The 144,179-nt window shown below is 39.7% G+C and overlaps 5 protein-coding genes across 6 annotated transcripts in view; all 5 read left to right on the top strand.

Moving 5' to 3' along the window:
* Positions 1-1,045, top strand: part of LOC311269735 (complement C3-like) — a 40,395-nt gene extending 39,350 nt beyond the window's left edge. For both annotated transcript variants that reach the window (XM_084374087.1, XM_084374088.1), the window contains one exon: positions 869-1,045. In XM_084374087.1, coding sequence (XP_084230213.1) covers positions 869-1,013 — 145 coding nt within the window. In that variant the 3' untranslated portion in view covers positions 1,014-1,045. The remainder of the gene's footprint in view (positions 1-868) is intronic.
* Positions 1,046-4,962: 3,917 nt separating this feature from the next.
* LOC311269744 (complement C3-like) lies at positions 4,963-30,451 on the top strand. The gene is made up of 43 exons (XM_084374112.1): positions 4,963-5,057; positions 5,891-6,086; positions 6,213-6,375; positions 6,592-6,686; positions 7,044-7,132; positions 8,182-8,264; positions 8,373-8,460; positions 8,636-8,738; positions 9,011-9,131; positions 9,261-9,376; positions 9,624-9,770; positions 12,142-12,241; positions 12,380-12,468; positions 12,606-12,797; positions 12,890-13,045; positions 13,266-13,395; positions 14,849-14,923; positions 16,224-16,421; positions 16,534-16,654; positions 17,463-17,551; positions 17,651-17,790; positions 19,035-19,247; positions 20,128-20,191; positions 20,296-20,385; positions 20,531-20,737; positions 20,911-20,986; positions 21,128-21,287; positions 21,746-21,841; positions 22,492-22,642; positions 23,250-23,335; positions 23,793-23,870; positions 23,983-24,138; positions 24,333-24,395; positions 24,795-24,876; positions 25,280-25,328; positions 25,603-25,693; positions 25,814-25,903; positions 25,995-26,097; positions 27,696-27,785; positions 28,736-28,828; positions 28,940-29,023; positions 29,839-29,983; positions 30,166-30,451. Exons 1-43 carry the CDS (start codon positions 4,981-4,983, stop codon positions 30,305-30,307), a joined length of 4,977 nt encoding a protein of 1,658 aa, XP_084230238.1. The 5' UTR covers positions 4,963-4,980; the 3' UTR covers positions 30,308-30,451.
* Positions 30,452-39,517: 9,066 nt separating this feature from the next.
* Positions 39,518-69,502, top strand: LOC311250386 (complement C3-like; the record flags this gene model as incomplete). Its single annotated transcript, XM_084342022.1, has 42 exons — positions 39,518-39,585; positions 41,009-41,204; positions 41,353-41,515; positions 41,732-41,826; positions 42,189-42,277; positions 43,287-43,369; positions 43,476-43,563; positions 43,739-43,841; positions 44,079-44,199; positions 44,488-44,603; positions 45,749-45,895; positions 46,523-46,622; positions 46,755-46,849; positions 47,930-48,121; positions 48,273-48,428; positions 48,731-48,857; positions 50,602-50,637; positions 51,083-51,203; positions 51,290-51,378; positions 53,894-54,033; positions 54,919-55,131; positions 55,451-55,514; positions 55,605-55,694; positions 56,607-56,813; positions 56,941-57,016; positions 57,155-57,314; positions 57,397-57,492; positions 57,820-57,970; positions 58,213-58,298; positions 59,064-59,141; positions 59,260-59,415; positions 59,611-59,673; positions 61,785-61,866; positions 62,037-62,085; positions 62,473-62,563; positions 63,065-63,154; positions 63,324-63,426; positions 64,788-64,877; positions 65,388-65,480; positions 65,591-65,674; positions 69,002-69,146; positions 69,361-69,502. 42 exons carry the CDS (start codon positions 39,518-39,520, stop codon positions 69,500-69,502), a joined length of 4,734 nt encoding a protein of 1,577 aa, XP_084198148.1.
* Positions 69,503-75,652: 6,150 nt separating this feature from the next.
* On the top strand, positions 75,653-107,962 carry LOC311250363 (complement C3-like; the record flags this gene model as incomplete). Its single annotated transcript, XM_084342003.1, has 35 exons — positions 75,653-75,720; positions 77,131-77,326; positions 77,450-77,612; positions 77,827-77,915; positions 78,277-78,365; positions 83,908-83,990; positions 84,095-84,182; positions 84,358-84,460; positions 84,704-84,824; positions 85,035-85,150; positions 87,018-87,164; positions 87,414-87,513; positions 87,605-87,693; positions 87,825-88,016; positions 88,953-89,108; positions 90,965-91,091; positions 92,840-92,875; positions 93,316-93,436; positions 93,523-93,611; positions 93,852-93,991; positions 95,180-95,392; positions 95,895-95,958; positions 96,049-96,138; positions 97,966-98,102; positions 98,272-98,334; positions 101,729-101,810; positions 101,989-102,037; positions 102,446-102,536; positions 103,109-103,198; positions 103,646-103,748; positions 105,661-105,750; positions 106,328-106,417; positions 106,532-106,615; positions 107,429-107,573; positions 107,818-107,962. 35 exons carry the CDS (start codon positions 75,653-75,655, stop codon positions 107,960-107,962), a joined length of 3,849 nt encoding a protein of 1,282 aa, XP_084198129.1.
* A 5,426-nt stretch (positions 107,963-113,388) lies between these two features.
* Positions 113,389-143,931, top strand: LOC311250352 (complement C3-like; the record flags this gene model as incomplete). The annotated part of the gene is made up of 31 exons (XM_084341993.1): positions 113,389-113,456; positions 115,473-115,668; positions 115,821-115,983; positions 116,212-116,300; positions 116,661-116,749; positions 118,226-118,308; positions 118,417-118,504; positions 118,680-118,782; positions 118,953-119,073; positions 120,544-120,659; positions 121,744-121,890; positions 122,030-122,129; positions 122,225-122,313; positions 122,433-122,624; positions 122,768-122,923; positions 125,300-125,426; positions 127,326-127,361; positions 127,814-127,934; positions 128,021-128,109; positions 128,350-128,489; positions 129,718-129,930; positions 130,277-130,340; positions 130,431-130,520; positions 134,832-134,968; positions 135,142-135,204; positions 139,674-139,755; positions 139,934-139,982; positions 140,385-140,475; positions 141,056-141,145; positions 141,589-141,691; positions 143,870-143,931. The coding sequence occupies 31 exons, from the start codon at positions 113,389-113,391 to the stop codon at positions 143,929-143,931; spliced, it is 3,357 nt and encodes a 1,118-aa protein (XP_084198119.1).
* Between the last annotated feature and the right edge of the window lie 248 nt (positions 143,932-144,179).

Raw genomic sequence — 144,179 nt, 5'->3', positions numbered from 1 at the left:
CGTTGTTACAGTTTGACATAGATGGATTCCTTTACTCCTCTTTCAAACCATCTGTCTTCTCTGGCCAAGATGTTTACATTGTTGTCCTCAAAGGAATGATTCATCAGATGTAAGTGGACAGCAGAGTCTTGACCTGAGGAGTTGGCCCTCCTGTGTTTTGCCATTCGTTTATGGAGAGTTTTTTTCATGATGTACACATTTGTGCATTCCTAGCTGCACTGAACAGCATAAGTAACATTACTCTGTTTATGTCTGGGTGTTTTGTCCTTAGGATGGACAAGTTTCTGACTCAGGGTGTTGGTAGGTTTAAAGTGAACCAGGATATGATGTTAATTAAAGATCCTCCTGAGTTTCTCAGACGTTCCCATCACATAGGGAATGACCTGTGTTACGTTTTCTTGTCTCCTCCTCTCTGTCTGCTCTGGATCTTTTAGGGGTTTTGACAAAGGTCAAGTTTGGGTAGCCACAGGTTTTAAGTGTTCCCCTGATGTGCTTCTGTTCCTTCTCCTTCCCCTCTGTCTTTGTGGGCACTGTCTCAGCCCAATGGTTTGGGGTTCTGATAACCCCCTGCTTGTGTTCCAGTGGGTGGTAGGGTTTCCCCCACCATCAAAACGCTCAACATTTTCCCGTCATTGCTTAGCCATCACTGGCTAAGATCTGGAGTTGGTCCCTGGGTGCACACTGCCCACTGCTCCCTCGGGATGGGTTCAATGCAATCACTATGTTGTACACTGTATGGTATGGGATATAAATCTTCTTCTTCTTGATAGTGTAAGTAAAGGCAGAGTTTTTTGCAGGGTATTTCATGTTATTTTCCAGTTCCACACCAAATTAAGACCTAATGCATTTTGCACTTTGCTCTCCTCAGGTTTCAGTATATACTCGGTGAGAAAACCTGGATCGAGTACTGGCCCACAAATGCAGAGTGTCAGACTGCCAAGCACAGAAGTACCTGTTTGGGCCTCGAGGAGCTGGTCGATGTGTTGACAATCTTTGGATGCCCAGCCAAGTGAAACTCAAATAAATAAACTTCTTTTAAAATTGTTTTAATTCTGCATTATTCTGATTATATAAAACTTTCAGTGCTTTGAACAAAAGGACAGCACAAGTTACAGTGTGACACTGCATTGATTAAATGTTATGGCTTTAGTCTTATTGTCTTTGTCTTATACAAATTAACTTGCAGTTAATGTAGAATATTAATTGATAAATACTGATAATTGTTATGTTGATTACTGTGTAATCATCTTTCAACTAGCAGTAAAGTTTGATGTTTCATGTTACGGTCAGTGAGTCTTGCATAGGAAGTTTAACCATGTAGAATGAAATAAATGTCAAATCTGCTGAGGACATGATATGATATACATTATTAATTGTATGAATGTATGACAGCTATAGATCAATTAATGCAACTGTAGTATAATTAAGGAGGCATTTTAAACTGTTGTAAAACCTCTGGCAAATAGAAAATGAAACTATGTGTAAGTGAGATGATGCCATTTTATTGGCTAAATTGGTCTAGCAAGAAAATCACATACACAAAAAAGAAGTCTCTAATGAACAAATTCATCAATTTGACTGAATATCACTCAGTTTTCAAAAAGAAATCAGCATTGAAATCCTAGTTGGTGCTCACTGGGTTGAAGCAGACAGTTTCATTATAAAATGTGACCAGCAAAAATTGTAATAGACAGATTATTCCCAAGATCCTTGCCAGTATTATCTTGACCATTCAAACAAGGTGCATCAAATAGACAATTTGTAGGCAGTCGTTTAATTTTGTCTTGGGAGAGTGTTTGATCAAATAAGTGGGAGTGCTGGTTCAGGACAGTTGCAGCATTGTTAATGGGTCAGACCTGGGCACGCCAACTTGTAAAAAATAATTAAACTAATCAGATTGTCATCTCCCACCCCCTTTAAGAGCCAGGCATGCCCACTGTAAGACTCAATTCCACAGGTAGAGTATAACCTCAGTATCCAGTTGGATACTGAACAAAGTGCAAGCAACTTTTAGAGAAGGATGAATGATTAATGAAACGAGTGGATTTGGTTTGATGAAATGTATGAAAGAAACTCCAAATGCATAACAACCTGTCACCTTTACCTTTTTGAACACACACATACACTCAAAGTAAAAGAACCAAAAAGTACAACATCAAAAGAAAATGGGCCCAAATTGCTGAAAATAATAAAAGAAAATACACCCTGGGGCAACTGACTCAGTCTCTATAGTATTAACCAACACCATTAAATTGTGAGAGTCCAGTGTTAAGCTCTCTTATTGCAGCATATCCAGAGAAGTGGTGAAGTGCAAGTCCGTCCTGCCGCTCAAGCCAAATCAAGAAAGTTCATCACAGTGGATCCTGGTATGATGGCTCACCATTTTTGGATTCGACACACTGGTCAAGTTGCTGTTCCCGAGCTGTGACTTTGACTAATGGCCAGAACATTTTTGCAGAATATTATGATGTCCCAAGCAACAAGCTAACTAAGTCTCTGTTTGGGGCCCCCATGCCAGCAGGGCAGAGTTCTTGAAATGTCACACATATCAGTGCTAATCATACAAAAGACAATCAACATATATTGTTGTTATTTTAATGGACTGACACGTCTATACTGCTGGTTTAATCATTTCTAAACCCAGAAATAATTCATTTGCAGATGACTGTTCTGCACTTTTGCACATTTCATATTAAAATTGTTAACTTGTTTACAGTAAAGTCTGCTGGTTTATTTCGTTACTATCCAGCTCATCAGTAAGCCATGATAATGGTTGTGTTAGATGTACAATGGACAAACGATGGAGCATGGACAATATATAGTTTATATTGGCGGTACTGAGTTGGGTGGTGCATTTAGCTGGGGCGGGGGGCCCAAATCAAATTGTGCCCCATAAAGCCATGGGCCGGCTCTAGTGACCATGACCAATGACCTCTTGCCACCAGATTTTAATCAGACCACCCAAGAGTCAAAGTGAAATCTGAAGAAGTTTTCATGAATTGAACAAGGAAAGAAAGATTGGGAGTGGTTGTTTCTTACCATAGAGAACAGGAAACAGGGCTCTACTGAAGCCTCAAAATAGCAGCTGCGTGGCACTGCGGAGCAACTACAAAAACAGTGCATTTAGTGCCTTCATTTTAAAGTGTATACAGCTACGTTTGCCGCATACGCACGCGCGCGTGGGTGCACACACACACACACAGTGAGTTTAGCTTACCAATTTCTCAATCAAAGCCATTCAACTCTCCAAGAAGAGAGAGAATAAAGGTACTCTTTCTGATTTGAGGAACAGAAGTTTTCTCTCTATCAGACTCACACTGCAGTGCACGCTCTCTTTTCGCTTCACAGACTTTCAAAATAGTATTCAGCTGCCAATTACTTCAATAAACATTCATTTCTTTCTGCTCAATTTAAGGATTTTATCAAATTATGGAAGCCAAGGAAGCCTGTTTTCTGCCAAGGAAATGGATATGCTCAAGCAGACCATGTACCCTCTGCCACCGCTGTCTCATCATCTGTCTGATTAACAACGCCATTTAAATGCACATGAGAAAATGCACCAGATGGGTTAGATGTTTGACTACATCTGTCAGGTTAGAAATGAAGAAAGCTACTGGTTCCATGGCAGCTAGTGCCCACAGAGCTACACATAATACAGCCACTCTATGCTCAACTCAAGGCGTTAACTCACAGTACTTCACAATTGATGTTTCCCATGACTCAGCACTAATAAACAGTAAATTCTGAGATGATAATCTCATTAATTCAGAATAGCACCCATTTTGCCGCTCCATCCGTCAGTCTAACAATAAGTACACCTGAGATCTAAACAAACATGATTTTCCAAATAGAATATTTTGTTTGTTGTATTTTGAATGTCAACATTAACATGGATTAGAAAATAAGAAAATATAGTGCGCTTTGGCTCTGTTGCCTGGTAGTTAGTCAAGTCCTCACAATATTGGCTTCGGCTCAAAAAAGTAAAATAAAATTACTATGACCTTAAACTGACACTGATTACAAGGACCTATAAGGTGTTACCAAAATACAAAAATTGTTCAAATATAATTTTCACAGATTTCGAACCAGAAGGATTCAATGTAATGTAAATGGATCATTCTTAAACATATTTCAGAATTGACTGGGGTGCTTGGTGTTAGGGTGGCGGGCATGAGCTGAAACGTGTTTGGTTACCATCTGGCCCAAGAAATAAAAACATATACTATGAAAAATATTTCAGTAATTATTAAACACTGCGATCCATCCTTCAGTAAATGTAGGCAGTCAGTGAAAAGATGAAAGAGCACATGACAAAATCCCTTCAAATCATTGAAGTCACTGAGCCATAGAAAGATCTCATTACTTTCAATAAATATATATGGTTCAAGACATAAATTAAACACATTATAATAGAAGACTATCAATAATTGAATCAGGTCATCATTGGAGAAAAATCCCTGTTGCTGAAATTCAAAAGAGCCCTGCCAGATATTTCACCCAGAAATGACTCAACATGACTGACTACCCACTAGTTGTCTGTGTGTTTGTTTGTGCATGTTCAGTACGTTTGATAATGTGGAAGCATGCTGATTCAGCAGGCTCAGATTAAGAATGATGACATTTCAAATTTCCCAAACACGAAAAAGACAATGAAAACAAAGGCGTCATATTGGAAAACATCTTAAGTGCAGGATAGCTCTGTCTGTATTTTGCAATAAACAGTGTGCTCGGAAATTAGTCAGACATGTAAACCCTCATTGATTTTCTACTGTTTATCTTTTCCCTCAGTGCAGAGATAAAAGTTTCTCAACTGCTGCTGGGAAATCATGTGTTTTTGTGTACAGAAACACAGGGAGGAGGACCAGGGAGAGATAGCACCGAGTTGAACTGGAGGTACGGGAGGAGGGAGGAGAGTAGATAAAAGGAGGGCGCTGCAGAGCGAGAGCTTACATTGACAGCAGATCAGGATCAGACAGGAGGATGGGTAGGACTCTGCTGTGGCTCGGGGCCTCTCTGGCCTTTGCTTCTCTCGCTTTTCTGGCTGATGGAGCTCCATTGTAAGTAGACCAGCGCTACACCACCACTGAGCTTGAATTCACTCACAGAAAACTGTGCTGAAACATACAGTTTGTTTGTTCATCTCCCTGATATTCAGGTTGTTCCAGCATCATAACTGGAGCAACAGCAATATCAGAGGATCTCTGCATTTATAATCAATTTACAATCCCTTTCATTATTGTCTTGCATAATGAGAAGCTGCAGTCCAGTTTGTGTTACATGAGTCAAGGAGTTTGCACAGTCAAGGCAACAGAACATAGACCTGTGATGAAATGTTGCATTGATCCAGTGTTGGAAATTAATCAAGGTAATCAATGGATCACTTATTGAGTGTGAAGTCCATGCTGGAGCTCAGGGTCCGCACCTGTCAAACAGATGTGCTTTTTGTTGTTTGTTTGTTTGTCTTTGGCAATTTGGGTGAATTGAAACTTTAATACACAAGGCAGTGGTTCTCAACTTGAGGGCTCAGGAACCCCAAAGGGTCCCAAGATAAACCTGAAGGGTCAGAAGATGAGTCAATGTTTATTTTTCTTGTTTTTTGTTTTTTTCATTTGTGCTTTTTTTATGAAATACTGGAAATATTTCCCCCCTACAGGCACATGAATATAATTCAAGAACACTTCATTATTTTGTGTTTGATTAAAATGCCTTAAATGCATCCAACAAGAAAGAACGTGTTCTTTCATTAAATCCTATCCTATTCAGCACTTTGGCCAACTGTCGTTGTGACATGCTTTATGAATAAATTTGGATTGGATTGGAAATCCTAAACAGCATGTGGCGTCCTCTGCACAGTGACTACATCTATTCTCCATCTTTCTCTGCTCTGCAGGCAGGTGATGTCTGCCCCCAACTTGTTGCGGGTAGGAACAGCAGAAAACATCTTTGTGGAGTGTCAAGATTGCACAGTAGCAGACATTAGGGTCGAAGTCATTGTGATGAACCATCCAACCAAAACCAAAAGGCTGGCATCCACAACTGTGACCCTCACCAGTGGAAACAGCTTCCAGGAGCTCGCACAAATAACGGTAAATGAAATGTTACTGTATTTTTTTTATGTTTCTGTAAGCTGGCCTAATTTCTACTGTATCATGACCACAAACGAACAATCTCTGCTCCTCATGCTCTGCTTTCGTCTCTGCATGGTGTTTCAGATCCCTGCTGGTGACTTCAGTAAAGATCCCAACATGAAGCAGTATGTGTACCTGCAAGCTCAGTTCCCTGACCGACTGCTGGAGAAAGTCGTCTTAGCGTCCTTCCAGTCCGGGTACATCTTCATCCAGACTGATAAGACCCTCTACACCCCCGAAAGCACAGGTGAGTTCACTGTCTGTACATTAGTAAGCAAAGATATTACAATAGAAAATATATATCACACTATTTATTTATTTTTTCAAATGAAACAATAAAACACATTATAAAATAAAGTAAGATGAACCGTTATTTTGACACAAGTATAATGAAGTGAAGTCAGAAAGTTGTTAAACAGTCACATGACTCACCAGCAAAATGAACTTTTTCTCTCTCTGTCAGTTCTTTACAGGATGTTTGCAGTGACACCCCTCATGGAGCCTGTAGAGAGGGACGAGGAAACCAACACGGATGCTTCTATTGCCATTGAGATTGTGGTATTGTGTTTTATCTTTAATAAACACAGAACTGATAAGCAAAACACCTCTGAATGAGATGACATCACAGTGCATAATGGGTCACTTGCCCACAAATCACCAGAAAAACAGAAACACATCTGGCACACCTTGTGTCATTGTTAGCTTTGGTGTGTATATTCAGTAACACCTGTCCTCCCGCTCACTATAATAATAAATGCATGCCTCCCTCTAGTGGTTGAGTTGCACATTTAACACAGCCGATGTCTAGACACTGACTAGGCTCATGGACTGCAGACATAATAAAAGCATTGCTTTGCTAAATGAACTTGTAAGCTGGTACAGGTCACTGTTTTATACAATATCGTTTGTTTCTAGACCCCTGAAGGCATCATTTTACCACTTGATCCAGTCTCTCTGAAATCAGGGATCCACTCAGGAGATTACAAACTTGGTGAAATTGTCAGGTGAGTAGCCTGCTGTATCTTACTTAAATTGAATTGGCCTTTTAGCACAAATAACCAGTGAATTCAATTCAAACTAGAGATCATCTTGTGATGGGATCTCAACAGCTGCGACCCCTGTCAACATGTTCCGACCCATGAGTACAAATTAGTGATTACTACATTATAACATGAGTACTCAGTACTCATGAGTCAGTCCTTACCCAACTTCAAACTCAGTGCCCCCAACTTCAAAAAGATCAACGACCTGCTCAGCCCACGCCCATTTTTAACCCTGCATTCATTTTGACTGGATTTTTCATCACACCTTTGAGGTGTCATTTCACTATTTCACTGACAAAAATCTGTCCATAGAAAGACAGACATATGAACACCTGGCAAAGCACAATAGCTTCTGGGTCCTGGGTTCGCCAGGACTGCATTATACCATGATGACACACACACACACACACACACAGGCTCACAAACTGAAAACATTACTGGCTGGTAATAATACCTCGAATCAATTAGAATTATGCAAAGTAAACTCTTTAAAGTAAATAACATGTTTATGTTGCAGTTTGTACAATTAATTTCCATGTTATGTGTCGATCTGCCAAGGTGCAAGGTAGCTGTGTAGGGAATTTCATTAATTTGGCAATTTAAGAAATAAAATAAAGTGTATAAGCTAGATAGCTACTTAATTAATCTAGAGTGTCTCTGATTAGATATAAACTTTAATTCCAAGTTGACAGACAGACATGTTAAAATAAATGCATCTATGAACTGAAATGATCAGACTTAAAAGACTTACAATAAAAGTACAACCAGTCTATCTATTGTACAGTTTTCTGGCCAACCTGACAACATTAACCCCTTCTTCTAGACCTTACTGTTTCTGTGTTGCTGCTTTCTGTGGGACAGTATAAACAACAAGTGCTTTCAAGCTCATTTGAGTAAGATTTAAATAACTTGTCTGATTCACGTGTCACCTTCAGTCTCAACATGTTATGAATACTTGAATGACTCACTTGATTACTGGAATATGTGTTGTTGTGTGTTGTTGCGTTTAGTCCCGGACTGTGGAAGGTGGTGGCCAAGTTCCACAGCAACCCACAGCAGAGCTATTCTGCAGAGTTCGAAGTCAAAGAATATGGTAAGTCCCTCATTACCTGCACTGTTTTTGTAAAACCTATATATACCTTCTATATTCACATACTTTTGACTTTATTGGATATTCAATAAAACATTTTCAAATGTTCAGTGCTGCCCAGTTTTGAGGTGAAGCTGATCCCTTTGAGCCCCTTCTTCTACGTGGACAGTCCAGAGCTCACCGTTAACATCAAAGCTAGGTATGTGAAGGCTTTTGTTTTGTGGCTCAAGAGATCAGGTTTGACTGGTAGATTGACTGGAGGAGAAAATAGAGGATGTTGTTCAGAGGTTGTGTTGTGGCTCTTTTAGTCTGTTGTGTTTTTGATTGTCCTGTTTTACTTCATTGCCGGCTTAAAAATGTCCTTGTGGTTTTAGGTATCTATTTGGTGAAGAGGTGGATGGGATGGCGTATGTGGTATTTGGGGTTATTCAAGAGGGTACCAAAAAGAGCTTTCCAGGTTCTCTTCAGAGAGTGCAGGTGAGTGGTTACATACAGTTCTGCCAGCTGATTATTAACACTGTGCCACAAAATCTGCAAGACTCTAAAACATGATTAATGTCTAGGATTCTCTTTGATTCAGATGTCTGGAGTTATTTTTGTTAAATTGTTAGATTCCTATCTACAATTGATAATTATATTGTACTTTTTAGGCCGTTCAGAATGACGCCCGACTGAGTGAGCAATTTACACATTGAGTAAAAGTACCTCCAACTGTTCACAAGGCACATTTTTGTATCATATCACATTAGATTGCGAAAGGTGCTGGGGTGGTCACACTGAAGAGAGAGCACATCACACAGACCTTCAAAAAAATCAGCGACCTAGTTGGGAGCTCCATATTTATAGCTGTCAGTGTGCTGACGGAGAGCGGTAAGAGCCTGTTTGCTATGTTTAGTCACATGTGATCCATACGAATTCAGACGGTGTAAAATTTTAGGATGTAATTTTGCGTCATCAGTTTGTGTGTGAATGTGTTTGTGTTTCTGCATCAACTCACAGGCAGTGAAATGGTGGAGGCAGAGTTAAGAGGTATCCAGATTGTCACATCACCGTACACCATCCACTTCAAGAAAACACCCAAATACTTCAAACCAGGAATGTCGTTCGATGTTGCGGTAAAGTACATAAAGTACTTATTTACATTAACATACATTAACAGCAGAAGTATATCTACAGTTGTACTTTGGAAAAAGAAAAGATCCTTTCCTTGACAGAAAAAGATTACGCTATAATGAAGTACAGTCACTCTTGCTGTTTAATGCTCCTTTAATAATTATAATTGATTAGTGCAATGTTTTCATGTATTTCCATTATGATGCAAAGGCACTCAGATAGTTCAGCTGTTTGTGTCTCTGATGGCAGGTTGAAGTTTTGAATCCTGATGGCACTCCTGCACATGGTGTTGCAGTGGTGGTTGATCCAGGCCGGGTGGAGGGTCTCACTGCTGCCAATGGCATGGCAAGGCTTACCATCAATACAGAGGCAAGGATTGACAGCCTGACAATCACAGTAAGTCACTGACATTTTTTGCCTTTTTACATTATCATCCTTTGGCAGGCAGTGCTATCATTGCAGACTGTTGGTTTCCTTAGCTGATTGTTGGGGTTCTGATGCTCACACATTTACTGTACGATATGGGAGCATCTTTAAAGGTGCACTATGTAATTTTGCGAACAAAATTTTAAATCTTAATCTTTAAAAAGTTCTTGATTGACTGACTTTTTATACCAATGCAAACTAAACAAACTGTCTTTGTTTTCATGACTTAATAAAAGTTTCAGATTTTTTTACTTTTGGCAGACCCTGCCTCCTTCAAACAGTGCTCTGGGAACCTTATTATCCTCTGAGTACAGCTTGTTTACTCAGTTATGGAAAAAAATAAATATTTAGTTTGTATTATTACCTGTAAATATTTATATATATTTAGCTACCATATATTTAAATATTTAGATATTCAAAGTTAAAATTTCTTCCCCAATACTGCATAGTGCTCCTTTGAGTCAAAATACAAGATATCTTACTTATTAGTCAGTGGATACCAAAACAAAACTACAATGAGAGTGATTTTGGAAATCACAGCCAGTCTGTCAGGTGGCCATTAACATGAATCCAAATGAATGCAAATGTTGTTCTCTGTCTGCTTGAGAGGAAAGAAGATGTTTTCAGAAGATGTGACACAGTGTATGGAGGCTCTGTATATTGTTGTTTTTTTCTGCCACCTGGTGGCCAAAAATCAAATAATGCAACCCCTTAACGCCTATTGTCGCAAATTCGCCTCAAAATGCTTCTATTCAGAATGCAGCTGAGATAGTGCATGTGTTCCCCCAATGTCGGTTCATTCCTCTTCGATACGGACCTAGGAATGTTTTGCAATCACTGGTTTCTCGTAGGACCAGTCAAAGTGGGAGTCACATCTGGGTGACAATGGCGATCACTTATGGTTTTGGCGCTAGCGAGTCAAAGCTGCAAACGCAGATGGATTGTCTTATTTGAGGTTAGGTATAGTAAAATAAAAATACATGTCTGCTTATTGTTTGTCTATGTAGCTAGCAAAAGCAAAATAGAGTACTTTTGACCGATAGTTTTCCGTTTGTCGCAAATTTGCGACGTTAGGCCATATTGGCTAAATTAGCCATAGGGGCTGCATGTAAACAATACTATATTTAGATGGCTTTCAGCAGTCACACACAATTTTACATACACATACACATACTGTATGCTGCATCTGGGCGGTCATTGAGGACATACACAGACAGTCAGAAACAAGTGGTTAACGTCGGCTCAACCAGGCCTGCAAGTCATGTCAGGTCCTGCACTGAGAGAGACACAGAGACATTCTTCACTCTACTTGTGTTTTAGTTTGAGATGATGCTTACGGCTACATTCACATACAATCTGGTGATCCACTGAAAACGATGGTGACTGCAGAGAGTTCCCAAAAAAAAAAAAAAAAACATAGCTGGCTGTGGTGAAAAAATTGAAACATTTGCAGAAATGCAGCCTGACGTCACGTTGCGGTGGCCAATCACATAAACTGGCAATCAAATGTCATGTGTATTCACTCAGTTTGGCATTGTGCACTGGTTTAAAACACTTTTTTTTCACATGTGGATGCTGACGATCACCATAACAATGGCACGCTTAACCTGCTCTGGCAGAGGCATGACTGTGATCATAAGCAGAGGAGCAAGGCATGCTATTTAGCATGGCTAAATGCTAAAGATGGAACACAATGGATATTTTTCTGGTAGCGTGATGTTTCACTTGTGATCACTCGGTTTGGTCCTGTGCCCTAGTTTAAAACACACCGTAATGATCTGCCTCACATCCTGGTTGTTTATTATTATTTTTGTTCCATCGTGGAAAAATGATCACTCAAAGGACCAGCATACTGCTAGCATAAAAACATAGCAAATTCGTCTTTGGCAAACTGATTGCGGGCGTGGTTAACGTTCACAACATGTCACACACACGGACCATGGAGACACTCCCACACTCTCACAATGCTGCACAACCCTTTGGCGTTTTGCCGCACTGCCGGATTTGATCTGAATGCAGCCTAATAGATGTTCATTTCAATTGCCTTACCTCAATTAAAACAAACGACAACAAAAAACACATCTAATACAGCACTGAAATGAAGACTCAAAATTTTGCATTTGGCAATGATGACCAGCTTTTTGTTGTACTATGTCGAGCTACTGTGAAAATGAGTATAATTTCTCATCAGGTTATATGTCTTTTTGTTATTTTGTTATTCCGGTCTTTTATTTGTGAGCTAAGTTACACCAGGCAAGGCTTGGTTACAATAGGGCAGACTTGAGACTGTTTTGCATTTAACTCTTTGTGCATGTTTGCCTGTGTGTGTCCTTGATTGCAGGCAAAGACCAATGATCCTCTTATTACACATGAGAGGCAAGCATCAGCATCCATGAAAGCTCTCCAATATAACACAAAAAGCAAAAACTACATCCACATAGGTGAGGAACATCCTGAAATGACAGCAGATAGTAAAATGGAAAAAGTTGTGATGGTGGTGGCAGTGGCAAAGTACTGTATGTGCCATGCACTCGATCTTTTCAGTGTCTAGCACTCATTGCAACATGTCATTTTTGCAGGTGTGGATACGGCTGAGCTGGCATTAGGAGACAACCTGAAAATCAACCTTAACCTCAACTCAAATCAAGACAAAGACATCACATACCTGGTGAGAGATATTTTACATCTGTACATGTGTTTGTTTGTGCACATGCATGAGTGTTTATGTTGATTTCAGCAGGTGGTGTAGTGTATACATATATACTAATGTTGGTTAGAGACTGATGTGTAATTCGTTGTCCCCAGATCCTGAGCAGAGGTCAACTGGTGAAAAAAGGCCGATACCACACAAGAGGCCAAGTACTGATTTCCCTGATAGTTCCCATTACCAAAGAAATGCTGCCATCGTTCCGCATCATTGCCTACTACCATACAAATGACAATGAAGTGGTATCAGACTCTGTTTGGGTGGATGTCAAGGACTCCTGCATGGGCTCGGTGAGAAAAACTGATGTAGCCAAGTTTGAGCATGCTGCTTTAACAAATAAAAAACTGCATGTCTCATTCATTGATCTCCCCTTCAAATCTAGTTGAAGCTGGAATCATCCAGACCTGCTCCATCATATGAACCTCGCAGGATGTTTCGTCTGAAGGTCACAGGAGACCCAGAGGCCACAGTGGGACTGGTGGCAGTTGACAAAGGCATCTACGTCCTCAACAACAAGCACCGCCTCACTCAGAAAAAGGCATTTTCTCATTTCTTATATAACTTTGAAAATAACTGAAAGGCGATCAAATAATATCCGGCATGAATTTGTAATGTAGCAAACGCATTGCATGAATTACTGTTTCTAAAGTCATATCAAAACTGTAACATGAGTTTACAGATATGTCTGTTTAGCTTACGTAGGGTAACTCAATGTGTTGTCCTTTTCTATTTCTGTGTGTGACGTCCTCTTTGCTCAGGTCTGGGACATTGTAGAGAAGTACGACACGGGCTGCACACCAGGTGGAGGAAAGGACGGTATGAGTGTGTTCTTCGATGCTGGGCTGTTGTTTGAGTCCAACACGGCCTCTGGGACTCCCTACAGACAAGGTGACACTACTTTACCCTTCCCTGACATGAACCCTGAAATGACTTATTACTGTTTTTCAGTGTAATGTTTCAGTATTGTGAGTACCACAAACAAAGTCTCATTCACGCTTTTGTTTTGGGGTCTCAGAAACAATATACTTTGGGCACATTGCAATAAAAGAAATCTGCCAAATACCACTAAGAGTTAAATGAGATAATATCCTTTTGGTTGAACTGACCATTTTGTAAGGGGTGTTATGATGATAGCTTTAACATTTTTACTGAATAAACATATGTAAATGTGGCAAATAAACACAATGTACTGCAATTTCAACAAATGAGATGTACAATTGTTCATCCATTTTTCTCATACCCACACTAGGTCCAGGTGAACAACCAGATAAATTACCTAGCTTTGATTATAAAGGTCCAGTGTGTAGGAGTGGCATATAGTGATAAGGATGCAGATCGCAACCAAATGAATACCCCTCGCCTCACAACTCCCCTTCCAAACGTGTGGGAAAGTGATTGTCTGCCGGTCTGCCAAATTTACCATCTGGCCGGCAGAATTTCAAAAAGGAAGAAGAATGCATGGAACAAAAAAACGCCACATCTCTCGATTTTGATAATTTGTTTTTAAACTGTCCACAGCGCTTCCAACAGTGTCATAGGAGTGCAATCTTAGACCAGTGGACTGCTTTCCAAAACTTGCTGCCTACGTTACCCACAATGCAACTAGCCATTGAGTAAATCACTGGAGGAAATGTATCAGACTACATGCAGCTTTCTCTGAGCCTCTATTGGATTTATACTACTTTTACACATATGCAGCCGTACTCCCCAAGACCTGTAGCACACTTTAAAGCAACATTATGTAGAAATTGTGTGGTTTGGTGCCCCCACAGTTTGTGAGTGCAACACCACTGTCTTAAAAACTAATTCCAGGTCTGTAACAATTTGCCAGATGTAATATGTAATCAAAACTCATGACATCATAACAATGTTACGTGTTGAAAACTTGTATGTTGAGGTAAACACGTATGTAATGCTGTGATCCTACCCTCTCACTGAAGTTACATAGTGCAGAAACAAGTGACAGGAGGGCTAAGATAGAGACACCATTCACCGTATTACAAGACACATGATTTTGAAGCTGTTATTTTAAGGTAAAAAAGCTACATAATGTTGCTTTAATGTGTAAAATTGGTGGAGTTACCCTTTAAGTATCAAGTTGTCATTATGGATGCCTTTTAGGAGTCTGTTCATCCTGAAGCACAAAGAGTTGTAGTTTCACAAGATACAAGTGAAAACATAATTCTAAATATTGTAGTCCATTTCTTCCTATAGATCCTGACACAATTCTACACACTGGACATTTAAGAGCATCACATCAACTTTACTATGCAAAACCAAAGTCTAGGTATTTGGAACTTGTTGGGTTTTGTTGAAGATCTAGTGGCTGTTGTGTTTCCAGAATTGAAATGTCCGGCCCCCACCGGGAGCAGGAGGAAGCGATCCAACACAATAATGAACGTTACAACCACCTTAGGTAAGAACAACAGCTCTAAACAAGCCAATAACTACATATTCAGTCATTTTCTACCTCACATTTCATGCTCTCTGGACATTATTTGTTTTCGACTTCTCCAAGAATTTCTTTCCAGTGCCATATATTAATGAAAAGATAGTGACACTTTGAGTTGACACTTTATTCTTTATTCAATTTCAAATGAGGGGTCTTTCTTCTCTTGCCCTTGAGCAGGTCTAACTTTCTGTCCTTTCTATGTTAAGAGTCTTTCGTTTTTACAAATCAAGGGTCTAAGGATGGAGGGGATGCTACTAAAAATGACTTGACTTAAAGCTCCTATTTTTAAGATGCAGTTGATTTTTTAGTCTAAAAGCAACGAGTTGGGAATTAGACTTCTTAGATCAAGATCTTACAACTATTGACTCCAACTAGCTTACAAGTAGGAGCTTTAACTAGAGGGGAAATATATTTCATTTTCATTCTAAAGCTGGACTGTGGAACCTTTCATATGAATGAATACAGTTACATTTGAGCCCTTGCCCAACAACAAGAAAAAGAAAAAGCAAAAAAAAAAAAAAAGACAGTAACAGACAACCAGCTAAAATAACACACACACACACACACACACACACACACACACACACAAATTAACCAAAAGCAAGGCCAAAGCTTATTCTTGTGTCCACAGAGTGCAGGTCCAGTAGGAGCCTTCCAGGGTGTAGGAGCTGCTACCTCAAAAATCTCCTTTTGTGTGCAGCCTGGAGCGAACAGTTAACAGACCCATCAGAGGACCTCAGAGCACTACTTTTGTTGTATGGCAGCTGTAGCTATGTAATATAGGCAGGTGGCTGAGTGTGCAAGGCTCTAAATGTGATTACAAGGATCTTAAAATCTTAAAATGAATGTGATGGGCAGCCAGTGTACAGACATAAGGACTGCTGTGACACGGGATCCTTTGGCGGACCTGGTCAGGAGCTTGGCAGAAACATTTTGGACCACTTGTAAGCAGTTTATGGAAGTCTTGCTAAGACAGGTAACAAGAGAGTTAGAGTGATCAAGCAGAGAGAGCATGAATATACCAACTCCAACTGAGCTCTTTGCACAACAGACCTGAATTAAGCAATATTTCTCAGCTGGTAGAAACAGGCAGGGACCAAACAATTTCCACGCTGATCAAGACTCAAGACTCATTACAGAGGGTCGGTTTAAAACAGAGGAAGATGAAGAGCCAAGACATTCCATCACTTTCAGATTACACCCCTCTTTTTGTACTCTGTACCTTCACACCTCTGTCTCTCCCCACAACCCTCTTTGTCTCCAGTGTCTAAATATGAAAACCAAATGCAGCGCGAATGTTGTTCGGATGGCATGAAGAAAACCCCTCTTTCGTACACATGTGAGACACGCAGTGAGTACATTGTGGATGGTGCAGCCTGTGTCGAGGCCTTCCTGTTCTGCTGCAAGGAGATGGAAAACCAGCTAGCTGACAGGAACGAGGAAAGCCTCCAACTGGCTCGAAGTAAGAGACGGGGACAAGGGACGGAGGGAGGGTAGTTTCTATCTATGGTCATACTGGTAAAAAAATCACTGCCTTCCAATGTTATATAATAACCTTTTCAATGACACTATAGGTGAAGAAGATGACAACAGTTACATGGACAGTAGTGAAATCACTTCTCGCACCCAGTTCCCTGAAAGTTGGCTGTGGTCAGATATCAAGCTGCCTGCTTGCGCTCGACAATCACCAAACTGGTGAGGTTACTGACACCTGTACGCACAGAAAATACAAGGATTACTTCATTAATGATGCCACTAACATTTAAAGACTTTCTGCATTAAAATGTCAAAATGACTAGAGCTTTGTTATATATTTTGTTGTGTACATATCCCAAATGTTTCCAACCCACCCCCAAGTCCACAAGTTCACCCACGCTAACAGTGCGTTTTATTTGGTTGTCCCTTCCATGTTATGGAAATTGGCAAACATGACTAAATAACATCGTCTGTGATCATTCAGATAGATTTTCATCAGCAATGGTGGTTGTTTATTGGTTTGTTCACCAGCAGCGAGCCGTTACTCATGCAAGTTTAACCATGGGATCAGTTGTGTTTATTCGTGTTACTCAGGCCAGTGCTTATTCGCCCCAAAATGCTGTATCCCTTTACTGTACATTAGCCGTAAGCTAGTGAGTAACAGAACAAACTGAGGATTTGTGTATCTGTGTGTGAATTCAGGTCAACCTCTCACTTAATTCAGCACTCACCAGAGACCCTTGTTTCCCCCTGACCTCTCTGTAATGTTACATTCATGATGTGAAGTAAAAAAGAAAGTAGTCTCTGAGCTCTCCTCCAGTTGGTAGTAGCTCCAGATCAGAACAGAATCCAATGCGACTCTGGGTGTTTATTCCTCCAGAAGGCCTGGCTCTGCATCCAACCCTGTCCTGCCCTCCCCACACAACACTCTGCAAATGTCTTTTGTATTGTTTTGATAGAGAGACCCCTAGTGACAGAAAATACATATCATGCATTTAATTTTGCCAACGCTTTTCTTTCATTTCAGTGACGCCACAACGTTTGAGAAAAATGTTCCTTTGCAAGACTCAATCACAACCTGGCAGTTCACTGGAATTAGTCTGTCAAGAACTCATGGTGAGGATTCAGTGAATAAAATCTGTCTCTCACTCCACACCTTTATACTTTTTCTTTCTCTTTTTCATTACTCTCTTTTGTATCCCTCTTATCTTTAAGGTATCTGTGTTGGCGAACCATTAGAGGTAATTGTCCGGAAGGAATTCTTCATTGATCTCAGGCTGCCGTACTCAGCTGTCCGAGGAGAGCAGATAGAAGTCAAGGCAATCCTCCACAACTACAGCCCTGATCCTGCCACTGTAAGTCTCGGCTATTCTTTGACTATATTTTAGGCCAGAACCAATAAGACTGGACTGACATACAAATTGTGGCAGAAAAGAGAATAAAGAAAACCCTTTCTTCAGGCTTTGATAAGCTTAATAGCAGCTCAAATAGAGGGCGGCCCCAGAACTGAGGTAACCTTACTACAATATTTACATGTGCCTTTCCATTCAAATTACCTAAAGTACGTTTAAGTCATGCTTGTGTAAAAGTAAAGATATTCTCAGAAAATATTACTACTGGTAATAGAGAAAGTCACCCATACAAATAAGACGTTACTAAGTCTTAAAGTATCTAATATAAAATGTACTTCTTTTTTTTCTTATTTCATATTTTTTAAGATTATTTTTGTGCTGTTTAGCATTTATTTGACAGAACAGCTTAGAGAGTGCCAGGAGATGGGGGAGGGAGAGTGGGGGAAGACTCGCAGTAAAGGGCCACAGGCCGGATTCGAATCTGGGCCGCTCCTGAGGACTCAGCCAGTACATGGGTCACCCTCTCTACCAGCTATACAAGCGCCTGTACATTAGTTAAAAAATACACATTTTCTGGCAATAAATGTACTTTAGTATCCAAAGGACACAAAGTGAATTGTAAAATGCAGTATTTCACTAATTATTTTATTATCAGTGTTTTTTTCAATCCACTTGCCAATAAAATAAATTAATTTACAAATGTAAATTGGCTGGGATGTCCAGCCCAATATTTGCCTCCAAATGCAGATTGGGATTATAATTCTGGCCAGGAATAAAACATTAGTCCAGGTAAATCTGCTAACAGACCACGTGTCTATGGTCACATTATAATAAAAAACACAACAACAAAGTGTCTTCAGTTGCAAGAGTTTGCACTTCCATTATTCAGATAATAGATATTCTTTATTTTTTGCACCAGGTGTTTCCTTCAGAGCTCCGACCGAGGGGTAGTGTAAAGTAGCAGAAAATGAACATAAAATGGAAATAGATTGAAGCACAAGTATCTCTAAAATATACCTAATTACAGTACTTGAGTAAATGTACTCAGTTACATTCCATCACTCTCTAGGAAACAATGTAAAGCATTACATTTCTTCAAATTAAAGATGCATCATAATTAGGTGACCTCAAGCAAAACTGATGATTGTGATCCATATTATTCACTCTATGGGGGATCTTCATCTTTGATCTACTACACGTACATCCTCAGTGTCTTTCTCCATCTTTTTTCTCATGTCGTTTTAAAGGTACGTGTGGATCTGATTGAGGAGGTAGATGTGTGCAGTTCAGCCTCTAAACGTGGAAAGTATCGTCAGGAAGTCAAAGTTGGGCCCCAAACTACACGAGCTGTACCCTTCATCATTATTCCCATGAAGCAAGGACAATACCGCATAGAGGTCAAAGCAGCTGTTAAAGACTCTTCACTCAATGATGGGATCATGAGGATGCTGCGGGTGGTGGTAAGAGAAACACACTCTTACGCTTACTCTAGTGAGTGAAGAGCTTTTTTTTTTCCCACATTGAACAGTGGATGACTGGTGTAGCGTTCTCACCTAATATATGCAATATTATTAAGCTCTCGTTAGAACTGGCACCAACACCATTGATTGATAAATTAGGATGCAAATTAATCACATCAAATGAATCAGTCTTATCACTGAAAACTCTAAATTCTGACTACATTAACCTCCATCTCTGTTATAAAGAAAAACACAAATACAACAACTTAATTTAGGTTATTTATTAAACTAAAAGGGACATGGACGATGAATAAGGACCACTAATATACATACAGTATATATTTACAGTAAATACATATATATATGTGTGTACATATATACAACTGGAGTTGATGAATAATGAGGCATGAATGATTATAATCAACATATTATTGCTGATAGAATGAATGAATTAATAAATGAATGTTTCATAAACACAAAAAGGGGACTGCTTAACTAAGATCAATACAAGCAAAAAATATTTAAGAGCTAGTTGCATCTGATCTAACCCCTCTCTTGTCCAAAATCCTCCACTGATGAAAAAAATTATCTAGTTTAGGAAGTGAAAGTGTTTTGGTTGGGTTTGTGGAAATATAAAGATTCTATGATAATTTAAGGTAACATGGGCGCCATCGTCGCAGCAGTTCTAAACATGTGGTTAACGTTCAGTAATAACTGTTGTGCTTTAAGATAAACAACATTGATTGTTGTTTGGTGCAAAATAGGTAAAGAGGAATCTATTGGGGCTTCACTTTGATGAAAATGTATACTGTATATTTTGTAAATAGGACAAAGGAATAGATTTGTTTTCTAATGTTTGTCCTAACTTTTCATTTTCCAGCCTCAAGGTGTGCTGGTTAAGTCTCCTCAGATTGTAGCTCTCGACCCAGCGCATAAAGGTGTAGGTGAGTTCACCCATTACATTGCTAAGTTATTGTGTAATTTAAAAATATTATGTATTTATCACTTGTTAAGTGATCTTTCAACTTTTCCACTGTTTTCCCTTTAGGTGGTACGCAAAAGGTAGTTATTAACAGTGACATTCCTAAAAAAGATATGGCTCCAAACACACCTGCTAGCACACAGATCTCTGTGACAGGTGAGATATAATGTTAAACTTAGGCTTGTTGCGTGATAAATGGCCCTAGTCCTTAAAAAATTACCTTTGCTTTTAGTTTGTTTACTTTTTTCTTTCCTTTTGTTTTATAACATTTTAATTTCTCTGTTTCTGTGTGTATATGCAGGGAGAGAACAAGTATCACAACTGGTGGAGAATGCTATTAGTGGACAATCAATGGGTACTCTAATCCAACAGCCCTCAGGCTGTGGAGAGCAGAATATGATCCGCATGACTCTACCTGTCATTGCAGCCACATATTTGGACAAAACCAATAAGTGGGAAGAGGTGGGCTTTGCGAAACGTGGTGAAGCCCTCCAACACATCAAGACCGGTAAGCACACACAGATTTATTCATTAGCACAAATAACATAAATCTTAATGATGGCCCTCTTTGTGGGATTGTAAAGTTTCTGAATTGCTGGTGACCAGAGGTCCAAGCAAGGAACACTAAGATTCAGCTGAATGGCAGTCCATAAAATGATTGTGTGTTTTGTTCATGCCCAGGCTACCAGAATCAGCTTGCCTACCGTAAAGATGACGGGTCTTTTGCTGTGTGGGCCAAGAGGAAAAGCAGCACCTGGTGAGGCATCCAGACCTTCATGAACTCATAGCTTAATGTTTGCACATCTTCCTCTGACTTACATCCTGACTATAGGTGTATTTCATGTGCAAATAAATGAAATTATACTATGACAGCCTCTCCTCTCCTCTCCTCTCAAAGGCTGACAGCTTACGTTGCCAAGGTGTTTGCCATGGCCAACAATATCGTGGCAGTGGAAAGGAAACTCATCTGTGAGGCTGTCAAGTTTCTGATTCTCAATGCACAGCAACCTGACGGCATGTTTAAAGAAGTTGGAGCAGTCTCCCACGGAGAGATGATTGTACGTGCACTGATTTCGCTAAAATCACTTCATTAAAGGTGCAATATGTAGTTTTGCGGAAGAAAGTTTAATCAGAAGAGAAAGAGCTTCATTGACTGATTTTTTAACAAACTGAATAAACAAACTGACCTTAAAGGACAGCACAATTTTTATACTGTTATACTTTGTTTATATTTGGTGGACCCTGCCACCTTTCTAGCTTCAGACAGTGTTCTGGGACCTTATTTTCCTCTGAGAACAGCTTGTTTATTCAGTTATGTATAATATAAACATCTCTGAGTTTGTATTATTACCTCATTAATATTGTGAATATTAAGTCAGAGTTTGAATTTCTTCTGCAAAACTACACAGTGCCCCTTTAACTAAATGCTGATAAAGTCGCAAGTCGAGATTGGATGCAATTACATGTCATTAACGGTCATGTGTTCAAAAACATGTTTTTGTGTGCGCTTGTGTAGGGCGATGTGCAAGGCGCAGATTCAGATGCCTCCATGACGGCCTTCTGCCTCATTGCCATGCAGGAGTCACGCACACTATGTGCTGCTACTGTCAATGTGAGTACCTCAACTCATTAAAATCTTTTCCCCTCACCGTTTATTTCTTTATGTACTGACTTCAACTAGTGATGGGCGAAACAAAGCTTTGTGTAGCACCGAACCAATGAAGCAACTGACCATTTGTTGAGTCTGCCCCCCGGGTGGCTGCTCCCGTCAAGCTGTCCATTGCAAATAATGCAATTTACAATGGTAACAGTGGCAGGTTTAACACTTGAAATTATTAATAATTTTTGAAGCAGTGAGTCCTTCATTTCAGACGGAGACAGCTGCATTTTAGCCATCAGTTGCTGCCAGATTTTGTCAGCTGTTGCTAGATATCTAATTAAGCTAACATTTGCTCCATGAGCTGGTTGAAAAGCATTTTGTATTGCAATATAATACTTAGGCAGTTTCATTCTAATATAACTTGGCTGCTTCAGCTACATTTGTTTAGATTTATGGACAGCATATTTTAATTTTTCAACATTTCTGGAGAAACACCCTTTAGGAACGTTGAAACCACGGAAAAAGCATACACACAAATAGATTCAGAAGTGTATATTTAAAATAGATAGATTACAGTCACCTCACCAAGATGACAGTCTTTTATGGTAACACTGTTCTCTCCTTCCTCTCATTTTCCCACATGTTTTTCCCCTTCTGTCCAGAGTCTGCCAGGCAGTGTAGACAAAGCAGCGGCCTACCTGGAGAAGCGCCTGCCCACCCTCACCAACCCATATGCTGTTGCCATGACGTCATACGCTCTGGCCAATGAAAACAAACTGAACCGGGAGATCCTCAATAACTTTATTTCCCCAGGTGTCGTCACACAAAAATATTCTTCAACTTATTCAGAAACGGTTCACAGGTGTAAAGACTCTGAATCCGTGTTTAATTACTATAATGGGTTCATTAGAGCCGACTGCCACATTGGTACAATCTATATTATGAGACGATTTTCACTTAGTACAAAAATGCCAAAGATATGTTTGATTTATTTTCGAAACAAAGTCTGATTAAATTGTCCACCAGAACAGTGTAATTTCTCAACTTGTTCAGCCAACTTGTTGTACAACTAAATTTAAGGGATGTTTATCAGAAATGCTTCATTATGTGAAGCGCGCATGTTGAAACATGTTTTTTTTTTTAAACTCTCCCAATAATTTATATCTTTTTTGGCCATAAAAATCATTTATTAGTCAGGCTTTCATGTGAATCTTCACTCTGAAACACCAAATGACTTTACAAGGATAGAAAGATTAGTTAAAATTCTCGAAAGTGAGCGCATTTTATGTTCTCTTTTCCATTTTTGTTTTTCTTAAGGATTCATATTTTAAGATTAGGGATTGGGGAATTAATAGTGAATTAAGATTGTTTTACCCAAAGCATACTAATCTAAAGTTATTTGTGTGTGTGTCCTTCTCAGAGTTGTCTCACTGGCCAGTACCAAAGGGACGTGTTTACACATTGGAGGCCACAGCTTATGCTCTTCTTGCACTGGTCAAGGTCGAGGTGAGCATGTCCCACTTGAGTTTCACCAGGACGTCATGCAATAGAACATATCATTCATGCTGCCTCGCTAAAAGAGCAGAGGGTTTAGAAGCAAAACGTGAAATTTGTCTTATAAATGGCCTAAATGTCGGTGAAGTTATGCACTTTTTTAAATGAGCTAATTCCTTCTAGCATTTACAGAACATCATGGACCATACATTCACACAAGTTGCAAAGACTTAGACTTGAGGTATAAAAACCAGAGACAGATTTGATCATCTAGCCTGTTTGTATCAGACAAGTGTCAAGTATTTGCAGTTTAACTGTGCCATAATAGAAAACTAATTTACAGTAGATGTTTGAAGGATAGCTTTGGAAACTGACAGGCCGTGACCTAAAGTAAAACTAACAATTCATGACTTCTCTCTATTTTTAATGTTTTACATTTTACACATTTACTTGCCTCCTGTTATTAAAGGCATTTGAAGATGCCAAGCCTGTTGTCAGATGGTTCAACCAGCAGAAGAAGGTGGGAGGAGGCTATGGATCAACTCAGGTAACAGATTCCTCCACACTGCACCTATAGCTGTTTTAAGCGCACATCCTTTTTAGTTCATCTGGGCTGATAACCTATTAATCTAAGTCCCTGTCGCTGTTTTTCTCTCCAGGCTACTATAATGGTATACCAGGCTGTAGCTGAGTACTGGGCCAGTGCTAAAGAACCACAGTATGATCTGAATGTGGACATTTTACTGCCAGGCAGGTCAAAACCTGACAAGTTCAACTTCAACATGCAAAACCAATACACCACGAGAACATCCAAAGTGAGAACACACACACTCTCACACAAAAACTGGTCATTAATGTCATCAATCCTGTTGTTTTTTGCATCTTTCTCCTACTGACCCCTGTGTGTGTGTGTGTGTGTGTGTGTGTGTGTGTGTGTGTGTGTGTGTGTGTGTGTGTGTGTGTGTGTGTGTGTGTGTGTGTGTTTATGCGCATATTAAAATCCCCACAGACCAATGATATCAATGAGAATGTGACAGTGACTGCCACAGGCACAGGAGAAGCAACAGTGACAGTAAGTAACATATATTTTTGTTCTGAGATTTATTATTTATTGATGTGCCCTTATAAAATCACACGTTAAGTTGAAATAATTGTTTTTACCTTGTGTGTGGACTATATGATTAAGACTGAGGGCTGGGCAACATTCATCAAAAACCATATTGTGTTAATACTTTGTGAAAGTACCGATACTCACCCTTACAACACTGTTGCTGTTGATATCAAATTATTTGGTCAAAAATATTGTGATATTAGTTTTTGGCATTCAGTCCTAGCTTTTTTAAAGTGTTTTTGAGGAGATTTCAACATATCGAGAAATAAATGTGTATCGCATTTAAATTATTGTATTATTATTTTACAGGCCCAAATGTTAGCTTTTCACATCTTAAAATGCACTTTATCTATGTCACAGATGGTGTCGCTTTATTACGCCCTTCCTAGTGAAAAGGATAGTGACTGTCAGAAGTTTAACGTGTCAGTGGAGCTCATCCCAGGTAACTCGTCTTTGATGGATGTCACTTAAAGTGCTTGTCGGATTGCCTTGGTCTTTTTCCGGGATGCCAAAAGTGTTGCCTGCGGGCCAAAATTGGCAGACTGGGCCTACCAGATGGTTCTAGTGAAATAAATGAAAACAATGATTTCAAAACATTAAACTAAGAACCGCTGTTTATGCTGTTTAAGGTCAAAAGGTAAAAGTGAAATTTGTGGGATCTCTAATTAATTATCGCCAACCATCAAGTGTCAGACTTGGACCTTCAAGGAAAAAAGCCTGGTCATTTTGTTTGCCTGTCTGCACGTCTGTTTGTCCTGCTGCCTATCCATCTACCTGCCACGTATGTTTTTTTGCTTTATAAGAAAAACAAACTAAATGCTGAATTAAATCTTTTTGTCCTGCAGATAAACATGAAGCGTATGAGATGAGCTATAAGCTGAGAATACAAGTTTTGTGAGTACAATCAATAAGTCAACTATCTGGTTAGAAAACGTTGGGCATGAGGCCCAATGTTGAGAGGCCCCTACATTGCTTTACTTCCTTGCCTTTCTGTTTTTTATTGTTGAATTCACGTAATTTTTAATTGTCTTGCCCTGTTTTCCACCCCCATGTCAAACTTTATTTGAATCAGAAAAATATGCTGGTATACACTTCTTCTGAATGAGCCTTCACACCCGTTTGTGCTGGCCAATTTTTACCTTGCTTATGCTGTCCATATTCTGCACAGGTTTAAGGACAAGGAGCACGATGCAACCATGTCTATCTTGGATATTGGTTTGTTAACTGGCTTCACCGTTGACACAAACGACCTGAACTTAGTAAGAGCTCTTACTAATACAGGCATACCCATATATGGTTCGCAAGTGAAGAAACGAGATGTGTTTTCTGATATGTGTCTATTTGTGTGTGTGTGTGTGTGTGTGTGTGTGTGTGTGCAGTTGTCCAAAGGACGTGCCCCCATAATTGCAAAATATGAGATGAACACAATTCTGTCAGAAAGAGGCTCTCTCATCATCTACCTGGACAAGGTAAGACATCAGTGTCTCCTTCCTGTATACTTGTTCTCACTACCGTGTTCCTTCTCTCTTTATCTCACCTTTCCGTTACACCTCTCTGCAGGTCTCTCACACACGACCAGAAGAGATCACATTTAGGATCCATCAGACGTTTAAAGTGGGCGTCTTACAACCAGCTGCTGTGTCTGTCTATGAATACTATGAACGTGAGTGACGTCAGAGTAGAATGGATAATGGATTAAGGCCGTGGATAAGTAGTAGTGCTGTCAATCTTCCTCTGTAATCTCATTTCATGCCTTATTTATTTTATATTAAAATCATATCCACATTTTTAATGTTCAAATTAAGGCCATTAGGAATATTTATTATGTACCCCCACACTGTATACACAGGCTTATGCACAGCCAATACTAGTATCTACTACTACTACTACTACAGTGGTTGTTATACGTTCTGTCCACTAGAGGGTTTTCACACATTACCAGTAACTTTACACTGAAAGCTTTCTGCTATGTATTAAGTTTAGACACCGGTCGGCCCTGTGATGAGGAGCAGGGAGGAATCACTTCTGATAGAGGTTAACATTAGCACATTGAACATGAGGTTGTGATCCAGATAACTTTATTGTTCATCTGAATGATTGTTCATGGACACAGGGACCAGGGCAGAGCCTGATTTACTAATGCTATCCGACACAGTTATATAAAAAATCTAAAAAATTGTTGTCATTTCATCACTCACAGTGAGGTTGTGTAGTAACTTTTCAGTTGCTACTCAACTGGTTGAGGTAAAACTATGTATTTGGAAACCCATTAGCTAATGTTAGCATCCAACCACTTCCTTGCTAACTTACTGTTTGATTACAGTACAGATAGTTTCATATCGTGTCGTGTAACACTATCAAACAGTAATGTTAGAAGGTCGTTGAATGCTAAAATAAGCTGTTGTCTAACAGAAGCTATTGTCTCTCTGGATTTTCACTATCCATTCTTTTTAGTTGCTGATCAATCTGGAAGGAATGAAATTAGCACAATTTTTCAGACACCCTGTTTAAATGGCTTGCAATCTCAAACACAGCTGTGTCAGAGGAAAATGGCTGCTGTGTGAATATGGTCAATATACAGAACAGCCTCAGAATTGAACTTTTGATGAAAGCTACTTACAGAGCAAGTTTTTTCTAAACTTCCATGAATGAACTTCAGTCAGCTCCCCCTGTGGAAATATTCCTTTATCACAAGAACGGAAATTGACACAATTTACTCAGATGATACGTAAACAGTACATCGATATCAGCTAAGCACCCACTCAACAGTACATTTCTATTTCTTAAGAAAAGTCAAACACAAAGATTGTGGTTTGTGTTAAAATGACTTGGTTTAGTACTTACCTACGTAATTAATGTAATTATTGTAATTAATAATTATTGTCATAATTAACATACTTATTAATCATGATCCTTACCTAAAACTATCCTGTACTGTTGGTCCCTTAAACAAATCAAATTGCTGTATTCCTATGTAACATACTCGCAGCACGAACGTTAGCTGCATTCTCACCATGTTGTCAGGTGCCGTGTTGTAGGCAACTGAATGTATTTCTAATTTCAGCTTTTTCGAGAACTGCTCATCCAAACAACTTTACACTCAACACTGCACTTCCCTGGGCCCTAAGAATTACACCCATCAAATGTGAAGTCAATAGGATGAGCAGTTGTCTAAAAAATTGAAGGAAAGGCATAGATACAGACAGAGATTCCTTCCATTTTAGTTAGATATTTTTCCAATATCTCTCTTTACCATTGCAGAGACACCTTGTGTGAAATTCTACCATCCAGAGAGGAGAGCTGGACAGCTCCTGCGGCTCTGTAGAGGTGATGAATGCACATGTGCTGAAGGTAAACAGGATGATGTCTTACTGATGACCAAATCTATATTCTGCTCACATAAATTTGTTACTTCTGAAATTCTTGAACAAACACATAATCAGAATACCAACATTGTGCTTCACAGACGTAAATAATTGGCTGTTATTGTCCTGCACTGTCTATAAACTGCAGCAGTTTATTAATGTAACCTACCTTTGGTGACCTAAAGCTGAAATAACTAAGAATCTATTTGCATGGCATTGGCTCTGAGAGGCTGTACATATGCACAGCAGCACTTTAACATAAATGTGACAGTGGCAAAACTAACAACCTGACAGTATCATGTCACCATCTTATTTAAAAACAATGCCCAAATTAAGTTTTTTAAACAATGATGGCATGGCAGAAGTCAGAGGTGATTACAAAGTACCCTGAACATGAATGTCTGAACTGAATTTCATTGCAATACATCAAATAGAGACATGTCATTAAAATAAAAAATGTCAACCTGTTGGTAGCGCAATAGTAGAAGTCAGGGCCTAAATAATTAGAATTGACCCCGTCTCTACCAAATTTCATGAAAATATATCCATTCCTTGTTGAGATGTTTGTGTCTGGACCAAAGTGGTAGACCCACTGACAGACCAACAGAAAGACAATGTTATCATTGTCAGACATGATGACATCATTGGGATTATATTCTCTCAGTCTTTTGAAAGCTGCCTTCAGAGGGTAATAAAAGTCTGCATCTCAGGAGGAATAGAGCTCCTTGTGATGTCTTATCCTATGATATACCACCAGTAAAGTGCCAATTTAAGATCTGGTAATGGAGATTGTCATGGAATTGGGTTAAGCTGAAGTATAACTCATAACATACCAAAATGCAATTTATATAAAGCCGCCCTCAACCATCAACATCACATCCACGTGTTAATTCAATCGCATTGTATATTTACGACGTGCCTATTGTATACTTCCAGAGAACTGCAGTATGCAGAAGAAGGGCAAAGTCAGCAATGAACAGCGCACAGCTATGGCCTGTGAGAGTACACAGACCAGCAAAATTGATTTTGGTAAGAGTGTAAATGATCTGCATTTATTTATTGAGTACTCTTTTAAAAAATAAAAAATAAAAAAGCTTCAGAGAGTTAAGCAAGTGAGCTAACAATCTTGTCTGTCTTCAGTGTACAAAGTGAGGCTGGAAGAATTTAAGGACGGTCAGTCCACTGACATTTACACCATGCGGGTACTGGAAGTCATCAAGGAAGGTGGGTATTCATGTTTGAACTGCCTAAAATGTACTATCCACTTATGTTTTTCCTTAAGTGTTTCTAAGGTGCCTTGAAGAGGAAGATGACGTCGCAATTTTTTGTCTCTTTCTGAAATTTTATGGGCAACACTGTTTGCATTTAGAAATAAAACTTCTTGGTCATTCAAAGGAAATGTTTGACATTTTAGGAGACATGTTTTCCCTTTCTTGCTGAAAGATACTGTAGATGAGACAATGACACCAGTCACATATTTTACCTTAAATACACTATAAAGCTGTCCCTTACAGCCAGCCAGCCTCCATTACAAATAACCAGTGGATACTCAAGTAATTAACTGGTCCTGGCCACGAAATAGTCCAGTACATAACCACCCATGAATGGTGACCTATGATTTTCAATGGCTTTATTATGGGATTTATAGAGATGATAGGAAAGGGGGAAAAGGGCAAAGGCAAAGGGCCACAGGTCAGATTCCAACCCTGGGCCACTGCAGTGAGGACACAGCCTCTGTACATGGGGTGCATGCTAAATCAACTGAGCGACCAGGATGCCCCCAAAGTTATTTTTTGTATGCATTACACAAACAAGTTTAGATTGGACAGAGCCAAGCTAACTTATTCCAGTCTTTATTCTAAGCTAAGTTAGCCCGCTGCTGGCTGTAGCTTCACTTTTACTAAACGTTGAACCATTTTTTAAAGTGTGATTCCACTTGGAATATGTGAGAACACAACATTAATGTTTTGTACTGCACCTTTAGCTATGCATTTAATCCTTAAGCATCTTATCTCTCTTCTTCTGCATTTTGATCACAGGAAGTAATGATGTGGGTCCCCAGAATCACCTGCGTGCTTTCCTCAGTTATCAGCACTGCAGGGAGTCTTTAGATCTGACAAAAGACAAAACCTACCTTATCATGGGGACATCCAAAGATATTCACAGAGATGACCAAAATGAATCGTAAGTTTGTTCTTTGAGTGAATGTGCATGTGTGTTGTGAGTGCATCCCATCATAATATTGTCTCCATCAAACTTTATATCTGTTTTACTGCTTTCTGAATCAAAGTCAGTCAGAGTGATTAAAGGCACAGTTTTTGTTGAGGGTTTTTGACCCAAGGTGTTTTTCCTTTTGCTCTCCTTAGGTTTCAGTACGTACTCGGTGAGAGAACCTGGATCGAGTACTGGCCCACAGAAGCAGAGTGTCAGACTGACATACACAGACCTACCTGTTTGGGCATGGAGGAGCTGGTCCAGCAGTATGCACTGTTTGGATGTGAGCACTAGTTAAACTCTCGGAAATAAAATTTTCCTTTCAAATCGATTTCATTTTGCTTTTTACGTTTGTAAAGCCTTCACTGCTGTGAAATTTAAGGGCTACAAAAGTGACAATATTACTGCATTGATTAAAATGTAATGGTTTTAATCTCACTGTCTTTGTCTTTCATGCAAATCAAATTGTGATTCTTATAGAAAGACGGGTTTGGTAGTATGGCCTTAAAATAATATTGCAATATTTTTAGGTTTTATCAAGAAACACAATATATATTCACAATATTTTGAAATAATATATTATATATAATGACCAAGTGGGTAAAGACAAGTATTAGAACAAGCCTGGTAAGGTCAGAAAATTACATCATATTGAAATGCCACCTTTAAACCCATGAAAAGGCAATTATTATGCCATATCACAATATAAGATACGATTATATGATGTAAAAAGTCTTGGCACATAGGGCACATAGTCTCATCTGGAAGAGATAACATATATCATATATATTGCCGAGCCCTAAAAGAAAGATGGACCAATAGTGCCTACTGGTATGTCGATCATTGTTTAAAGATCTTTGATAAGTTCAACAATAAGTTGAGGTTTAATAACGTTTAATAATGTTAAGGTCACTGAGTGATGCACAGGAAGTTAGGGTTAGGAGGAAGGAGGCATTTTGAGGTTTTGTGAACCACTTTACAAATAAAAAATTTAACTCTGTGTAAGTGAAATTGTGTGGTTTTATTGGATAAACTGGTTTAAAATTATATTTTTTTCTGAATCAAACAACACAACATAGAAATGCTTTTTTTACGTTAACCTTACCACAGGAAATTTGTCGAAATCTCTCCAGTACTTCATAGAACTTTGGTAGACATGGCATAGGTTTTAATATATAAAGAAGCATATCATCTGCATATAGTGAAACCTTATGTTCTTTAAAACATGTATTATTCCTTCTTGGTGCCTTCATTGCGACATATTGGTGTGGCTATTGTCTCCATCCCTCTGGAGAATAATAATGACAAGAGAGGGGAATCCCTGTCTGGTTACATGCTGAAAAATACTGTCACAATGTGTTATAAACATGTACAGTCACCAAGTCCATTGGTTGCTGCTACGTACTACGTACTACATACTACGGTAAGCGTGTTGCGTCATTGCGTCATTTCCTGTTGTTGTGTTACTGACTGATAGCGTAACTGTGCTGCTCCGGCTCGTCCAAGCTGATTATTGTTGTATTCCTTTCTGCAGCGACCGAGATCCCGCTTGTGATCGGGCACGTGCTGGTCCACTAAGGCATTCAACAATACTCTGTGTTTATAGCTTGGTCGCCGGGCTTGCTGCTGTTTGTAGCACTCCTAGCTCTGCTGGCTAATCTATCGTGTCCTAGCTTAGCCACTATCAGCTAGCGATGGCTTCTCTCTCTCCCTCTCGCTCTCCTCTTTTCTCTTGCTCAGTGTGCCAGATGTTCAGTTACACACTTGCCTCCCTTAGTGATACTGGTACATGTATTAAGTGTAGTTTATTTGTAGCGTTGGAGGCGAGGCTCAGTGAGTTGGAGGCTCGGCTCCGCAGCATGGAAACTCCGACTGTAACTGCTGCAGTTAGCCACTTAGCTAGTGCGGACCGAGCAACCGTAGCTTCAGCTAGCCGTCCCTCGGCAACTCCCGAGCAGCCGGGACAGCAGGGCGGCTGGGTGACTGAACGAAGGAAGCATAATACCAAGCCAAAGCACACATTACATGACCTGCCGCTTCACGTTTCAAACAAATTTTCCCCACTCAGCGACACACCCGCTGAGAAACCAACTCTGGTCATTGGCAGCGCCATAGTACGAAACGTGAAGTTAGAGGCACCAGCGACCATAGTGAAATGCATCCCAGGGGCCAGAGCGGGCGACATCGAATCAAACTTGAAACTGCTGGCTAAAGCTAAACGTAAATATAGTAAGATCATAATACATGTCGGCGGTAATGACTCCTGGCTACGCCAGTCGGAAGTCACTAAGATTAATGTTGAGTCGGTGTGTAACTATGCCAAAACAATGTCGGACTCCGTAGTTTTCTCTGGGCCCCTACCAAACCTAACCAGTGATGACATGTTCAGCCGCATGTCATCATTCAACCGCTGGCTGTCGAGGTGGTGTCCAGCAAACGATGTGGGCTTTGTTGATAATTGCCGGACTTTCTGGGGAAAACCTGGTCTCATTAGGAGAGACGGCATCCATCCCACTTTGGACGGAGCGGCTCTCATCTCTAGAAATTTAACCCATTTCATTAGCCAACAACCAGCCTGACAACCCAGAGTTGAGACCAGGAGACAGAGCTGCAGTCTTACACGCTTCTCTGAGCTTCCATTAGATCAGTTGCACACCCAAAACTTCATTGAGACTGTGTCTGCCCCCCGACCACCTAAATTAATTAAATTAATCAAATCAAAAGTCCACAGAAGAGGAGTTGTGCATGAAAATCTAATAAAAATTAACAGCAACTCTGCAATCTCAAAACAAGACAAGAGAATTAAATCTAAACTCCTAAATATCAGATCCCTGTCATCGAAAGCTGTACTAGTAAATGACTTAATTTCAGACTGTAATATTGATTTATTCTGTCTTACTGAAACTTGGCTGCATCCTGAAGAATATGTCAGCCTGAATGAATCCACTCCACCCAGTCATATTAATACTCACATTCCTCGAGGCTCTGGCCGAGGAGGTGGTGTTGCAGCTATTTATGACTTAAGTCTGTCAATCATTCCTAAACCTAAATTAAATTATAACTCATTTGAAAGCCTTGTTCTGAGTCTTTCACATCCAACGTGGAAAACTTTACAGCCAGTTCTATTTGTTGTAGTGTATCGAGCACCTGGTCCTTACTCAGAATTTTTATCTGAATTCTCTGAGTTTTTATCAAGTCTAGTCCTCAAATCAGATAAAGTAATTATTGTAGGTGATTTTAATATTCATGTGGATGTCGTTAATGATAGCCTTAGTACTGCATTTATCTCATCATTAGACTCTATTGGCTTCTCTCAGTGTGTACATAAACCAACTCACTGTTTTGACCACACCCTTGACCTTGTTCTAGCTTATGGTATCGAGATTGAAAATCTAACAGTTTCTCCACAGAATCCTCTTTTATCAGACCATCACTTAATAACTTTTGAAGTTCTATTACTGGACTACACACCATTAGGCAAAAACTCCTTCACTAGATGTCTATTTTCTAATTTGAAAGGAAATGGCGTTCCACCAACTTGGAAGAATCCCGCTAAGCCTGGAAAGATAGCCTTAAAATATATAGGAAGGCCCTCCGCAATGCCAGAGCAAGCTATTACTCGTCATTAATAGAGGAAAACAAAAACAACACCAGGTTTCTTTTCAGCACTGTAGCCAGGCTGACAGAAAGTCACAGCTCTACTGAACCATGTATTCCTACAACGCTCAGTAGTAATGACTTCATGAGCTTCTTTAATGATAAAATTTTAACTATTAGAGACAAAATCCATCATCGCTTGCCCTCAACTGGCACTATTGTATCTTTAAACACAGGAACCTCAGAAACAGTTGTAAATTCTTATATTTAGACTGCTTCTCTCCCATCGACCTCCACCAACTAACTTCGATGGTTTCTTCATCTAGACGAACAACTTGTCTCCTAGACCCCATCCCAACTAGGTTGCTGAAAGATACTTTACCTTTAATTAGCACATCTCTACTAGAAATGATCAACCTGTCTCTATTAACAGGATACGTACCACAATCCTTTAAACTAGCTGTAATTAGACCGCTCCTTAAAAAGCCTAATCTTGATCCAGAAGCTTTAGCCAACTATAGACCTATATCCAACCTCCCTTTCCTCTCAAGATCCTTGAGAAAGCAGTCGCCAACCAGCTATGTGACTTTCTTCATAAAAATAGTTTATATGAGGATTTTCAATCAGGTTTTAGAGCACATCATAGCACAGAGACGGCACTGGTGAAAGTTACAAATGACCTCCTAATCGCTTCTGACAAAGGACTTGTCTCTGTCCTGGTCTTACTAGATCTTAGTGCTGCATTTGATACCATTGATCATCACATTCTACTACAGAGACTGGAACACTCAATTGGCATTAAAGGACCCGGATTAAACTGGTTTAAGTCCTATTTATCGGATCGATTTCAGTTTGTACATGTTAATGATGAGTCATCCCTGTATACCAAGGTTAGTCATGGTGTTCCTCAAGGCTCTGTGCTTGGACCCATACTATTCACCTTATATATGCTCCCTCTAGGAAATATAATTCGGAAACACTCCATAAACTTTCATTGTTATGCAGATGTTACACAGTTATACCTATCAATAAAGCCAAATGAAACTAATCAGCTTACTAAACTCCATGCATGTCTCAAGGACATTAAGACCTGGATGACCTGCAATTTTCTGCTGTTAAACTCAGATAAAACCGAAGTTATAGTACTTGGTCCTAAACACCTTAGAGATGCATTATCTAATGATATAGCGAGTTTGGATGGCATTAACTTGGCCTCCAGCCCCACCATCAGGAATCTGGGAGTTATCTTTGATCAAGATATGTCCTTCAACTCCCACATAAAACAAATTTCAAGGTCTGCATTTTTTCATCTACGTAACATTGCAAAAATCAGGCCCATCCTGTCTCAAAAAGACGCAGAAAAGCTAGTCCATGCATTTGTTACTTCCAGGCTGGACTATTGTAATTCTCTATTATCAGGCTGCCCTAACAAGTCTCTAAAGAGTCTCCAGCTGGTCCAGAATGCTGCAGCACGTGTACTGACAGGAACTAAGAAAAGAGATCATATTACTCCTGTATTGGCCTCTCTGCACTGGCTCCCTGTAAAATCAAGAATAGAGTTTAAAATCCTTCTCCTCACTTACAAAGCTGTTAATGGTCAGGCACCATCATATCTCCAGGAGCTCATACTACCCTATCACCCAACTAGAGCATTACGCTCCCAGAACGCAGGATTATTTGTAGTTCCTAAAGTCTCCAAAAGTAGAATGGGAGCCAGAGCCTTCAGCTATCAAGCTCCTCTTCTGTGGAACCATCTTCCTGTTTTGGTCCGGGAGGCGGACACCCTCTCTACCTTTAAGAGTAGACTTAAGACCTTCCTCTTCGATAGAGCTTATAGTTAGAGCTGGTCCAGGACAGGCCCAGGCCTGTCCTGGACCAGCTCTTAGTTATGCTGCTATAGGCCTAGTCCGGGGGACAATGACACACTGAGCTTCTCTCTCCTCCCCTCTCCTCTCCTCTCCATCTGTATACATTATGCCTGTATACATGCCCCATCTCTGCATGTCACTGACTTCACTTCTTCCCCGGAGTCCTTGTGCTTTCTAGTCCTACAGGCTCCCATGGATCCTGGCCGCGCCCGGGTCGTGGATGCGCCCACTGCTATGGCCCTGCCTGATCGTGGATGCGCCCACTGCTATGGCCCTGCCTGATCGTGAATGCGCCTACTGCCATGACCCTGCCTGACACCCACCACTACTGTCGCTAATATTAGTCACATCTCTGTTACATACGTTCCACTACTATTATTGTAATGCATTACTACATACCATCCTTACCATTAATCACTACTACTGTTATCACTAGTAATCACATTTCCATGTGCATTTCATTATTATTGCTGTAATACATCTTTATGTACTTTCACTCCTGTCAACCATCGCTTATAATTGTATACATTGTGATCTTGTTGATCTGCTCTGTACATGCAACATCTATTGCACGTCTGTCCGTCCTGGGAGAGGGATCCCTCCTCTGTGGCTCTCCCTGAGGTTTCTTCCGCATTTTTTTTTCCCTGTTAAAAGGGCCTTTTTTTGGGGCAAGTTTTTCCTCACTCGAATCGAGGGTCGAAGGACAGAGGGTGTCGTCTCTGTACAGATTGTAAAGCCCTCTGAGGCAAACTGTGATTTGTGAATTTGGGCTATACAAATAAAATTTGATTTGATTTGATTTGATTTGATTTGATTTGAAAAGATAGATGCATGTGGCACCATAATCCTGTTTCCATTTGGTCAAATTGCCTTCTCTTGACGAAAATAAAATGACTGAAAAAATCTCATAATATTTGTTCATGTGTTCATGCATTGCAACGCACGCACACACACACACACACATAATGTCACGATCCCTTTGTGTGGCTGGGCAATATTGCCAAAAATGTTACAATGATAAAAGTTGATTACTATCACAATAATTGTAAGAGAGGTAGGGATCTACAGCTGATTCGTTTAGGTTAATTACAGCATCCAAGATGGTGTGTCGGTCAGGACACAAGAAGGAGGGGAGGCTGGCGTCTCTGCCCGTGGCAGCAGGAAGGAGGGGCTATGCTCTCCCTTCAAAATAAAAGCCTTTTATACAATAATAGTCAAATCAATATTTCTTGTTTAAAAAATAGTTTTTGCTGCTGAGGTGCAGAGACAGTTGATTGTCGTTTTTGAAGTATTATTGTCTCAACATGAGAAACAGTGTCTGAACAGCAGAACATTTACTTAGTCTGAGGTAAGACATTAAAAAAAATGTTAATGATGAAATCTTTTTAACGTGAAAATAGTCATAGATCCCGTTTCAGTCCTGTTGCCTCATCAAAATAAAAGAACATATTAAGTGCTGCAGTGTGCCGCACGCATGTAATTTAGGATGGCTTAGGAGCCAAACTTTTTAAAGGATTATGCCAACAAATAATACAATTAATAAAAATTAAATATCTTAATTGTGGTTGGTAGCATGTACAGATGGTTTGAAACATGTTGTAAATATAGTGGCTGACAATCTAATCAAGATAAATAGACAATAGAAAAATCATTACTGAGTGTCCACTTTCGACACTAGTTTGTAATTGTAATATCTTACTTTCTGCATGCTCTTACTGATTGTTTTGTTCAAACAATGAAACAGGCTTGTGGTGTTGCCAGTCTGGCATGTGTCATCACCCTGTCTTGAACTCGTCAGGCACAATACACTTTATTCAGTAGCTGTGTTTACATGGACCATAATATTCTTATAATAACTAGAATAATAGCCTAATCAGAAAAAAAAAATGCTCCAACCAACTTAATCAAAAGAGACTTTGAGTTTGAAAAGTGTCCAGTGGAGACGTTTGTATGGACATGCTGTTTTACATTTCTATAAAGTTCAAAAGTCAAATCTTGCAATGGGTGGTTTATGGGTAAATTAAATCAAATACATTGTCCTCATGGGCTTCACTGGCCCAGACTAACAGTGATTTCTTAACTCCTGAGTTATTGTAAATGAAATACATAAACAGTTTCAGTGGAGGTAACTGTACTGACATAATTGCTTACACCTTTGACTCTTTTAGCTTAGCTAATGAGAATGATTTCAGTGACACTTATTTGGTGAGTTTATTTAATGTTCAGAGATTACTTAAGTTTTTGACTAACATAGTTGCTCAAATTGAACTACATAGTATAAATCAGTTTGGTGATTCATGCTTTGAGAATTGTAACAGTCAGAAAATATATTTAAGCAACAAAGAAAAATAAAAATAAAGGAGCAACAATAAGACATGGGGTTTTCTGAATTAGTAATCATTAACTGTAATGGATACAGGGTGATGATGAAAAATTGGGAGAAATAGTTTAACACTGTTCCATTTTATCGTACACTGGTTTTTCAAATGATGCCACTGGCCTAAATTTTCACACAATGTTTAATCCAAGCTTACATAGTGATGCAAAGCAAACGGTGTCAATAACAATGATGCAATGTTTTATTGATCTACTGCGGGAACTTAGTCAAGATAATCAATAGATCACTCATTATGTGTAAAGTCCTTGCTGGAGCTCATGATCGTCATTATATTCTTTGACAGTCTACGTGTTCACAAAAAACCTTTGTTTTTATTAGCTGTGCTAATTGCATGGATATTGGTCTGTCAGCCAGTCGCTCCACCAGTTTAATTCTGATTGCAACATCTCAACAAACGTGTGAATGAGTACCATCAAATTTGCAATGTAATTCACGTCCCCTTCAGTCTTAACCTTTGGGTGTGTAACATCCAATTAATTTGTGCATATTGCATTTCCTGTTTTATTCTGAAAGGCTAACATCTCCTGCTGTTTCATTTCCTGCTCTCATGTGTTTCCTGCCTCCATGACTTTCCAAACCTGCTTCCAACTTACCTGCCTCTGATCTGGCATTCTTGCTAGTGTTTGTTACTGTGGTTTTTGACTTCACTTTTGTTTTTTGCCAACTCCTTTCCTGGATTTGTTTGCCTTGTTGAATTGACCTCCTATGACTGCCTGTTTCTTCAGTAAAGACTTTGCCCTTTTGAACTTAACTCTGTGTCATTGGAATTTCTGGATGTCTCTTTTAGCACCATTATCAGATCAAAATTGTATTTTGTCCAATACTTTAAAACATTCGTATCTGTGAATTATATAAGGGCTGCAAAGGTGACAATGTTAAACTGAAATTATTCAAATGTAATGGCTTTAATCTCACTGTCTTATATAAATTAAGACGAATGGTATTGTGTAAAGATCTTTGCTGAGTTCGACAAGAAGTTGAAGTTTATTCAAGCAACCTCATGTAGAAATTGGCACTTTGTGTATTTTGGCGCTCCCTGCAGTTTCTGAGTGTTGGTGCTAACTGCAAACTCATTACATCAAAATATTATGTGTTGAAAACTTGTCTTTTGAAATAAAAGTGTTTGTAACACTGTGATCCAGGATACAAAAATCTAATTTACAACAATAAAATATCAACTTTTATAATGGGTTTGCCTGTTGTTGCCACAATCATTTTCACCTTATAAACATTCCTCTGTAAACCGCCTATAAAAGCCAAAAGTTTGCTCAAATAATTGTTGCCTTGTCAATAAGATGTATGCCAAATTTACAAGAACTTCATTGCCAAACGATCGTTGTCATGTTCAGACTTTGGAACATATTTCTGCCTGAAATAAAAACTGGATTCTACATTTAAAGCACATTAGGAAGGAGATCTATGGGTGCTCAGATCAGTAATGAGTGGTTACAGCAAGCAAACACAGTTCCAATGCAAACATGGGCACCTGATTATTGTTTACCTACCTTATCTATAAAATTGTGCACCTCTCGTTTAACGGGAAGAGAACTAAAGGGTCAGGAGGAGGGAGTTTGGTGTGTAAAGGACGGTGTTGTACAGCGAGAGTCTACATTGACAGCAGATATGAGATCAAGCCGTAGGATGTGTGTGACCCAGCTGTGGCTGCTGGCCTTTCTGGCCTTTTTCTCTCTGACCGATGGATCTCAATTGTGAGTAGACCTGCCTCACCTTCAGAGACCCTGAATGTCTGTTCAAAAGTTCTTTAGGTTAAATGAACTAAAATGTTATTAGCCCTGTTGCATACCATTGCTATTTCTTCTTGGTTGCTTTGGCACAATTGTGCTATTTCAGTACACACTTATTTTCCCACAATTGGTGCTTTTCTTTTTGTTTTCATACATAAATCATATGTTTCATCTTCCAATGACCCAATTATTAATTACTGTATGTTAGTCTCAGTGACAAAAATAGGTTAGACTGCTTTTCTAATTAATTGTATTATATAATAATGTAAAAAGAGTCTAGTTGTTTGCAAATATAAATGTAAATTGTTGTAAGTTGCTTTGATCTGATATTGTAATAATGTCCAATAATTGTTAACAGATTCATATGTTCTCCTAAAAGATACAGCTCAGGAGCTAATTTTTCACAAAAATATTTTCACCACAGGAGGAAAATCTTAGTTTTATATACTCTGATTACCACAATTCTGTAAAATTGAGGATACAGACATGACAGAGGGCAGCAGATTTACATGTTGTTTTTAACTTCTTGAAAGTTCCTAAATTTACATGAATTTGTATACATACTTGCCAACCATGAGACCTCAGAAAAAGGGAGGATTTTGAAACCAAAGTGGGGTTGAAGTGGTCCCAAAAAATGTGAGACTCATGGATTATGGTGTTTCCTGCATGCTGGTGGCATGCAGGAAACACCATAATCCATGAGTCATGCTGATTTGAATTCTACTTTGAATTCTCAGAAAAAGAAATTGAAAACTTGCAAAATCAACATGGCAGATTTTTCAGCCTCTTTCCTTCAAGACTTTACGTCAAAACCCTTATGGATTTGATGTTGCTGTTGCTGCAAGTGACACAAAAGCCACTTTGAAATCCAATACGAGCAGCCAGAGTGTCAGGAGAGTCACATCTGTAGAAATCAGATTTGAATTGCATTTCAAACCACCTGCAAATGTGGTTTGAATTTGCGAAAAATTGCATGGATATGCCAAAAAAACAGATATGGGCTTTGGGTAGTCTGAATATTGCAGATGTTTCATTCCTAACCAAGGAAAAGTTCACCCAAAAATGAAAATTCACTTAACCTCAATTTACCTGCATGCCAATGAAAAGTCAGGGGAAGTTTAAGTTTAAGGGAGCAAACCTGAAAAAGGTTGGGAACCACTTCTTTATCATGACACTTCATTATTTTGTGTTTGATTAAAATGCCTTAAATGCATCCAACAAGAAAGAACGTGCTCTTTCATTAAATCCTATCCTATTCAGCACTCTGGCCAACTGTCATTGTGATGTGCTTTATGAATACATTTTCATTGGATTGGAAATCCTAAACAGCATGTGGCGTCCTCTGCACAGTGACTACATCTATTCTCCATCTTTCCCTGCTCTACAGGCAGGTGATGTCTGCCCCCAACTTGTTGCGGGTAGGAGCAGCAGAAAACATCTTTGTGGAGTGTCAAGATTGCACAGGAGCAGACATTAGGGTTGAAGTCATTGTGATGAACCATCCAACCAAAACCAAAAGGCTGGCATCCACAACTGTGACCCTCACCAGTGGAAACAGCTTCCAGGAGCTCGCACAAATAACGGTAAATGAAATGTTACTGTATTTTTTTTAATGTTACTGTGAGCTGGCCTAATTTTCTACTGTATAATGACCACAAATGAACGATCTAGAATATTGAATGCCGCACTCTTCTCCTCATGCTCTGCTTTCTTCTCTGCGTGGTGTTTCAGATCCCTGCTGGTGACTTTAGTAAAGATCCCAACATGAAGCAGTATGTGTACCTGCAAGCTCAGTTCCCTGACCGACTGCTGGAGAAAGTCGTCTTAGCGTCCTTCCAGTCCGGGTACATCTTCATCCAGACTGATAAGACCCTTTACACCCCCGAAAGCAAAGGTAAGTTCAATGTCTCTACATTACTAAGCAAAGATATTACAATAGAAAATATATATCACACTATTTATTTATTTTTTCAAATGAAACAATAAAACACATTATAAAATAAAGTAAGATGAACCGTTATTTTGACACAAGTATAATGAAGGGAAGTCAGAAAGTTGTTAAACAGTCACATGACTCACCAGCAAAATGAACTTTTTCTCTCTCTGTCAGTTCTTTACAGGATGTTTGCAGTGACACCCCTCATGGAGCCTGTAGAGAGGGATGAGGAAACCAACACGGATGCTTATATTGCCATTGAGATTGTGGTATTGTGTTTTATCTTTAATAAGCACAGAATTGATAAGCAAAACATCTCTGAATGAGATGACATCACAGTGCTTAATAGTGGGTCACTTACCTACAAATTACCCGAAAAAACAGAAACACATCTGGCACACCTTGTGTCACTGTTAGCTTTGGTGTGTATATTCAGTAACACCTGTCCTCCCACTCACTATAATAATAAATGCATGCCTCCCTCTAGTGGTTGAGTTGCACATTTAACACAGCCGATGTCTAGACACTGACTAGGCTCACGGACTGCAGACAAAATAAAAGCATTGCTTTGCTAAAAATTATTTATAAGCTGGCTAAGACCACTGTTATATACAATATCGTTTGTTTCTAGACCCCTGAAGGCATCATTTTACCACTTGATCCAGTCTCTCTGAAATCGGGGATCCACTCAGGAGATTACAAACTTGGTGAAATTGTCAGGTGAGTAGCCTGCTGTATCTTACTTAAATTGAATTGGCACGAATAACAGGTGAATTCAATTCAAACTAGAGATCATCTTGTGATGGGATCTCAACAGCTGCAACCCCTGTCAACATGTTCTGACCCATGAGTACTCTTTGTGATTACTACATTATAACATGAGTACTCAGTGCTCATGAGTCGGCCCACACCAATCTTCAAACTCAGCATCAGCGCCCCCTTCTTCAAAAAGATCACTGACCTGCTCAGCACACACCCATTTTTAGCTCTGCCTTCATGTTGACTTGAGTTTCATCACACCTTTGAGGTGTCATGACATAAAGGGAACCCTGTGCAGTGCCACGCACATTTCAGTAAACTGGAGTTTACAATCCTTACACTGTCTTGCTTGTTTAGCTGAGATAATATGAGACAATTCATAGTTGGAATGAAATGCCAAATCATAAGCACAGCTAGCTCGCTATTTAGCCAACACTGGAAATAAAAGGGAGCGCTATTAGCTAGCTAGCATTGGTGAAGGCAAATGTTTGTTAAAGTGTAACTTAATAGGGCCAAACTTACAAACTAGATAACGTGAGCGTTCTACCATAAACACACAATCTAATTCAGAAATTTTGAAGAAATAAAATAAAGTGTATAAGATAGATAGCTACTTAATTAATCTAGAGTGTCTCTGTTTAGATATAATCTTTAATTCTAAGTTGACAGACAGACATGTTAAAATAAATACATCTATGAACTGAAATGATCAGACTTAAAAGACTTACAATAAAAGTACAACCATTCTATCTATTCCACAGTTTAACCTGACAACATTAAACCCTTCTTCTAGACCTTACTGTTTCTGTGTTGCTGCTTTCTGTGGGACAGTATAAACAACAAGTGCTTTCAAGCTCATTCATCATCTGAAGTCTGATTCACGTGTCACCTTCAGTCTCAAAATGTTATGAATATTTGAATGACTCACTTGATTACTGGAATATGTGTTGTTGTGTGTTGTTGCGTTTAGTCCCGGACTGTGGAAGATGGTGGCCAAGTTCCACAGCAACCCACAGCAGAGCTACTCTGCAGAGTTCGAAGTCAAAGAATATGGTAAGTCCCTCATTACCTGCACTGTTTTTTTTAAAAACCTATACCTTCTATATTCACATACTTTTTACTTTTTTGGACATTCAATAAAACATTTTCAAATGTTAAGTGCTGCCCAGTTTTGAGGTGAAGGTGACGCCTGTGAGCCCCTTCTTCTACCTGGACAGTCCAGAGCTCACCGTCGACATCAGAGCTAGGTATGTGAAGGTTTTTGTTTTGTGGCTCAAGAGATCAGGTTCGACTGGTAGATTGACTGGAGGAGAAAATAGAGGATGTTGTTCAGAGGTTGTGTTGTGGCTCTTTTAGACAGTTGTGTTTTTGATTGTCCTATTTTACTTCTTTGTAGGCTTAAAAATGTCCTTGTGGCTTTAGGTATCTATCTGGTGAAGAGGTGGATGGGACGGCGTATGTGGTAATAGGGGTTATTCAAGAGGGTACCAAAAAGAGCTTTCCAGGTTCTCTTCAGAGAGTGCAGGTGTGTCTGTCAGTCTGCTCCTCGATTGGACAACATGTTTGACTTTTCTGTTTCATATTGTTTCTCTAAATTAAACTCTGTCACTGGTGTGGCCTCATCAACGCTAAATATTCTATCAGACTTTGAAAAATGTCTGTGATTTGACTGTTTTCTAAGTGTCTGCAGTTACAATATTTAAGCTTATTGTTAGATTCACATCTAGGAATACATTAATGACTGTTACATTCATTCTATTAGATTGCGAGAGGTATTGGAGTAGTCTCGCTGAGGAGAGAGCACATCACACAGACCTTCCGAAACATCAACGACCTGGTGGGGAGCTCCATATTTGTAGCTGTCAGTGTGCTGACAGAGAGCAGTAAGAAAGAGACACTTTTTGTGTTTGTATTTAGCTACGACTAATGACAAAGTCCATTTATTGTTTTACTGCTTCTTATTTGATGATTCAAGGCCTTTACTAACTGTTCCCCATCTCTGCTGACTTCTGGATGGATGGACATAAAAGTTACAGTTTTATTTTTAGGGCTTGGAGCAGAGGGGAATGTATAAAATAGTTTGTTTTGTTTGTGCTTTTTATCTGTAATGTTGCACAAAAGAACTTTTACAGGTTTTTAAAAACATGATTGTGATTTTTTTATCACAACAGGTGGTGAAATGGTGGAGGCAGAGTTAAGAGGTATTCAGATTGTCACGTCACCGTACACCATCCACTTCAAGAAAACGCCCAAATACTTCAAACCAGTAATGGCCTTCGATGTAGTGGTAAAGTACTTGACTGAATTTATATTTATGAACAATGACAACAAGGTTAGAAAACAAAGTTGTCTGTATCCTCAATTGCTATTTGAAAAACCCATTACTGACTATTGTCTCAGTCATTACTTTATTGCTGCCCAGCTACTGCAGTTTGCAGATGATTACAACATTTCCATGGTAGTATTAGATTGCTCTTAAAGTTTGCAAGAAGTCAAAATCGTTAGATGTTTTTATCACAGATGTCTTGCTCAGTATCTCACCTATAGTATAGAGCAGTAACAGGCCCAACAGTGGGAAGAAAAGCCGTTTGTAGGTATTTAAATGATGAATAAATGCTTTGCTTATTTTATAAGGAAAGCCATGTATGTATAAAAAGAAGAATGTTGCCAGAGGAGTGTGTCACCCAGGACCGTTCCTGATTCCTATACAAAAACACAACTTTATAACTTTATTCAGTGATTTGGGTGAAATGGGGTCATTTTATGGAGAAAATACTTGTTAGTCGGAGTACCGAGGTGATTTATGGAGTTTCCTGGGAGACAGACATCATGTTTTTGTTGCTAAAGTAAGTACTTATTACTGCCAAATGCAATTACCTGCTGTTGGCTCGGTAAGTGGTCCTTGCTGACTCAGCCAAGTTGCCAGGATCCAAAACTGGCAAGAAAACCACCTCGGTGCTATATTCTCTTTGTCAAACTGCTCTCCATCTGGGAGGCTGTGTCGTTCTGTCCCAGTTCGGTCATGTTTACTGGGAGCTGTCAGCTGGGGCAGGGCCAGCGTCAGAGGCTCCGTGTTTAGTGGATAGTGGTGTGACGTACATTCTGCACTTTTGGCCGCTGCCTGTTTTTACTGGAAACTCAAAACTATGTTGAAGCAAATAGCATTCTATTAGCCATTTCATGGTGACTTTAAAGGACTGAATTGTAAGAAAGTTGATCTCTGAGTCTCATTCGAAACTTATCAATAGTGGCGCTTTGGGAATATACACTAGGTCGGGTTGGCCGCCATCTCAAAGCGTCAGTTTTTGACGGGTAGGACATGAGACTCAAAAATCAACTTTTCTTCCAAATGGGACCTTTCAGTTTGTTTTTATGAGACAGATTTAATTAGATGTGTTCTGATTGATCAGCTGTTTGTGTCTCTGATGGCAGGTTGAAGTTGTGAATCCTGATGAAACTCCTGCACAAGGTGTTGCAGTGGTGGTTGATCCGGGCCAGGTGAGGGGCGTCACTGCAGCCAATGGCATGACTAGGGTCACCATCAATACAGAGTCAAGGACTGACAGACTGACGATCACTGTAAGTCTGATTTTTTTTTACCCTCAATGCATTACAGCGCATTTGACAAATGAATATTAAACCTACATGAATCCACACGTCAGCTAGATGTAGATTTGTCATTGTTGTGGTTCTGCTGCTCACACATTTACTGAATGATATGCCAAATTGTAAACGATGAGCTTACTGCAGTCTAGCAGCATCATGCTAAATATATACTAAGAGTCGGTGGATACCCAAACCGAAAGACTGTTGAACATTAGTTTGTCTTTGATGCTCAGATCTTCAAACCAGTACCTGCAGTTACAGCTTGTCTTTAAATTAGTTTGATTTTCATTTAGCGTTTTGCATTACAGTAGTGGATGACGGATAATCGCTTATACAAAAGCAAAACATAAAAAGAATGGGCTACGTCTGATGGAAACTAATTGTGGGTTGTATTGTATTGTATGTTTTGTTTTGTAAGTTTTCTGTTTTCATCAACTAAGGTTGGTATATTTAAGTTTATATTTAAATTTTGTGTTTGCAAATTTACCTAAATTAGTAAAAGTAATTGAATTGTAAAGCTAGGCTAAGCTTGGCCTGAATAGGGCCTTTATAAGTTTATATACCTTGTGTGTATGATTTATTGCGTGCATTTATTTGCAGGCAAAGACCGATGATCCTGTCATTACACGTGAGAGGCAAGCATCAGCATCCATGACAGCTCTCCCATATACCACAAAAAGCAACAACTACATCCACATAGGTGAGGAACATCCTCAAATGACAGCAGCTGGTAAAACGGAAAAAGTTGGTGTTGGCAATGGCAAGTACAGTATGTGCCATGCACTCGATCTTTTCAGTGTCTAGCACTCATTGCAACATGTCATTTTTGCAGGTGTGGATACGGCTGAGCTGGCATTAGGAGACAACCTGAAAATCAACCTTATACTCAACAGGCGGTCAAATCAAGACAAAGGCATCACATACCTGGTGAGAGATGTTTTACATCTCATCACATTATGGGGCGCAGATTGTAAAGTTGCGCATGCTTAAATAAACAGCAACTTTTTGACACATTTAGCACCAAACCCCATTAAAAAAACATATGTGATTTTTTTTTTTATTACTTTTGACCAGATTTACAGCAATATTTGTGAACTTTGTGATATTTACTTCTCTTGTAAAAATATAATGTCAATGTTAAATCTAAATAAAAAATCTAAATCTAAATGTTAAATGTTGAATGTTGAATGTTAAATCTAAATCTAAATGTTTAAATTTAACATTTAAATTTAGATTTAACATTTAGGTTAAATCTAAATTTAAATGTTAAATTTAAATCTAAATGTTAAATCTAAATCTAAATGTTGAATTTAAATCTAAATGTTAAATGTTAAATCTTAATCTAAATCGGTACACGGTAGCTTTTATTTTGGTACTTCCGGTGACAGGCAGTGTGAATTTGCATATTAGCTAAATATTTAGTTTCACCCGTGACATTTAGATTTAACATTTAGCATTTCGATTTATATTTAACATTTATATTTATATTTAACATTTATATTTATATTCAACATTTAGATTTAAATTTAACATTTAGATTTATGTTTAACATTTATATTTAAATGTAACATTTATATTTATATTTAACATTTATATTTAACATTTAGATTTAGATTTAGATTTAACATTTAACATTTAGATTTAATATTTAACGTTTGGATTTAGATTTAACATTTAGATTTAATATTTAACATTTACATTTAGAGTTTGTATTTAGATTAAACATTGACATTATATTTTTACAAAAGAAGTTCACAAATATTGCTGTAAATCTAGTCAAAAGTAACATTTTAAAATTCACATATGTTTTTTAAACGTGTTTTTTTGCTAAATGTGTCGAAAAGTTGCCGTTTATTTTAGCATGCGCAACTTTACAATCTGCGCCCCATAGTACATATGTTTGTTTGTGCACATGCATGAGTGTTTGTGTTCATTTTAGCAGGTGGTGCAGTGTATACATATATACTAATGTTGGTTAGAGGCTGATGTGTAATTTTTTGTCCCCAGATCCTGAGCAGAGGTCAACTGGTGAAAAAAGGCCGATACCACACAAGAGGCCAAGTACTGATTTCCCTGATAGTTCCCATTACCAAAGAAATGCTGCCATCATTCCGCATCATAGCCTACTACCATACAGATGACAATGAAGTGGTATCAGATTCTGTTTGGGTGGATGTCAAGGACTCCTGCATGGGCTCGGTGAGACACACAACACTGATGTTGCAGGGTTTAATTAATTAAGTGGGACACCCAAGCATAAACTGATAAAACTGAAGGTGTATATAAAAATAGAATTAATTTAATGTAACTGCTTGATTGAATAAAAATTGGCTCTTCCTCCCTTATTTAGTTGAAGCTGGAATCATCCAGACCTGCTCCATCATATGGACCTGGCAAGTTATTTCATCTGAAGATCACAGGAGACCCAGAGGCCACAGTAGGACTGGTGGCGGTTGATAAAGGCACCTATGTCCTCAACAACGAGCACCGCCTCACTCAGAAAAAGGCAATTTCCTTTCTTTTAAACTCTTTGAAATAATGTTATTTTAAGCCTTCAGTGTTATTGAGACTGATGTGACAGTGTGGTTTGAGTCTGACAGCTCCATGGAGCCTTTCTGTGTAGAGCTAGCATGTTATCCCTTTGTGTTAGTTTTTCTGCAGGTTGTTACCCAATATGACAAACTGCAACAAAAGGCAACAGAAATTAAAAAAAATAATGAAAATAAGTACAAACCAAAGATTTCCTTGTGTAGCTAAGCCCCGTCTGATTGTATTTCTGTGTGAATGACTTCCTCTTGTTCCTTTCAGGTGTGGGACATTGTAGAGAAGTCCGACACAGGCTGCACATCAGGTGGAGGGAAGGACAGCATGAGTGTGTTCTACGATGCTGGGCTGTTGTTTGAGTCCACTGCCTCTGGGACTCCCTACAGACAAGGTGACACTACACTACACACTACTGAATGTGCTTTAGTCATCAGCCATATTTACGTATTTTCATTATTTTACAGTTACAACATTTTGAGACTAAATAATAATAATAAAAAAAGTTTAAAGACATCACACTGACACTGATCATGTGTACATTTGTCCTAAGGAACTGTAGTTTAAAAATATACTACTTTGTCAAAAATATGTCACAATTCAGAATAAAGTTGTTCGACAAATAGAGTTGAAGAAGAGCATGTCGGATATACGCAAATCACGTAGGTGCAAGGCAACCAGGAAAACTGTTTAATGGAATCTAATAAAAAGTCTAATGAAGGCAACATTTCTTTACCATTTTGAGTGTGAATGTCAGAAAATAAATGTTTCCCGTTTAAGAAATGTTTTATTTTTTTTAATTGTGGAAAGCCGTCGTTGTAAAAATGGTGATGTGATGCTGGAAGTTAATCATTATGTGAACTTCTTTCCTCAGTTTACCTTACACCTTACTTCACTGTGGTATAAGTGCTGCAAATTAACGGCATCAAGTCTTTCAGACTGAGCAGCGAATACCTGGAGTTGAGTGCATTTTTTTCGATATAGTAAGCTGTTTTCACAGTTAGACCCCGTTTACACGGACAGAAAAGGCATATATTTTCATGCGGCTTGGCCTTTCATTTACACGAAAACAGGGGTTTTATCACGGAAAACGATCATATCTAAAAACCAACCAAAGTGGAGATTTCTGAAAACGCTGTTTTTGTGTTTGCGTGTGTACTGGGTCCAACAGAGTTTTAGGTACTCAAACGTCACAGTATGCGACTAAAAATGCATCACGTCACGTGAGCGTCCTATGTTTACAGTTTGTTTTCTTACTGATCATGGATGCTCATAAGATAGTGCTCATTTTTAGGTTTGTGCAAACGCTTTTGGCCTGTTTTCATTTGCAAACACAACTGCTCTACTATATCGAGGAGCAGAGGCGAAGAAGTGCCAGAGGTCAGCAGTTTTTCTACAGCTTTCACCCCCAAGACATGATGTATTCCTGTTATTGTGTTAACACCTGTACAGTGTTTCCAATCCAGACCACACAAGGCAGCACATTACATTATTTACATTTGTGGATAGCTCTTTGCGAAATGGTAGATTGTGAGGATTACTGTTGCTGCAGTATCTTACAAAAACTAACAATGAAGCGACATTCAACTCATCCAGCTGTATGGCAAAGTAGTCCATGAGTTGGCATTTGATGTCATCACTCATGTCAAAAGTGCTTCTGCTCTTGTGTCTTTGGGGAGTGGTATTGACTGTATGTTCCTTACATCTGCCATTCTTGGCACATAGCCACAGTGCCCAGTTTTTAGAAGAAAAACAGCCTCAAAGAAAGCAGAATGAAACATTTTCATCAGTGTAATGACCACATGAAAATGTTGCAACTTCCCTAAAAAGAGCAACCATTGGTTTGCCTGTACAATTACAATAAATATATATTGTATGGACACAGAGGCCTTACTGTGTCTACCACTGGTGGACTAAGGGGGCAGAAAAACTGCCACAAAGGTGCCCTCTTGGATGCCCCGATGGTAGATAAAACATGATAAAGTGCCCTTCCAGTACCCTTTCTGTGTGCTGGTGCCCCACTGCATACAGCTGCTGCCCTTTTAATTTTTTTTGCCCCTGCCCTTCTAGTCCACTGGTGTCTACTGTGTCAAATTACCCCTCCTCTGTTTAAGACTTTGTGTGTTTTACATTTCCAGAGTTGAAGTGTCAAGGCCCCGGCAGGAAGAAACGAGGTAAAAATCATAGCTTAAATGACCAAATATATTCTGTAACATATTCCCTAAACTTCTGTGTGACATTTCATGCTCTCCAAAATGTTTCTTGGATATCTGACTTTTAAAATATATGTCTGTGTTATGGTATGTGGAAGCAGGTGAAGCTATCTTGTAGTGTGATTTTAATTTTGTACAAACAGAAAACGTTAATATTTTTAAATGAAAACAGCTACATCAGCTCTCAGCTGTTGTGACTGTGTTCTGGTCAGACTGTTTAAACTTGATTCCTTTGCTCAAACCATTTATTGTTGGCAAATAGTCGTTGATTGTGTTGGCAGTCTTGCCATCATCTACAAATGTCAGGAACATTTGTTGAACTAAATGTCTTTACCAAAAGCTTCTTTTTTTTGTTTACTGTCATTTTTCTAAAATCAAAATTGTAAACTTTTTAATGACACTGTAGCTGAGGAGGATGACAACAGTTACATGGACAGCTATGAAATTGTCTCTCGCACCCAGTTCCATGAAAGTTGGCTGTGGTCAGATATCAAGCTGCCTGCTTGCCCTCGACAAACACCAAACTGGTGAGTCAATAGAAATATACACACAAAAAATACACAGATAACCTACCTTTTGCCTCTCAAAGTGTTTACATGTTTCCTTATTTCAGTGAAACCACATCATTTGAGAAAATTTTTCCTTCACAAGACTCAATCACAACCTGGCAGTTCACTGGCATTAGCCTGTCAAGAACTCACGGTGAGGATCCTGTTTCTCTGCACGGCTTGTCTTTTTCTTTCTTTGTCTTTACATTGGTGAGGTTATGAAGGTGTATAAGGCACACAGTTTACAATTTGTCAGGTTCTGGTGGAGGATTCTGCTCTTTGTGTTACACTGCGTGGTGTGGGGCTGGACCCAAAAGCAGACAACGAGGCAGGAGTTGAGTGCAGATTTATTGAGACTTCACAATGAAATATGCAGGGGCAAGGTGTAGCGTAACTCTGGCTGTAGAGTCCGTCAGAGAGCAGAGAGGTGTTGGAGGAGAAGTTGCTCACTGTGGCGCTGGTGGACCTGGTGGCGTGTGGAGGCTGAGGTGAGCTCGGGGTGAGGGTGCTGGCTGCAGAGGTGCTGAGAGCTGGGTTGCAGGGTGCGGAGCCACTCGTAGTTGGGACTGCAAGTGAACACTGGAGGTAGAACAAAAGACAATTAGTTTTCCACAAGAAGACACAGAAATCTCTGACAAGAGGCTTTGTGAAGCTACTAGCAGGAGCCATGTACCACATCGATTTGACGAAATCATCTGGCAGCATGTAGCATGAAGACCAGGACTTCTAAGCAGGCGCTGATTGCCAACCTGCTGCAGGTGTACCTAAGCGTCACTCTGGTGAGGTCAAACTCCACCCAGCCTCTCAGTGCACTTCTGCAAGCACAACAAAACACAAAAAACACCAAAAACACAAAAATCCACCACAGAACTTGACAGGCCGTAACACTTCGGTCATTTTAAACTAGGGCTGCCCTCGACCAAGGATTTTCTTGGTCAACCAGTGGTTATCATTTAGAGCGATTAGTCAACTAAGCGACGCATAAATATATATATATATATGTTTATATATATGTATTTTAAAAATAATAGTAATATTCTCCCCAGTAAAGTGGATGCGCCTGTAGAGAGATTTACACAATAAGTAAAACACAGTGAGCTGGATAGTTTAGCTTCCCCAGTACACACGAATAGTCTAATACTAGTGCATATAACAATAATAAAATGTATTTATCTTTGCTTTTAAACGCTTGGGCCGCCATGGGCAGGTAGCTAGGCTACTTACATGTTTAAGGTGGTACATCATGTTAGTCGTGGAGGAGTGATAGGCAAAGTTTTCCTTGTAAAGTTTGCATGTCACCTTCTTGGGGTCATCCTTCTTTTCAAAATGATCCCATATTTTAGACGTCTTTCCCGACATGGTTGGCTATTAATTGTTAACTGTCTAACCGTGATGTCGAAGGGACCTGTCGTGTTAAAAAAACCCACTGACAGTAAGTGAGTGTCACGACTTCCTGTATCTGGCCCTTCAAATTAAAAGCCCTCCAGCCTTTTATACAAAGGCCAGCCGCCAGTCACAAAGATTTTGACTTAATTTTGACAAGACACGGCTCCAAATGCTTTTTGTTTTTTTTTCCTGCATCCAATCGATCCATTAAATTTTGGTCAACTAATGATTTTTTGGTCGACCAGTGCTTAGTCGACTATTTCGGGGCAGCCCTATTTTAGGGCGCTTTCACACCAACAGCAGTTGGTGCGCACTAAACAGTCCATTCGAACCAAAAGCTATTAGTTCAGCTCGTTTTCGTCGGTGTGAAAGCATCAATCACACTCAGGTGTGCACTAAATCAAGCGGACCGAGACCTCCAAAAAGGGGTGGTCTCGGTCCGCTTGATTCCGCACCAAATGCCAATCTTTGGTGCGGTGCCTCTGGTGAGAACGCTAACCTGGACCAACTCAAGTATAAACCTCATTGGATGTGACCCACACATCTGACCCAGATGTTGAAGATGGTGAGTCATTTTTCCCACTTTTGCTTATTATTATTAAGGCAAAATAGCACAATTTATGTCCATCAATTAATAGGTTATAGGCTACAGCTTAATAGGCGTGCTGCTTGGATATCGTTATGATGCAGCTGCTACTAACATAATTAGGCTATGTAATTTTTTTCTGACTGTGATCCTCATAAAAGGGATATTTTATGAATTTTCATGAAATAAAATAACAAAATTTGTTAAAGTAAGTCATTTTGTGATTCCTAAGCCACTCAGTTAAACCACGTTTGCGCTGCACTGCTCCGCTTGTGAGGCTGCGAGTGTGACTGCGCAGCCCTTAATCACATCGCGATTAAAAATCGATCTGTAGTAGTTTACTTTTGCCACCTCACCTTACCACATAGGCAATCCACTGGGTTGTAAGGTCAGAACCAGAAGAACATTCTTGCGCTTTTTTTATCACAATGTGCTGTGTTGATCAGCTGTATTGTGTTATACCAGCGCACAGCTGATCAACACAAACGTGTACATGTTTGAACCTATAAAATTGCACAAATGCTCACCGTGAGCATTTTTATGCTACAATGTAACAATTTTACTGCCTGGTGCGGACCAAATAATAGAATTAGCGGTGTGAAAGCGCCCTTAAACACTTCTCACTTCTCCACTCTACCTTTTATTTCCCATCTTTCTTTTCATTTTGTTTAATTTCACGTTTCTTTTTGACTTGAAGGTATCTGTGTGGCTGATCCATTAGAGGTCATTGTGCGGAAGGAGTTCTTCATTGATCTCAAACTGCCGTACTCTGCTGTCCGGGGAGAGCAGCTGGAAATTAAGGCTATCCTCCATAACTACAGCCCAGATCCTATCACTGTGAGTCTGAGCTATTCAGCTCTTGTGTTGAAGGACAGATGGCAGGGTTTACTATTAAAATACTGTACTCTCTCGAAGAGTAAGAGAAGAACATCAATATCACTGTCATATTTTACATTGAGTATGGAGCTTAAAGCAACATTATGTAGTTATCTGTATTTTGTGCAATTTGACGCCCTCTAACTGTTTGAGTGCAACACAGCTGTCATAAATACAAATACCTGGTTTCTGCAACAATTTGCCAGATATAATGTACTGCTAACTACAAACAAGACTTGGCACGTCACAACGATGTTGTCTTGAAAACTTGTGTCTTGAAGTTAACATGCATGCTGAGGCATTTTTGGAGTGCAGCAGTCAAGTCAGTCAAGTTTGCACACAACTCAGAACAGTAACAGCACGTCAAGCTAACATAAGCTGAACCAGAGACATTATTATAACTATACAACAGCAACAAGTCCAGCTCTGTCTGTCTGCAGCCACTAATGACTGAAAGCAGTATTAGATTACTCATGTCAAACCTCTTGTGCGTGGTGGAACTTCTTGCTTTTTATTTTAGCGCTCGTGTAAGCAGCGAAATCAGCTAAAGATTCCCGCCTGTTTGTTTTTTTTAACAATACAGTTTCAAAGTCTGTATCCGTAGAATAGATCACAGGCATGAAAAGAAAACACGACAGGTGGAGGGCAGTATTTTTCCAGCAGCCTCTTTTTCTTTCCCTCCCTCCCACTCTCTCTGATAATATATTTATCAGTATTAACAATCTGAACCATTCAGTGACCCATGCATTTTGGAAACATCAACTTTTTAATTTTCTCCTCTTTAATTATGATTTGTCAACATCTAAATGTCAGTCTCTTTCGTTTTCCAACTTGACCTGTTTCAAGGTGCGTGTGGATCTGTTAGAGGAGGTAGATGTGTGCAGTTCAGCTTCTAACCATGGGAAGTATCGTCAGGAAGTCAAAGTTGGGCCCCAAACTACACGATCTGTACCTTTCATCATTATTCCCATGAAGCAAGGACAATACCTCATACAGGTTAAAGCAGCTGTTAAAGACTCTTCACTCAGTGATGGGATCATGAAGACACTGAGGGTGGTGGTAAGAGAAACACTCTCTGAAATGTTATCTTATTGCGTTCAAGATTAACAATAAAATAGTATATGATTTAAACTTTACATTTCTATCTCAGACCTTTAACTTTCTGATTTGGATGCATGTGTGGCCATTTTAAACCAGCTGCAACATCAGACTGATGAGAATTCAAGGTTGAAAATTATACGTTTTTTGACGCTCAATTTCAGAAAGATGAAAAAACTGAGAGTGAGAAGTATTTTAACATGCATGCCTCATTGTTTTTTGTCACACACGTTTACTTATGAGTTATTTCTGATGTGTTTATTAACTGCTGTTTTTTTAGCCTGAAGGTGTCCTGATAAAATCCCCAATGAGTATAACACTAGACCCTGCTAATAGAGGTGTGGGTAAGTGTGCTATTGAAGTCGCTGTAACAAGCAAAAATTGTAATGTTTTTATTTGTTCATCCCTAATTTGCCACCTGTCTCTCCCTTTAGGCGGTAAACAAGAGGTAATTATCAACAGTCAAATTCCTCTGAGAGATTTGATTCCAAACTCACCTGCTAGCACAATGATCTCTGTGACAGGTGAGCAGATCTCAGTAAAATTACAGTACTTCCTGTGTGTCCGTGTGGTCGCCATGGTCACACAGCCAGCTGTGGCATCACGCTGGAAGAGTTTAGCCATAGTCTCAACAGCTTTCCTTGGTTTTACAGAGTTTGCATGCAGTATATACTAAGCAGCAAAATTATAACAATCTTCTAATTGGTTTTGAAGAGTGTGTGTGTGAACACCATAAGTGATCTGCGTAAGCAGGATGCAGTCCCTGTCTCTTAAAGCCTCCCACACCGAAGAAGTGACAAATAAATTACACAATGGCGTCACTTTCTCACTGTGTGATATTAACTTTCTGTGTGCAAGTACTTATCTTAAAAACATTGACGTTAGAATTATTTGCATAGTTTGTAAAAGCCTTTACTGTGGGACTTTCCACTACAGCTGCACCCCATGTCAGCTGTAGATACCGACAAGGACAATACTGGGTACAGATTGAATAAAATGTATTATTACACAGAGACAGCAGAAAGACTGATTAATGAAGTGAAAAAATAGCTGATAGTTTCTAAAAAATTCTAATTAAACTGCAGTACATCAAATTCTACTACTTTTGTTGATCATGTTGTCAAAAGTTTTCTAAAGGCCCTACACCACAGAGAATCTCAACAAAAATCCAACATTGGCCACCACAATATTAAGCATTTTAAACGTCAAAAACTAGAACTGTCAATATAATATATAGATTTTTCTATATGTTATAAAGAAAAATAACGCATTTTTTAAAAATAAAATAAGGCAGATTAATCGCGCTCTATGACGCCCGTCAGTGTGATAGAGTGCCTGTGAATTCTGTTTTGCATTAAAGTTGTTGTCAAAGTTGCCTGTGTCAAAAGTTGCAAATGATCATCTTGAAGAGGGGCTCTTTATCTGCATCCACTCAGGAGGAGAGCCGATCAGTGCACTGGTGGAGAGCACCATCAGCGGGACATCAATGGGTAGTCTGATCTACAGGCCCTCAGGTGATGGAGAGGCAAACATGATCCACATGACTCTACCTGTCATTGCAACCATGTATTTGGACAAAACCAACCAGTGGGAAACTGTGGGATTTGAGAAACGTAACGAAGCCCTTCAGCACATCAAAGTTGGTAGGCTACCCTTTCTTTTTTTTTAACTGAGTAACCCAATTTAACTGTAAATTTAGGACTTCTCAAAAATGCATCCAGTAGATTAAATTCAGTCAGTAAAAAGGTTGTGTGTGTTCTTCGTGTCCAGGCTACCAGAACGAGCTTGCCTACCGAAAAAATGATGGGTCTTTTGCTGTGTTCCCCAACCACCAAAGTAGCACCTGGTGAGCCATCCATATATCAATGACACTGTACATGAATGTCTTTAACTCCTTTAATGGTTAGAGGGTTGGATGTATATCACGTACAAATAAATAACATGAAGCAAATGTGAGACTGTTACACCCTCTCTCCTCTCTAAGGCTGACAGCTTATGTCACCAAGGTGTTTGCCATGGCCAACAATCTGGTGACACTGCAAAGGAACATCATCTGTGATGCTATCAAGTTTCTGACTCTCAACACACAGCAACTTGATGGCATGTTTAGAGAAGTTGGAACGGTGATCCACCGAGATATGATTGTATGTGCACTGATTTTAATGACAGCAGTTCATCAACCTGGTGCAACAAATAAGACTCCATCTAACACGTGTACTTGTGTAGGGTGATATGCACGGAACAAATTCAGACGCCTCCATGACGGCCTTCTGTCTCATTGCCATGCAGGAGTCACGCTCACTATGTGCTGCCGCTGTCAGTGTGAGTACCTCACCTGCATGCATTGTTTCTACCTCCTTCTCTTTATTTTATCCTTTACTGATTCCCGCCCTCTGCTTTTTGAAAAAGGCCTACTAGTCAGTTTTCCTGTTACATTAAATTACAGAACAGTATACAAGTAAATACTTCGATATTTATTCTGACTGCCAGAATGAGCCCACCTAGGTATTCATTTTAGATAGTCACAAGAATCAATAACAGCCAGGACTGCAAATACGAGAGCTGGATCTGTACTCTGCTTCTCTGTCTCTCTCTAAGCCTCTGGACATGGTTATCTCTCGTCATTAGCTGCCTTTTCCTTCTGTCCAGAGTCTGCCAGGCAGTATAGACAAAGCGGTGGCCTACCTGGAGGCGCGTCTGTCCAGCCTCACAAACCCCTATGCTGTTGCAATGACATCGTACGCCTTGGCCAATGAAAACAAACTTAACCGGGAGATCCTCTACAACTTTGTCTCCCCAGGTTTCCTCACACTATACTCCCTCACACTATACTCCTTAACATGATCACCAGAAACAAAATGCACTGTGTGCTTGTTTTGTGTGTTTTTGTGTGTTTTTTTTATGTATTGTATGTGACTTCATAGTCAATGAAGCTTGTCACTTGAATAGATATAAAATGGTGTGTGTGTGTGTGTGTGTGTGTGTGTGTGTGTGTGTGCGTGTGTGTGTGTGTGTGCCTGTCTGCGTGTCCTCTCTCCTCAGAGTTGTCTCACTGGCCTGTACCTAAGGGACGTGTTTACACACTGGAGGCCACAGCTTACGCTCTTCTTGCTCAGATCAAGGCCAAGGTGAGCATGTCCCTCTTATGTGCTTATGTGTGCGTGACAATGCTAATAAAAACACTCAATAGAGCCACAATCCATGTTACTTTCTACTTTAACAGAGTAGAAGGTTGGTCAAGGCATGTTCCTGACTAGAGGCTAGTGAGTTAGACACCGATGTTGCTCCGTGTAGCTGGTGTTAATGCTGACCCTTGGAAGCATTGCTACTCCACAGGGCTGAGGTTTTATTGAGTTTTGGGACCTACCTACTTACCTTTCTTGGTTGGCATTGAGTATTGCTACTCCGACCGCTAGCTCGGGGTAGACAGCTAGAATTGCTCCTAGCTGACTGCTGTGCTCGAGTGCAAGTGGCTGTTCCGGTGTGGGTTTGGCCACTGTGAAACTAGAAGAGGTTTTTGAATGGAGAATAATGGCATGTCAGCGCTTTGTATAGAAGGACGGCAGGGTGGCCAATGACATATGCGTCATCCGGACCAGTCCATGGGCTGGCGTGAAGTAATAAAGACTTTCTGATTAGGGCACACAAGGAGCGCACCCATAGTGAGACACAAAATGAAGATGAAGGGGATTCCTTTGAGTCCTTAGAATTGAGAATTGTAAAGATAATTCACTTACGTCAATAAAAATGTCAACCTAATTTTGGTGCAAGAGATCAAATCCAGGGAAGACCAAAGTCAGTAGACCTCATGTTTCTAACTTTAAAAGAATAAATAATTTCTTTCAATTGGTAATAAATCTGGACTTTTATATTCCTGCCTTTTGTCAATAAAGGCCTTTGAAGACACCCGACCTGTTGTCAGATGGTTCAACCAACAGCAGAAGGTCGGCGGAGGTTATGGATCAACTCAGGTAACACGGGCCTCTCTCCTCTCTCTGTCTGGAAGCATTTATGTGTCTATATTAATGCTTTCTATTGCTGTTGTGCTTTAATACGGGCTCAAGCTATTGATGATGTCCCTCATTCCAGGCTACTATAATGGTGTACCAAGCTGTAGCTGAGTACTGGGCCAGTGCTGAAGAACAAGAGTATGATCTGGATGTGGACATCCTATTGACAGAGAGGTCAAGGTCTAACAAGTATAACTTCAACCGTGAAAACCACCACACCACGAGAACATTTCAAGTGAGAACGCACACACACACACACACACACACACACACACACACACACACACACACACACTTTGAGCTACAAAGTCAGTCTGTGCATGCGTAATGATCTAGTAATCACAGACATGATTCCTACTGATTGTTTACTCTTGCATGTGTATGAAGGTGTTTGTTTTAAACATGTGACACATATTTTAAATCTCAACAGTTCAATGGTATAAATAAGGATGTAAAGGTGACGGCCATGGGAAGTGGAGAAGCAACGGTGACAGTAAGTAACACTTTTTTTTGTTTGACATTTTATTATCTGGTTTGCATTGTTTCATAAATACCATTTTCATTAAGCTCTGTAAATTGTGAATTGGAATTTTTTCCACAATATGACTGATTTTTTCAAAATCATTTTGATGGAAATGACTTTCCAATGTCTTAATGTTGCAAAAGATACCAGTTAGATAACCAGTTGCATTTTTTTGTTAAAGGTTAGTTGTTTAAGCTAGGATTGGTAGGTTCTGCTAGAAGCCTTTCTTGTTGTATTTGTAGAAAATCTCTTAACATGTCGACAGCGATCAATAAAGCAAAAGCTCTGACAAACAAAAGAAAAAAATACAGTATCTGTGGCTGTAGCAGGCCTCTAATAAGCTGATCCAAATATGTTGTTTGACCCATATGAAATCATTAGACAGGATACCTTTCTTTCTACTAACCTGCTTGCCTGCACTAACTCTGCCTGTGCACTCGTGCGTGACTGAAGACTGAAGACGGATATATTTCTAAAGCTATTAGTGAGCTAGTCGCACAAGGCCATAGATTTATATAAAAGAACTGGATACCACACGCAAAGATGGCCCTCTTTCAAACAAATGAGAATTACTCGCCTAGCACATATGCCAAAAAAGTTTCCTGATTTTCCACATTTACTTCCTGGTTTTGCAGCCCATTGAATATGCGCTGTATAGTTTCCCCCCGCTGGCCCAATCTGCGAGTTCCTGCTCAGCCCATAGACTTTACATTGTTATGACATTGTGATGAGTTTAACAAATAAATAATATAAATTATAGAAAGATTCATAATAGACCTTTTTTGCAGTTCTTGATCCTTGTCCTGTCAGAGGTAAGATCCTGAGGTCCGCACATTGATTCATGTCCAGCTTTTAAAACATCAGACAGACGTTCCACACTACTGTGTCTTCATCAGATTCAAAATGGACAAAGCCATAAGGCAAACACCTGTAGTCTCCCTAGGATAGTCTACAATAACATGGCTGTGTCTCAATTCAGGGGCTGCAGCCCACGAAGGGCGCATTTGAAGGGAAATTACGTCACAACGCCGCGCGAAGGCTGTCCCAATTGGAAGGCTCCTTCAAATGCAGCCCACAAATGCAGCCTGCCCTTCCTTCTTTTCGGAGGATGCACCGCAACTATCCTTCGCGGCCTCCCATATCCCAAGATCCTTTGCGCACCGCTGCTCAGTCCCGGAACAGAAGAGGAAGCAAGAGAAAATGGCGACATCAAGTGGCGCAGACATGACATTCAAATTTAAGTAATGGGTTTATACTCAGTTTTTAGTCATTTGAACATCCAACGCCAGATATGTTAAACTTCAAGGGACTATAAAACCTCCACATTTTTACTTTCAGTTAAAATACGTGACGCTGGTAAGGCTATGGCAAATATAGTTGTTATTCACCAATGGGTTAATGTTTATTTTGTAATGTTGATAATTCAATTTAGATTTTGTCGTTAATTTGCGTACACACACAAATAAATGCACACGTTTGATAGATTTGAACCAAAATAGACTTTAATGCATCTCTTCATTCATAATCATGACGTAAGGGTAAGGGCAGGAACATCTGGTGGCCAACCAGGAAATGCTCCAACAGCTAGACGGTCCCATTTAACAACAGTGGACGAGGCCTTCAAGGTCTCTCCGAAGGACCCGGCCTTCGTGGGCCGCAAAGGCCGCGTCCTTGAAGGCTGCAGCCCCTGAATTGAGACACAGCCTATATATGAGTGTTCAAGAGGGATTGGGAGTTACTAATTGTGGTGGAGTTTGGAGGGTCCATTTCTACTTTTATTTTGACTTGAAACATTTAGATTTTAAATAAGGCCATATTGCGATGGGATCACATCAGCTCCGATGCCTGTCAACATGTAGACGTTCTGAACAATGACTATTTGTCATTACTACATTATTAGATGAGCAATCAGTGGTCAGGTGAGGTCATGACGCTGTTGGGGCTCGTAATGATTTTGAGAATATAAATACAAATATAATTTTTTTCTTTTTACAAAATTTGATTTTGAATTTTCCTCCAACCCTCTCTGAGGCCCTGATGGTAACTCACTGCTTTAAGATGAACTTTTATCTCTATGACAGATGGTGTCCCTGTACTACGCTCTGCCTACACAAATGGAGAGTGAATGTCAGAAGTTTAACTTGTCAGTGCAGCTCCTCCCAGGTAATTTGGTGTCCTCTGGCTCTTCCTGTCTTTCTGTTTGCAGTTGGTTTTCATTTAAGCAGTAGTAGTAGCGCTTGTTCTGTTTTTGTCTGTTTGTTTTTTCCTCAGCCAAATATTTTTTCTTAGGAGAAACACAAGGTAAATGCTGATCAAATGTTTTGCTTCTGCAGATGAAATCACTGAAGATGAGACAATATACAGGCTGAGAATAGAGGTCTTGTAAGTACAGTGAAGACTTAACACTGACAAGTGTTACAGTGACATTTTTTAGAGAGCCACTCAGTGATGGACTCGGAATGTTTGAGGGGCAGGGGCAACAACACTATAAATGTCGTAATACATTTATAGTGAACTGGAAAGGTACCTGAGAGGGCACTTACCATGTTTCTAGCTACCACAGGGGGAACAAAGGGGGGACTTTCACAACATTTTATTGTATATGGGGGCACCCTGTGAAATGTTGCATATTACTGCTGTCTCCACTTTTTGCAGCTCGATCTCACCCTGCATAGTTCAAAATGATATTTGAAAACATTAAGGGCTTTGCTTTTTTCTCACTTGATTTATATAAAATAATTTAAATTATCCTGTTCTTTTTCTGCACAGGTATAAGGACAACCAGCGCAATGCAACCATGTCAGTCTTGGATATTGGCTTGTTAACTGGCTTCACCGTTAACACAAATGACCTGAACTTAGTAAGAGCTTACACAAACATGAAAAATACCCAGGATCAGACAACAGTCTAAATCTTAAAACATATTTTATTTGTACTGAGGAACCTTTATGTTATTTTTTAAATTTATTAATGCACAATTTTAGCTTTTCTGTTGCAGGGCAATACAATGTTAAGATTGTATTGTATGATTTTTCATCAAAAGGCCCATACGATGCTGGATGCTATACAATAATATACATTCCTTAAGTTTACATTCCAGATATTAAAGTCAATTTGATGAAAAGCAAGCTCGGATTGTCTGAACATCTGGGGAATCTGATATTCTCCAGTATTTTTTTGCAAGATAACAAGACCATTTAAATTTCAGTATTAATCATTATTGATATTATTATTCAGTATATTAATTAGTTACTTTTAAAATATAGTGGATATACAATAACACGTGACTTTGTCAGCTCACCAGTAAAACTGACTGTTAAACTGCTAGTTCATTTATTTGTGTGTATGTGTGTGTTTGTAGCTGTCCAAAGGACGTGGCCGCGTCGTTGCAAAATATGAGATGAACACTCTCCTGTCAGAACGAGGCTCACTCATCATCTACTTGGACAAAGTAACACTTTTTTTCCCCTAGTTTTCCTAAGTTTTATTGACAAGAACATTTGAGATTGTGTTTTTTTTTTTTTGACACTGGCCAAGTGGTGCTTCTCAGACCTGTAGAGGGCTTTTTTGGTTGTTTCTCTCACACACACATACTGTACCCTTGTTGGACATCTCTGCAGGTTTCTCACACACGACCAGAAGAGATCACATTTAGGATCCATCAGAGGTTTAAAGTGGGCGTCTTACAACCAGCTGCTGTGTCTGTCTATGAATACTACGATCGTGAGTCTCCTACAGATATACTGTACTTTAACAAACACTCATGCCAGAACCTCAAAATATTTCATTTGTCTGTGCCTTTTAAAAAACAATCTCCTAGGATGGGGGTTTATGGTTAGGTTTAAGCACAAAACAAAGCAGTGTTTTGGTCGTCACAAACACAGATGTAGATGTCTCATGTCTCGTCAAAATCACCTGTTTTTTGTTATTTTTTTCACCACAGACCCAGCTGCAAATGACCCAAACAACACAACCAAAAATATCCCTTTCTTTGTTTTCACAAACACGGTGTCACAAGTTCTCCTTAAAACTATCCAGTGGTGTCACGTTAACAAGTGTTGAAAAACTGCAGTTCCTCATCTAAAATCTTCCATGTCCCCTCCACCTTGACACGAAAACCAGTTAATTAACATGTTATGTGAACGTGATGTGACACGTTTTGTGGAAAATGCCAATACAACACGTAGCCTAAAATAGGTGCAGGAAATATGACTACTAAAATGTTATCCTGGTGACTGGGCTGAAAGATGTTTCACATTTACAGTTATGACTGCATTTTTTCTGCCTACGGAGCTCCGAAGTCACGCCCCTTCCAGTGGACCTCATGGGACCTTATTTCATATATATATAAAAAATGACAGTAGTCAATGGGAAGAGACAAATACATTTTTAATCCGTTTTAATTGTGCCATTAATTACACATATGATGCTTGTCAATTTAAAGACAATTAAGTTGCTGTTTGTTGTAAAGGTAGTAAATATCATCAACTACAGTTGTCAATATGGACAGATTTATTGTGAAAATCACAATTAATAGTCTTATATTTCATTAGTTTTATGACAAACTGCAACTTTATTAAGTTGGAAAATGTTCTTTTAAATTGACAAACATTGTGTAATTCATGGCACAACTCATTCACAACTGTACATATTTTTTTTTCCTGAAAAAAGGTCCTATGGGGGTTCACCGGAAGGGGCATGACTACCTCAGGGTTGAATCTTGTGTGTGGACAAAAAATATTGGTACTGAGCAGCTGTGTCTTTTAACATGCTGGTTCAGCCCTGAAGTTATTTATCTTTCACTATGCAGTTTAGTTTAACAGTGAAGTGAAACAACCCCTTTCTAGCTTGAACACAGTCCCTCACATATTCAAGTGTGCAATGAGCAATTGTTCGCCAAAGCCATAAAAGTCAGTGTTTGTTCTCAGCTTCCTCTGGTAATACAGCTCAACAATTTATTCCTTGCTGAAAATGAAATAAGGATACATGTAGGACACATTTAAAGATATTAATGTACATGTACGGATGATGCTGTGAATAATTAATGCAAAAATATTTTTCAAAAGTCTTTTTCCCTGTTGCAGCGACACCGTGTGTGAAATTCTACCACCCAGAGAGGAGAAATGGACAGCTACTGCGGCTCTGTAGAAATGATGAATGCACATGTGCTGAAGGTAAACATGATGACCTAAACAGTCTAAACATACATTTGTTTTGAAGGAAAACAACAGACGGCATCTGAGTCTTATTCTCATTTTTATGACTGATTGATTCTTGACTGACTCATGAGATCGAGTCATTCAAGATTAATGAACAAGGCCACAGGATCAGTTTCCACTTCCACTTCCTCTTTCCATTCTCCAAACCAATCCTGTGGCATGATAGACAGAACCTGACGGCCCAAATCATCACGGGTGGTTTAACAGACCTTTTTCAGTGTTTTCATGTTTCAGTGATCATAGCAACCCCAGGAAAAGATGGCACAGCACACACAGAACATATACAGAAGCTTAACACTTAAGTCGCACCCTCAGTGACTTGAGACTTGACTTGAGACTCGCCCTCAAAAGACTTGCGACTCGACTCGGACTCAATATTTGGGACTTGTGAAGAATCTACTGGATGAATTGAGACACAGATTCCCTCATATGTAAACTTACGACGTGCCTATTGTATACTCCCAGAGAACTGCAGTATGCAGAAGAAGGGCAAAATCAGCAATGAACAGCGCACAGCTATGGCCTGTGAGAGTACTCCGACCAGCGTAATAGATTTTGGTAAGAGTGTAAATGATCTGCATTTATTTATTGAGTACTTTTATCAACAATAAAAAAGCTTCAGAGAGTTAAGCAAGTGAGCTAACAATCTGCAACTTGCCTGTCTTCAGTGTACAAAGTGAGGCTGGAAGAATTTACGGACGGTCAGTCCACTGACATTTACACCATGCGGGTACTGGAAGTCATCAAGGAAGGTGGGTATTCATGTTTGAACTGCCTAAAATGTACTATCCACTTATGTTTTCCCTTAAGTGTTTCTAAGGTGACTTGAAGAGGAAGACATTGCAATTTTTTGTCTCTTTCTGAAATTTTAAGGGCAACACTGTTTGCATTTAGAAATAAAAATTCCTGGTTATTCAAAGGAAATATTTGACATTTTAGGAAACACTTTTTTCCCTTTCTTGCAGAAAGATACTGTAGATGAGACGATGACACCAGTCACATATTTTACACTAAATACACTATAAAGCTGTCGCTTACAGCGAGCCAGCCACCATCACAGATAACCAGTGGATTCTCAAGTAATTAAAGCAACACTAGGTAGTTTGGACTCATTACTACCCCCGGCTGGTTGAGAAGCGCAATTATCTGTTACCAGTGTTGTAAATACTGTCGCTGTATGAGCATCCCTGGGGAAAATGAATACACGTGAATTTGTTGACGGAGCTGGCAAATCACGAAGCCTCGTTTGGAAACATCAAAAACATGAAACCTTAATCGAGTGCCAACAACAAGCTAGATTCAGAGATAGCAGTTGGTAGTTTGTTAGCATAAAGGCTGCACAGCACATTAGCATGCTAGAGTTATTCTCATACCGAGTTAGTTAAAGTGATTGCACCGACTAAGTTACTTCCAAAACACGACGTGAATGTGTTTAGTAACGTCTGAAAATATAACTACGTTTCCGGGAGTTAGTAAATACAATCGCAAGTTGACGTTGTGTTTGGTGTAATAACTACAACCAACTCGGTATGACAACAGTAAGTAGCATGCTAACGGTCCCTCCCGACCACACTGTTCAACAATTACGTTGATTATCTGCATGAACGAAGGAATCTGCAACTTTTCAAGACAAGACGTTCATAGTGTTTTAGTAAGTGAGTCATCGTTTACAGTCAGTACATGAAAATGTGCAAGCTATCGAAACAGACAGCATTAGATTATCTCCCGGCTTTCCTACGGTTATAAACTGTGGACAAATAGAGCCCCAATTAAAAACACCACATGACAACAAATCAACTCAAAGTAAAAGTTGGTAAGATAATAAAAATGTATATATGTAATATATGACTTACAAATCCAGTAGCATCTAGGCTAGGTCGCCATCATTCTTGAAACCCATTTCTTCTCTCAGCTCAAGCTTCCGAGTGTAAGCTAAGCTGGTCTAATATTTATCTGTGTCCGGCTCATGTTCTATCACTTTCTCTTTTTCTTTTCTTCGCCTCCTCAGATAATACCTTCTTGGCTTTTTTTAGCTGGCTTGGCCATGGGGTTGGTTTACAAAAAATCCAAGTAGCTGCTGGCTAAATCCACCGACGAATAAACGTGCCGTAAAGCAGGTCGCACTAGACGTCTTTACATCAGATAGGTTCCTACCCGCTCTGAGAAGTTACACAGTGTGGTTTCTGCCGGTGCGACCCCCCTCAGGCTGCAGAGACGTCACCATTCATCCTATTGACCGTTTTTCTACCACTTAACTGAGTTTAGAAACATTATTTTAAGATCGAAAAACTACCCAGTGTTGCTTTAACTGGTCCTGGCCACGAAATAGTCCAGTACATAACCAACCATCAGGGGCATCGCAACCGTGGGGGATGTGGGTGTTTTAACACCCACTTTTTCTGCAGTTTTGCACAAACGCCTCACTACAGTCGCTCAGTTTCTCTGGCCGCTCTCTGTCTGCGCTGCGGATGCCTCCTCTCCCCCTCCCTTTCCTGTCGTTGCTTCAAATATGACACCGACTTTCAGTGTGACCGGCTGATGATTGGCTGTTCTGCCTTAAGTCCCGCCTCTCTTGCTGTGTTAGATTTATCCTTCAGCTCGTGCTGAGGAGGCGGGAACTAGCCATAGATATACATATACATAGACGCTTCACTGAGCAGTGAATCGTACATCGAAGTCATGGAGTGAACTTTATAAAGCTCCTTCTACAAAGTGCTATAAGTTAATGCCTCTCATTTACACATTCACACGAATATATCTGGGAAACAGACAGGAACCAGAAACAATTTGTAACGTTCTCTGATGATTATAAACGTTAACTACTCCTTATATGTTTAGTAAACAGGTAGGCACCAAACCCACGTATGTGTGTTTACAGCTGCCAATGTATGTAACTCTGTTGCTGTGATGATAAATATTGAATCTGTGTCTATAATAACCAGATCCTGACATGTAAATGTGATGTCTGTGGGAATAAAAAGCACTGACGTTTACATTGCATTTTACATTTAACTGATTCTGATGAATCGTTTTTATATCCAGTGATTTTAACTACTAAAAATGACAATCATGGAGACAAAAAAATAACAAAGCCTGCAAATCAAAAATCAAAAAATAAGACACTGCAATTGGCCGTCTGGCTTTTACATAGAGCAGGTCACTGAAGAACATATATACATACTTATATCTATACAGCTGTATGTACAAGGAAGCACATTGAAGAACATATGTATATATATGTCATGTCTATGGCTGTAAACACTCATAAAAACATTAGAAAAATACATATGTGGGTTTGGTGCCTACCTGTATACTGAACATATAAGGAGTATTTAACGTTTATAATCATCAGAGAATGTTACAGACGTTGTTTTTGGTACCCGTCTGTTTCCAAGATATATTTGTACGTGTGTGAATGGGTCAATGAGAGGCAACAAGGATGTGTGAGACACTCCATCTCACTCCTATTGCCTTTCCTCATGTCCAAATCCCACCTCAGCGCTTCACAGGTAGTGCTTCTGCACATGTACATGCGTCCCCTTCTGACTACTACAGGACTGAATTCTACAAAGTTCTGGATGTTGTTGACATGCAGTTTAGAGAAAGATTTGAGCAGGAGGGAATGCAAATGTTAAGGCATCTGGAGTAAGTTCTCTTAACTGGAAAGACCACATCCATCCCCCACACTTTGGAAAAGCTTGCTACGCCCCTGCCACCCATGAATGGTGAACTTGTCAGGTCAGATTCCAACCCTGGGCCGCTGCGGTGAGGACAGAGCCTTTGTACATTGGGTGCATGCTAAATCAACTGAGCGACCAGGATGCCCCCAAAGTTAATTTTTTGTATGCATTAAACAAACAAGTTTAGATTTCTCATCTAACTTATTCCAGTCTTTATGCTAAGCTAAGTTAGCAAACTGCTGCCTGTAGCTTCATATTTACTAAATGTTAAACCATTTTTTTAAGTGTGATTCCACTTGGAATATGTGGGAACACAACATTAATGTTTTGTACTGCACCTTTAGCTATGCATTTAATCCTTAAGCATCTTATCTCTCTTCTTCTGCATTTTGATCACAGGAAGTAAAGATGTGGGTCCCCAGAATCACCTGCGTGCTTTCCTCAGTTATCAGCACTGCAGGGAGTCTTTAGATCTGACAAAAGGCAAAACCTACCTTATCATGGGGACATCCAAAGATATTCACAGAGATGACCAAAATGAATCGTAAGTTTGTTCTTTGAGTGAATGTGCATGTGTGTCGTGAGTGCATCCCATCATAATATTGTCTCCATCAAACTTTATATCTGTTTTACTGCTTTCTGAATCAAAGTCAGTCAGAGTGATTAAAGAGACAGTTTTTTTTTTTTTTTTTTGTAATGTTGCAGTGTGTTAAAGACCACATGAAGGCCCAAGGTGTTTTTCCTTTTGCTCTCCTCAGGTTTCAGTATGTACTCAGTAAGAGAACCTGGATGGAGTACTGGCCCACAGAAGCAGAGTGTCAGACTGACATACACAGACCTACCTGTTTGGGCATGGAGGAGCTGGTCCTGCAGTATGCACTGTTTGGATGTGAGCACTAGGTAAACTCTCGGAAATAAAATTTTCCTTTCAAATCGATTTCATTTTGCTTTCTCCGTTTGTAAAGCCTTCATTGCTGTGAATATACAATATATAATCACAATAGTTTGAAATAATATAATATATATAATGACCAAGTGGGTAAAGACAAGTATTAGAACAAGCCTGGTAAGGTCAGAAAATTACATCATACTGAAATGCCACCTTTAAACCCATGAAAAGAAAATTCTTATGCCATATCACAATATACAATACGATTATACGACATAAAAAATCTCAGACGGCACATAGTCTCATTAGGATAACAAGAGATAACATATTGCCGAGCCCTAAAAGAAAGATGGACCAATATTGCCTACTGGTGTGTTGATTACTGTATAAAGATATTTGATAAGATCAACGAGAAGTTAATTTTTAATGAAGTTTAAGAATGTTAAGGTCACTAAGTGATGCACAGGAAGTTTAACAATATAAAATGAATCAAATTTCAAATCCGCTGTGATTCAGAATATATGACAACTCATACAGACAATACATGCAACTGTAGCAGTAGTAAAGGAGGCATTTTAAGCTTTTGTGAAACCACTTTGCAAATAAAAAATTAAACTGTGTGTAAGTGAAATTGTGTGGTTTTATTGGCTAAACTGGTTTGACAGGAAGGAATGCCATGTAGCATGTGCAGTAGCCTCTTACAAAATGTAAATTAAAAAAATAATATTTTTTTCTGAATCAAACAACACAACATAGAGATGTTTTTTTCTACGTTAACCTTACAGCCGGAAATTTGACGAAATCTCTCCAGTACTTCATAGAACTTTGGTAGACATGGCATAGGTTTTAATATATGAAGAAGCATATCATCTGCATATAGTGAAACCTTATGTTCTTTAACACATGTATTATTCCTTCTTTGTGCAAATTGCGACATATTGGTCTGGCTATTGTCTCCATCCCTCTGGAGAATAATAATGAGAAGAGAGGGGAACCCCTGTCTGGTTACATACTGAAAAGTACTGTCACAATGTGTTATGTACATGTACAGTCGCCAAAAGATAGATGCATGTGGCACCATAATCCTGTTTCCATTTAGTCAAATGCCTTCTCTTGACGAAAATAAAATGAATCTCACAATGTCGGTTCATGTGATCATGCATTGCAACGCACGCACACACACACACACACACACACACACACACACACACACACACACACACACACATAATGTCACGATCCCTTCATGTGGCTGGGCAATATTGCAAAAAATGTTACAATGATAAAAGTTGATTACTATCACAAAAAAAGTCAAATCATTATTTCTTGTTTAAGATCTATTTTTTGCTGCTGAGGTGCAGAGACAATTGATTGTCGTTTTTGAAGTATTATTTATTGTTTCAACGTGAGAAACAGTGTCTAAACAGCAGAACATTTAATTAGTCTGAGGTAAGACATTAAATAAAATGTTAATGATGAAATCTTTTTAATGTGAAAATAGTCATAGACCCCCTTTCAATCCTGTTGCCTCATCAAAATAAAAACATATTAAGTGCTGCAGTGTGCTTAGGATGGCTTAGGATCCAAACTTTTTAAAGGATTATACCAACAAATAAAACAATTAATAAAAATTAAATATCTTAATTATGGTCAGCAGCATGTACAGATGGTTTGAAACATTTTGTAAAAATATTGGGCTGACAATCTAATCAAGATAAATAGACAATAGAAAAATCATTACTGAGTGTCCACTTTCGACACTAGTTTGTAATTGTAATATCTTACTTTCTGCATGCTCTTACTGATTATTTTGTTCAAACAATGAAACAGGTTTGTGGTGTTGCCAGTCTGGCATGTGTCATCACCCTGTCTTGAACTCGTCAGGCACAATACACTTTATTCAGTAGCTGTGTTTACATGGACCATAATATTCTTATAATAACTAGAATAATAGCCTAATCAGAAAAAAAAAAATGCTCCAACCAACTTAATCAAAATAGACTTTGAGTGTGAAAAGTGCCCAGTGGAGAGGTTTGTATGGACATGCTGTTTTACATTTCTATAAAGTTCAAAAGTCAAATCTTGCAATGGGTGGTTTATGGGCAAATTAAATCAAATACATTGTCCTCATGGGCTTCACTGGCCCAGACTAACAGTGATTTCTTAAAGGATAACTACCGTTTTTTACAACCTGGACCTTATTTCTAGCTAAATACATGATCATTTACTCACCCAGATAACTCTGGTGTCATTCGGCGTCGTTCGGACGAAATTAGATCCAATGTAGCGCCGATATATCCATATAATGCGAGTGACGGGGCATCGACACACAGCCTCTATATAACGCATTATCTGCCACGAAACTAGTTCATTTCACCAATATTTTGTTACGATATGCTAGTGCTATTCCCCTCTGAGTCCGGGCTCGTCTGTTGTCAACATCCGGGGTCTGTAGGTTGATCTACTACCTCTGACCTGGAAGATGTCGTCTCTGAGCTGCGCGCGCACCCGCGACAGCCCGGCTTGTTTACCTGTAGCTGCTACTGCTAGTTTGACCCCGGATGTTGATAACGGACGAGCCCGGACTCAGAGGGGAATAGCCATAGACATATATACATAGACGCCGCATGACGTGCTGGAACGTAACCAGCGTCGCCGCCATATTGGATGGGTCTCCTCACTCTCGGCTAGCACCAGAGTCAATTGGAGTCAACGGAGAGCGAGCAACTATGCCGGTGTTTTGTGCAGCTTACGGTTGCAATAACCGGTGTAGTATTGACACCAGATCACGTGGGATTACCTCCACAAGTAAGATTGAACAATAATTTTGGTTATTTTACCATTTATAACATTTTGTCATCGTAACTAACGTCACTGACGTGTAACGTTATTACAGCAGGAACTGATATTCTCTCTCATTGTCTCTTGCTGTTTTGTTTTGTTGTTTCTTCACATTTTGAAGGTTTCCCAGTGATACAGGCTTGAGGAGGCAATGGGAAGTTGCTATAAAACGGGAGGATTTTGTTGCGACCGAGTCGTCAAAGCTCTGTAGTGAGCACTTCAGGCCTGATGATTTTGACAGGACGGGTCAGGTTGTCAGGCTTAGAGATGGTGCGACCCTATCTGTCTTCAACTTCCCATCTCATCTTCTCAGGGTAGGTGTATTTTACTCTACATGCTAACAGAGATGTCTATGAATCATATGTAAAACAAAAGTTAATATCACACTTTGCTAAACATGGTTGTTGTTTTTTTTACCGTTAGTTCTTTCTGCATGTTTAGGAATTAGTGATGTATTGTGTATAACAATACACTGTGGGATTTTTGATGAAGTTGTTTTTAAGTATTACGTTTCTTATATTTTAGCCTGTAGTGACGAGGAGCACAAAAACTTCAAGGAAAGCTGAAGACCTTTATTGTCCTTTCTACCAGTGGACCTACCAGTGGACCTTTCTTTCTTTTTCACTCTCTGAAATTAACGTGTGTGTGTGTGAGAGAGAGAGAGAGAATAAATTCAAATGAACAATCAAACTTGTTTCTTTATTAAAATATAAAATGAATTGATTTATACATTTTTTCAATATGCCATACCATATGTCTTTGTTGAAGAGCATAATACAAAGTCTTTTAGCACGAAAGCATGTATTTTTAATGTGTGACAGCGTCCTGTATCATAAACTGAATCTCTGCCGTTTGTAACAAACAAAACCGTGTGAAAATCGGGTAAAAAATCGTGGAGTTGTGATTAATTCAGTCGGGGTTTACACCTTCCTCAGTAGAAGTAAATGCACTGGGGTCGCATTGAAGACCCAGCCAAGATGGCGGCCGCGCTGATACGTCCGCTCCAATAGACAGCGTCAGTCAACGAGGCGTCTACGTATATATGTCTATGGGAATAGCGCTAGCAGATCGTAACAAAATATTGGTGAAATGAACTAGTTTCGTGGCAGATGATGCTCATAGAGGCTGTGTGTCGCTGCCCCGTCACTCGCATTATATGGATATATCGGCGCTACACTGGATCTAATTTCGTCCGAACGACTTCAAATGACGCCAAAGTTATCTGGGTGAGTAAATGACCATATATTTTGCTAGAAATAAGGTCCAGGTTGTAAAAAACGGTAGTTATCCTCTAACTCCTGAGTTATTGTAAATGAAATACATAAACAGTTTCAGTGGAGGTAACTGTACTGATAGTTGCTTACACCTTTGACTCTTTTGGCTACGCAAATGAGAATGATTACAGTGACACTTATTGGTGAGTTTATTTAATGCTCAGCCATTACTTACGTTTTTGACTCATTTTGTTGCTCAAATTGAATGTTGAACTGCATAGTATACATCAGTTTGGTGATTCATGTTTTGAGAATTGTAACAGTCAGAAAATATATTTAAGCAACAAAGAAAAAAATAAATAAAGGAGCAGCAATAAGACATGGGGTTTTCTGAATTTGTAATCATTAACTGTAATGGATACAGGGTGATGATGGAAAATTGGGAGAAATAGTTTAACACTGTTCCATTTTATCGTACACTGTTTTTTCAAATGATGCCACAGGCCTAAATTTTCACACAATGTTTAATCCAAGCTTACATAGTGATGCAAAGCAAACGGTGTCAATAACAATGATGCAATGTTTTATTGATCTACTGCGGGAACTTAGTCAAGATAATCAATAGATCACTCATTATGTGTAAAGTCCTTGCTGGAGCTCATGATCGTCATTATATTCTTTGACAGTCTACGTGTTCACAAAAAACCTTTGTTTTTATTAGCTGTGCTAATTGCATGGATATTGGTCTGTCAGCCAGTCGCTCCACCAGTTTAATTCTGATTGCAACATCTCAACAAACGTGTGAATGAGTACCATCAAATTTGCAATGTAATTCACGTCCCCTTCAGTCTTAACCTTTGGGTGTGAAACATCCAATTAATTTGTGCATATTGCATTTCCTGTTTTATTCTGAAAGGCTAACATCTCCTGCTGTTTCATTTCCTGCTCTCATGTGTTTCCTGCCTCCATGACTTTCCAAACCTGCTTCCAACTTACCTGCCTCTGATCTGGCATTCTTGCTAGTGTTTGTTACTGTGGTTTATGACTTCACTTTGGTTTTTTGCCAACTCCTTTCCTGGATTTGTTTGCCTTGTTGAATTGACCTCCTATGACTGCCTGTTTCTTCAGTAAAGACTTTGCCCTTTTGAACTTAACTCTGTGTCATTGAAATTTCTGGATGTCTCTTTTAGCACCATTATCAGATCAAAATTGCATTTTGTCCAATACTTTAAAACATTCCTATCTGTGAATTATATAAGGGCTGCAAAGGTGACAATGTTAAACTGAAATTATTCAAATGTAATGGCTTTAATCTCACTGTCTTATATAAAGTAAGACAAATGGTATTCTTGTATAAAGATCTTTGCTGACTTTGACAAGAAGTTGAAGTTTATTCAAGCAACCTCATGTAGAAATTGGCACTTTGTGTATTTTGGCGCTCCCTGCAGTTTCTGAGTGCAACACTACTGTCGTAAATACAAATTCCAGGTCTGTACTAATATGTCAGACGTAATGTAGGTGCTAACTGCAAACTTATTACATCAAAATATTATGTGTTGAAAACTTGTCTTTTGAAATAAAAGTGTTTGTAACACTGTGATCCAGGATATAAAAATCTAATTAACAACAATAAAATATCAACTTTTATAATGGGTTTGCCTGTTGTTGCCACAATCATTTTCACCTAAAAACATTCCTCTGTAAACCGCCTATAAAAGCCAAAAGTTTGCTCAAATAATTGTTGCCTTGTCAATAAGATGTATGCCAAATTCACAAGAACTTCATTGCCAAACGATTGTTGTCATGTTTCTGGTAGATCAGACTTTGGAACATATGTCTGCACGAAATAAAAACTGGATTCTACATTTAAAGCACATTAGGAAGGGGATCTATGGGTGCTCAGAACAGGAATGAGTGCTTACAGCAAGCAAACACAGTTCCAATGCAAACATGGGCACCTGATTATTGTTTACCTACCTTATCTATAAAATTGTGCACCTCTCGTTTAACGGGAAGAGAACTAAAGGGTCAGGAGGAGGGAGGTTGGTGTGTAAAGGTGTACAGCGAGAGTCTACATTGACAGCAGATATGAGATCAAGCCGTAGGATGTGTGTGACCCAGCTGTGGCTGCTGGCCTTTCTGGCCTTTTTCTCTCTGACTGATGGATCTCAATTGTGAGTAGACCTGCCTCACCTTCAGAGACCCTGAATGTCTGTTCAAAAGTTCTTTAGGTTAAATGAACTAAAATGTTATTAGCCCTGTTGCATACCATTGATATTTCCTCTTGGTTGCTTTGGCACAATTGTGTTATTTCAGTACACACTTATTTTCCCACAATTGGTGCTTTTCTTGTTGTTTTCATACAGAAATCATATGTTTAATCTTCCAATGACCCAATTATTAATTACTGTATGTTAGTCTCAGTGACCAAAATAGGTTAGACTGCTTTTCTAATTAATTGTATTATATAATAATGTAAAAAGAGTCTAGTTGTTTGCAAATATAAATGTAAATTGTTGTAAGTTGCTTTGATCTGATATTGTAATAATGTCCAATAATTATCCTAAAAGATACAGCTCAGGAGCTAATTTTTCACAAAAATATTTTCACCACAGGAGGAAAATCTTAGTTTTATATACTCTGATTACCACAATTCTGTAAAATTGAGGATACAGACATGACAGAGGGCAGCAGATTTACATGTTGTTTTTAACTTCTTGAAAGTTCCTAAATTTACATGAATTTGTACACATACTTGCCAACCACGAGACCTCAGAAAAAGGGAGGATTTTGAAACCAAAGTGGGGTTGAAGGGGTCCCAAAAATGTGAGACTCATGGATTATGGTGTTTCCTGCATGCTGGTGGCATTTAAAAAAAAAAAAAAAAAAGACAAAATAACCAGGAAAATGTATCAGTGTTTTGTCAAATGATTTTAATTCTACTTTGAATTCTCAGAAAAAAAAATTGAAAACTTGCAAAATCAACGTGGCAGATTTTTCAGCCTCTTTCCTTCAAGACTTTACGTCAAAACCCTTATGGATTTGACGTTGCTGCTGCTGCAGGTGACACAAAAGACACTTTGAAATCCAATACGAGCGGCCAGAGTGTCAGGAGAGTCACATCTGTAGATATCAGATTTGAATTGCATTTCAAACCACCTGCAAATGTGATTTGAATTTGCGAAAAATTGCTTGGATATGCCAAAAAACAGATTTGGGCTTTGGGTAGTCTGAATATTGCAGATGTCTCATTCCTAACCAAGGAAAAGTTCACCCAAAAATGAAAATTCACTTAACCTCAATTTACCTTCATGCCAATGAAAAGTCAGGGGAAGTTGAAGTTTTAAGGGGGAAAATCCAAAAAAGGTTGGGAAGCACTTCTTTATCATGACACTTCATTATTTTGTGTTTGATTAAAATGCCTTTAATGCATCCAACAAGAAAGAACGTGTTCTTTCATTAAATCATTAAAGTTTTTAAACATGCTTCATGAATACATTTTCATTGGATTTGAAATCCTAAACTGCATGTGGCATCCGCTGCACAGTGACTACATCTATTCTCCATCTTTCTCTGCTCTGCAGGCAGGTGATGTCTGCCCCCAACTTGTTGCGGGTAGGAACAGCAGAAAACATCTTTGTGGAGTGTCAAGATTGCACAGGAGCAGACATTAGGGTCGAAGTCATTGTGATGAACCATCCAACCAAAACCAAAAGGCTGGTATCCACAAGTGTAACCCTCACCAGTGGAAACAGCTTCCAGGAGCTCGCACAAATAACGGTAAATGAAATGTTACTGTATTTTTTTTCACTGTAAGCTGGCCTAATTTTCCACTGTATCATGACCACAAACGAACAATCTCTGCTCCTCATGCTCTGCTTTCTTCTCTGCGTGGTGTTTCAGATCCCTGCTGGTGACTTCAGTAAAGATCCCAACATCAAGCAGTATGTGTACCTGCAAGCTCAATTCCCTGACCGACTGTTGGAGAAAGTCGTCTTAGCGTCCTTCCAGTCCGGGTACATCTTCATCCAGACTGATAAGACCCTCTACACCCCCGAAAGCACAGGTGAGTTCAATGTCTCTACATTAGTAAGCAAAGATATTACAATAGAAAATATATATCATAATATTTATTTTTTCAAATGAAACAATAAAACACATTATAAAATAAAGTAAGATGAACTGTTATTTTGACACAAGTATAATGAAGTGAAGTCAGAAAGTTGTTAAACAGTCACATGACTCACCAACAAAATGAACTTTTTCTCTCTCTCTGTCAGTTCTTTACAGGATGTTTGCAGTGACACCCCTCATGAAGCCTGTAGATGAGGAAACCAACACGGATGCTTCTATTGCCATTGAGATTGTGGTATTGTGTTTTATCTTTAATAAGCACAGAATTGATAAGCAAAACACCTCTGAATGAGATGACATCACAGTGCTTAATAGTGGGTCACTTACCTACAAATTGCCAGAAAAAATAGAAACACATCTGGCACACCTTGTGTCATTGTTAGCTTTGGTGTGTATATTCAGTAACACCTGTCCTCCCACTCACTATAATAATAAATGCATGCCTCCTTCTAGTGGTTGTGTTGCACATTTAACACAGCCGATGTCGAGACACTGACTAGGCTCACGGATTGCAGACAAAATAAAAGCATTGCTTTGCTAAATTAATTTGTAAGCTGGTACAGGTCACTGTTTTATACAATATCATTTCTTTCAAGACCCCTGAAGGCATCATTTTACCACTTGATCAAGTCTCTTCGAATTCGGGGATCCACTCAGGAGATTATAAACTTGGTGAAATTGTCAGGTGAGTAGCCTCCTGTATCTTACTTAATTGAATTGGCCTTTTAACACAAATAACCGGTGAATTCAATTCAAACTAGAGATCATCTTGTGATGGGATCTCAACAGCTGCGACCCCTGTCAACATGTTCTGACCCATGAGTACTCATTAGTGATTACTACATTATAACATGAGTACTCAGTACTCATGAGTCGGTCCACACCTGTATTGACGAGACGTACTCACACCGTGTAGTTCAGCATCAAAGTTTACTGGCAACTGCACTTCCTTGTTACATACACTTCAGCGAAGCAACTGGTGCCAACTAGTGGTAACGTTGATCATTGCATCTCAATACATCTCACTTTTTTTTTTTTTTAAGTATTCTTGTACCACTTAAACTTAAATCATTTATTCAGTAAATGAATCAATATCTTGTTAACGTGCTTTCACAGCTTAAGTGAAATATTTTCAGAATTAAATTCAAATTCACATTTTACTAGCATTTACCACTTTATCTTAACTCAGTTTCCTCTTTGGCACTTTAACTGTTTTGAACTTAACACCCTTAACATGTGTGTTTTCTTTTCCTCTCATCATTTCCATTTTTTTTTTCATATCTCTGCAATCAGTCTCAGCTTTGGTGTGTCTTTGTCTGTCTCAGAACAGGATTGGTCTGAGATGACTGACATGTCATTTGTGTCATTGTCCATGAGTTCTTTCTGAGGCACTTTGAGCAGATGCCTTCTGTTCCACCTCATTGGTGTCCCATACTCCGTGATGACTTCATATGATCTAGGCGTTGTCTCCTTGACCACCTTAATTAGTGGTCCCCATTGTCCAATCGCATCTCACCCTCACAATGTCCTCCTGTGAGAGTGGGCCCAGAGCCTTGGTTGCTCTGTTGTACAGTCCAATCTGTCTCACGTTTGGACTTGTTTTCACATACTTTTCCTTCCTGTATGTGGCTGCTGGAAGCCTGGTCCTGAGCTTTCTTCTCATGAGCATTTCTGCTGGCAAAAGTCCATTCTCCAGTGGTGATGCTCTGTAGTTCAGGATAGCAAGGTATGGATCCTCTGCATTTTCTGCAGCTTTTTTCAGAATACGTTTCACTATTTGTACTCCCTTCTCCGCTAAACCATTGGATTGTGGGTAGTGGGGACTCGAAGTCACATGTTCAAAACCATACATTTCTGCAAAGTTCTAGAAGCATTGGCTCGAGAATTGTGGTCCATTGTCACGTCCATTGTTTTTTATGTATTTTATGTATTCTATGTCCGTTTTTGTGCTGCAACTTCTCCCTATCTCCGAGACAAATTTCTCCCTGGTGGAGACCAATAAAGTAACCTTAACCTTAACCTTAACTTAACCTAACTCGTATCACTCAAACACGTGACTTCTGGGTAGTTGGAATGATAATCTATGACTAACACGTAGTCCTTTTCTTTCAGATGAAAAAGATCCATCCCAACCTTTCTCCACGTTTCCTAGGCTTGTCATGTGGCCTCATCGGCTCCTTGGGCTGCTGATATCTGTGGCGCTGGCAAGTGACACAGCGCTGGATGTAGGTCTCAATATCTTTGTTCATGTACGGCCAGTATAATACTTCTCGTGCACATCTCTTGCATTTTTCTATTCCTAGATGTCCTTCGTACACTAATCTGACCATTTGCTTCCAATGAGTTAGGAGTAACAATCGTGGTGCCTTTTAGAAGAACACCGTCTAACACTGACAGTTCCCCTTTAAAGTGTTGGTATGGCTTAGCCAGTTTAACCTGGCCTGGTAGGTTTATCTGTTCCATGACTCGTCTAAGTCTGACATGTGTGCTCTGACAGAGTCTACATGGATTTGCACGATTGCTTCAGTTGTGCTCTTTAAATCCTGCAGGCTGGCCCTGCTCAATGCATCTGCCACCACTAGGTGTTTTCCTGGCCTAAACTCAAAGTCCACATCATATTTCAAGCCTCAGCATTAGGCGTTGAATGCGTGGTGGTGCATCACCCAGTGGCTTCTGTGAAATTGCTATTAGCGGCTTATGGTCAGTTTCCAGTGTTACTGTTCTTCCATAAACATATTCATGGAACTTTTCACAGCCATAAACAGCCCCTAATGTCTCTTTTTTTTCTCAATTTGTGCGTAATTTCTTTCTGCACTGGTCATAGTGCGAGATGCATACGCGACAGGATCCTACTCTGTGTCATGCTTTTGAAGAAGCACAGCTCCTAGTCCGGCTTTGGATGCATCAGTGGACTCCTTTAATGGTTTGTCCTGATCGTAGAATTTCAAGACGGGCTCTCTCGCGTCCACTTCCGCAGCTTCACCCTCGTTGCTGAATGTCTTTATCTGCGCCTTTGCGCTCTCTGAAGCTTGGCAGATTTTAATAGCTTTTTCAAGCGTGAGATCAGTCTCTTTCAATAAGTGCATTCTCACCTTATTGTCCAGTACACCGATAACTATCTGGTCACGTATCATTGAATCACATAACGTGCCGAAGTTGCATGACTGACTTTTCACCCGTAGGTCTGTGACGTACTTTTCTATCGGCTTGGACTCTTTCTGAACACGGTTCCTGAAAACATATCTCTCATGTGTCTCATTCTTTCTAGGCGTGCAGTACTCCTCGAATTTTGCCATGACCACATCGAACTTCTCACTTGGTCGCCTGTGAAGACAAACGTGTTGTACACGTCCAGTGCGCTGCGGCCTGCTACTGTTAGCAACAATGCTATCTTCCCCGCTTGTCGTCGCCCTCCAGTCGGATGGCAGCACAGAGTTCAAAACTCTGTTTGAATACTTTCCAATTTTCGTTGACGTTTCCGGTCAACTTCAGCTCCTCTGGTTGACGTATAAAGTTCATTGTTCAGTTGAGATATTTCTCCTGGTACCATGTATTGACGAGACATACTCACACCGTGTAGTTCAGCATCAAAGTTTACTGGCAACTGCACTTCCTTGTTACATACACTTCAGCTAAGCAACTGGTGCCAACTAGTGGTAACGTTGATCATTGCATCTCAATACAACACCAATCTTCAAACTCAGCCTCAGCGCCCCCTACTTCAAAAAGATCAACGACCTGCTCAGCCAACACCCATTTTTAACCCTGCACTCATATTGACTGGATTTTTCATCACACTTTTGAGGTGTCATGACACTATTTCGCTGAGAAAAATCTGTCCACAGAAAGACAGACATGTGAACACCTGGCAAAATACAATAGCTTCTGTGACAGTCCCGGTGACAATAGGTGTCACCAGGACTGCATTATACCATGATCACACACACACACACACACACACACACACACACACAGACAAACAATCTGAAAACATTACTGGCTGGTAATAATACCTTGAGGGCCGGATCTACTAAAGGTTTGCGTGTATTAAAACGTGTGCAAACTCCTTGCACACGCAAAAAATTGTACAAACTGATTTACTAACAGTGCGCAAAAAGGGTTGCGTCTGTCAAAGGTGCAAAATAGCGCGTCTGCATCCAGTTAGTACGTTTGCAGCAATGAATATGCAACACGGGGCGTTTACACGCAGTTGTGCGTGTTCTGGGTGGAGAAAATGTAAATATATTAATTTAGCACACGCAAAGTGATTTATCAAACCTGAAAGCAATTTTGCCAATAGAAACTGCGTCTATATTTAACACGTCTCAAAGGGAGGTGCAAACGGTTTGTATGCGTAATTGCGCACACATGGCCGCAGTTATTGTTGCAAGAAGGAGACGCCGAAACAATGGAAGCCTGTTGTATTTGCAGACCTTTTATTATACGCCAATTTTTCCTTTGTTCTTCTTCTGATGTCTTAGTATCTCCTTCTCACTTCATCCACTGTTCGCCTGTTTTTTCCAACAGCATTAACTTTTTCACCAATTTTCTCCCACACGGCGTTCCTTTGCGCGACTGTCAGATTCTTTTGCTGCAGCTCATTGAAATGTTTATTTGCTTCCTCTACCAATACTTCTAATTCCAAAGGGTCGAATTTCACTTTGCGCTTTCGCTCTCTCAAACTCGGTGAGGTTGAGAGTTGCTAAATCTCAGAAGAATTGTAGACTCAGCATGATGAATCAGATCTCTTTAATACATGCAGCATGGAGAGAAGACCCAAAGTGTTCTCTCCCGTCTTCCAAATGTTTCTGACTTAAATACAAAACAGAGTGGGGGGTTACAACATTTCTTCCCAGAACAATGACCCCTTGATGTTTGGTGGATCGTCTCTTTCCCAGGACAGTGACCCTTTTGCTACTTCATTAGAATGTAAATGTCGTCTACCATCTATCTTCCTGTAACACCTCAGACGAGAGGCAATTGTCTCTCGTCTGACTCTATGACACTTACAGCAAAAGCGGTTTCTCCCCTTCTGCTCTCACATCCTGATATGGTGTTTACAGTATATTTCTTACTGAATGGAAAACTATTTAATTTCTCACACTCGCCATGCTGAAAACCATGAAACACGCTAAACCCTCATTTAAATAGGCGTGTCTCCAACACGTTTGCACCTGTTGTCATTATTGCAATCACACACAGATTAGTACAAGCAATTTGGAATCTTAGTAGTAAATCATGCAAAGTAAACTCTTTAAAGTAAATAACATGTTTATGTTGCGGTTTGTACAATTATTTTCCATGCTATGTGTCAATCTGCCAAGGTGCAAGGTAGCTGTGTAGGGAATTTCATTAATTTGGCAAAGTCCCAATAAGAAAGTGGACGGGATTTGATGAGCAGTGGCAGGGCTCTGAAAAGCGCACCGATTGAATGGACTGATGCTTTTTCTTCTAAAAGTTGGTGGGACATGTCCGACTGTAGTATAACTATTACTCCAAGGCATAAAGAGAACCCTGTGCAGTGCCACGCACATTTCAGTAAACTGAAGTTTACAATCCTTACACTGTCTTGCTTGTTTAGCTGAGATAATATAAGACAATTCATAGTTGGAATGAAATGCCAAATCATAAGCACAGCTAGCTCGCTATTTAGCCAACACTGGAAATAAAAGGGAGCGCTATTAGCTCGCTAGCATTGGTGAAGACAAATGTTTGTTGGTTACACTGTAACTTAATAGGGCCAAACTTACAAACTAGATAACGTGAGCGTTCTACCATAAACACACAATCTAATTCAGAAATTTGAAGAAATAAAATAAAGTGTATAAGCTAGATAGCTACTTAATTAATCTAGAATGTCTCTGTTTAGATATAAACTTTAATTCCAAGTTGACAGACAGACATGTTAAAATAAATGCATCTATGGACTGAAATGATCAGACTTAAAAGACTAACAATAAAAGTACAACCAGTCTATCTATTGTACAGTTTTCTGGCCAACCTGACAACATTAACCCCTTCTTCTAGACCTTACTGTTTCTGTGTTGCTGCTTTCTGTGGGACAGTATAAACAACAAGTGCTTTCAAGCTCATTCGAGTAAGATTTAAATAACTTCATGAAATCTGAAGTCTGATTCACGTGTCACCGTCAGTCTCAAAATGTTATGAATATTTGAATGACTCACTTGATTACTGGAATATGTGTTGTTGTGTGTTGTTGCGTTTAGTCCCGGACTGTGGAAGGTTGTGGCCAAGTTCCACAGCAACCCACAGCAGAACTACTCTGCAGAGTTCGAAGTCAAAGAATATGGTAAGTCCCTCATTACCTGCACTGTTTTTGTAAAACCTATTCCTTCTATATTCACATACTTTTGACTTTATTGGACATTCAATAAAACGTTTTCACATTTTCAGTGTTTCCCAGTTTTGAGGTGAAGCTGACGCCTGTGAGCCCCTTCTTCTACGTGGACAGTCCAGAGCTCACCGTTAACATCAGAGCTAGGTATGTGAAGGTTTTTGTTTTGTGGCTCAAGAGATCAGGTTCGACTGGTAGATTGACTGGAGGAGAAAATAGAGGATGATGTTCAGAGGTTGTGTTGTGGCTTTTTTAGTCTGTTGTGTTTTTGATTGTCCTGTTTTACTTCTTTGTAGGCTCAAAAATGTCCTTGTGGTTTTAGGTATCTATTTGGTGAAGAGGTGGATGGGACGGCGTACGTGGTATTTGGGGTTATTCAAGAGGGTGCCAAAAAGAGCTTTCCAGGTTCTCTTCAGAGAGTGCAGGTGTGTCTGTCAGTCTGCTCCTTGATTGGTCAACATGTTTGACTTTTCTGTTTCGTGTTGTTTCCTGTAAAAAAAACTAAAATGATGACGAGAACAAACCTCAAACTCTGTCACTGGTGTGACCTCATCAATGCTAAATAATCTATCAGACTGTTTTCAAAGTGTCTGCAGTTACAGTATTTAAGCTTATTGTTAGATTCACATCTAGGAATACATTAATGACTGTTACATTCATTCTATTAGATTGCGAGAGGTATTGGAGTAGTCTCGCTGAGGAGAGAGCACATCACACAGACCTTCCAAAGCATCAACCACCTGGTGGGGAGCTCCATATTTGTAGCTGTCAGTGTGCTGACAGAGAGCGGTAAGAAAGAGACACTGTTTGTGTTTGTATTTAGCTACGACTAATGACAAAGTCCATTTATTGTTTTACTGCTTCTAATTTGATGATTCAAGGTCTTGGGAGGGGAACATATGAAATCATTTGTTTTGTTTGTGCTTTTTATCTGTAATGTTGCACAAAAGAACTTTTACAGGCTTTTTAAAAACATGATTGTGATTTTTATCACAACAGGTGGTGAAATGGTGGAGGCAGAGTTAAGAGGTATCCAGATTGTCACGTCACCGTACACCATCCACTTCAAGAAAACGCCCAAATACTTCAAACCAGGAATGGTCTTCGATGTAGTGGTAAAGTACTTGACTGAATTTATATTTATGTACAATGACAACAAGGTTAGAAAACAAAGTTGTCTGTATCCTCAATTGCTATTTGAAAAACCGATTACTGACTATTATCTTAGTCATTACATCATTGCTGCCCAGCTACTGCAGTTTGCAGGTGATTACAACATTTCCATGGTAGTATTAGATTGCTCTTAAAGTTTGCAAGAAGTCAAAATCTGTAGGTGTTTTTATCACAGATGTCTTTCTCAGTATCTCACCTATAGTATCCAGCAGTAACAGGCCCAACAGTGGGAAAAAAAGCTGTTTGTAGGTATTTAAATGGTAAATGGAAGTTTGCAACTTCCTAAAAGATCATTAAAATTGTTGATGATTGATCCTGCACTGGGAGGCGTGCAATATTTTTTTATCTGACAGATTACTATACAAAAACACAACTTTATAACTTTATTCAGTGGTTTGGGTGAAACTGGGTCATTTTATGGACAAAACACTTTCTGGTTTTCCCCCTGCTGCCCCAAAGCTGCCCTGCCTTGAGCAATCAGAATCAGAATCAGAATCAGAATACTTTATTAATCCCCAGGGGGAAATTGTTTTTGTTACAGATGCTCCGTGCAAAGTAGAAATAGAAATATAGCCAGAATGGAAACAAGAGATACAGATATATATATATAACATAGTAAAGTAGACAATAAAATAAAGTAATAAAATAAGATAAATAAAATAAAAAATAAAATAAAATAAAATAGACAATCTTAACTGTTCAATGACCACTCCAAGTATTTACAAATACACAGTGCAAACAAATATATATATGGTATGGCAGATGTACATATATATACATATATAAATATATATAGCCATTTGAGTCCAAACATCAGAGGGAGGAGTTGTAAAGTTTAATGGCCACAGGTAGGAATGACTTCCTGTGGCGCTCACTGGTGCATTTTGGAGCAATTAGTCTCTCGCTGAAGGTGCTCCTCTGTTTGACCAGAGCGTTGTGGAGAGGGTGAAAGTCATACTGCAGTATCGCCCGCAACTTCGACAGCGTCCTCCTGTCAGACACTGCTGTCAAAGTGTCCAGCTCCACCCCCACAACGTCACTGGCCTTCCAGATCAGCTTGTTGAGTCTGTTGGCGTCTGCTACTCTCAGTCTGCTGCCCCAGCACACAACAGCAAACAGAATAGCACTGGCCACCACAGACTCATAAAACATCCTCAGCATAGTCCAGCAGATGTTAAAGGAGCGGAGCCTCCTCAGAAAATAGAGGCGGCTCTGTCCCTTCTTGTAGAGGACTTCAGTGTTCTTAGTCCAGTCCAGTTTATTGTCGATGAACACCCCCAGATATTTGTAGTGTTCAACGATGTCCACGTTATGCCGCGGGATGGAAACTGGGGTCACTGGTGTCCTGGTTCTCCTCAGATCCACCACCAGCTCTTTGGTCTTTGTTGTGTTGAGCTGCAGGTGGTTCAGCTCACACCCTGTGACAAAGTTATCCACCACTATCCAACACTGGACAGATAGCATCACTTGCTGCTGAAGTAACTGCTAACAAACGTACTGAGTACTGAGGTGATTTATGGAGTTTCCTGGGAGACAGACATCATCTTTTTGTTGCTTAAGTAAGTGCTAACTACTGCTAAATGTAGTTACCTGCTGTTGGCTTGGTAAGTGATCCTTGCTGACTCAGCCCCGGGTTGCCAGGATCCAAACCTGGCAAGAAAACCACCTCGGTGCTATATTCACTTTGTCATACTGGTGCCCATCTGGGAGACTGCATCGTTCTGTCCCAGTTCGGTCATGTTTACTGGGAACTGTCAGCTTTAATTAGATGTTTTCTGATTGTTCAGCTATTTGTGTCTCTGATGGCAGGTTGAAGTTGTGAATCCAGATGAAACTCCTGCACAAGGTGTTGCAGTGGTGGTTGATCCGGGCCAGGAGATGGGCGTCACTGACGCCAGTGGCATGATGAGGGTTACCATCAATACAGAGCCAAGGACTGACAGACTGATGATCACTGTAAGTCTGAATTTTTGATAAAAGCTCACGCAAAAGTAAAACATAAAAAGAATGGGATACATCTGATGGAGTGAGTTGAATTGTATTGTATGTTTTGTGAAGATTTCTGTTCTCATTAACTAACGTGGCATATTTAAGTTTATCTTTTTTGTGTTTGCAAATTTGCCCTAAAAGTAATTTTGAATTGTAAATCCTTTATAAATTTATATACCTTGTGCGTATGATTTACTGTGTGCATTTATTTGTCAGGCAAAGACCAATGATCCTCGTATTACACGTGAGAGGCAAGCATCGGCCACCATGACAGCCCTCCCATATACCACTAAAAGCAACAATTACATCCACATAGGTGAGGAACATCCTGAAATCATTTCAGATGGTAAAGTCAGTCACCATGCATAAGAAGGTCTGGAATAAATTTAGTTACATTTTCATTTCAGGTGTGGATGCAGCTGAAGTCAGATTAGGACATATCCTGAAGGTCAACTTCATGCTTAACAGGCCACCACAAACTGACATCACATACCTGGTGAGAGATGTTTTGCACCTGTGCATTTGTACATTTGTGCACATGATTGAGTGTTTGTGTTGCTTTCACCAGTCTGTGTTGTATTTACACTCATATTTGATAAGTGCTGGTGTGTAAATCTTTGTCCCCAGATCCTGAGCAGAGGTCAACTGGTGAAATATTCTCGCTATAAAACAAGAGGCCAAGTAGTGGTTTCCAGGACAGTTCTAATTACCAAAGAAATGCTGCCATCGTTCCGCATCATAGCCTACTACCATACAGATGACAATGAAGTGGTGTCAGACTCTGTTTGGGTGGATGTCAAGGACTCCTGCATGGGCTCGGTGAGACACACAATACTGATGGTGCAGAGTTGAACTAATTAAGTGGGACACCCAAGTAGGGGTGGCTCGATACGATACTCAGGATCGGTATCGGTCCAATATTGGTCAAAATTTCAGGATCGACCATCGAAAAAAACAACTATAGCCCGTCCGATCCGATACCTAAGCCCAAATGCTCAACTTCACTTTCCGCGACATGCCGTAAGACACTATCAACCTCAGCAACAGCAGTTGCGCGACATGCGACGTGCTGTTGCGCAGCGTGCCGTAAACTGAGATGCAGCCGCTGCAGCATGTGTAAACAGAAAGTCGTGAGTGACAGCCTAGCGATTTTATCATGTCAGCTGTGTGGAATTACTTTGCGCACAAGCAGGGTCTCCCCCAGTGTAGGGTTAGATGTGAAAATGACCCAGCATTTCATTTCATTTCATTCCAGTTATGGAATCACTCCTTCTAAATTCTACTACTCCATTAATGAATCTGTTACCTATAGGGCCCTGCCATCAGTCAATGGTCAGGGTCAGGCCCCTCACACAAAAAAACACGCTTGGGCACCGGTGAGCCACTGGTGGGCCACCCTACCACCGGGCTTAACAGGCTTAAGTTTTCTGGGGGAAACCCTGGATTTTATTTCTTCCTTTAGGGGAGCAGAATATTTGTTGCACAGTTTGAACATGGTGTTTTTAGATGTCCATATTAAGCAAAGTACGTCTATACAAATTATATGTATTATTAACATGAACAGGAGAAAAGATGGTATTGGATTGATATCGGTATCTGCAGATACTCTAAGTTGCAATATCGGTATCGGTATTGAAAAAGTTGTATCGAGCCATCCCTACACCCAAGCACAAATTGATAAAACTGAAGGTGCATATAATTAATTTAATGTAACTGCTTGATTGAATGCAAATCGGCTCTTCCTCCCTTATGTAGTTGAAGCTGGAATCATCCAGACCTGCTCCATCATATGAACCTCGCAGGTTATTTCGTCTGAGGATCACAGGAGACCCAGCGGCCACAGTGGGACTGGTGGCAGTTGATAAAGGCGTCTATGTCCTCAACAACGAGCACCGCCTCACTCAGAAAAAGGCAATTTCCTTTTTTTTTTATTTTTGAAAGAATGTTAATTTAAGCCTTCAGTGTTATTGAGACTGATGTGACAGTGTGGTTTGAGTCTGACAGCTCCATGGAGCCTTTCTGTGTAGAGCTAGCATGCTCTCCCTTTGTGTTAGTTTTCCTCCAGGTTGTTACCTGTAGCAAAAATAGTGAGTACCCAAATACAAGACACTCAGGACAGGGCAATGAATGGGGAGTACTCTTTATTAAAATTAATGTTATGTTGGGTCTTTCTTTCTGGACCCAAATGCAGAGGCAGTAATCAAGGTGCAAAGGAATTTATTCGAGTTTAGAGGGTTCGTGGAGGGGGACGTAGTGGACGAGCTTGGCTGGCCGGGTGGCTGGTAGGCAGGCAGGCAGGTATGCAGAGTCATCTGGGAGCTGCACAGGTGGAACTCTGGAAGCCGGAGTGGAGAGGCGCTGGAGTTTTCTGCACACAAGGTAGAAACACACAATCACATGACACGGAGCTCAAAGAGAAAAAGCACAAAGAGATCCATGGAACGTATAACATCAACTCTTAGGAAAATACAAAGCTAACACAATGGTTAGAGGCACTCGATATTAGTCACCGTAACTGGCGGAACAATCTTGCAGACAATCTAGTAGAATGATTTGCAAGTGCGCCTCTCCGCTACTGCCGACACTGCTGCCACACCCACAGGTACAGACACACAGTTAAACAGGAGCAGGTGAGGAAAAAGGGAGGGGGGAAGACGTACAGGGGGAAAGCACAAAAACACAGCAACAACCCCGACTGCCACAGTCGGACCGTGACAATGAAGCTGCAAACCAAAAGTCCAAATCAAAGTTTGGACTTAGGATACAGTCAAAATCCAAAATAGAAAGTCCAAACACAAAAAAAACCAGCAACAAAAGGCAAGAAGAATACAAAAACTTAATAAAGTACAAACCAAACTGTACTGATGTCAGTAAAATAGAACAGAAGAAATGCAAACAGTGCGAGAGAAACACAGGCTTAATTAGACAGGGCTAAGTAACAAACAAAACACAGGTGAACAGGAAAAAAGGCTGGAAAAGGACAAAGGGAGGAAGTGTAAAGCAGAACATAACACATGAGGAGAGACCTACAAAATAAACAGGAAATAATTCCACTGGAATCTCAAACCATGACACAGGTATTCTGGTTTCCTCCACACTTCAAAGACAGGCAGGTTTTGTTTATTGATACTCCAAAATGTATAGTGGAAATAGTTTCCTGTCTGTATGAGTTTGTCCTGTGATAGAAAGCTGACCTGTCCGGGGTGTATCCCGCCGTCGTCTCTATTAGAGCTCTGATAGGCTCCGGCCCGCTGTACGCAGCAGATATAGATAATTGATATGTTTAAAAATTGAAAATCACAGACTTTGGTGACAATAATTAATCAAGACCCAACAGGTATCGACCAATATTTTATAATGGTAACGGAATAAAATCTGCAAAAAAGAATCATGTCTCGCAAGTTATGTTGTATCTAAAGATCTAAGCAACAAGATGCTCTTGAAAAAAGATAAATGAATGAAAAGCCCTTTCATTCCAGGAATGTTCAGCAATGTCTGATGTTCAGTGTTATTGACATTGAAATTTAAATAAGGTTGTAAAAAAAATTATTAACCGAGATTTCTCGATGTAAAACCTGACTCTGCACCGAATATGATATTGGTGGTACTCTCTGCATTAACGTTGACTCAAATGTATCCATGTTGGTTTGTTTCCATTTGTGGCAAAAGTTGTCACTTCCATCTCTACTGTTCTGCTATTTTCCTTGTGTAACTAAGCCCCGTCTGGTTGTGTTTCTGTGTGAATGACTTCCTCTTGTTCCTTTCAGGTGTGGGACATTGTAGAGAAGTCTGACACAGGCTGCACACCAGGTGGAGGGAGGGACAGCATGAGTGTGTTCTATGATGCCGGGCTGTTGTTTGAGTCCACTGCCTCTGGGACTCCCTACAGACAAGGTGACACTACACTACACACTACTGAATGTGCTTTAGTCACCGGCCATATTTACGTATTTTCATTATTTTACAGTTACAACATTTTGGGACTAAATAATAATAAATAAATAAAAAAGTTTAAAGACATCACACTGACACTGATCATGTGCACATTTGTCCGAAGGAACTGTACTTTAAAAATATACTGCCTCTTGGATCTTTATTGGGTCAGACCAACAGTTTGAGTGTGAATGTCAGAAAATAAATGTTTCAAGTCTGCTTGTAAAGAGGATGCACTTGCAGCATATCTCAGGTCACCAAGCAGCACCGTAGTGAAATGGACCTTGACCAGGTTTACTGTGATTTTAAATCAAGTCACATTCAAGACACATGCGTAATAAGGGAGGGATCTGATTGCGCTGTAGGTAGGAAGGCATGTCATAAAAATATTTATTAAAATGAAATAGAAGCTTAAATATTTAGGAGCCGTACCACTGAGTTTGAAGTTTAACGTAGATATAGTTTGAAATCAAGTCTCTACTGTAATGGCAGTGTCATGTTTGGAGCACAGGTGTAATCTGTTCTGTTTTCCTAGTCGCAGCAAAAATGGCTTCACAGTGAGTCTGCTTGTGATGAATGCAACCAGACTCAGACTGGGACAGGAAGCTCCCGAGTTTAGAAATATATTTTTTAAAATGCTGTCGTAGAAGTGCTGATGTGATGCTGGAAGTTAATCATTATGTGAACTTCTTTCCTCAGTTTACCTTACACCTTACTTCACTGTGGTACAAGTGCTGCAAATTAACGGCATCAAGTCTTTCAGACAGAGCAGCGAATACCTGGAGATGAGTGCATTTTTTTCAATATAGTAAGCTGTTTTCACAGTTACATTTATAATTTCATGCAGTCCTGGTGACCTTTCTCAAGCTTTTTGCTGGACTTCCCCAAGCTAAGAAACAGTGCACTTCTGTCTTGCACCCTCTCTTGGATCTGTGTGACAACATCATGATGTATTCCTGTCATTGTGTTAACACCTGTACAGTGTTTCCAATCCAGACCACACAAGGCAGCGCATTACATTATTTACCATTTGTGGATAGCTCTTTGCGAAATGGTAGATTGTGAGGATTACTGTTACTGCAGTATCTTACTGAAACTAACAATGAAGCGACATTCAACTCATCCAGCTGTATGTCAAAGTAGTCCATGAGTTGGCATTTGATCTCATGTCAAAAGTGCTTCTGCTCATGGTGTCTTTGGGGAGTGGTACTGACTGTATGTTCCTTACATCTGCCATTCTTGGCACATAGCCACAGTGCCCAGTTTTTACCAGTTAGTTCTTGTTTTTAAGACTGAAGGCTGCCAAACCTGCAAATCATAGAAAAACAGCCTCAAAGAAAGCAGAATGAAACATTTTCATCGGTGTAATGACCACATAAAAATGTTGCAACTTCCCTAAAAAGAGCAGCCATTGGTTTGCCAGTACAATTACAATAAAGTATATTGTGTGGACACAGAGGCCTTACTGTGTCTACCACTGGTGGACTCAGGGGGCAGAAAAACTGCCGCATGAGTGCCCTCTTGGATGCCCCGATGGTAGATAAAACATGATAAAGTGCCCTTCCAGTACCCTTTCTGTGTGCTGGTGCCCCACTGCATACAGCTGCTGCCCTTTTAATTTTCTTCGCCCCTGCCCTTCTAGTCCATTGGTGTCTACTGTGTCAAATTACCCCTCCTCTGTTTAGACTTTGTGTGTTTTACATTTCCAGAGTTGAAGTGTCAAGGCCCCAGCAGGAAGAAACGAGGTAAAAATCATAGCTTAAATGACCTAATATATTCTGTACATATTCCCTAAACTTGTGACATTTCATGCTCTCCAAAATGTTTCTTGGATATCTGACTTTTAAACTATATGTCTGTGTTATGGTATGTGGAAGCAGGTGAAGCTATCTTGTAGTGTGATTTTAATTTTGTACAAACAGAAAACATGAATATTTCTAAATGAAAACAGCTACATCAGCTCTCAGCTGTTGTGACTGTGTTCTGGTTAGACTGTTTAAACCTGATTCCTTTGCTCAAACCATTTATTGTCGGCAAATAGTCGTTGATTGTGTTGGCAGTCTTGCCATCATCTACAAATGTCAGGAACATTTGTTGAACTAAATGTCTTTACCAAAAGCTTCTTTTTTAAATTTTTAGTCATTTTCCTAAAATCGAAATTGTAACCTTTTTAATGACACTGTAGCTGAGGAGGATGACAACAGTTACATGGACAGCGATGAAATTGTCTCTCACACCCACTTCCCTGAAAGTTGGCTGTGGTCAGAAATCAAGCTGCCTGCTTGCCCTCGACAAACACCAAACTGGTGAGTCAATAGAAATATACACACAAAAAATACACAGATAACCTACCTTTTGCCTCTCAAAGTGTTTACATTTTTCCTTATTTCAGTGAAACCACATCATTTGAGAAAATTGTTCATTTGCAAGACTCAATCACAACCTGGCAGTTCATTGGCATTAGCCTGTCAAGAACTCACGGTGAGGATCCTGTTTCTCTGCATGACTTGACTTTTTCTTTCTTTGTCTTTACATTGGTGAGGTTATAAGGGCGTATAAGGCACACAGTTTACAATGTGTCAGGTTCTGGAGGAGGATTCTGCTCTTTGGGCATTTTAAACACTTGTGACATTGTTTTTCCACCTCACTTCTCCGCTCTACCTTTAATTTCCCATCTTTCTTTTCAATTTGTTTAATTTCATGTTTCTTTTTGACTTGAAGGTTTCTGTGTGGCTGATCCATTAGAGGTCATTGTGCGGAAGGAATTCTTCATTGATCTCAAACTACCGTACTCTGCTGTCCGGGGAGAGCAGCTGGAAATTAAAGCTATCCTCCATAACTACAGCCCAGATACTATCACTGTGAGTCTGAGCTATTCAGCTCTTGTGTTTAAGGACAGATGGCAGGGTTTACTATTAAAATACTTCACTCTCTCAAAGAGTAAGAGAAGAACATCAAGATCACTGTCATATTTTACATTAAGTATGGAGCTTAAAGCAACATTATGTAGTAATCTGTATTTTGTGCAATTTGACGCCCTCCACTGTTTGAGTGCAACACAGCTGTCATAAGTACAAATCCCAGGTTTCTGCAACAATTTGCCAGATATAGTTTATTGCTAACTACAAACAAGACTTGGCACGTCACAACGATGTTGTCTTGAAAACTTGTGTCTTGAAGTTAATATGCATGCTGAGGCATTTTTGGAGTGCAGCAGTCAAGTCAGTCAAGTTTGCACACAACTCAGAACAGTAACAGCACGTCAAGCTAACATAAGCTGAACCAGAGACATTAACACCTGGCTAAACCATTCTACCAAAACCTCTGTCGAAATGAGCTTATGATGAAAAACCATCGGGTTTACAACTTTGCTAACACGGCCAAACATCAAGCAAGTGCAAAAACACAAGACATATCACTTAGCAAGTATGCTAATATCACTGACTATTCAACAGCAACAAGTCCACCTCTGTCTGTCTGCAGCCACTAATGACTGAAAGCAGTATTAGATTACTCATGTCAAACCATTTGTGCGTGGTGGGACATCTTGCTTTTCCTCTTGGCACCCATGTAAACAGGTTTGAGTAGCCACACAGCCCACGTGAGCAGCGTGGCTCATGCAAGTCTCATGGGCTGAACACAAATCCTGCATGTGCAGTGCGTGAGCGTGGTGGAACGTCTTGCTTTTTATTTCAGCGCTCATGTAAGCAGCGAGAATCTAGAGATTCCCGCCTGTTTGTTTTTTTTGACAACACATGTGTTTCACTACAGTTTCAAAGTCTGTGCCTGTAGAATAGATCACAGGCATGAAAAGAAAACACACAACAGGTGGAGGGCAGTATTTTTCCAGCAGCCTCTTTTTCTTTCCCTCCCTCCCACTCTCTCTGATAATATATTTATCAGTATTAACAATCTGAACCATCCAGTGACCCCATGCACCTTGGAAACATCATCTTTTTAATTATCTCCTCATTTATCATGATTTTTCTTTCAATTTGTCAACATCTAAATGTCAGTCTCTTTCTTTTTCCATCTTGACCTGTTTCAAGGTGCGTGTGGATCTGTTAGAGGAGGTAGATGTGTGCAGTTCAGCTTCTAAGCGTGGGAAGTATCGTCAGGAAGTCAAAGTTGAGCCCCAAACTACACGATCTGTACCTTTCATCATTATTCCCATGAAGCAAGGACAATACCGCATACAGGTTAAAGCAGCTGTTAAAAACTCTTCACTCAGTGATGGGATCATGAAGACACTGAGGGTGGTGGTAAGAGAAACACTCTCTGAAATTTTATCTTATTGCGTTCAAGATTAACAATAAAACAGTATATGATTTAAACTTTACATTTCCATCTCAGACCTTTAACTTTCTGATTTGCAAGCATGTGTGGCCGTTTTAAGCCAGCTGGGTCCGTGTATCATCTGATCATTCTATTATTCATTTAATGTGGCAAACAAAAAATGGAAAAAAACTAGTCAATATTTGGTTTCTCTGTTTTTCTGTATGCACCAAACATTGAAAATTGGTGTTTGTTTCCCTATTTTCAGCCCAAAACGGAAAATATAATAAAAAAAGAAAATGAAATAATACATCTAATTTACATTTTCCGTTATGGTTATACCATTTTTGTGTGTGTATATCAAGTATTTCAGAAAGATGAAAAAACTGAGAGTGAGAAGTATTTTAACATGCATGCCTCATTGTGTTTTGTCACACAAGTTTACTTATAAATTATTCCTGATGTGTTTATTAACTGCTGTTTTTTTAGCCTGAAGGTGTCCTGATAAAAGCCCCAAAGATTATAACACTAGACCCTGCTAAAAGAGGTGTGGGTAAGTGTGCTATTGAAGTCGCTGTACCAAGCAAAAATTGTAATGTTTTTATTTGTTCATCCCTAATTTGCCACCTGTCTCTCCCTTTAGGCGGTAAACAAGAGGTAATTATCAACAGTCAAATTTCTCTGAGAGATTTGATTCCAAACTCACCTGCTAGCACGATGATCTCTGTGACAGGTGAGAACAAGAGACATGCTTGAAACTAATCTCATCATGTAGCTTACAGCGGAGCAGTTTAACGCAGTGGAATGATTAGCAATATGACATGATCATTTAGCATGTTTAGCTGACTAGCATCGTAAACATTAATCATCAGGTCCACACCAGGTAATCAAACGTTGAAGCAGATGTTGCTCCAAGACTCTTTTTATGGTCACTGATATGTTTGTAACTGCCGGTGAAGAAGTGTTTGTCACAGATCTCAGTAAAATTACAGTACTTCCTGTGTGTCCGTGTGGTCGCCATGGTCACACAGCCAGCTGTGGCATCACGCTGGAAGAGTTTAGCCATAGTCTCAACAGCTTTCCTTGGTTTTACAGAGTTTGCATGCAGTATATACTGAGCAGCAAAATGATAACAATCTTCTAATTGGTTTTGAAGAGTGTGTGTGTGAACACCATAAGTGATCTGTATGAGCAGGATGCAGTCCCTGTCTCTTAAAGCCTCCCACACTGAAGAAGTGACAAATAAATTACACTATGGTGTCGCTTTCTCACCGTATGATATTCACTTTCTGTGTGCAAGTACTTAACTTAAAAACACTGAGGTTAGAATTATTTGCACAGTTTGTAAAAGCCTTTACTGTGGGACTTTCCACTACAGCTGCACCCCATGTCAGCTGTAGATACCGACAAGGACAATACTGGGTACAGATTTAGTAAAATGTATTATTACACAGAGACAGCAGAAAGACTGATTAATGAAGTAAAAAAATAGCTTATAGTTTCTAAAAAAATCTAGTTAAACTGCAGTACATCAAATTCTACTACTTTTGTTGATCATGTCAGGAAAAAGACTCCTGTGCACTGTCCACTTCACTTGCGTTTAAGTTTATTGACAACGTTTCGGCACTTAGACCTTGATCAGGCTATCTTACAAGACAATGGGGGGGGGGTCTTCAGTAGGGTTGTGGATTCATGTGGCCGTATCAGGCCATACCGCAGACATAAGTCCCTCAAAATGTCAGCAAACACACCTGGACTAGCAAATCTACGCCACTGAATGAGAATGACACAATGACGTTTTTTAAAAAATAATAACAGGTAAAGTTCATATATCAATCAATGCGCGTGTGTATACAATAGAAATAGTATAACAGTTTAAATGTAATACAAAAGTAGGTTAGAGCTTCAAAGAAATGTACTGTGGGAACTGGCTAGAAAAAAAGGCACATCTCAAAGACTACAGAACAGTTGATCATGTTGTCAAAAGTTTTATAAAGGCCCTACACCACAGAGAATCTCAACAAAAATCAAACATTAACCACCACAATATTAAGCATTTTAAACGTCAAAAACTAGAGCTGTCAATAGAATATGTAGGTTTTTCTATATGTTATATATAAAAAATAACGCGTTTTTTCTAAATAAAATAAGGCAGATTAATTGCGCTCTATGACGCCCGTTGACCTTACGTCACTGAACATGTTCCCTTTGCTTTGTAAACACGTCGGATTGGTCATGCATCACAAGTAATACCCCAGCAACACTGAACACTATTGTGGTCTACAGGCAAACAGAGACAGGAGCTTCTCAAGTGAGTGGGCAGAGCTGCGTGGCTAAGGGAACACATCAGCCCACGCAAATCCAAAGAAACAGATTGTACCTGCATTTGTGCTTCCCCTGACTTCACGCTAGCATGATAAAAGATGCTATTATGTTATTGTTGGGAATATAGTGAGAGAGTGCCTGTAAATTGTCTTTTCACATAGTTGTTGCTAAAGATGTCTGTGTCAAAAGTTGCACATGATCATCTTGAAGAGGGGCTCTGTCTGTATCCACTCAGGAAGAGAGCCGATCAGTGCACTGGTGGAGAAAGAACAAGAGTATAATCTGTATGTGGACATCCTGTTGCCAGAGACGTCAAGGCCTAACAAGTATAACTTCAACAGTGAAAACCACCACACCACGAGAACATCTAAAGTGAGAACACACACACACACACACACACACACACTTTGAGCTACAAAGTCAGTCTGTGCATGCGTAATGATCTAGTAATCACAGACATGATTCCTACTGATTGTTTACTCTTGCATGTGTATGAAGGTGTTTGTTTTAAACATGTGACACATATTTTAAATCTCAACAGTTCAATGGTATAAATAAGGATGTAAAGCTGACAGCCATGGGAAGTGGAGAAGCAACGGTGACAGTAAGTAACACATTTTTTTATTTGACATTAATTTATCATCATCTGGTTTGCATTGTTTCATAAATGCCATTTTCATGAAGCTCTGTAAATTGTAAATGCATCGCATTGTTTCAAAATCATTTTGATGGAAATGACTTTCCAATGTCTTAATGTCTATTTGAACTCTGTGTGCTTTTCTTTTTACTTTTTTACTGTACTGTCGGTGTTTGTGATGCTGCTGGAACCTCAATTTCCCTGAGAGAACCTTCCCAAGGGATAAATAAAGTACAATCTAATCTAATCTAATCTAATGTTGCAAAAGATTATGCAGTGCTGTCATTTAACTAGTTGCATTTTTTTTGTCAACGGTCAGTGTTTAAGCTAGGATTGGTAGGTTGTGCTAGAAGCCTTTTTTGTTGTGTTTGTAGAAAATCTCTTAACATCTCGTCAGCGATAAATAAAGCAAAAGCTCTGAAAACAAAAGAAAAAAATACAGTATCTGTGGCTGTAGCAGGCCTCTAATAAGCTGATCCAATTATGTTGTTTGACCCATATGAAATCATTAGACAGGATAGCTTTCTTTCTACTAACCTGCCTGCCTGCACTAACTCTGCCTGTGCACTCATTGTGCGTGACTGAAGACTGAAGATGGATATATTATTAGTGAGCTAGTCGCACAAGTCCATAGATTTATATAAAAGAACTAGATACCAGATGCAAAGATGGCCCTCTTTCAAACAAATGAGAATTGCTTGCCTAGCACATATGCCAAAAAAGTTTCCTGGTGTCTGCACTTACTTCCTGGTTTTGCAGCCCATTGAATATACGCTGTAGAGTGTCCCCCACTGCCCCCCTCCGCAAGTTCCCGCTCAGCACATAGACTTTACATTGTAATGACGCCACAGATTTTTTAAGCCTTTTTTTAAAGCCCTTTTTTTTTTTTACAAATAAAAATTCCCAATAGAAAAAGTCATAGTCGACCTTTTTTGCGATACTTGATGTCCTGTCAACAATTTCACAGACGTTTCTTTAATATTGGCGGTCTATGGGGTAAATTTCCCCTGCAATACCGCAAGTGGCCACCGGGCCAGATGGGAAGTAAGGCTGAGCAGCATCTTCCGGGGCCTACACAAGACTGGCACAGAAAGTCCAGCCAAAACTTCCCAATACTAACGCACTAGTTGACAGCGGTGCGTACTAACAATAACCATGTTTGTTGTTAAGGTTAATTATGATAAAGTAAGGTGTTTTCTGAAATGTAAGTGAAACACAGGGTCGCTGGATATGGTTAGCAATGACAACGATCCGCTGCGCTCACAGTACACAGCCGCTGAGCCTGTCGTTCAGCAGCTAACCCAGTTGCACGAAGCACTTAGCCCCTGAGCCAAAAACAGAGCCACTGCTGTAGCAGAAGACGGGTTCAGCAGCTAACCAGGTCTGCACAAATCACAAACCCACAGTAGTGGGCAGTAACTGAGTTGGTAATTTATATATTTATTTGACTACAAAAACTGAGAGAGATTGAGGAAACTTGCAAACTCACTAATATCTCCCAGCTGGCCAGTGAGGCAGTCGGTGTCAGTGGAGTTCTGGAGGAGGGGCTCTGGAGGGAGGGTTGAAGGGAAGGGTTAGGATCTTTCTAAGTTGGATACTTTTAAAATGTAGCTTGTTCTTGCTGGTTTCTCCAATCTCACAAACCCCAGCTTTAAAATTGTACCACCAACAATCAGTGGTATACCCTCTCCTCTTGATCCTAGCAGCAGCTGCACCAATAGCTTCCCTCAAGTCTTTGAGCTGGTGATTTTATGTATTAAATCCCCCCTCTTAGAGGTGAAATGTCATTTTTAATTTGAATTTCACTCCAGACAGTTGCCTTGTTTAGAAGTATCAGCAAGTAAAGTAAAACCCAACGTTCACAGAGCTCCCTGACATAATAACATATGTTTTACATAATAACTTGCCAAGGTAAGAGTCTGAGGTCCAGACATTGATTCATGTTCAGCTTTTAAAACATCAGACAGTCGTTCCACACTACTGTGTCTTCATCAGATTCAAAATGGACAAAGCCATAAGGCAAACACCTGTAGTCAACCTAGAATAGTCTACAATGTCTATATATGAGTGATCAAGAAGGATTGGGAGGTACTAAGTGGTGGTGTTTGGAGGGTCCATTTTTGACTTTTATTTTGACTTGAAACATTTAGATTATTAAACAAGGCCATATTGTGATGGGATCACATCAGCTCCGATGCCTGTCAACATGTAGACGTTCTGAACAATGACTATTTGTCATTACTACATTAGTAGATGAGCAATCAGTGGTCAGGTGAGGTCATGACGCTGTTGGGGCTTGTAATGATTTTGAGAATATAAATACAAATATAATTTTTTTATTTTTACAAAATTTGATTTTGAATTTCCCACCAACCCTCGTTGAGGCCCTGATGGTAACTCACTGCTTTAAAGGAATAGTTCACTCTAGAATGAAATTCAGTCATTATTGACTCACCCTCATGCTGATGAGAAGTCCGGTGTAGCTTCTTATTCCTCAAAGTGCAGCTGGAGACCCGCGGGGGTTCCCTCCAGCAGCAAAAATCCATATAATGGGCGTCAATTGTGCCCGAGACGAAAAGGTCCATAAAACTACACAAAAACTTAGTAATATTCCCCCATACTGCTTGTCCGCTGCAATCCAAGTGTCCTGAAGTGGCAACATCCAGAGTTTACTCGAAACAACGTCATTTAGTACATTTTTCTAGCCTAAACAGTCACTATACTATATTTGCCTGGAGGCACGCTCCTGCGTGCATGCCAGTCTCCCTCACAGCGGTTTGCACTACGGAAGCCGCGCCGGACAAGATCAACGAGACTCGCGATAGATACACACCGGTATTTACATCCTGCTGTGAGTTTCAAAGTTTCAAATCACTAGTGCAGGCAGATCCCTCTTGTGTTTGTGTGTCGCTCGGTCGCTCACAGCAGGATGTAAATACCGGTGTGTATCTATCGCGAGTTCTCTTGATCTTGTCTGGCGCGGCTGTGAGGGAGACTCGCGTGCACGCAGGAGCGTGCCTCCAGGCAAATATAGCATAGTGACTGTTTAGGCTAGAAAAATGTACTAAATGACGTCGTTTCGAGTAAACTGTGTATGTCGCCACTTCAGGACACTTGGATTGCAGCGGACGAGCAGTATGGAGGAATATTACAAAGTTTTTGTGTAGTTTTATGGACCTTTTCCTCTCGAGCACCATTTACGCCCGTTATATGGATTTTTGCTGCAGGAGGGTAGCCCCGCGGGTCTTTGAGGAATAAGAAACTACACCGGACTTCTCATCAGCATGAGTGTGAGTCAATAATGACTGAATTTGAATAGAGTGAACTATTCCTTTAAGATGCACTTTTATCTCTATGACAGATGGTGTCCCTGTACTACGCTCTGCCTACACAAATGGAGAGTGAATGTCAGAAGTTTAACTTGTCAGTGCAGCTCCTCCCAGGTAATTTGGTGTCCTCTGGCTCTTTCTGTCTTTCTGTTTACAGTTGGTTTTCATTTAAGCAGTAGTAGTAACGCTTGTTCTGTTTTTGTCTGTTTGGTTTATTTGTTTTTTCCTCTGCCAATTATTTTTCTTAGGAGAAACACAAAGTAAATGCTGATCAAATGTTTTGCTTCTGCAGATGAAATCACCGAAGATGAGACAATATACAGGCTGAGAATAGAGGTCTTGTAAGTACAGTGAAGACTTAACACTGACGAGTGTTACAGTGACATTTTTTTAGAGAGCCATCCAGTGACGGACTCAGAATGTTTGAGGGGCAGGGGCAAAAAAAAGTGTATTACGACACTATAAATGTTGTAATACATTTATAGTGAACTGGAAAGGTACCTGAGAGGGCACTTACCATGTTTCTAGCTACCACAGGGGGAACGAAGGGGGGACTTTCACAACATTTTAATGTACATGGGGGCACCCTGTGAAATGTTGCATATTACTGCTGTCTCCACTTTTTGCAGCTCGATCTCACCCTGCATAGTTCAAAATGATATTTGAAAACATTAAGGGCTTTGCTTTTGCTTTTTTCTCACTTGATTTATATAAAATAATTTAAATTATTCTGTTCTTTTTCTGCACAGGTATAAGGACAACCAGCACGATGCAACGATGTCAGTCTTGGATATTGGCTTGTTAACTGGCTTCGCCGTTAACACAAATGACCTGAACTTAGTAAGAGCTTACACAAACATGAAAAATACCCAGGATCACACAACAGTCTAAATCTTAAAACATATTTTATATGTACTAAGTAACCTTTATGTTATTTTTTAAAATGTATTAATGCACAATTTTAGCTTTTCTGTTGCAGGGCAATACAACGTTAAGATTGTATTGTATGATTTTTCATCAAAGACCCATACGATGCTGGATGCAATACAATAATATACATTCCTTAAGTTTATATTCCAGATATTAAAGTCAATTTGATGAAAAGCAAGCTCGGATTGTCTGAACATCTGGGGAATCTGATATTCTCCAGTATTTTTTTGCAAGATAACAAGACCATTTAAATTTAAGTATTTAATTATTACTGATATTATTATTCAGTATAGTAATTAGTTACTTTGAAAGTATAGTGGAAATACAATAACACATGACTTTGTCAGCTCACCAGTAAATCTGACTTTTAAACTGCTTGTTCATTTGTGTGTGTGTGTGTGTGTGTGTGTGTGCGTGTGTGTGTGTGTGTGTGTGCGTGCGTGCGTGCGTGCGTGTGCATGTGTGTGCGTGTGTGTGTGTAGCTGTCCAAAGGACGTGACCCCATCATTGCAAAATATGAGATGAACACTCTCCTGTCAGAACGAGGCTCTCTCATCATCTACCTGGACAAAGTAACACTTTTTTTCCCTCTGTCCCCTTTTCTCTCTTGTTACTCTTTTCAAATTCAAAGTCCATTAAGTTTTATTGACAAGAGCGTTTGAGATTGTATGAATTTCTTGACGCTGGCCAAGTGGTGCTTCTCACACCTGTAGAGGGCTCTTTTGGTTATCTTATTTGTCAGTTCACCCAAATTACTAAATAACAACTAACACATTTTCTTGTTGTATGATGCTCACAAAGAGACATTTAGAAAATTTGGAGCAATGTGGCTCCTAGAGCCAACATCCTGACTTCACTGTTAACAATTTACATTGGAACTACGTTCAACACATGTCACCTGTCAGCAGCAAGGTCTGCTATTTTGTATGTGTATTTAACGGCCAAAAACAGATTAAATTAAAGTGTGTTTCTCTCTCACACACACACACATACTGTACCCTTGTTGGACATCTCTGCAGGTTTCTCACACACGACCAGAAGAGATCACATTTAGGATCCATCAGACGTTTAAAGTGGGCGTCTTACAACCAGCTGCTGTGTCTGTCTATGAATACTATGAACGTGAGTTTCCTACAGATATACTGTATTTTAACAAACACTCATGACAGAACCTCAAAGTATTTCATTTGTCTGTGCCTTTTAAAAAACAATCTTGTAGGACTAAACCAGTTCATTCACATATTTTGTGGAAATGCCAATACAACACGTAGCCTAAAATAGGTGCAGGAAATATGACTACTAAAATGTTATCTGGTGACTGGGCTGAAAGATGTTTCACATTTACAGTTATGACTGCATTTTTTCCAGTGGACCTCATGGGACCTTATTTTATATACATATAAAAAATGACAGTAGTCAATGGGGAGAGACAAATACATTTTTAATCCTGTTTTAATTGTGCCATGATGCTTGTCAATTTAAAGTCAATAAAGTTGCTGTTTGTTGTAAAGGTAGTAAATATCGTCAACTACAGTTGTCAATATGGTCAGATTTATTGTGAAAATCACAATTAATCTGTTAATATTGACAACTGTAGTTTTGTGAAAGGAGAGTTATTCAGTTTTGTGAGTTAGCTAATATACGGGACAGACTCTACAAGGGTTGAGTTATGGGGTTTTTGTGGTGAGCGTTTAATGAGATGACGTCACTAACACATCGGTTGGCTGTCTAGTCTTTGTAATGTCTGTGTAATTATGTATTTTCACAGTCTTATATCTCATTAGTTTTATGACAAACTGCAACTTTATTGAGTTGGAAAATTATCTTTTAAATCTAAACATAAACATAATTTGTGTAATTCATGGCACAAACTTAAAGGATAACTACCGTTTTTTACAACCTGGACCTTATTTCTAGCAAAATATATGGTCATTTACTCACCCAGATAACTTTGGTGTCATTTGAAGTTGTTCGGACGAAATTAGATCCAGTGTAGCGCCGATATATCCATATAATGCGAGTGATCGGGGCACCGAAACACAGCCTTTATATAACGCATTATCTGCCACGAAACTAGTTCATTTCACCAATATTTTGTCATGATACGCTAGTGCTATTCCCATCTGAGTCCGGGCTCGTCCGTTATCAACATCAGGGGTCAAACTAGCAGTAGAGGCTACAGGTAAACAAGCCGGGCTGTCGCGGGTGCGCGCGCAGCTCAGCGACAACATCCTCCAGGTCAGAGGTAGTAGGTCAACCTACAGACCCCGGATGTTGACAATAGACGAGCCCGGACTCAGAGGGGAACAGCACTAGCGTATCGTAACAAAATATTGGTGAAATGAACTAGTTTCGTGGCAGATAATGCGTTAGATAAAGGCTGTGTTTCAGTGCCCCGATCACTCGCATTATATGGATATATCGGCGCTACACTGGATCTAATTTCGTCCGAACGACTTCAAATGACACCAAAGTCATCTGGGTGAGTAAATGATTATATATTTTGCTAGAAATAAGGTCCAGGTTGTAGAAAACGGTAGTTATCCTTTAAGTGGGATCAAAATGATTCGTCTCTCTTCATTCACAACTGTACATATTTTTTTTTCCTGTAATAAGGTCCATGACTACCTCAGGGTTGAATCTTGTGTGCCAACACAAAATATTGGTACTGTGCAGCTGTGTCTTTTAACATGCTGGTTCAGCCCTGAAGTTATTTATCTTTCACTATGCAGTTTAGATAACAGTGAAGTGAAATATCCACCCTGGGTTAAAGAGCAACTTACGACCCCTTTCTAGCTTGAACACAGTCCCTCACATATTCAAGTGTGCAATGAGCAATTGTTCGCCAAGGCCATAAAAGTCAGTGTGTGTTCTCAGCTTCCTCTGGTAATACAGCTCAACAATTTATTCTTTGCTGAAAATGAAATAAGGATACATTTAGGACACATTTTAAGATATTAATGTACATGTACGGATGATGCTGTGAATATTCAATGCGAAAATATTTTTCAAAAGTCTTTCTTCCCTGTTGCAGAGAGACCGTGTGTGAAATTCTACCACCCAGAGAGCAGAAATGGACAGCTACTGCGGCTCTGTAGAAATGATGAATGCATATGTGCTGAAGGTAAACATGATGACCTCAACAGTCTAAACATACATTTGTTTTGAAGGAAAACAACAGACGACATCTGAGTCTTATTCTCCGTAGTCTGAGTTACATGACTGATTGATTCTTGACTCATGAGATCGAGTCGTTCAAGATTCATGAAGGCCACAGGATCAGTTACCACTTCCACTTCCTCTTTCCATTCTCCAAACCAATCCTGTGGCATGATAGACAGAACCTGATGGCCCGAATCATCATGGGGGGTTTAACGGACCTTTTTCAGATGTTTCAGTGATCATAGCAACCCCAGGAAAAGATGGCATAGCACACACAGAACATATACAGAAGCTTAACACTTAAGTGACTTGAGACTTGACTTGCCCTTAAAAGACTTGAGACTTGACTCGGACTCGATATTTGGGACTCGTGAAGAATCTTACTAATTTATTTTTTATGGTGACTCAACATTAAGAAAATGTCTGACAAGCTAAACGTCATTCCAGCTGTGTCTCAATTCATGGGCTGCATCCTGGATGAATTGAGACACAGATTCCCTCATGCGTAAACTTACGACGTGCCTATTGTATACTCCCAGAGAACTGCAGTATGCAGAAGGACAAAATCAGCAATGAACAGCGCACAGCTATGGGCTGTGAGAGTACTCCGACCAGCACAATTGATTTTGGTAAGAGTGTAAATGATCTGCATTTATTTATTGAGTACTCTTTTCAAAAAAAAAAAAAAAAGCTTCAGAGAGTTAAGCAAGTGAGCTAACAATCTGCAACTTGTCTGTCTTCAGTGTACAAAGTGAGGCTGGAAGAATTTACGGCTGGTCGGTCCACTGACATTTACACCATGCGGGTACTGGAAGTCATCAAGAAAGGTGGGTATTCATGTTTGAACTGCCTAAAATGTACTATCCACTTATGTTTTCCTTTAAGTGTTTCTAAGGTGCCTTGAAGAGGAAGGTGACGTCGCAATGTTTTGTCTCTTTCTGAAATTTAATGGGCAACACTGTTTGCATTTAGAAATAAAACTTCTTGGTCATTCAAAGGAAATGTTTGACATTTTAGGAAACATGTTTTTTCCCTTTCTTGCAGAAAGATACTGTAGATGAGACGATGACACCAGTCACATGTTTTACACTAAATACACTATAAAGCTGTCGCTTGCAGCCAGCCAGCCTCCATTACAAATAACCTGTGGATACTAAAGTAATTAACTGGTCCTGGCCACGAAATAGTCCAGTAACCACCCATGAATGGTGACCTGTGATTTTCAATGGCTTTATTATGGCGTTCATAGAGATGATAGGGAAGGGTGATGACATGCAGCAAAGGGCCACTGGTCAGATTCCAACCCTGGGCCGCTGCAGTGAGGACACAGCCTCTGTACATGGGGTGCATGCTAAATCAACTGAGCGACCAGGATGCCCCCAAAGTTAATTTTTTGTACAAACAAGTTTAGATTTCTTATCTTTGGACAGAGCCAAGCTAACTTATTCCAGTCTTTATGCTAAGCTAAGTTAGCCCGCTGCTGGCTGTAGCTTCACTTTTACTAAACGTTGAACCATTTTTTTAAGTGTGATTCCACTTGGAATATGTAAGAACACAACATTAATGTTTTGTACTGCACCTTTAGCTATGCATTTAATCCTTAAGCATCTTATCTCTCTTCTTCTGCATTTTAATCACAGGAAGTAAAGATGTGGGTCCTCAGAATCACCTGCGTGCTTTCCTCAGTTTTCAGCACTGCAGGGAGTCTTTAGATCTGACAATAGGCAAAACCTACCTTATCATGGGGACATCCAAAGATATTCACAGAGATGACCAAAATGACTTGTAAGTTTGTTCTTTGAGTGAATGTGCATGTGTGTTGTGAGTCCATCCCATCGTAATATTGTCTCCATCAAACTTAATATCTGTTTTACTGCTTTTTGAATCAAAGTCAGTCAGAGTGATTAAAGGCACAGTTTTTGTTGAGGTTTATTCTTTCTTTTTTTTCCCGTTTGACTTATCGTGTTATGCTGCAGTGTGTTTAAGACCACATGAAGACCCAAGGTGTTTTTCCCTTTGCTCTCCTCAGGTTTCAGTATGTACTCAGTCAGAGAACCTGGACTGAGTACTGGCCCACAGAAGCAGAGTGTCAGACTGATATACACAGACCTACCTGTTTGGGCATGGAGGAGCTTGTCGATGTGTTGACAATCTTTGGATGTGAAGCCAAGTGAAACTCAAAGAAATAAACTTCTTTTGAAATTGTTTTAATTCTGCATCATTCTGATTATGTAAAACTTTCAGTGCTTTGAAACATAAGGACTGCGCAAGTTACAGTGTGACACTACATTGATTAAATGTTATGGTTTTAGTCTTATTGTCTTATACAAATTTACTTTCAGTTAATGTAGAATATTAATTGATGAATACTGATTAGAACCTGGATCGAGTACTGGCCCACAGAAGCAGAGTGTCAGACTGACATACACAGACCTACCTGTTTGGGCATGGAGGAGCTGGTCCTGCAGTATGAACTGTTTGGATGTGAGCACTAGTTAAACTCTCGGAAATAAAAATGTCTTTTCAAATTAATTTTATTCAGCATGTTCCATTTGTAAAACCTTTACTGCTGTGAAATTTAAGGGCTACATAAGTGACAGTATTACTGTATTGATTAAAATGTAATGGCTTTAATCTCATTGTCTTTCATACAAATCAAATTCTGGTTCATGTAGAAAGAAGGGCTTGGTAGTATGGTCTTAAAATAATATTGCAATATTTTTAGGTTATATCACGATACACAATATATAATCACAATATTTTGAAATAATATAATATATATAATGACCAAGTGGGTAAAGACAAGTATTAGAACAAGCCTGGTAAGGTCAGAAAATTACATCATATTGAAATGCAGCCTTTAAACCCATGAAAAGACAATGTTTTATATCACATATCATATATATTGCCGAGCCCCAAACAAAATTTGGACCAATAGTGCCTACTGTTATGTTGATTACTATATAAAGACCTTTGATAAGTTCAACAAGAAGTTGATTTTTAATGAAGTTTAATAATGTTAAGGTCACAAAGTGATGCACAGGAAGTTTAACAATATAAAATAAATCAAATTTCAAATCCGCTGTGATTCAGAACATATGACAGCTCATACAGATCAATAAATGCGACTGTAGAAGTAGTAAAGGAGGCATTTAAAGCTTTTGTGAAACCACTTTGCAAATAAAAAATTGTGTAAGAGAAAATTGTGAAATTGTGTGGTTTTATTGGCTAAACTGGTTTAGCAGGAAGGAATGCCATGCAGCATGTGCAGTAGCCTCTTACAAAATTTAAATTAAAAAAAAATGTTTTTCTGAATCAAACAACACAACATATAGAGATGTTTTTTTTTTTCAACGTTAACCTTACAGCCTGAAATTTGACGAAATCTCTCCAGTACTTCATAGAACTTTGGTAGACATTGCATGGGTTTTTAATATATAAAGAAGCATATCATCTGCATACAGTGAAACCTTATGTTCTCTAATACATGTATTATTCCTTCTTTGTGCAAATTGCGACATATTGGTGTGGCTATTGTCTCCATCCCTCTGGAGAATAATATTGAGAAGAGAGGGGAACCCCTGTCTTGTTACATGCTGAAAAGTACTGTCACAATGTGTTCTGTTCTCACCAAAAGATAGATGCATGTGGCACCATAATCCTGTTTCCATTTAGTCAAATGCCTTCTCTTGACGAAAATAAAATGACTGAAAAAATCTCACAATGTCGGTTCATGTGTTTATGCATTGCAACGCACACACACATACACACAATGTCACAAATCCTTCACATGGCTGGGCAATATTGCCAAAAATGTTGTCATATGAAGTTGATAACTATCATAATAAAAGTCAAATCATTATTTCTTGTTTAAAAACTAGTTTTTGCTGCTGAGGTGCAGAGACAGTTGATTGTCCTTTTTTAAGTATTATTTATTGTCTCAACATGAGAAACAGTTGCTGAACAGCAGAACATTTCACTAGTCTGAGGTAAAACATTAAAAAAAATAGAATGATAAAAGCGTTTTAATACGGAAAATGACCCCTTTCAGTCCTGTTGCCTCATCAAAATAAAAAAATGTGTGCTGCAGTGTGACGCACGCATGTAGGATGGCTTAGGATCCAATGTTTTTAAAGGATTATGCAAACAAATAAAACAATAAATGCAAATTTAATATCTTAATTATCGTTGGCAGCATGTACAGATGGTTTGAAAGATTTTGTCAATATAGTGACTGACAATCTAATCAAGATAAATAGATAATAGAAAAATCATTACTGAGTGTCAGCAAAAAAATGCTCCAACCACCTTAATCAAAAGAGACCTTGAGTGTGAAAAGTGTCCAGTGGAGAGGTTTGTGTGGACATGTTGTTTTTCATTCCTATAAAGTTCAAAAGTCAAATCTTGCAATGGGTGGTTTATGGGTAAATTTAATCAAATACTTTGTCCTCATGGGCTTCACTGGCCCAGACTTACAGTAATTTCTTCAGTTATTGTAAATGAAATACATAAACACAGTTTCAGTAGAGGTAACTGTTCTGACATAATTGCTTACACCTTTGACCCTTTTGGCTTAGCTAATGACAATGATTACAGTGACACTTATTGGTGAGTTTATTTAATATTCAGAGATTACTTACGTTTTTGACTAATTTTGTTGCTCAAATTGAATGTTGAACTGCATAGTATAAATCAGTTTGGTGATTCATGCTTTGAGAATTGTAACAGTCAGAAAATATAATTAAGCAACAAAGAAAAAAATAAATAAAGAAGCAACAATAAGATAAGATTTCTGGATTTGTAATCATTAACTGTAATGGATACAGGGTGATGACGGAATATTGGGACCAGGACATGAAATTGGCACCCACCCACACGCCAAATGCGGGTAACTTTTGTGATTGGCGGGTGAAACTGTCAATCTACCTGCCACATTGGTGGGTAGCCAATAAGACAACACAACACTGAGCAAGTGTTGTGTTGTTGACCAATCAGGTAGCCTATGTGTGTTGTTGCGTGTTGTTAAGCAAGCCCCGGCTCGCCATTTTCTTGGATTTTAAAACCAAAATGTGGCGGCATATTGCTGGCGTGAAGAGGCCGGCTGTAACAGACCAACAAAAGGAGGACGATTAAAAATTTTTTTTAAAAAGATTTCAATACGAAGTGGAAAGTAAGCAGGGATGGCAAGGTTCGCGACTGGTTGGTCTACAACGTCACAACAGAAGAAATGCACTGTCAGGATTGCCATATGTATGGCTCGGCGAAAGCGAAATCAAACCCATTTGTAATCGGGACAAAAAACTTAAAGTTAGAGGCATTACGAGTCCTCAAAAAACCACTTGCACACGATCAGCTGTAAAGTGGGGAAGACGGCTCCCCCAGAGCTGACAGCTCCCTCAGTTTATGCTCTGTGACAGGGTTTTTCAATCGTTGCTTGACCTTGACATTACAGTGTAATATGGTTTGGTTTCTGTTATTATTATGATTGTTATTGTTGTTGTTTATCTAAATGTTATAGTCAAAAAAATAGTCAAAATATTAGACTCTTGTCTTGAAAACCAACATAAACTTGTAATATGTACAAACTTAAAAAGAGTCTTTTCATATAAATGTTAATTGTTAATCTAAAATTAAAAAAAATGTCGAACTTGGATATGTAATGACACTAAGGTGACAAAGAAACAGTGACTAATGGATTACAGTTGGGTGTTAACTAAATAAATGAGACCATCAGATTGGCTGTTTGTATTTCTGTTATTTTCTATTCTAAATGCCTGCCACACCAGATCAGATACAGTTGTAAGTCATTTTGTAGGTCTAGTCATTAATGAGATTAAGTTGGTTAATAACTCGACAGCACTTTAATGTGTATTCTGTACAAGTTCATGAACCATTCTTATGCATTTTCTGAGTCGTTCATCTCTATTTTAGGCACAAAAAATTTTGGCTGGTAAAAAAACACTGTGGCAGGTGGATTTCAAAATCCACCTGCCACAGTGGCTGGTGGCCAAAAAAGTTAACTTCAGGCCCTGATTGGGACTAATAGTTTAACACTGTTCCATTTGACCGTACACTGGTTTTTCAAATGATGCCACTGGCCTAAATTTTCACACAATGTTTAATCCAAGTTTACATAGTGATGCAAAGCAAACGGTGTCAATAACAATGATGCAATGTTTTATTGATCTACTGCGGGAACTTAGTCAAGATAATCAATAGCTCACTCATTATGTGTAAAGTCCTTGCTGGAGCTCATGATCCTCATTCTATTCTTTGACAGTCTATGTGTTCACAAAAAATCCCACACTCCCTTTATTTTTATTAGCTGTGCTAATGGCATGGAAATTGGTCTGCCAGCCAGTCGCTCCACCAGTTTAATCCTAATTGCAACATCTCAACAAACGTGTGAATGAGTACCATAAAATTTGCAATGTAATTCGCGTCCCCTTCAATCTTAACCTTTGGGCATGTAACATCCCACTAATTTGTGCATATTGCATTTCCTGTTTTATTCTGAAAGGCTAACATCTCCTGCTGTTTCATTTCCTGCTCTCATGTGTTTCCTGCCTCCATGATTTTCCAAACCTGCTTCCAACTTACCTGCCTCTGATCTGGCATTCTTGCTAGTGTTTGTTACTGTGGTTTTTGACTTCACTTTTGTTTTTTGCCAACTCCTTTCCTGGATTTGTTTGCCTTGTTGAATTGACCTCCTATGACTGCCTGTTTCTTCAGTTAAGACTTTGCCCTTTGAATTTAACTCTGTGTCATTGTAATTCCTGGATGTCTCTTTTAGCACCATTATCAGATCAACATTTCATTTTGTCCAATACTTTAAAACATTTGTATCTGTGAATTATATAAGGGCTGCAAAAGTGACAATGTTAAACTGAAATTATTCAAATGTAATGGTTTTAATCTCACTGTTTTATATAAAGTAAGACGAATGGTGATTATTGTAATTTTGATTATTGTATAAAGATCTTTGCTAAGTTCAACAAGAAGTTGAAGTTTATTCAAGCAACCTCATGTAGAAATTGGCACTTTGTGTATTTTGGTGCCCCCTGCAGTTTCTGAGGGCAACACCACTGTCATAAATACAAATCCCAGGTCTGTACCAATATGTCATACTTTTATAATGGATTTGCCTGTTGTGGCCACAATCATTTTCACCTTATAAACATTCCTCTATAAACCGCCTATAAAAGCCAAAAGTTTGCTCAAATAATTGTTGCCTTGTCAATAAGATGTATGCCAAATTTACAAGAACTTCATGCTCAAATGATTGTTGTCATGTTTCTGGGAGATCAGACTTTGGAACATATTTCTGCACAAAATAAAAACTGGATTCTACATTTAAAGCACATTAGAAAGGAGATCTATGGGTACTCAGAACAGGAATTAGTGCTTACAGCAAGCAAACACAGTTCAAATGCAAACATGGGCACCTGATTATTGTTTACCTACCTTATCTATAAAATTGTGTACCTCTCGTTTAACGGGCAAAGACCTAAAGGGTCAGGAGGAGGGAGGTCGGTTTATAAAGTACGGTGTTGTACAGCGAGAGTCTACATTGACAGCAGATATGGGATCAAGCCGTAGGATGTGTGTGACCCAGCTGTGGCTGCTGGCCTTTCTGGCCTTTTTCTCTCTGACTGATGGATCTCAATTGTGAGTAGACCTGCCCCACCTTCAGAGACTCTGAATGTCTGTTCAAAATTTCTTTAGGTTAAATGAACTAAAATGTTGTTAGCCCTGCTGCATACCATTGCTATTTCTTCTTGGTTGCTTTGGTACAATTGTGTAATTTCAGTACACACTTATTTTCCCACAATTGGTGCTTTTCTTGTTGTTTTCATACAGAAATCATATGTTTAATCTTCCAATGACCCAATTATTAATTACTATATGTTAGTCTCAGTGACCAAAATGGGTTACACTGCTTTTCTAATTAATTGTATTATATAATAATGTAAAAATAGTATAGAAGAATATAAACGTAAATTGTTGTAATTTGCTTTGATCTGATATTGTCATAATGTCCAATAATTGTTAACAGATGCCATCATATGGTCTCCTAACAGATACAGCTCAGGAGCTAATTTTTCACAAAAATATTTACACCACAGGAGGAAAATCTTAGTTTTATATACTCTAATTACCACAATTCTGTAAAATTGAGGATACAGACATGACAGAGGGCAGCAGATTTACAGGTTGTTTTTAACTTCTTGAAAGTTCCTAATTTACATGAATTTGTATGCATACTTGCGTGAGGATTTTGAAACCAAAGCGGAGTTGAAGGGGTCCCAAAAAATGTGACACTCGTGGATTATGGTGTTTCCTGCATGCTGGTGGCATTTCAAAAAAATGTAAATAACAAAATAACCAGTAAAATGTAACAGTATATTTGTCAAATAATTCTCAGAAAAAAAATGTGAAAACTTGCTAAATCCAGGTGGCAGATTTTTCAGCCTCTTTCTTTCAAGACTTTACATAAGAAACATGAATTCTTCTCTCCAGGACATCTGAAATTTGTTTAAATATTCTTTCTCCTCTCCATTTCTCGGTCCTTCTATCGTTCATAGAGGAGATTATCCTATTTTTTATGCTTTTGGTTGCAGTTGGTCCACCAATTTGGTCCTGATTTAAATATCTCAAAAAGTACTGGATGGATTACCATGACATTTGGTATGTAAATTCATGTCCCTCTCAATCTTAAATATTTTGGTGTGTAACATCCCACTAGTCACGGCATATTACATTTCCTGTTTTATTTTGAAAGTCTAATATCACCTGCTGTTTCAGTTCCTGCCCTTATGTGTTTCCTACTTCCTTTTATTTTCCACAACTGCTTTCAAATACTTGGAGGGATCACCACATCGAATGTCAGCACTGTTATTTGCAAGTGATCAGATTGGATTTTTGGGTCCAGACATGGCCATCATATCTGAATGGGTTGCTGGGGGAACTTTGTAGGTGTCAGTAGCTCCATGTGTTGGTAACACACTTTTCCAACATGGACGCATGATCAATCATCTCACTCTCCAAACAATCCCTAGTCAAGTCTCGGAGCAGACAGTTTATGGATTTGATGTTGCTGTTGTGTGCCACGCTGCGAGTGACGCAAAAGACACTTTAAAATCCGATACGAGCAGCCAGAGTGTCAGGAGAGTCACATCTGTAGAAATCAGATTTGAATTGCATTTCAAACCACCTGCAAATGTGGTTAACCCTAACCCTTGCTTTGCAAAAAATGCATTTCATGTGTTTCCAAAATCAATATGGAGACAATCTGGATATGCCAAACAACAGATTTGGGTTTTGGGTAGTCTGAATATAGCAGATGTCTCATTCCTAACCAAGGAAAAGTTCACCCAAAAATGAAAATTCACTTTACCTCAATTTACCTTCATGCCAATGAAAAGTCAGGGGAAGTTGAAGTTTTAAGGGGGCAAACCCAAAAAAGGTTGGGAAGCAGTTCTTTATCATGACACTTCATTATTTTGTGTTTGATTAAAATGCCTTTAATGCATCCAACAAGAAAGAACGTGTTCTTTCATTAAATCATTAAATTTTTTTAACATGCTTCATGACTACATTTTCATTGGATTGGAAATCCTAAACAGCATGTGGTGTCCGCTGCAGAGTGACTACATCTATTCTCCATCTTTCTCTGCTCTGCAGGCAGCTGATGTCTGCCCCCAACTTGTTGCGGGTAGGAACAGCAGAAAACATCTTTGTGGAGTGTCAAGATTGCACAGGAGCAGACATTAGGGTCGAAATCATTGTGATGAACCATCCAACCAAAACCAAAAGGCTGGCATCCACAATTGTGACCCTCACAAGTGGAAACAGCTTCCAGAAGCTCGCACAAATAATGGTAAATGAAATGCTGCTACTGTATTTTTTATATATGTCACTGTAAGATAGCCTAATTTTCTACTGTATCATGACCACAAACGAACGATCTAGAATATTGAATGCCGCACTCTGCTCCTCATGCTCTGCTTTCGTCTCTGCATGGTGTTTCAGATCCCTGCTGGTGACTTCAGTAAAGATCCCAACATGAAGCAGTATGTGTACCTGCAAGCTCAGTTCCCTGACCGACTGCTGGAGAAAGTCGTCTTAGCGTCCTTCCAGTCCGGGTACATCTTCATCCAGACTGATAAGACCCTCTACACCCCCGAAAGCACAGGTGAGTTCAATGTCTCTACATTAGTAAGCAAAGATATTACAATAGAAATTATGTATCACACTATTTATTTTTTCAAATGAAACAATAATAATAACAATAATAACACAGTATAAAATACAGTAAAATGAATCGTTTTTTTGACACAAGTATAATGAAGTGAAGTCAGAAAGTTGTTAAACAGTCACATGACTCACCAGCAAAATGAAGCTTTTTCTCTCTCTCTATCAGTTCTTTACAGGATGTTTGCAGTGACACCCCTCATGGAGCCTGTAGACGAGGAAACCAACACGGATGCTTCTATTGCCATTGAGATTGTGGTATTGTGTTTTATCTTTAATAAGCACAGAATTGATAAGCAAAACACCTCTGAATGAGATGACATCACAGTGCTTAATAGTGGGTCACTTGCCTACAAATTACCAGAAAAACAGAAACACATCTGGCACACCTTGTGTCACTGTTAGCTTTGGTGTGTATATTCAGTAACACCTGTCCTCCCACTCACTATAATAATAAATGCATGCCTCCCTCTAGTGGTTGAGTTGCACATTTAACACAGCTGATGTCTAGACACTGACTAGGCTCATGGACTGCAGACAAAATAAAAGCATTGCTTTGCTAAATTAATTTGTAAGCTGGTACAGGTCACTGTTTTATACAATATTGCTTGTTTCTAGACCCCTGAAGGCATCATTTTACCACTTGATCTAGTCTCTCTGAAATCAGGGATCCACTCAGGAGATTACAGACTTGGTGAAATTGTCAGGTGAGTAGCCTGCTGTATCTTACTTAAATTGAATTGGCCTTTTAACACGAATAACAGGTGAATTCAATTCAAACTAGAGATCATCTTGTGATGGGATCTCAACAGCTGCGACCCCTGTCAACATGTTCTGACCCATGAGTACTCATTAGTGATTACTACATTATAACATGAGTACTCACTACTCATGAGTCGGCCCACACCCATCTTCAAACTCAGCCTCAGCGCCCCCTACTTCAAAAAGATCAACGACCTGCTCAGCCCACGCCCATTTTTAGCTCTGCCTTCATTTTGACTTGATTTTTCATCCCACCTTTGAGGTGTCATGACACTATTTCGCTGACAAAAATCTGTCCACAGAAAGACAGACCACCTGACAAACAGCTTCTGTGACAGTCCCGGCGACAATAGGTGGCACCAGGACAGCATTTTGCCATGATGACACACACACACACACAGACTCACAAACTGAAAACATTACTGGCTGGTAATAATACCTTAAATCATTTAAAATTAATCAAAGTAAACTCTTTAAAGTAAATAACATGTTTATGTTGCAGTTTGTACAATTAATTTCCATGCTACGTGTCGATCTGCCAAGGTAGCTGTGTAGGGAATTTCATTAATTTGGCAATTTTCCCAATAAGAAAGTGGACTGGATTTGATGAGCACTGGCAGTGCTCTGGAAAGCGCACCGAGTGAATGGACTGATGCTTTTTTTTTTTTTTTTCTTCTAAAAGTGTGTGGGACATGTCCGACTGTAGTGTAACTATTTCTCCAAGGCATAAAGGGAACCCTGTGCAGTGCCACGCACATTTCAGTAAACTGAAGTTTACAATCCTTACACTGTCTTGCTTGTTTAGCTGAGATAATATAAGACAATTTATAGTTGTGATGAAATGCCAAATAATAAGCACAGCTAGCTCGCTATTTAGCCAACACTGGAAATAAAAGGGAGCGCTATTAGCTCGCTAGCATTGGTGAAGGCAAATGTTTGTTGGTTACACTGTAACTTAAAACTTACAAACTAGATAACGTGAGCGTTCTACCATAAACACACAATCTAATTCAGAAATTTTGAAGAAAGAAAATAAAGTGTATAAGCTAGATAGCTACTTAATTAATCTAGAGCGTCTCTGTTTAGATATAAACTTTAATTCTAAGTTGACAGACAGACATGTTAAAATAAATGCATCTATGAACTGAAATGATCAGACTTAAAAGACTTACAATAAAAGTACAACCAGTCTATCTATTGTACAGTTTTCTGGCCAACCTGACAATATTAACCCCTTCTTCTAGACCATACTGTTTCTGTGTTGCCGCTTTCTGTGGGACAGTATAAACAACAAGTGCTTTCAAGCTCATTCATCATCTGAAGTCTGATTCACGTGTCACCGTCAGTCTCAAAATGTTATGAATATTTGAATGACTCACTTGATTACTGGAATATGTGTTGTTGTGTGTTGTTGCGTTTAGTCCCGGACTGTGGAAGGTGGTGGCCAAGTTCCACAGCAACCCACAGCAGAGCTACTCTGCAGAGTTCGAAGTCAAAGAATATGGTAAGTCCCTCATTACCTGCACTGTTTTTTTAAAACCTATATATACCTTCTATATTCACATACGTTTTACTTTATTGGACATTCAATAAAATATTTTCAAATTTTCAGTGCTGCCCAGTTTTGAGGTGAAGCTGACGCCTGTGAGCCCCTTCTTCTACGTGGACAGTCCAGAGCTCACCGTCAACATCAGAGCTAGGTATGTGAAGGTTTTTGTTTTGTGGCTCAAGAGATCAGGTTCGACTGGTAGATTGACCGGAGGAGAAAATAGAGGATGTTGTTCAGAGGTTGTGTTGTGGCTCTTTTAGTCTGTTGTGTTTTTGATTGTCCTGTTTTACTTCTTTGTAGGCTCAAAAATGTCCTTGTGGTTTTAGGTATCTATCTGGTGAAGAGGTGGATGGGATGGCGTACGCGGTATTTGGGATTATTCAAGAGGGTACCAAAAAGAGCTTTCCAGGTTCTCTTCAGAGAGTGCAGGTGTGTCTGTCAGTCTGCTCCTCGATTGGTCAACGTGTTTGACTTTCAGTTTCGTGTTGTTTCCTGTGCAAGCACAAACTAAAATGATGACGAGAACGAACCTCAAACTCTGTCACTGGTGTGACCTCATCAATGGAATACATTAATGATGGTTACATTCATTCTATTAGATTGCGAGAGGTATTGGAGTAGTCTCACTGAGGAGAGAGCACATCACACAGACCTTCCGAAACATCCGTGACCTGGTGGGGAGCTCCATATACGTAGCTGTCAATGTGCTGACAGAGAGCGGTAAGAAGGAGATACTGTTTATGTTTGTATCTAGGTATGACTAATGACAAAGTCCATTTATTGTTTTACTGCTTCTTATTTGATGATTCAAGGCCTTTACTAAATGTATACACCGGTATACAAATAGAAGCTCCAGCAAGTTGCTCCAGCAACTCGAGAGATCAGACGCTGGTCCGCCCAATCAGAGGCCACGCTTCAGGATGCGCTGAGTGACGCTGACTGGGACATGTTGCAGTCGAGCTCTGATGACGTCGACATGTTTACGGAAGTGGTGACGTGCTTCATTTCCACACTGATAGACGATATCTGTCCCATGGTAACTGTGAAAGTTTTTCCCAATCAGAAACCATGGGTTTCAGAACCTGACAGAACCTGTCCCTGGCCCACTCCATCGTCCCCACGTTTCAAGTCGTCCACTATTGTCCCGTACCCTAGAAGACCAACCCATCCTGCTTAAATGACTATCGCCCTGTAGCTCTCACATCTGTGGTGATGAAGTGCTTTGAGACACTCATTAAAGTCTTCATCAGCTCATCACTACCTGGATCATTGGACCCCCTTCAGTTCGCCTATCGTCCTAATAGTACTGAGTACTGATGACGCCATCTCACATGTCCTCCATTCCATGGATATGGTACGGCAACTGCTGCGCCCAGGACCAGAAATCTCTCCATAGAGTGATCCGATGTGCTGAGCGCATCACTAGAACTGCATTGCCCTGCCTTCAGGACATTTACACCAGGCGGTGCAGGTCCAGAGCGACCAGGATCATGACGGACATTCACCACCCTAACCATGAACTGTTTGTGAAGCTGCCTTCTGGCAAGCGCCTACCCAGTGTCATGGACAGGACCGAGCATCTGAGGAGGAGCGTCTTCCCTCAGGCCATTCGGACAATAAACTCCCATAAAACAACATAACAAACACTCAGCACGCACCATATATCACACATGCATACACACCCTGCTACTTTACACACAGACTTTGCACACGGTTCTTTCTTTAAATACTTTTGTCTCTTATTTATATCTAGTTCTTATTTATATCTAGTTCTTGTTTATAATATGTATTATATATATATATATTCTATTTCAATTTAAGTTTTTTATTCTCTTTTTCAATTTTATTTTCTTATTTAGATTTTATTTTCTGGTTGCACTATTTTTTTGCACAGTAAACGGAGTGGTTGCAATTTCATTTCGCTGCTGCTGTGCTTGTACAACTGCATGTGACAAATAAATCTTTGAATCTTGAATCTTGAATCTTCCCCATCTCTGCTGAGTTTTTTTTTGGTTGGATGGATATAAAAGTTACAGGGGGTTTTTTTAGGGCTTGGAGCAGAGGGGAATGTATGACATAGTTTGTTTTGTTTGTGCCTTTTATCTGTGATGTTGCACAAAAGAACTTACTTTTACAGTTTTTTTAAAAATACATTATTGTGATGGTTTTTTTTTTTTTTTATCACAACAGGCAGTGAAATGTTCGAGGCAGAGTTAAGAGGTATCCAGATTGTCACGTCACCGTACACCATCTTCTTTAAGGGAACGCCCAAATACTTCAAACCAGGAATGGTCTTTGATGTAGCGGTAAAGTACTTGACTGAATTTATATTTATGTACAATGACAACAAGATTAGAAAACAAAGTTGTCTGTCTCTTCAATTGCTATTTGAAAAACCCATTACTGACAATTATCTCAGTCTTCATTGCTGCCCAGCTACTGCAGTTTGTAGATGATTACAACATTTCCATGGTAGTATTAGATTGCTCTTAAAGTTTGCATGAAGACAAAATCATTGGAAGTTTGTAACTTCCTGAAAAATCATTAAAAATGGTGATGACTAAAACGCTTTGCTTATTTAATAAGGAAAGCCATGGATGTATAAAAAGAAGAATATTGCCAGAGAAGTGTGTTGCCCAGCACCGTTCCTGACAGATTCCTATACAAAAACAAAACTTAGATAGATAGATAGATAACTTTATTAATCCCCAAGGGGAGATTAGGTAAACTATATAACTTTATTCAATGATTTGGGTGAAACTGGGTCATTTTATGGAGAAAATACTTGTTAGTTGGAGTACCGAGGTGATTGAATAAGTTTTTCGGGAGACAGACATCATCTTTTTGTTGCTAAAGTAAGTGCTAACTACTGCTAAATGTAATTACCTGCCGTTGGCTCGGTAAGTGGTCCTTGCTGACTCAGCCCCAGGTTGCCAGGATCCAAAACTGGCAAGAAAACCACCTCGGTGCTATATTCCCGTTGTCATACTGGTGCCCATCTGGGAGGCTGTGTCGTTCTGTCCCAGTTCGGTCATGTCCGCTGGGAGCTGTCAGCTGCGGCAGGGCCAGTGTCAGAGGCTCCGTGTTTAGTGGGTAGAGTGTGGTGTGACGTACATTCTGCGCTTCTATTAGCCATTTCATGGTGACTTTAAAGGACTGAGTTGTAAGAACGTTGATTTATGAGTCTCATTCCAAACTTATCAATACTGACGCTTTGGGAATATACACTAGGTCGGGTTGGCTGCCATCTCAAAGCGTCAGTTTTTGACGGTAGGACATGAGACTCAAAAATCAACTTTTCTTCTAAATGGGACCTTTCAGTTTGTTTTTATAAGACAGATTTAATTAGATGTTTTCTGATTGTTCAGCTGTTTGTGTATGTGATGGCAGGTTGAAGTTGTGAATCCTGATGAAACTCCTGCACAAGGTGTTGCAGTGGTGGTTGATCCAGGCCAGGAGATGGGCTTCACTGCAGCCAATGGCATAACTAGGATTACCATCAATTCAGAGCCAAGGACTGACAGCCTGACGATCACTGTACGTCTGAATTTTTTTACCATTTATGCATTACAGCGCATTTGACAAATTAATCATAAAGGTCCCATATTATGAAAAACACGTTTTCTCACGTTTATATACCTTGTGCGTATGATTTACTGTGTGCATTTATTTGCAGGCAAAGACCAGTGATCCTCGTATTACACATGAGAGGCAAGCATCGGCCACCATGACAGCCCTCCCATATACCACTAAAAGCAACAATTACATCCACATAGGTGAGGAACATCCTGAAATCATATCAGATGGTAGTCAGTCACCATGCATAAGAACCCCAGAAGGTCTGGAAATTAATTAATTAATTTTATTTCAGGTGTGGATGCAGCTGAAGTCAGATTAGGAGAAAACCTGAAGGTCAACTTCATGCTTAACAGACAGCCACAAACTGACATCACATACCTGGTGAGAGATGTTTTGCACCTGTGTATTTGTACATTTGTGCACATGATTGAGTGTTTGTGTTGCTTTCAGCAGTCTGTGTTGTATTTACACTCATATTTGATAAGTGCTGGTGTCCCCAGATCCTGAGCAGAGGTCAACTGGTGAAATATTCTCGCTATAAAACAAGAGGCCAAGTAGTGGTTTCCAGGACAGTTCTAATTACCAAAGAAATGCTGCCATCGTTTCGCATCATAGCCTACTACCATACAGATGACAATGAAGTGGTGTCAGACTCTGTTTGGGTGGATGTCAAGGACCCCTGCATGGGCTCGGTGAGACACACAATACTGATGTTGCAGAGTTGAACTAATTAAGTGGGACACCCAAACACAAATTGATAAAACTGAAGGTGCATATAATTAATTTAATGTAACTGCTTGATTGAATACAAATCAGGTCTTCCTCCCTTATGTAGTTGAAGCTGGAATCATCCAGACCTGCTCCATCATATGAACCTCGCAGGTTATTTCATCTGAAGATCACAGGAGACCCAGCGGCCACAGTGGGACTGGTGGCAGTTGATAAAGGCGTCTATGTCCTCAACAAAGAGCACCGCCTCACTCAGAAAAAGGCAATTTCCTTTCTTTTAAAATTTTTGAAAGAATGTTAATTTAAGCCTTCAGTGTTACTGAGACTGATGTGACAGTGTGGTTTGAATCTGACAGCTCCATGGAGCCTTTCTGTGTAGAGCTAGCATGCTCTCCCTTTGTGTTAGTTTTTCTCCAGGTTGTTACCTGTAGCAAAAATAGTGAGTACCCAAATACAAGACACTCAGGACAGGGCAATGAATTAAAAGCACTCTTCAAAGTTTGGACTTCGACCAAAGTCAAAATCCAAAATAGAAAGTCCAAACATAAAAAAACAGCAACAAAAGGCAACAAAAATTAAAAAAAACTAAATAAAGTACAAACCAAAGATGCTCTTAGAACACAGGAGACTGTACTGATGTGAGTAAAATAGAACAGGAGAAACACAGGCTTAACTAGACAGGGCTAAGTAACAAACAAAACACAGGTGAACAGGAAAGATATAGATAATTGATATGTGTAAAATTTGAAATCACAGACTTGGTGAAAATAATAAACCAAGACCCAGCAGGTATCGAACAATATTTTATCATGGTAACGGAATAACATCTGCAAACTTAGAATCATGTCTCACATATAAATAGGATGTTACTGGCCAACATGGCAGAAAATACCTTCAATGTAAAAGAAAAATGGGAGGTAGAAGTAAATGTGATAATTGAAGGCAGGACCTGGGAGGGCATGTGTATGAATAGTCACAAAGGCATCAACACTAATCTATGGAAAGAATTTGATTGGAAGACAAAAATGTGATTTTTCAGGACTCCACTGATACTTTCAACATTTTATAAAGATTTAGTATCTCCACTTTGTTGGAGGAATTGTGGGATGACGGGATATCATTCACATGCCGTGCTAGCCGATGGTTATCAATCAAATTTTTTAAGTGCATTAAAAGGGGTTCCTCAAGTATCCATCTTAGGCCCTATTTTATTTACTCTTTATATTAATGATTTTAGTATTGGCATAGCAAATAGTACAATTCATCAGTATGCCGATGACACTATCATCTATTCAGTCGCCCCCTCTGCTGATCTAGCTCTTAAAAACCTACAGTCTTAATTTCATATTATAGAGCAACCTCTGTTTGACCTTAAATTATTACTTAAGACAGTAGTATATCTACATTGAATGGGACTCCTATTGAAAGGGGTTTCTAATTACAAATATCTGGGCATCTGGATAGATGATAAGCTGTCTTTTAAAATTCATGTCTCCGAACTAACTAAAAAACTAAAGAGTAAATTATCATTATTTTATCGTAAAAGAGCTTGTTTTACTTTAAATTGTAGAAAACGACTTGTTCAGGCCACTTTTTTACCTACTCTAGATTATGGGGATGTGATTTACATGCATGCTGCTCTCTCAACATTGAAGCCCCTTGATGCAGTGTTTCATTCTGCACTCCGTTTTCTTACAGGTGATGGGTTTAGAATTCATCACTGTGTTCTTTATGACAAAGTTGGATGGCCATCTTTATCTGTAAGGAGGGAACAGCACTGCATGATTTTTATCTACAAGGCCTTGCTGCATGTTTTACCTGTCTATCTTACCAGTTTAATCTCATTCAGAACTTGTAACTTGCACACTCGTTCACTCGTTCACTCGATTTTAAACATCCCAATGTAAGAACCGAATTGGGAAAGACTGCTTTTCAGGTCTGTGCCCCTCAGAAATAGAATGACTTACAGCGTGTTCTTGAACTAGATCGTCTTATTTCTTTGGATAGTTTCAAATGCCTATTGTTCAATGTTCTGCAGTCTGAATAATAATTGTGAATTATGATCATATTGTGTAAGTTTATTCATGTGTTTTGTAATCAGGACGTCATTGGAAAAGAGAGCTTGCTGAATAAATAAAGGATTCAATCAATCAATCAATCAATCAATCAATCAATGTATTACAGAGATATTGTCAGGAAATAAAGGGGGAGATTGATAAGATAATAAACATTGCCATTCCAGTGGATTCTATGTTGCTTGTACTCAGAGTACCTCCAGAAAATGTAACAGGAAAAGATCAGAAGTAAATATTGCGTATACTCATTGATTGCAAGAAAAATTATAATGGTAAACTGGAGGAAAGCACCTTCGCCAACAAGAATCCAATGGACTCAGAGACTGAAATCTATATAATGTAGTACGTGACAGCAAAACTGCAAATGAAAATGGACATTTTTCTACAAAGATGGACTCCGGTTATGATGTATCTAAAGACCTAAGCTTTCAACAAGATGCTCTTGAAAAAGATGAACAGAATGAAAAGCCCTTTGCCAAGGAATGTTCAACAATGTCTGATGTTCAATGTTATTGACATTGAAATTTAAATAAAGAAAAATTTTTAAAAATCGTTCCTTTCAGGTGTGGGACATTGTAGAGAAGTCCGACACGGGCTGCACACCAGGTGGAGGGAGGGACAGCATGAGTGTGTTCTACGATGCTGGGCTGTTGTTTGAGTCCACTGCCTCTGGGACTCCCTACAGACAAGGTGACACTACAGTACACACAACTGAATGTGCTTTAGTCACTGGCCATATTTACGTATTTTAATTATTTTACAGTTACAACATTTTCAGACAAAATAAACAAAAATACAGGTTAAAGACATCACACTGTACTGGCATTTATAATGATCATGTGTACATTTGTCTGAAGGAACTGTAGTTTAAAAATATGCTACTTTGTGAAAAAAATGTCATAATTCAGAATAAAGTTGTTGACAAATAGAGTTGAAGAAGAGCATGTTGGATACAAGCACATCACGTAGGTGCAACCAGGAAAACTGTCTAATGAAATCTAATAAAAAGTCTCACGAAGACAACATTTCTTTCCCTCTTGGATCTTCATCGGGTCAGACCAACAGTTTGAGTGTGCATGTCGGAAAAGTCTGCTTGTAAAGAGGATACACTTGCAGCATATCTCAGGTCATCAAGCAGCACCGTAGAGAAATGGACCTTCACCTGGTTTACTGTGGTTTTAAATCAAGTCACATTCAGGAGACATGCTTAATAATCTGAGGGATCTGATTGGGCTGTACGTAGAAAGGCATGTCATAAAAATATTTATTAAAATGAAATAAAAACTTAAATATTTAGGAGCCGTACCACTTAGTTTGAAGTTTAACGTAGTAATAGTTTGAAATCAAGTCTCTACTGTAATGGCAGTGTCATGTTTGGAGCACAGGTGTAATCTGTTCTGTTTTCCTAGTTGCGACAAAAATGGCTTCACAGTGAGTCTGCTTGCGATGAATCCAACCAGAGTCAGACTGGGACAGGAAGCCCCTCAGTTTAGAAATATTTTTTTTTAAATGCTGTCGTAAAAGTGGTGATGTGATGCTGGAAGTTATTCATTATGTGAACCTCTTTCCTCAGTTTACCTTACACCTTACTTCACTGTGACATAAGTGCTGCAAATTAACGGCATCAAGTCTTTCAGACAGAGCAGCGAATATCTGGAGTTGAGTACATTTTTTTCAATATAGTAAGCTGTTTTCACAGTTATATTCATAATTTCATGCAGTCCTGGTGACCTTTCTCCAGCTTTTTGCTGGACTTCCCGAGCTAAGAAACAGTGCACTTCTGTCTTGCACCCTCTCTTGGATCTGTGTGACAACATCATGATGTATTCCTGTCATTGTGTTAACACCTGTACAGTGTTTCCAATCCAGACCACACAAGGCAGCGCATTACATTATTTACCATTTGTGGATAGCTCTTTGCGAAATGGTAGATTGTGAGGATTACTGTTACTGCAGTATCTTACTGAAACTAACAATGAAGCGACATTCAACTCATCCAGCTGTATGTCAAAGTAGTCCATGAGTTGGCATTTGATGTCATCACTCATGTCAAAAGTGCTTCTGCTCATGGTGTCTTTGGGGAGTGGTATTGACTGTATGTTCCTTACATCTGCCATTCTTGGCACATAGCCACAGTGCACAGTTTTTAACAGTTAGTTCTTATTTTTAAGACTTAAGACTGCCAAACCTGCAAATCATAGAGAAACAGCCTCAAAGAAAGCAGAATCAAACATTTTCATCAGTGTAATGACCACATAAAAATGTTGCAACTTCCCTAAAAAGAGCAGCCATTGGTTTGCCAGTACAATTACAATAAATATATATTGTATGGACACAGAGGCCTTACTGTGTCTACCACTGGTGGACTCGGGGCAGAAAAAACGCAGCAAAGGTGCCCTCTTAGATGCCCCGATGGTAGATAAAACATGATAAAGTGCCCTTCCAGTACCCTTTCTGTGTGCTGGTGCCCCACTGCATACAGCTGCTGCCCTTTTAATTTTTTTGGCCCCTGCCCTTCTAGTCCACTGGTGTCTACTGTGTCAAATTACCCCTCCTCTGTTTAAGACTTTGTCTGTTTTACATTTCCAGAGTTGAAGTGTCAAGCCCCCGGCAGGAAGAAACGAGGTAAAAATCATGGCTTAAATGACCAAATATATTCTGTAACATATTCCCTAAACTTCTGTGTGACATTTCATGCTCTCCAAAATGTTTCTTGGATATCTGACTTTTAAACTATATGTCTGTGTTATGGTATGTGGAAGCAGGTGAAGCTATCTTGTAGTGTAATTTAAATTTTTGTACAAACAGAAAACATGTATATTTCTAAATGAAAACAGCTACATCAGCTCTCAGCTGTTGTGACTGTGTTCTGGTCAGACTGTTTAAACCTGATTCCTTTGCTCAAAACCATTTATTGTCGGCAAATAGTTGTTGATTGTGTTGGCAGTCTTGCCATCATCTACAAATGTCAGGAACATTTGTTGAACTCAATTTCTTTACCAAAAGCTTTTTTAATTTTTTTTATTTACTGTAATTTTCCTAAAATCTAAATTGTAACCTTTTTAATGACACTGTAGCTGAGGAGGATGACAACAGTTACATGGACAGGGATGAAATTCTCTCTCGCACCCACTTCCCTGAAAGTTGGCTGTGGTCAGATATCAAGCTGCCTGCTTGCCCTCGACAAACACCAAACTGGTGAGTCAATAGAAATATACACACAAAAAATACACAGATAACCTACCTTTTGCCTCTCAAAGTGTTTACATTTTTCCTTATTTCAGTGAAACCACATCATTTGAAAAAATTGTTCGTTTGCAAGACTCAATCACAACCTGGCAGTTCATTGGCATTAGCCTGTCAAGAACTCACGGTGAGGATCCTGTTTCTCTGCACGACTTGACTTTTTCTTTCTTCGTCTTTACATTGGTGAGGTTATAAGGGCGTATAAGGCACACAGTTAACAATGTGTCAGGTTCTGGAGGAGGATTCTGCTCTTTGGGCATTTTAAACACTTGTTACATTGTTTTTTCACCTCACTTCTCCACTCTACCTTTCATTTCCCATCTTTCTTTTCAATTTGGTTAATTGCATGTTTCTTTTTGACTTGAAGGTATCTGTGTGGCTGATCCATTCGAGGTCATTGTGCGGAAGGAATTCTTCATTGATCTCAAACTGCCGTACTCTGCTGTCCGGGGAGAGCAGCTGGAAATTAAGGCTATCCTCCATAACTACAGCCCAGATTATATCACTGTGAGTCAGGACAGATGGCAGGGTTTACTATTAAAATACTGCCTTGCAAATGTATACTCGCAATTTTCCCATTAGTGGAATAATTCAACTTTTTAGAAAATATGCTTTATTGTACTCTCTCGAAGAGTAAGAGAAGAACATCAAGATCCCTGTCATATTTTACATTAAGTATGGAGCTTAAAGCAACATTATGTAGTAATCTGTATTTTGTGCAATTTGACGCCCTCCACTGTTTGAGTGCAACACAGCTGTCATAAGTACAAATCCCAGGTTTCTGCAACAATTTGCCAGATATAATTTATTGCTAACTACAAACAAGACTTGGCACGTCACAACGATGTTGTCTTGAAAACTTGTGTCTTGAAGTTAATATGCATGCTGAGGCATTTTTGGAGTGCAGCAGTCAAGTCAGTCAAGTTTGCACACAACTCAGAACAGTAACAGCACGTCAAGCTAACATAAGCTGAACCAGAGACATTAACACCTGGCTAAACCATTCTACCAAAACCTCTGTCGAAATGAGCTTATGATGAAAAACCAGCGGGTTTACAACTTTGCTAACACAGCCAAACATCAAGCAAGTGCAAAAACAGAGACATATCACTTAGCAAGTATGCTAATATCACTGACTATTCAACAGCAACAAGTCCACCTCTGTCTGTCTGCAGCCACTAATGACTGAAAGCAGTATTAGATTACTCATGTCAAACCATTTGTGCGTGGTGGGACATCTTGCTTTTCCTCTTGGCACCCATGTAAACAGGTTTGAGTAGCCACACAGCCCACGTGAGCAGCGCGGCTCATGCAAGTCTCATGGGCTGAACACAAATCCTGCATGTGCAGTGCGTGAGCGTGGTGGAACGTCTCGCTTTTTATTTCAGTGCTCATGTAAGCAGCGAGAATCTAGAGATTCCCGCCTGTTTGTTTTTTTACAACACTCATGTGTTTCACTACAGTTTCAAAGTCTGTATCTGTAGAATAGATCACAGGCATGAAAAGAATACACACGACAGGTGGAGGGCAGTATTTTTCCAGCACCCTCTGTTTCTTTCCCTCCCTCCCACTCTCTCTGATAATATATATATCAGTATTAACAATCTGAACCATTCAGTGACCCCATGCACCTTGGAAACATCATCTTTTTAATTATCTCCTCATTTATTTTTCTTTTAATTTGTCAACATCTAAATGTCAGTCTCTTTCTTTTTCCATCTTGACCTGTTTCAAGGTGCGTGTGGATCTGTTAGAGGAGGTAGATGTGTGCAGTTCAGCTTCTAAGCGTGGGAAGTATCGTCAGGAAGTCAAAGTTGAGCCCCAAACTACACGATCTGTACCTTTCATCATTATTCCCATGAAGCAAGGACAATACCACATAGAGGTCAAAGCAGCTGTTAAAAACTCTTCACTCAGTGATGGGATCATGAAGACACTGAGGGTGGTGGTAAGAGAAACACTCTCTGAAATGTTATCTTATTGCGTTCAAGATTAACAATAAAATAGTACATGATTTAAACTTTACATTTCCATCTCAGACCTTTAACTTTCTGATTTGCATGCATGTGTGGCTGTTTTAAGCCAGCTGCAACATCAGACTGATGAGAATTCAAGGTTGAAAATGATAATTATTTGATGCTTGTCTCAGTTTTTGTGTGTGTATATCAAGTATTTCAGAGAGATAAAAAAAAACTGAGTGAGAAGTATTTTAACATGCATGCCTCATTGTTTTTTGTCACACAAGTTTACTTATAAATTATTCCTGATGTGTTTATTAACTGCTGTTTTTTTAGCCTGAAGGTGTCCTGATAAAAGCCCCAAAGATTATAACACTAGACCCTGCTAATAGAGGTGTGGGTAAGTGTGCTATTGAAGTCGCTGTAACAAGCAAAAATTGTAATGTTTTTATTTGTTCATCCCTAATTTGCCACCTGTCTCTCCCTTTAGGCGGTAAACAGGAGGTAATTATCAACAGTGAAATTCCTCTGAGAGATTTGATTCCAAACTCACCTGCTAGCACAATGATCTCTGTGACAGGTGAGAACAAGAGACATGCTTGAAACTAATCTCATCATGTAGCTTACAGCGGAGCAGTTTAACGCAGTGGAATGATTAGCAATATGACATGATCATTTAGCATGTTTAGCTGACTAGCATCGTAAACATGAATCAGGTCCACACCAGGTAATCAAACGTTGAAGCAGATGTTGCTCCAAGACTCTTTTTATGGTCACTGATATGTTTGTAACTGCCGGTGAAGAAGTGTTTGTCACAGATCTCAGTAAAATGACCATGTCAGCTGTAGATACAGACAAGGACAATACTGGGTATAAATTTAGTAAAATGCATTATTACCCAGAGACAGCAGAAAGACTGATTAATGAAGTAAAAAAATAGCATATGGTTTCTAAAAAAATATAATTAAACTGCAGTACATCAAATTCTACTACTTTTGTTGATCATGTTGTCAAAAGTTTCATAAAGGCCCTTTTTCAACAAAATCAAACATTAACCACCACAATATTAAGCATTTTAAACATCAAAAACTAGAGCTGTCAATATAATATATAGATTTTTCTACATGTTATGTATAAAATAACGTGTTTTTTCTAAATAAAATAAGGCAGATTTATCGCGCTCTATGACGCCTGTTGATCTTACGTCACCGAACATGTTCCCTTTGCTTTGTAAACGAGTCGGATTGGTCATGCATCACGAGTAAAACCCCAGCAACACTGAAGGCTATTGTGGTCTACAGGCAAACAGAGACAGGAGCTTCTCAAGTTAGTGGGCAGAGCTGTGTGGCGAAGGGAACACATCAGCCCATGCAAATCCAAAGAAACAGATTGTACCTGCATTTGTGCTTCCACTGACTTCACGCTGGCATGATAAAAGATCCTATTATGTTATCAGAATCAGAATTCCTTTATTTGTCCCGCAAATGGGGAAATTTCTTTGTTACAGCAGCCAACTGTCAGGAATATCACAATAGACAATAATAAAAATAAAAAATAAACAATATAATAAAATAAAAAGATAAGAAATAGAATAGACTCGTATATACATAATATTTACAATATGAACAGTGTAATTATACACAGTATGGGCAGTGTATTTTTATTTACAAATAATAAATATGGGTATTAAAAATTGTCCAGTTAGTGCGAACCAACATGTATATGGATATGTGTAGAGTTTTTTATGGCATAGTACACATGTGAGGTCTACTGGGAGCAGTGCTGGTTGTACAGTCTAACAGCAGGAGGAAGGAAGGACCTGCGATACCTCTCCTTCACACACTTCATCAGTCTATCGCTGAAGGAGCTGCCCAGTGCTGTGAAAGTGACCTGCAGGGGGTGGGACTCCTTCACCAGCAGCGATGACAGCTTATCCATCATCCTGCTCTCTCCCACCACCTGCACTGGGTCAAGCGGGCATCCCGGGATGGAGCTGGCCTTCTTGATAAGTTTGTCAAGTCTCTTCCTGCCTGCTGCCAAGATGCTGCTGCTCCAGCAGACTACTCCATAGAAAATGGCTGATGCCACCACAGAGTCATAGAAAGAAGTCAGGAGTGCCACCTGCACTCCAAAGGACCTGAGCTTCCTCAGCAGATGGAGTCTGCTCTGACCTTTCTTGGTTGCTGCAGTGTGATCAGTCCAGTCCAGTTTATTGTTCAGGTGAACTCCCTGGTACTTGTAAGATGTCATGTCATCATCTCAATGTCCGTTCCCTGGATGTTCACCTGTGTGCAGGGTTGTCTGTGTCTCTGTTATCCCCGTCCCTGATGAGGCCGAATAGCAGAGTCGTCAGAGAACTTTTGTAGATGGCGGTGGGGTGATTGGTGGGAGAAGTCTGCAGTGTACAGGGTGAATAGGAAAGGGGCCAGGACTGTTCCCTGCGGGGCCCCTGTACTGCAGACGACCGTGTCCGACACACAGTCCCGAGTCCTCACATACTGTGGCCGATTGGTGAGGTAGTCGAGGATCCCCCAGCAGCTTGTCCCCCAGAAGTGCAGGCTGTATGGTGTTGAAAGCACTGGAGAAATCAAAGAACATGATCCTCACAGTGCTTCCAGGTTTCCAGGTGAGACAGTGATCTGTCCAGGAGGAAGATGATGGCGTCGTCCACTCCGATGCCAGGCTGGTAGGCAAACTGGAGTGGGTCCATAAAAGGACCCACTAGAGGGCGGAGATGGACAAGGACCAGCCGCTCCTGGGTCTTCATCAGGTGTGAAGTGAGAGCAACTGGTCTGTAGCTGTTGAAGTCCTTAGGGTGAGGGGTCTTTGGTACTGGTACCACGCAGGAGGTTTTCCACAGCAGTGGCACTTTTCCCAGCTTCAGGCTCATGTTGAAGAGGTACTCCACAATCCTGCACATCTTGTCTGCACGGGACTTGAGGAGCCTGGAGCTGATCCCGTCTGGACCCATAGCCTTCTTTGCCTTCATCTTCCTCAGTTTGTTTCTCACCTGGATAGTGGAGAGGGGCAGATTGGAGCAGGGGGGCTGAGTGTCGGGTGGGGGAGGCGGGTGAATGTCAAGGGGAACAGAGGGGGGGGGGTCTGCAAGCTGAATGCAGTGGAAAGGGAGAATTAGGCAGGAAACGGGGGGTAGAAGAGGTGGGGGGCAGCAGAGATGACTGGGCTGGGTGTCTGGTCAAACCTATTGAAGAATAGGTTCAGGTCAATCACCCACGTCTGATCCCCTGCAGCCTGGGAGTCTGGTTTCCTCTGCCCTGAGATTGTTTTAAGGCTTTTCCAGACTCCACTGATGTTACTCTGCTGCAGCTGGACCTCCATCTTCCTCCTGTAGCTGTTCTTCCCCTCTCTGATCTTCTTCCTCTTCTTCCTTCCTTCTTCCTTCTGCACAGTCTTCAGCTCCTCCTTGTTGCCTGACCTAAAGGCCCTCTTTTTCTCCATGAAGAGAGCCTCTATGTCAGGATTAATCCAGGGTTTGTTGTTTGAAAAACACCGTACAGTCCTGGTGGGTACAGTGTTATCCACACAGAAGTTTATGTAGTCCGTTATGCAGCCTGTTAAACTGTCGATGTCTTTCCCATGAGAAATGCACAGTTCTTCCCACACAGTTGAGTCAAAACAGTCCCTCAGAGCCTCTTCTGATTCCTCAGTCCATGCCTTAACTGGTTTCCACTGGTTGCCTGTTAACAAGGGGCGTGTAAACAGGCAGGAGATGCACCAGGTTGTGGTCAGATCTTCCCAGGGGAGGGAGGGGGGATGAGTTGTATGCCCCCTTGCTATTGGCATAAAATAAGTCCAGTGTTTTATTGACTCTGGTGTGGCAGGTGACATATTGTGTGAATGTGGGCAGGGTGGAGGACAGAGAGGCGTCATTGAAGTCCCCAGAGATCAGGCAGAGGGCCTGTGGGTGCTGTGTCTACAGTGAGCTTGTGACTGAGTGGAGAACATCACAAGCTGCATCAGCATTAGCAGAGGGGGGATATACACAGCAAATACGATCACCTGTGTAAACTCCCTCGGGAGGTAGTACGGCCTCATGCTAACTGCTAAAAGTTCAATGTCCTTACTGCAGACTTGTGCTTTAACAGTGATGTGCCCAGAGTTACACCATCTGTCATTAACAAACACAGCCAGCCCTCCTCCTTTCTTCTAACCGCTCTCCACCGTCCTGTCCGCCCGCAGCAGTTGAAAACCATCCACATTAGCGTCCCTGTCCGGGGTCTGCGCCGTGAGCCACGTCTCAGTGAACACCATGATACTGCTCTCACGGTAGTCCCTCTGATGCCGGGTCAGTGCCGTTAGCTTGTCCATCTTGCTGGGGAGAGATCTCACATTCCCCATGATGACAGACGGGAGGACGGGTCTGTAGCATCTCCTCCTGCTATGGTGAGCAGCTCCGGCACGGCACCCGCGCCTCCTCCTCTTCAGCTCACGCGGGACATCGGGCCGCTCGTGCAGCGGCACCACGGCACTACTGAGGGCCAACAGCTGATCCCTACTGTAAACAATAGGGCCGCGTACGGTTTCCCCGGACACTGCGGAACAGCAAAAAGAGCAGTAATATGACCAGAGCGATAAAAGCAACTCTGGTCTTCATACTGCCTGTAAAAAGAGCTCCAAGAAGAAGTGATTAAAAGCAGATAAAAAGTACAGAAAGAAATATAAAAAGAAGAAAAAGCTCAAAGGTGAGCGAGAGCTGCTGTAACAGGCTGCCACTCACGCGGCGCCATCCTAGCCAAAAAGTATATAGTTGGGAATATAGTGAGAGAGTGCCTGTAAATTGTCTTTTCACATCATAGTTGTTGCTAAAGATGTCTGTGTCAAAAGTTGCAAATGATCATCTTGACGAGGGGCTCTGTCTGTATCCACTCAGGAAGAGAGCCAATCAGTGCACTGGTAGAGAAAGAACAAGAGTATAATCTGTATGTGGACATCCTGTTGCCACAGACGTCAAGGCCTAACAAGTATAACTTCAACAGTGAAAACCGCAACACCACGAGAACATCTAAAGTGAGAACACACACACACACACACACACACACACACACTTTGAGCTACAAAGTCAGTCTGTGCGTTCGTAATGATCTAGTAATCACAGACATGATTCCTACTGATTGTTTACTCTTGCATGTGTATGTAGGTGTTTGTTTGAAACATGTGACACACATTTTAAATCTCAACAGTTCAATGGTATAAATAAGGATGTAAAGCTGACGGCCATGGGAAGTGGAGAAGCAACGGTGACAGTAAGTAACACATTTTTTTATTTGACATTAATTTATTATCATCTGGTTTGCATTGTTTCATAAATGCCATTTTTTTAAAATTGTGAATTAGAATTTTTTCCACAATATGACTTTCCAATGTCTTAATGTTGCAAAAGATTATGCAGTGCTGTCATTTAACCAGTTGAATTTTTTTGTCAAAGGTCAGTTGTTTAAGCTAGGATCATTAAAGCAAAGCTCTGACAAACAAAAAACAAAAAAAAAATATAGTATCTGTGGCTGTAGCAGGCCTCTAATAAGCTGATCCAATTATGTTGTTTGGCCCATATGAAATCATTAGATAGCAGGGACGTGCACATGATTATAGAGTGGCAGAGGCTCAAAGTCAGTAAAGGGCACAGCGCGCGCCAAATTTTTTTTCAGGCCTTAATAACACAATATGTAGATTAATGTAAAATTAATAAACAAAGTACTAAGCTAACTACTTAGCTGTGTATCCTGTGTAGCTGTGAGTGATATGCAATTGCCATTTCTTTTGTGTCAACAAATTATTGTCAACATGAGTTTATTCACATTATCATAATACTGAGGTTTGGAAGACATGCAATTCAGCTGCAATTCTAAAAAGCAATAAAACACTGGTGTAATATTAGGCTATTTATTGTTGAAGATAAAGACTTTAACATTGAACAGTGAAACATTGAACATTGAAAAAAACTACAAAAATAAATAATGGAAAAAACTTAAATGTGAAAATCAGTGTCTCTCCTTCCTCCCTTACAGCAGGTTGCACATTAACACAGCTTACATAACAAAAAGAAAATCATGGGAGGGCAAGTGCAAACTAGAAATACAGGCTACACATCTAAAAATGTGACAAAACCAAGAAATTACTACTGTGACTGCTACTGTGAATGTTAGCAGGAACAGCAATGTTTACAACAGCAAAGTCACAATAAACTCAATATCTGGAAGATGTTTAAGATTTGTGGCAAGATAAACAGCCTGCACAGACAGCTGTCATATTAGATTATTCTTAACCCTTATTAACAAGCAGTTAGCTTAACAAGCACAAATGGGCGCTTTTCTGAAATATGACTCATATTTAAGCACGTTGAATAAGTGGAAGGCGACTTGTTAGCCCCCACAAGGAAGTTATGTCAATGGATTTATAACTCACAAAGGTTCAAGTCGCTCCACTGTCACATCTCATCTATGAGCGTGGTGGAGTTCTCGACGAGGCAGCGGCTTCTCTCTCTCTCTCTCTCTCACGCTCTCAAATTCAAATTTAAAGGGGCTTTATTTGCATGAAAGTTTAACAACAATGTTGCCAAAGCATCTGTCCAAATATCGGACAGAACATAACAAATAACAACACTAACACAACACCAAGATTGATTTACATTAATTATATATACAGTATATACAGTGTGTGTGTGTGTGTGCGTGTGTCGGTCACTCACTGTCCATCAGGTTGTGGCATGTTGACACATATTGGGCAGCAAGATATGCCCTGTCTCCTTCTCCCAGGAGCATTTTCAATTTTGATGTGTCGTTTAGCTCTTTGAACTCTGAGATTACCAAATTGAACTTATCAAAATAGATGTTCCTCGTTTCGTTGAATGTTTTACATTGTATGAGAAAGTGCATCTCTGTCTCAACCTCAAGCTCTCTCTCTCTCTCTCTCGCTGTCTCTCTCGCCCCTCTGTGAGAGACAGAGCGGAGCCACAGCGGACAGAGAGGCGGCTTTAGGTTCAACACACACACACAACACCGTATTACAAGGAAATGCGTACGGTAGATAACCGTGGCGTTTTTATACCGCTGTTTTTTTTACATCCCTATGCACAACAGGAATTTATTTATTCATTAAAAAAACACACACAAAGGGCACTTTTTAATACGAGGCAAAAAGGGCAGGGGCTCAAGCACCCCTTGGGCCCTATGTGTGCACGTGCCTGTTAGACAGGATACCTTTCTTTCTACTAACCTGCCTGCCTGCACTAACTCTGCCTGTGCACTCATTGTGCATGACTGAAGACTGAAGACGGATATATTTCTAAAGCTATTAGTGAGCTAGTCGCACAAGGCCATAGATTTATATAAAAGAACTAGATACCAGATGCAAAGATGGCCCTCTTTCAAACAAATGAGAATTGCTTGCCTAGCACATATGCCAAAAAAGGTTCCCTGGTGTATGCACTTACTTCCTGGTTTTGCAGCCCATTGAATATACGCTGTAGAGTGTCCCCCGCTGCCCCCCTCCACAAGTTCCCGCTCAGCCCATAGACTTTACATTGTAATGACGTCACAGATTTTTAAGCCTCTATCTATTGAAAGTTTTACAAATAAAAAACCTCCATGGATCAAAAAGTCATAGTCAACCTTTTTTGCGATACTTGATGTCATGTCAACAATTTCACAGATGTTTCTTTAATAATGTCCATGGGGTACATTTTTCGCTGCAATACCGCAAGTGGCCACCGGGCCAGATGGGAAGTAAGGCTGAGCGGCATCTTCCGGGGCCTACACAAGACTGGCACGGAAAGTCCAGCCAAAACTTCCCAATACTAACACACTAGTTGACAGCGGTGCGTACTAACAATAACCATGTTTGTTGTTTAGGTTCATAATGATAAAGTAAGGTGTTTTCTGAAATGTAAGTGAAACACAAGGTCGCTGGATATGGTTAGCAATGACAAAGATCTGCTGCACTCACAGTACACAGTCCCTGAGGCTGTCGTTCAGCAGCTAACCTAGTTGCACGGAGCACTCAGCCCCTGAGCCAAAAACTACGGAGCCCCAGACATGACATGGTCAAAAAAAAATGTAATTGTGGCCACAATATAGCTACAACGTGCGCACAAAATACTAATTCATGGCCACAAAATACTAAATTGTGGCCACGAAATACTAATTCGTGGCCACGAAATAAGTATAGAGTGCGTACGAAATACTAATTCATGGCCACGAAATACTAATTTGTGACCATGAAGTAGGTATAATGTGCGCACGAAATACTAATTAATACTAATACTAATTAATAATATAGTAGTCACAAAATACAAATTCGTGGCTACAAAATACTAATTCTTGGCCACGAAATACTAATTTGTGACCACGAAGTAGGTATAATGTGCGCACGAAATACTAATTAATAATATTAATATCATTCCTGGACAGCTGGGTAAGCAAATCGAGCGCACCTTCTCTAGAAACTGCAATAGCCTACATGATGTCCTTAAGGTGAGTGTCTTTTCTTATTCTTTTCTAGTCAATATGTTGTTATCCCGCATTTATTACAAATTAGTATTTCGTGTGCACGTTCTGGCTATATTGTGGCCACAATTTAATTCTTTTTTGACCATGTCATGTCTGGGGCTCAGTAAAAAACAGAGCCGCTGCTGCAGCAAAAGACGGGTTCAGCAGCTCACCCAGTCTACATAAATCACAAACCCACAACACTGAGCAGTAACTGAGTTGGTAATTTATGTATTTTTTTGACTACAAAAGCTGGGAGAGATTGAGGAAATTTGTGAACTAGCCACTCACTAATATCTCCCAGCTGGCCAGTGTGGCAGTCGGTGTCGGTGGAGTTCTGGAGGAGGGGCTCTGGCTTGAAGGGAAGGGTTAGGATCTTTCTAAGTTGGATACTTTTAAAATGTAGCTTGTTCTTGCTGGTTTCTCCAATCTCACAAACCCCAACTTTAAAATTGTACCACCAACAATCAGTGGTATACCCTCTCCTCTTGATCCTAGCAGCAGCTGCACCAATAGCTTCCCTCAAGTCTTTGAGCTGGTGATTTTATGTATTAAATCCCCCCTCTTAGAGGTGAAATGTCATTTTTAGTTTGAATTTCACTCGAGACAGTTGCCTTGTTTAGAATTATCTGCAAGTAAAGTAAAACCCAGCGTTCACAGAGCTCCCTGACATAATAACATATGTTTTACATAATAACTTGCCGAAGTAAGAGTCTGAGGTCCACACATTGATTCATGTTCAGCTTTTAAAACATCAGACAGACATTCCACACTACTGTGTCTTCATCAGATTCAAAATGGACAAAGCCATAAGGCAAACACCTGTAGTCAACCTAGAATAGTCTACAATATCTATATATGAGTGATCGAGAAGGATTGGGAGTTACTAATTGTGGTGGTGTTTGGAGGGTCCATTTTGACTTTTATTTTGACTTGAAACATTTAGATTTTAAATAAGGCCATATTGTGATGGGATCACATCAGCTCCGATGCCTGTCAACATGTAGACGTTCTGAACAATGACTTTTTGTCATTACTACATTAGTAGATGAGCAATCAGTGGTCAGGTGAGGTCATGACGCTGTTGTGGCTCGTAATGATTTTGAGAATATAAATACAAATAAAAATTTTTGATTTTTACAAAATTTGATTTGGAATTTTCCTCCAACCCTCTCTGAGGCCCTGATGGTAACTCACTGCTTTAAGATGCACTTTTATCTCTATGACAGATGGTGTCCCTGTACTACGCTCTGCCTACACAAATGGAGAGTGAATGTCAGAAGTTTAACTTGTCAGTGCAGCTCCTCCCAGGTAATTTGGTGCCCTCTGGCTCTTCCTGTCTTTCTGTTTGCAGTTGGTTTTCATTTAAGCAGTAGTAGTAATGCTTGCTCTGTTTTTGTCTGTTTGGTTTGTTTGTTTTTTCCTCAGCCAATTATTTTTCTTAGGAGAAACACAAAGTAAATGCTGATCAAATGTTTTGCTTCTGCAGATGAAATCACTGAAGATGAGACGATATACAGGCTGAGAATAGAGGTCTTGTAAGTACAGTGAAGACTTAACACTGACAAGTGTTACAGTGACATTTTTTTAGAGAGCCATTCAGTGACGGACTCGGAATGTTTGAGGGGCAGGGGCAAAAAAAAGTGTATTACGACACTATAAATGTCGTATTACATTAATAGTGAACTGGAAAGGTACCTGAGAGGGCACTTACCATGTTTCTAGCTACCACAGGGGGATCAAAGGGGGGACTTTCACAACATTTTAATGTACATGGGGGCACCCTGTGAATTGTTGCACATTACTGCTATCTCCACTTTTTGCAGTTCGATCTCACCCTGCATAGTTCAAAATGATATTTGAAAACATTAAGGGCTTTGCTTTTTTCTCACTTGATTTATATAAAATAATTTAAATTATCCTGTTCTTTTTCTGCACAGGTATAAGGACAACCAGCGCGATGCAACCATGTCAGTCTTGGATATTGGCTTGTTAACTGGCTTCACCGTTAACACAAATGACCTGAACTTAGTAAGAGCTTACACAAACATGAAAAATACCCAGGATCAGACAACAGTCTAAATCTTAAAACATATTTTATTTGTACTGAGGAACCTTTATGTTATTTTTTAAAATGTATTAATGCACAATTTTAGCTTTTCTGTTGCAGGGCAATACAACGTTAAGATTGTATTGTAGGATTTTTCATCAAAAGACCCATACGATGCTGGATGCAATACAGTACTATATCATGTTAGCCAAGCATTGTTACAGCTGATAAATAATTACATTCCTTAAATTTACATTCCAGATATTAAAGTCAATTTGATGAAAAGCAAGCTCGGATTGCCTGAACATCTGGGGAATCTGATATTCTCCAGTATTTTTTTGCAAGATAACAAGACCATTTAAATTTAAGTATTTAATTATTACTGATATTATTATTCAGTATAGTAATTAGTTACTTTGAAAATATAGTGGAAATACAATAACACATGACTTTGTCAGCTCACCAGTAAATCTGACTTATAAACTGCTTGTTCATTTGTGTGTGTGTGTGTGTGTGTGCGCGTGCGTGCGTGTATGTGCGTGTGTGTGTGTGTGTGTGTAGCTGTCCAAAGGACGTGACCCCATCATTGCAAAATATGAGATGAACACTCTCCTGTCAGAACGAGGCTCTCTCATCATCTACCTGGACAAAGTAACACTTTTTTTCCCTCTGTCCCCTTTTCTCTCTTGTTACTCTTTTCAAATTCAAAGTCCATTAAGTTTTATTGACAAGAGCGTTTGAGATTGTATGAATTTCTTGACGCTGGCCAAGTGGTGCTTCTCACACCTGTAGAGGGCTCTTTTGGTTATCTTATTTGTCAGTTCACCCAAATTACTAAATAACAACTAACACATTTTCTTGTTGTATGGTGCTCACAAAGAGACATTTAGAAAATTTGGAGCAATGTGGCTCCTAGAGCCAACATCCTGACTTCACTGTTAACAAATTACATTGGAACTACGTTCAACACGTCACCTGTCAGCAGCAAGGTCTGCTATTTTGTATGCGTATTTAATGGCCAAAAACAGATTAAATTAAATTGTGTTTCTCTCTCTCACACACACATACTGTACCCTTGTTGGACATCTCTGCAGGTTTCTCACACACGACCAGAAGAGATCACATTTAGGATCCATCAGAGGTTTAAAGTGGGCGTCTTACAACCAGCTGCTGTGTCTGTCTATGAATACTATGAACGTGAGTCTCCTACAGATATACTGTATTTTAACAAACACTCATGCCAGAACCTCAAAATATTTCATTTGTCTGTGCCTTTTAAAAAACAATCTTGTAGGACGGAGGTTTATGGTTAGGTTTAAGCACAAAACACACTTGGTTTGGGTTAAAACAAAGCAGTATTTTGGTCGTCACAAACACAGCTGTAGATGTCTCATGTCGCGTCAAAGTCACCCGTTTTTTTTTGTTTTTTTTCACCACAGACCCAGCTGCAAATGACCCAACCAACACAACCAAAAATATCCCTTTCTTTGTTTCCACAAACACGGTGTCACGAGTTCTCCTTAAAACTATCCAGTGGTGTCACGTTAACAAGTGTTGAAAAACTGCAGTTCCTCGTCAGAAATCTTCCACGTCCCCTCCACCTTGACATGAAAACCAGTTAATTAACATGTTATGCGAACGTGATGTGACACGTTTTGTGAAAATGCCAATACAACACGTAGCCTAAAATAGGTGCAGGAAATATGACTACTAAAATGTTATCCTGGTGACTGGGCTGAAAGATGTTTCACATTTACAGTTATGACTGCATTTTTTCTGCCTACAGAAGTCACGCCCCTTCCAGTGGACCTCATGGGACCTTATTTTATATACATATAAAAAATGACAGTAGTCAATGGGTAGAGACAAATACATTTTTAATCCTGTTTGAATTGTCATTTTTCAAGTCAATTAAGTCGCTGTTTGTTATAAAGGTAGTAAATATCATTTTGTTTTGTGTTAAACCGCTCAGTAAACTGCATCGTCTCCCTCAACACACGCCACTAACACCAACATGGACACCGCTTCAGCACAGAAAAAGTATTAACAAATAAATCTGCCCATATTGACAACTAGTTTTGTGAAAGAGAGTTATTCAGTTTTGTGAGTTAGCTAATATACGGGACGGACTCTACAAGGGTTGAGTTATGGGGTTTTTGTGGTGGGCATTTAATGAGATGATGTCACTAACACATCGGTTGGCTGTCTAGTCATTGTAATGTCTGTGTAATTATGTATTTTCACAGTCTTATATTTCATTAGTTTTCTGCCAAACTGCAATTTTATTGAGTTGGAAAATTATCTTTTAAATTCGACAAACATCATTTGTGTAATTCATGGCACAAGTAGGATCAAAATGATTCGTCTCTCTTCATTCACTACTGTACATATTTTTTTTTCCTGTAATAAAGTCCTATGGGGGTTCACTGGAAGGGGCATGACTACCTCAGGGTTGAATCTTGTGTGTGGACAAAAAATATTGGTACTGAGCAGTTGTGTCTTTTAACATGCTGGTTCAGCCCTGAAGTTATTTATCTTTCACTATGCAGTTTAGTTTAACAGTGAAGTGAAATATCCACCCTGGGGTAAAGAGCAACATACGACCCCTTTCTAGCTTGAACACAGCCCCTCACATATTCAAGTGTGCAATGAGCAATTGTTCACCAAGGCCATGAAAGTCAGTGTGTGTTCTCAGCTTCCTCTGGTAATACAGCTCAACAATTTATTCCTTGCTGAAAATGAAATAAGGATACATTTAGGACACATTTTAAGATATTAATGTACATGTACGGATGATGCTGTGAATAATCAATGCAAAAATATTTTTCAAATGTCTTTCTTCCCTGTTGCAGAGAGACCGTGTGTGAAATTCTACCGCTCAGAGAGGAGAAATGGACAGCTACTGCGGCTCTGTAGAAATGATGAATGCATATGTGCTGAAGGTAAACATGATGACCTCAACAGTCTAAACATACATTTGTTTTAAAGGAAAACAACAGACGACATCTGAGTCTTAATCTCCGTAGTCTGAGTTACATGACTGATTGATTCTTGACTGACTCAGGAGATCAATTCATTCAAGATTAATGAACAAGGCCACAGGATCAGTTTCCACTTCCACTTCCTCTTTCCATTCTCCAAACCAATCCTGTGGCATGATAGACAGAACCTGACGGCCCGAATCATCACGGGGGGTTTAACGGACCTTTTTCAGATGTTTCAGTGATCATAGCAACCCCAGGAAAAGATGGCATAGCACAAACAACATATACAGAAGCTTAACACTTAAGTCGCACCCTCAGTGACTTGAGACTTGACTTGAGAATCGCCCTCAAAAGACTTGAGACTCGACTCGGACTCTAAATGTCATTCCAGCTGTGTCTCAATTCAGGGGCCGCATCCTGGATGAATTGAGACACAGCTTCCCTCATGCGTAAACGTACACAAAGATACACTATGCCAGCGAGCACTACCACTACTGCTGCTCTCCTGTTTTTTATGAGCTATGCCTATAGGAACTACACACAAGGCGCAAACAACAGAATCGCTAAATGCAGTGTTTGCCTGAAGTACCTGAAAACACACCCAGATAGGACATTCCCTTGCCAATGTGAAAGTTAACCTCAGTGCCCATGGACAGTTAGGAAACATGTTTAGCTCAGCATCGGCTATCTAATGTCCACAT

Source organism: Pagrus pagrus (genome assembly GCF_965226575.1).
Source record: "Pagrus pagrus genome assembly, chromosome: 2".
Taxonomy (NCBI): domain Eukaryota; kingdom Metazoa; phylum Chordata; class Actinopteri; order Spariformes; family Sparidae; genus Pagrus; species Pagrus pagrus.
This window is presented reverse-complemented; position numbering and strand designations above follow the sequence as displayed.

What these genes read in the sequence shown, in the direction of transcription:
- LOC311269744 (XM_084374112.1), top strand. Translation starts at nt 4,981, where the DNA reads ATGGGTAGGACTCTGCTGTGGCTCGGGGCCTCTCTGGCCTTTGCTTCT. An exon ending in AGGAGCTCGCACAAATAACG is followed by an intron (nt 6,087 to 6,212) that starts GTAAATGAAATG and finishes ATGGTGTTTCAG; the next exon opens with ATCCCTGCTGGTGACTTCAG. An exon ending in TATGTGCTGCTACTGTCAAT is followed by an intron (nt 21,842 to 22,491) that starts GTGAGTACCTCA and finishes CCTTCTGTCCAG; the next exon opens with AGTCTGCCAGGCAGTGTAGA.